Genomic DNA, 141,653 nt, shown 5'->3' with positions numbered 1-141,653 from the left:
CCACTGAGCAGTCAGTTGAAAGTCCCTGAACCGATGATCCTGTGTCTGGAGCCTTCTGGCTCAGGCATTTTACCAAGGGTAGGATCAGTGCCCACCTCTACCACTTACTGCCATGTGCTGCCCTGTCTTGTGCCTCATTTTCTCCATCCGTATATAGTCCTAACCTTCCCCGCACGAGGGTGTTGGGAGGATTAACCTGGTTGTGTGAAGTTATGTGAAGTTCCGCCATTTGCCAAGGAAGGCCTGGACAAGCTGGTATGGAAATAGTAGGGTTGGCAGTCCTGGGAAGGGACCTCCGCTAGTCACATGCCCCTGGATCGGTGGGGAGGGTATAGTGAGCTCTGCCCCAGGGCTTTCTCCAAATGGATTCGTTTCCATCAGCCCATGGGCGCCCCCATGGCCGCCTTCCCATGTGCCCCCAAGAGCCAGCACTGCCCGGGGTGCAGCGGGGGCCTCAGGAGGCAGCAGGATCCCTACCGGTGGGTGTGTAAGCAGAGGCTGGACTACTGCTTGGCTCACCAGGGGGCAAGCTGCTTCGGCTTATTCGAAAAGGGTGGGACAGACATGGGAGCCCAACTGTCTCAAGAATGTCTGCTTCTCTCATTCCAAACCTGGGAGTCTAGAATTCCTTTGGCCAGTTCTCGGCCTCCCCCTCCCTCTCCAGGGCCCCCTCCCCAGGGTCCTGGGGGCCAGAGGTGTTACAGTTGCAGCAGGGGGACCTGGGGCTCGGGGTGGTCCCCTCGGAGGAAACAGAGCTCATTAAATGCCAGAAATTCAGCTCTGGACAAGTCACTGCCTCCGGTGAGCCTCTGTTCCGTCACCAGCATACTGACTGCTCGGGTCTAACTGTGACGCCATGGTGAAAGGCCTGTGACGTCACGCTTGCAGCTGACGCCTCACGGATCACGAGGTGCACGTAGGGCGCGGCGTGCGCATGCGTCTTCTGTTTCTCTTCTCGATTCCAGCCGGTGGGGGCTCAGCTCACTCGGTTCTCCTGCTGCGCGTTCGCGCTGTGCCTAGCTTGAGGCGGAACGGCAAATCCTCTTGCCCACAGCATCGCGGCAGGGAGCACCAGAGGACAGACTTGAACTCAGGACCGTCCGACTCCCAAGCTCCCAACCAGGGCAGCCCTGGTGGACTGAAATGGGCAGAAAGGTCTTTGCAGAGCTCCCGGCTCGCCGCGGGTACCGTACAGTGGCATCTGTTGTCCTGTCGCAGTGACACCTGCTGCAATTCAGAAAGCCTGGGCTCAGCCCCTGAGCTGCCAGTAGAGAGAAGGGTGGGGGCAGGTGTCATTGCTTGCTCTGGACTGGGGCTCGTTGCAGGGGAGCAGAAGCCTGCCTCCCAGTGCCCCCAGCACAGCTCGCACCTGGTGTGGATGACAGCAACACCTGCAGCACAGCCTGAGCACCTCCGGCTGCCTGCCGACCTGTGCTCCGGGCACTTTCTGTCCCCTAACGGGCAGCCAGCCCAAAAGTGGAACCACCCTGCTCTCCATTTAACAGCTGAAGGAACTGGGACCCTGAGAGGTTTAGTAAGCTGTCCAAGGTCACAGAGCAGGGAAAGAGCAGTCAAGGCTTAGGTCCCGACTCCATCCTTGAACATCGGGGCTCTAAGATGTTAAGGTAGACACCTGCTTAAGAGGAAGAGGTCTCTAGATGAAGCACTTAGACTGTCCCCACTCTTCCTGGAATCCAGTCCGGCTCTGCCACTTCCTGCCTGTGTAACTTTGGGCAACTTGTTCAAGCTCACTGCACATTTCAGTTCTCTGTTGAGGACATGGGAGTGAAAACCAAGTACCCTCCTTCTGGGCTCCTTTGGCACCTCGGATGTAAAGTAGCCTGGCTTCGAGTAGGCCCAGGTAAGTCAGCTGTGATCACAGTTATGGTTATTTCACAGTGTAGACAGCGCAGTGGTTACCTCTGGGAGTGTGACGGCGGGAGGCCTTCCACTTTGTTCTCACCACACTTTGGTAGCATTTTGCATTTTTTTCAATGAGCATTTACCTCCATTGTGTTATACATATTTTTTTTAAAATAAAACCCTCTGGCTGAGCTGAGGTGTGAGTAGGCGGCAAGAGGCCTCTTGTGGCTAGTAAACTGCTGTCTTTGGAGAAAAAAAGAGGGACCATTTGATTGTACTTCATATAACCTGAGTCACGGCTTGTGGGTATGTGAAAGGCCAACGCACTTTCATCCAGTTTAACAAGAATCAAGTTTGCCCCCCCGACGCTTGGTTGCAAAGGGAGCACTGGACCCGGAGCCCAGCAGCTTTGGTGCTAGCCTCCCATTTTGCCACCACTTGTCACGAAATCTTTATTTCTTTGCCGGCACTGAGTGTCCATTGTTCACCAGGTCCAGTGTGAGCCCTGGAGCACAAAGCACAGGACAAAGCAGAGGTGGCCCCCATCCTCCTGTGACCCACAGTCCAGCAGGGGAGGCCGCCACTAGCAAGTCATTCACAAAGAAATATTAAATTGCCACCTAATGAGTGCAGGGGGGAGGGGCAGGGTAGAGGTGCTCTGAGAGCCTCTATGAAGGCAGGAAGTGGCCCAGGCCAGGAGCAGATGAAGGATGCAACACAGAGACAGAGGACAGCATGGACAAAGACCAGGTGGTGCCAAGGATCATAGTGGACCTAAGGGAGAGAAAGTGTGCCTGGAATGAAGAGGGCAAAAGAGGTTGGCATGAGACAAAAGAGGGTGGGGTGCAGGGGTGGGTCATACAGAGAGAGTTGAAGTGGGGATTTGGCCTTCATCCCCAAAGCCAGAAGGCCAGAAAGGAAACCAGTGAGATCTTACCTGGTGATAGCCCTCCAAATCCTAAAGACAAGAGATTAGGTAGAGGGTCAGAGTGGACCCCTGCCAATCTCCAGTTCCTTAAACTGCATAGGCCTGTGCACAGAGCAGCATCAGAAATAGCTCTTCCCGTAGCTGCCATCTTGCGTCCCCGCGTGTGTGCACCTCATCTCAGCTGGTCCACCCGAGACCCCCCTGAGCACCAACCCTAGTCCCCCGCGCGGTCCCATTTCCGCTCCAGCAAGATGAAAGAAACTATCATGAACCAGGAGAAACTTGCCAAACTACAAGCACAAGTGCGCATTGGTGGGAAAGGAACTGCTCGCCGAAAGAAGGTGGTTCTTAGAGCTATAGCAGATGATAAAAAAAACTTCAGTTCTTCTTAAAGAAGTTAGGGGTAAACAATATCTCTGGTATTGAAGAAGTGAATATGTTCACAAACCAAGGAACAGTGATCCACTTTAATAACTCCAAAGTTCAGGCATCGCTGGCAGCGAACACTTTCACCATTACAGGCCAGGTTGAGACAAAGCAGCTGACAGAAATGCTACCCAGTATCTTAAACCGACTTGGTGCAGACAGTCTGACTAGTTTAAGAAGACTGGCTGAAGCTCTGCCCAAACAATCTCTAAATGGAAAAGCACCACTTGCTACCGGAGAGGAGGAGGAGGATGAAGTTCCAGATCTTGTGGAGAATTTTGATGAAGCTTCCAAGAATGAAGCAAATGAATTGAGTCAACTTCTGAAGAAGATAGAACTAGAAGAAGTTACTGGGAGCTTCTATTTTATATTATGACTTTTTAAAAATTTTGTTCATGGATCTGATAAAATCTAGATCTCTAATATTTTTAAGCCCAAGCCCCTTGGACACTGCAGCTCTTTTCAGTTTTTGCTTATACACAATTCATTCTTTGAAGCTAATTAAGCTGAAGAAGCCTGGGATTAAAGTTTGAAACAAGATTAGTAAAGATCTTTGCCTAGGGGAAAAAAAAAGAAAAGAAAAGAAATAGCTCTTCCCCATTCACTTACCCATTCTCCATTCACTCACAGACACAACATTTAGATAGCATTCTAAGACTATAGATAGCAATTAACATCTAAAAATAATTTAATTCTTTTAAAAATTTAATTTAATTTAATTTAATAACTTCTTTTTCTGGTTACAAAATATGTACTCTATAGTGAAAAGCCCGTGATGTTGGGATGTAAGCCTGGGAAAGGCTATTGCAGAATGATGGCCAGCCCTGTGGAAGTATTTTCATCTCTCTGTGTCCAGTACTTGTGCTCTGTGGGGTGAGTAGATACCACAGGGATTAGGGATTCAGCTCCCTTCCTGAGGCTGTCCTTCAGTGAAGAACGATAGCTAGAGGATGTAGCCAGAAGGATAAGGAACAACTCCTAAACCTGTTCTAGAAGCTGTCCTAAGACTCTCGAGGTCCTTGAAAGGTAGTGAGTTCCCCATTCCTGGAGGTATGTAACCTATCAAGGTACATACAGATATATATATATATATATATATATATATATATATATATATATGACTCCCATGCAAATACAGATTGAACGAATGTAAAAATTTGTTTAACTCATGAGTAGGAGCAGCAGTAAGATGGCAATGCTCTTTCAAAGGATACTAGGGGAACCATTAAAGAATACTAGAGAAAGAATGTTAGAATAAAATAGCCCGGTTAGATACAAAACTGGTTAATGTCCTAATGGGCCAACAATCCATAACCTTTTGGGGGTTCTCTGTTAGACAGAAATCCGTAAGTTAACATATAATTTTTTTTTAAGATTTTATTTATTCATTTGACAGACAGAGATCACAAGTAGGCAGAGAGGCAGGCAGAGAGAGAGAGAGGAGGAAGTAGGCTCCCCGCTGAGCAGAGAGCCCGATGCGGGGTTCGATCCCAGGACCCTGAGATCATGACCTGAGCCAAAGGCAGAGGCTTTAACCCACTCAGCCACCCAGGCGCCCCAACATATAACTTTTAAAGTCACACCTTCTAACAGCATACACTAAGCCAAAGGTACTGTAAGGTTTTCCGATGAAATAAACACAACACCAGGCGAAGTGGGTGTAAGGCAAGGTTTATTAAAGGTTCTCTCCGGTGAAGTTTCAGGGCCCAGGTGAAGGGGAGCCGAGAAAGTTGCACCGGGAGGAGGTGGGCACCCTCGGGCGAGGTTCCGCAACTCTGGAAAGCAGAGTGGGGGAAGTCGCGCCCAAGGCAGGGAGGAGGGGGCTTTTAAGGGGTCTTTGAGGAAAGCTCAGGGGTCTTTTGGCAAGTTTCCCTTATTTGGATATCCCGCCTGCTCATCGGGATTCCATTGGTCCACAGGAGCCCGGGGTGGGGGTCTCAGATTCCTGCTTGGGCCTTTGTTCTCCTGTCCGAGCTCAGGTCTTGTGCGGGAACTTTCGCCATCTTTAGTAGCCCTTCCTGCCAGCCGAACAGGTACATCCCTCCAGATAATTAAGCACCCAAGGCAGGCCTGTTAAATGGAGTCCTGATGCGACAATGAAGAGACCTGCTGCCTACTCCTTGCCTATTTCCAAGTGTTAGATGATTTTTCTTAACAAAGCGAGGCAAATGGCTGCTGTGAATCAGCAGGGAGCTCTGTCGACAGAGGGCTCGTCTGGTACATTACTTTATGAATCTTGGAACACTGAAAAAATAAAATAAAATCAAAAAACGAGAAAAAAAGACTACTATCCCCGAATTGAATGGCTTAAAACAATAAACACTTATTATGTTGTAATTTCTCTGGGTCAGGACTTGGGGAGCATTTTGGTGCCCCCTTCCAGCCCCCACTTTTCTATGGGGTTGCAGTCAGACACCCTCCCCGGGGCTCAGTCCCATCCATGGAAGCAGCCAGGGCACCACGAAGGTAAAACCAGCTCAAGGAGCTTCCATCAAAATCTGGTCCCTGCCTGGCCAGGCGTGGGGGACAAAGAGACCACCTTCTCCTCCCCTCTTGCCTCCCAGACCAGTCCTCACTGGAAGAGGAGATGAGCAACCAGGAAGGAGAGCAGTGACCTCCGGGTACCCCATGCCCAGAGGATGCCCAGGATCCAATCTGGGAGGGCGACTCCAGGGGGAAACAAGGGGGCAAATCCAGCTGGCAGGGAGTCTGCCAGTTTCGGGGGTAATTATTTTGCAAAGCTTTACAAAGTTTCGGAAAATCTTGTTTCTCCCTCCACTGAAACCATTGTTTTTCAAGGGAAATTGAATTAGAAGTTGGTGGCTGGAGGACCAGAGAGGGAAGAGTAAGCCACATGTTTTTCTAACTAACTGGGTGTCTGTGTTGTGCCAACAAAACCAGGAGCTCTTCACACTCCGTGTTTAGGACCACCAGGGCTGCGGCCAGGGATGAGAGAGAGCCCTTAGCAGCTCTGGGGACAGGGGCAAGATTGGAGGGTGCCCCCTAAATCAGCCCCTTTCATCTGGACTGGAAGGATGGTGGGATTTAGCAGAAAGGTGGAGTCAAGCCCTTGGTGCTGGGATGCAAGCTTTTTGCAGAAAGGCCTCGTTGAACTTCGCCATCTCTCCGCAGCCAGGATTAGTGCCCTGAGTGGTGAGCTGATCAGAAGGCAAGATGAGACAGAAGCTCTTCTGTCTACTGCTGTCTTCACTGCAGTTAGATCACCAACATCACCTTTTTGAGAAATGGCCAGTCAGCACCAGCCTTCCGGCCATCTCCGTGTGGTGGTAGAGACTGGCTGGGGGGCTGTGGAGCTGAGGCTGAGCTCAGTGGGTGAGGGTGCGGGGAGCGACTAGTGATGCCTGTTATCGATGCTGGGCGCCACGTGTGCCGTCTATTTGCTAGCCCTAATCAAGGTCAGACCCCTCTACCCGAGCAGAAGGAAGCTGAGCCCTGAAGAATTAGAGGGGCATTAGACTTGCCAAAGGTGACTCTTCCCACTTCACATGCTTATTGACAGGTCCTCCCTGGAAACCCTTCAAGCCTAAAAAAAAAAGTCCAAAATCTCTCCCCGGTCACTCAAGAACCAGCCTGACCTGGTTCCGAGCACACTTTGCAAACTTCATTTCCCTGCCGAGGACTGTTCCGACTGGGCAGGACTGCTCATACCCCTCCTTCCCCCCTCTCCAGGCCTTTGTCTGTGCTGTGCCTATACCTGGGATGCCTTTCCCTTGCCTCCCTGATCAGCTTCCTCTCCCACCCCTTCTAGCCCAACCCGCACAGCCCGTCCTCTCTGTTTTCCCTCCTGGTCCTGGCCAAACTGTTCACCGTAACAACATTCCCATGGGTTCTCTCCCCTGCTGAACAGGGAGTTCCTGGGACTAACCGAGTCGGCTCTGTTTTCATCCTCTCCCCCTTTCTAGCATCGAGCCAGGCATATGGACCCTCAGCAAATACTCCCTGAGTGGATTACATGAATGTCTGCGCTCGCAGAGAAAGCATTGTCCTCCTCACGTGGGACCGCTGGACTCCTTCTGCAGTGCTCTCCTCGGAGCCCCAGGCGTCCTTCTCAAAGTCTGGCTCTCCCACCTCAGCTCTCTCCTGGCTTTACTATGGCCAGCTAGCCTTCCTTTCCTTCTCCCATCCCCTAAGAGGCATCAGGAGGACCCGATTTAGGGCTGGCCTGATTGGGACCTGGTGGGGCAGCCAAAACCAGAGAAAACCATGTCAAAAACCTATTATCTCCCCAGCCCTTTGGCTCAGGACATTCATCTCTCCACACATCTCTCTCTCCTTCCAGCGGGGTGGAGATGGGGACCTGAGGACACTCTGATGCTCCTTTACCCTGAGGATGAAAGAGTCCAGTGTAGAGGAAAAACCCCTGCACTGGGAGTCTGTCACAGGGTCTGACTGCAAGACCTTGGGTAAGTCTGATACCCTCCCTGAGCCTCTCCTGCACGGGAAAGAAAAGGACCCCTCCGGTTCTAGCAGACGCAGCTCATTCATGCCTCCCAGGAGAGGAGGAGGCCTAGGACTGTGTTCTGGGAGTGGAGAAGGGGCTCCACCCCTCTGTGCCCTGAGAGCCTGGCCTCTTGGCCCCACACTCGAGCCCCCTCCTCTGGGGCCACGTGTCTCGGGCTTCCAGGGAGACTGTTTCTCATAAACCCAACCGTCACAAAGCCTTCCTGGGCCAAAGTGATCTGTGAGCTGGAAACCAGAAGAAGGCTCCATCTTTTCTGTGCATTTGGCAAACTGAAATACCTTTGAGGGGGGCCAGCTTTGATTAAAGACATTTACCTTGTTAAAAATATTTATACGCACACAAATACCCATAGGAGTATTTAGACTCATTACATTGTTTAAAAAAAAAAAAAAAGAAAGTAAAGAAAAATTCCTTGAAGGAAAGAGAAAGAGAGGCAGGGGAAGGGGGGGAAATGGAGAGCGGAGAACTGAGTGCTAGTGATTTGGGCGGGGCCGTAAACAGCACAGCTGCTTGCAGACATCCTGAGTGGGCTTCCAAACCCTCCAGCTCCCACTCTTCTCTGTCTTCCCTAGCTGCAGGAAGCAGATTCCTGCCTCTAAGCCTTTGCTCCTGCACTCTCCCTGCGTGGAGTGCCCTCTCTGTCTGCTCAGTCTTACGGTGCGTTGGGAGACATGACAGATGATGGAGTCGGGCTCTGGGCTCGGAAAGGTGTGGGTTCCAGTCCTTCCTCTGCCTCCTTCCTTCGAGTTAATTCACCTCTCGGAGCGTCAATGCCCTATCTGAAAATAGAGTAGGAATGTCATCCATTGGCTTTAAATAGGTGTAAAAATATTCTAACATGCATAGAAGGGTGTGTGCCTAAGTTTAAATAACGAGAAGGTCCATAAGCGCTCCAGCATGCCTTTGCTGACAACCCAGCCCTCCATGCTCTGCCTCCTTCGTCACTCGTCAAGACTGACCCTCCGTACGATACTGGGAGACAAGTGCCATGGGGGCAAGGGCGGGTCTCCCAGCCACTGGACACACAGTGCCTGGTCAGTGTCTGCAGGTGAATGAATGAATGAATGAATGAGTATGCAGCATGGCCGCTCTGGTGGTTCATTGCAAGAAACATTGACTGAGCATCTACAGTGCTGGGAGCCGGCAGCTTCATTTGTGTCCCCTCCTTCAAATTAGGCTGCCACTTGCCCCCCCCTACTTCCCTGATGCCTCTGGTACACATGCCCACACTGCCCACGAGGCATGGCATGCAGTAGGCACTCGGCAAATGCTTGTCACTGGGGAGGCTGTGACCGGGACCCAGCAGCCGCCCATCAATGTCCAGCCTCTGGGCAGGCCTGCTGATCCCAGACACTCAGACTGTTTGATTTTTGAATCACTTGGATGTTGTCTACTAATTGTCCAGTTGTTCCTACTGCTTAACAAATTACCCTAAAATGCAACAGCTTTAAACAACCATTTGATTTTTGTTGGCAATGTTGTCAGGAATTCAGGAGGGGCTTGGCAGGGTGCTTATTCTTTGGTGCCTTATAGGCAGGTACAGTCACATGCTGGCTGGGGCCGCATTCATCTGAAGGCTTGATGGGGCCAGATGTCCAAGCTGACTCACCCCCCCCGGCCGGCGGCTAGGAGCTCGGTGGGGCTGGCGGTGGAGTATTGACATACGGCTCTCCAGCTTAGTGGCCTCAGGGTAGTCTGAGGTCTCACGTGAAAGCTGGCTTCTCGAGCACAGGTGTCTCAAGAGAACCAAGCAGACGCCCCGTGGCCTTTGATGACCTAACATGAAAGTCACATCCTGTCACTTGCATCTCATTCTAATGTTAGAAGCAGACACACTCCCCCCTCCCCCAGCCCCAGATTCAAGGAGAGGGGTTATAATATACCCCTGGATGGTATGAATGTCAGAGAATTCTAATAATTTTCCCTTTTTAAAGATTTAAAGAAACCTGATTATCTCTGCACTAAATAGAAAACCAGTATCAAGTAACTACGAAAGTCAATGCAAGGAAAGCAAAAATTGTCATGGAACAAATTTATCAGCTTAAATCGACACGGACGTATAATCTCACTGCTCCCATAGGTCAGAAGTCCAGGCATGGGGTCACTGATTCCAGCCTGTTGGAAGAGCCGAAACCTCCCTGGGACTGAGGCTCCTCTCGCAAACTCACTGGTGGTAGCAGAATTCAGCCCATGGTAGCCGTGTGGCAGCATCTTTGTTCTTGCTAGCTGTCAGCCTGGGACCACTCTTACGTCCCAGCACTCCGAGCTGCCCACCACTCCTTCCTATGTGGCTGCCTACAGGCAGTTCACAGGGTGGTTGTTTGGTATTTTCCAGGCTCCCAGGAACGCACCTCTTGACACTTAGCCTTCTTGTAAAGCTTCCTCTGATTCGTCCAGGCCCACCCAGAATAAACACCCCTTGATTAACTAAGTCACATTCACCAGGTTCTGTGCACAGTCAAGAGGACGGGCATGTACAGAGGTTGGGGGCGGAGATCCTGGGGCCATTTTAGAATGCCTCCTACCGCAACAGTTAGAAAGCCCCAGCTAGAGACCCTCCTGCCAAAGCCCCTGGCTCTGAGACTCTATGTCTGGGCGGGATGCCAGCAAGGAAAAGAGGGGTGTGTCAAAAACCCCTTAACCCCTAACTGAGGCTTCTGCCCTGTTGGTAACCAAAGCGTGAGAGAAGAGGAGGCGCGCTCCATTGTTGCTCTGTGAGTCAAGGCCCCTTAAAGGCCCCTCAAACCACCTCACAGACCAGCTTCTGGGAAGCATGAGACCAGACAAGCTGGGCTTTCCAGCTGTCACATTCCGGGACCTTGACCATCTGTCTCAGCTCTATCCTCTCTGCTCATGTGAACTTAGGCTGGTCCCAGTGAGCCTAGGGTTTGGGAATGGGCTCTGCAAACCCTGAAAGGCTGTGCTAATATACTGGGGTCATTATGATGAGGTCTAGACTCCAGAACTCATCTAGCTGTGCCCAGCAGTGGGACAGACAGAGCCCTGCAGCCCTCCTAACATTAGGCAGCTTTCAGGCCTCCTGTAGTTGGACGTGGCTCCCAAGGCACCAGGCTTGTCTTCTCAGGGGTCTGAGAAGCAGTGGGCCCTGGGGTCCTCCCCCAGGAATAACCCCCTTGTTGCCTCCCCACAACTATGTTAGAGATGGTACATGGTCCAGCATTTGCTCATTCCATGGTTATTTCCTCTGCTTTAGGGAGAAAATCTCTAGCGAATCAAATCTGTGGTTCCACAGGTAAGATTTCTAAGGATGAGGCTGAGTTTAGTGAAGTAAAAAGAATTCATACATATAAATTATATATTAAATGAGGAATATTATGTGTGATATGAATTTAGAGTAAGAAAAGTCATGAGGTTGTTACCGGAATGACTGAAATTTGGAAAAAAAAGCATCTTTGGGAGGACAGTTCACCACAGAGTGGCCTGCCGCCCAACTTGGGGTGCGGCTCGGTTTCTTCCTGAGTCATCAGGCCCAAAGTCAAGGAGTTTAAGACGGGTCCCTGCCTCACCCCCCTCCCCACCCACCTCCACCCGCCAAGTTCAGGGTGCTCTTCTTTAACAATGGGCAGAGGCAGAGAGGCAGGAAGCATCTCTTTGTCAATCTGATTGCCTGGCTGGAGTGGGCAGGACAGTGGCCCTGCTGTCCTCTGTGGAGCTGACCAGGGTGTCCTCTGCAGCCATCCCAACCGGGGCCAAAGGGCAACCTGGCCAGAGCTGGTGGGGCCCAACTCCCTGCTTTAAAAGACCTGAGGGGACCTGGAGGCTCCTGGGTCTGACTTCCGGTGGCTGGGGAGGGGACCAGAGGGAAAGCTTGTGGCAAGGGCAAAGGGGGGCCAGGGTGGGGCAGCTGGAAGACATGTCCACCAGGCACCAGGCAGGAAACATGGGCAACCAGCAAGCCTTCACCTCAGGGACAGAAAAACCAGCATCGGCAAAGAGTAAATAAATCCACCCTTCCCGGCCTGCGCCAGCTGGCAATGGGGGAGTGGGGGTGCTGGTGCTCGGGGGAACCAGAGCAGATGGGAGGGGGGTTCTGGGGTGGCCTCTCCAAGAAACCAGAGCATTAACCCACTTACACAGCAGGGAAGCATCCAGGCCCAGCCCAGGTCAAGCTGTCACCTCTGCCCTCAGGGGTGCATTTGTACACCCAGAAAAAGCATCCTTCGTGTGAACGTAATTGACCAAGATGCACTCACAGCCGCGTACCGCGCTGAAACCAGCTCTACACTCCGTGCATTGTGAACCTCATGCCAGCTTCCCGACTTCAATCCTGACATTCAAGGCTGCAAAGGTCGGGGCTGAGCCTCTGCAGGGAGCCCTGACCTGCCACCAGCATGTTAGGGGGAGGGGCTGGCTGGCGTAGAGATCCAGGTCTCTAGGAGCTGAGGACAGCAGCACCTGCCACCTGGTGAGGGCTCAGGGAGTTTAACCAGTTTGCTCTCGGCTCCTCTGTGCCAGGCCCTGGGCTGGGCATCGGGGCACAGACACCTGACACGGCTCCCGTGCTCCGAGAGCTCTCGGTCAAGCTGGGGCATGGGCAGCAGGGAGTCAGATAACTCCAGAACAGTGAGTTCAGCTACCCGGGAAGAAGAAAGACCCTTAACCCTCCTAATACCTGAGAGCTGACAGGAACAGCACATAGGACAGACGGGGTGGCAGGAAGCCCTGGGAGTCAGAGGCCTCCTAAGACGGACCAGTCAAAGACAGCTTCCCAAAGGAGCTCCCTCTGGGAGTCTTGGGAGGAGGGCCAGGCACAAAGGAGGGAACATTCAAAGTGGATACATCAGGAGGGCAGAGTCTGGGAAGCACAGCGCAGTGAGCATGGTACCCATGTGGTTGATGGCGGGCCCAGCCTGACCTGGCACCGTGCAGTACCCCCAACCTGCAGAATCTCACACAAGCTTTACGACATTGCGGTGGGGGCAGCTCACGATGGGCCCATTCTCAGGAAGAGGCTAGCGTGCCCCATCACCCTGGATTCCCAGGACTGTCCCGGTTTTAGCACAGGAAGTCCCATGTCCCAGGAAACCCCTTCAGTCTGGAAAAACTGGGATGGCTGGTCATCATAGAACAGAAGTGCTCAACCTCAGCACTACGGACATTTGGGACCAGCTCATCGTGGTGGTGAGGGGCTGTCCTGCACTCTGTGCCATGTTTAGAAGCATATCTGCCCACGGGGTGCCTGTGGCACCCCTCCTTGTGACAACCAGAAGTGTGTCTAGGTATTTCCAAATGTCCCCTGATGAGCAAATTGTCCAGCCTCAGAACAATCCCCCTAGAGGAAACTGAGGCTGCATGGCCCCATCCAAGTCCGCAGAGATGTAAACAGCAAGCCTAGGGTCATTTGAATCATAAATACACGGACTTTCCACTGAGCCATGTGGCTGCTTCTGGCATGCGCACTGGGACATCGGGACAGAGCTGCGACTCTGCCTCTGATGTGCTGTGTGTCAAAGGCAAGGCACCCCTCCACTCTGGGCCCCCATTTCCTCATCTCTGAAGTGCAGGCTTCAATCTGACAATCTATGAGGCCCCTTGGGTTTAGAGGCTCTGCCTTCCCAGGGACCTGGGAAGAGGCAGCTCGGCTGGCATGGGTGGGAAGGTGGGGGACTGCACAAGATCAGAGACAGGGACGGGGGTGCCTGGGTGAGGGCGGGTGCCAGGCCCTGATGTCTGGGCTGAGCCACTGTGGTACCTCTGGACACGTGGCATAGCATGTCTGGGCCCAGGAGGGCTCTGAGCTGTTTACAGTGGGTTCCTTCAGAAAGAGGAGAGGGGTCTGAGCAGTGGGAGCAAGAAGACAGGGGCTGGCAGGGTTCCCGCAGCTGTCTTCGTAGCCATCATCATCATTCCTTTCTTTGACTCCTACCTGTTAGCTCTTTGCACTTGGTGAGTGCTCAAGAAATCGTGTTTGGAATGAATAATGAATGAATGAACGAATGAACGAATGTCCAGCCCAGCTCTCACCACAGCTGTGCAGAAACCGAAGTCCGTGGGACCGCCCAGCTCTCTCAAGCCTGTTGATTAACCATCACCCCCACTATGTTCCTGCCTCCCCCCTGGTCTCATCCTCCCCACCGTCGGCCCTGGTACATGGGGGCCCCTGCAGAGTTTGCTCCCTTTCATGGGGTCATTCTCTCCTTTTCTGGCAGAGAACACAGGGTGTCTAAGCTGGGGGATGCCTGATGAGGAGGGGCTCAGAACCCCCATGCTCCCCACCTCTCCCGCCCCCCACCTTGTGGTTTGCTTGCAGAGGAAGCAGCAGCTGGGCCCAAACACGAGGCTTAGAGATGTGCTTACTGGGGCCGTGTGGAAAGTTACAGCCACCACCACTGAGGTCTTTGAAGACCAAACTGTTTGTGTTCCCCACAGCTATTTGTGGCCAAGGCGCCCACCACCCCCTACACGCCCTGGCTCAGAGCTGGAGACTGAGCAGAACTCAGAGCGCTGTGGCTATCCCCCAGCCAGCCCTGAACCCAGGCCAGACCCAGCCAGCCCGGAACTCAGCCCACCAAGCCAGCTTATCCTAAGCCAGACAAGCCAACCAACCCAACCTGTCTAAGCGAGCCCAATTTTACAAACCCAAGTGACCCATCCCATCCCACTAGCTCTACCCAACTAAACCTGCCCACGCCAACCCAAACCAATCACCCAACCAACTAACCCAACCCAAGTAATGAGCTCAGCCCATCTAACAAAGCCTAATTCAACCAACTAGACCAACTCAAGAAGCCCTACCCTACCCACCTGATTCAGGCCACTTAGGCAAACTCAACTGATTCATTCCAAGTCATCCAACCCAGCTTGCTATGAACTGAACATTTGCATGCCCTCTGAATTTATATGTTGAAGCCTAAATCATCAGTATGTTGGTATGTGGAGGTGGGGGCTCTGGGACATAATTAGGTCCTAAGGGTGGAACTCTTATGATGGTGTTAGTGCCCTTATAAAGGGATGAAGAGGCGTGCCTAGGTGGCTCAGTCAGTTGAGCATTTGCCTTCGGCTCAGGTCATGATCCCAGGGTCCTGGGATCAAGCCCCGTGTCAGGCTTCCTGATTGGCGGGGAACCCGCTTCTCCCTCTCCCTCTGCCTGTATCTCCCCTGCTTGTGTGCTCACTCTCTTTCTCTCTCTGTCAAATAAATAAATAAAAATCTCTTTTTAAAAATAAATTAAAAAAATAAAGAAGAGAGCAGAACTTTCTCTCTCCACCTTGTGAGGATATAACAAGTGGATGGCCTTCTATAAATGAGGAAGAGGGTCTCCATCAAGAACCTCACTGTGCTGACACCTTGATCTTAGACTTCCAGCCTCCAGCACTGTGAGAAATAAATGTTTGTTTTTTAAGCATCCTGTCTATGGTGTTCTCTTATAGCCTAAGACACAACTCAGAAACCTAACACAACTAACCTAACTGAAGCCAATTAACCAGCCAGATCCATCTAAAGCAGCCCAAACCAACCCAACTCACCCAACCCAGATGAATAAACCCAGCTAGATAAAGCCAGCCCAATATCCTAGCTTAACTATCACAATCCAACTCCCTTTACCCAGCTCCAGCCCATCCAACTCTCCCAATCCAAGGAATCCAACTTGATTCAACTCAACAAATGATTTTCCCTAACTAGTCCAACCCAAGTAATGAGCTCAGCCCATCTAACCAAGCCTAATTCAACCAACCGGACCAACTCAAGAAGCCCTACCCTACCCACCTGATCCAGCCCACTTAGCCAAACTCAACTGACCCATTCCAAGTCATCCAACCCAGCTTGCTATGAACTGAACATTTGCAACTAAGCCAACTCTATGAACTAGCCCAATCCAATTAATTCAGTTTAACTAATCCAACTGAGGCCAGATAACCCAGCTGAACCCAACATGGGTGGCGGGCCCATCTGACTCAAATCCACCTGGTTTAGGATAAAGGCTCTGATCCCAGCTCATTTCCATTTAACCCAACCCCCTTCTAAACATACTGCTCGTGCTCTTGATGGAAGGGCAGACCAGCTCAGGGAAGCAGGTGCTTTCCTTGCCTACTGAGCAAGGCCCTGAGGAGTGTCATGAAGAAGACCTAGGCCCTTCCCTCGGGGAGCACACGATCTCTTGGAGTTTGGGAGGAGTTGGCGGAACCACTACCATGGAAAGATTCCCCCACTGTGGGGGCCTCCTCGAATCTGACCCAGGCTTGCAGCGTGGAGGAGGCTGCAGTCAGGGCTGTGGGAGCTCTGATCAGAAACTATGGCTGACGTGCCCTGGGTGGGGGTCCTGAAGAAGCAGGGTTAGACAGAAGGGAAAAGGAGGGAAGGCATCATGGGTAGATGGAAGGACCAGAGCAAAGGCCAAGAGGTAGGGAAGCCTGGGGCCCTGTTTGAGGAGGGAGAGCAGCCTGCTGTGACTGGGGAGCTCCATGTGGGGAGGGTAGGGATGGGAATGGAAGGGAGGGCTGGGAGCAGAGCACAGAGGGCCTCAAGTGTTGCCTGGAGGATTGGATCTCTATGTCTTGGGCAATAGGGAGCCAGGGAGGCTATTGAGCAGGGTAGGGTATGATCACACAGGTAATCATACCTGTGATTTGGAGGGCTCTTCTCCTCCACCTCCTCCTTCTCCTCCTTCTCCTTCTTTGTCATCTTCTTCTTCTTCTTTGTCTTCTTCTTCTCTTCTTCTTCTTCTTCTTCCTCAATTTTAAGTAGGCTCCAAGTCCATGGGGCTTGAACTCACAACCCCAAGATCAAGAGTCACATGTTCTACTGACTGAACCAGCCAGGTGCCCCTGAAGTTTCTTCTTAAAGAGTAGAGGGGAAGAAGGGAGGGAAGGGCTAGGCTGATTCAGGAGACCTGAAGTTGCTGCAGGTAGAATGGATGAAGGCATCCCAAGAGGGGAACAATAACAGAGAGGAAAGAGGGGGAGAAAGGTGGGGGAGGTAGGTAGGTAAGGAAATGTGGTGAAAACAGAGAGAGAGCATCCATGTGAGGACATCAGCTTGGAAGGCTCTTAAAGCTGTCTCAGCTGAGCACACCCCTTTTGCAGATGGGGACTCTGAAGGCCAGAAACCAGATTGTGTCCAGGGCTTGGGACCCAGCCCACACCATCAGCCCTGTGTTCCCTGCCCAGCAAATACTAGAGCCCAGTTCTAGGGGTGATAGTAAGGACCCTATCTGAAGGCCCAGCTCCTGAGGTCTCTTTTCTGGAAGTCAGCCTTATCCCCATAGAAATAGCTAATGACCCAGGGCCCGTTCCCTGACCCAGTGCAGAGCCTTAGCCTTCTTAGGAGGCCAGGGCAGGCCCCAGGGATGGGGGCTGGGTATCATGAGGCCTTTGGAAGGGGGGTTCCAGGAGGGGGTAGGAATGTGTGGATAGGGGACAGTAACTGACACTCTGGGTGTGAAACAGACCAGTTAGGCCCCCACAAGGGCTATGTCCACTCCATGAGCCCTCCCTTGGGAGTGCAACATGCCCAGATAGGAGGGAATATTGTTACCACCATCACTGAGAGCAAAGCAGACTGCCTTGACTGATCATTGTTCTGACCTCCTCCTTTGACCCCTGGGGAAACTGAGGCCCAGAGAGATACAGAGACTTGCCCAAGGCCATATGGCAGGTCAACGTCAGAGGGGAACTAGAACCAGATTGATGACCCTAGCCCAGAACTGTCAGAGCAGTGTCACCGGGCTACTCACCAGAGGGGAAGAACAATGAGTAGAAGCACAGAGTTGCCAAAGCATGGGGGTTGGACCTGAGCCCAGAAGGTGCCCCTGGCCCCTGGCTCTTCCTCCCCACAGGCCAGGGCTTCCCAGCATGCTCTGCAGTCCTGCCGTACGCCAGCTGATCCTCCCAGCAAAGTGTTTCTGAAACTCTAAGGGAACTATTCTTGGCTCCAAACTCTCCACCCGCACGTATCTGCTAGGCTGAGCCCGACTGATTTCAAATTTGTAGGAAAACAGCTGCTGTTGTGACCCATGCTGACAGCACTAGTCAATAAAAACAGCCCTGCCCCTCACCAGGCCAGACAGGTGTGCGTGGCTCGCGGCAGGGGATCCATACCAAGCCTTTCCATCTCGCCTACCTCAGCCGTCTGCCTCCCTCCCACCGTTAGGGAAGGGAGACCAGGAGATACACAACCTACTGTTTTGAAAAGTGAGTCCCTAGAGGAATGGCCAGGCTTTGGAGGTGAAAGGAATGGACAGCATGGGAAGGGATCACTGTGGAGGTGTGCTGAGAGTCTAACTGTTCCCAGAAGGTGGGAAGAGCACAGAGCATCTTTGAAAACATAGCTCATTGATAGAGGAAAACCGAGTCTCAGAGAGGAGCCAAAGGCCATCGGGCTATCTGCCCATATGCCCAGGGCCACATGTCAGTGAGGTCGGAACTGGGGCTCCCAGATCAGGGACACAGCACATTCTGCCTCCTTAAAATCAGAGCCAACAAGAAAACCGTAAAGACAGCCATGAGCTCCCAGCCTCACTCCATGAGGACAGAGACACTCTACCCTCTGGCTCCATAGAGATGGTAGAGCTAGTAGTCTAAGGGCATGGCCCGCAAATCAGATGCTTGGGTTCAAATCGCAGCTCGACTATGTATCAGCTGTGTGAACTTTGGGGGGCCTCAGTTTTCCTACCTGTAAAATGGGAGTAAGAGTGTTTCTCTCAGATGCAAAGTGTTTAGAGTGGCCCTGGGTGGATAATGAGGACTCGGGAAATGTTAGCGAGTATAACAACTTCTCAACCCTTGACACTTAACGTGACTGTTGAGTGAATAAATCAGACAACCTCCCCAAGCTCACAGAGGGAGTCAGTGGCAGAACCAGGACCAAAAGTCAGGCTTCTTGACTTCTTTTCCTTCTTTTCCTCACGTAAAAGGAGGAGAAATATGCTGAGAAGGGTCAAGGAATTCATGCACAAACTTGTTTGGAATAGCGACAAGCCCCCAACAGACATCAAGGCAGACCGCACGCTTGCTGTGATCCCTCTGCCTGGACTGGGTGCTCTGCCGCCCAGCGTGAGTCATATGCCCACCCCCAATCCAATCAGGGAGATCCTGGGTGGCTAGGTCTGGGTTGGGGGCTGCTGAGGGCATGCCCAGGTCCACCTGAGCCCCAGGAACAGGACCCCCCAGGTCACAATGTGGCACAGAGGCATCATCCTTCTCTCCACAGCATGTGGACTCTGAGTCACCAGGAAGAGAAAGAATAATAACCATTTCCATGGTTTCCAAGTGCTGCTCGAGGGATGCTTACACCCCTCCTATCAGGTGGGGACTGTTAGAACCCCAAGTCTCGGATGAGGATGCCAGCAGAGCATGGGGAGGCTGAGAGCCTCTTAACGATGATGTCTGCGAGGACCCAGTATGGCGACTGTCCCCACCAGGAGCTTCCTTGATTCTAACCAGGAAACGTCACAAATGTTCTCCTGTTTGATGCCCATTCGAGACGTGTAAATTGGTAATGACAGCGGGCGCTGATTTAGCACCTACTATAGACCAGGCATTGTTTTAAGCCTTTTTACATATTAACTCAATGAATTCATGCAATACTCCTACTTACTAGGTCCTACCACAAGCCCCACTTTATGGATTAGGAAACTGAGGCACGAATAGATTAAGTAATGTGCTTAAGACCCCACAGCCAATTATTGGAAGCCAATAATTGGAAGAGAATATCAAGCCCTCACGGTTTTGCCATACAACAGGGGAGATGACGCTCGGTATTTCTATAGAACACCTCCCTCCGCTTCCTCCTGCTGGGACAGAGAGCTGACCGTACCTCCCAATCACCTGCTTGCCAGGGATTCCGCTGGGAGTGTTACTTACATTTACTCTCACTGGACAGACCCCAATGTCAGCCTCCTCATCCCCATTTTACAGACAAAGACACTGAGGCTTGGAGAGGCAGTCTGACTCGTACTGAGTCGCACCCACAGTGGGAAGAGTTGGAGCGGGGCCCGGACTGGTGGGGGACACCCCCCTCGCTCTGTGGTGAGGACCTGGATGAATGGGGCGCAACCGTGGTGTGCAGTGGAATGTTCTGGGCCCATCCCAGCTCTCTCCCAGCACATGTCCAGAAAACCTGTCCCCAGGGAGGGCGGAGGGGTCTGGGCGCCCCATGGGCCGTCCCGTCTGAGGCCTGATTCCAGCTGACCTTGGCATCGGCTCCTCCAGGTCCACAGCCTGACCCTTGTTTTGCTCAGAAACCCCACACATCATTTCACACAGGAAATTCAACCTGGCCTTCTCACGTCCTGTTCTCAAGAAGAGAGGAAAAAAACCTGTAAAGTCAGTCACTGTGTTGTTTTTTAAACAGACTTTGAAATGTTTCCTGAGAGGGAGGGAGAGCTCAAGAAAAGGAGAGATAGAGAAGATAGAAGTGGGAGGGAAACCGTGTCAGAAGGACAAAGAATGAGAGAGAGAGAGAGAGAGAGAGGCAGGATAAGGGGCTTCTGGGAGGGAACCAACGTGGAAAGCTTTGGGAACAGCCCTGGGGAAAACCTGCGGCCAGCGGGGGTCCCCTGGCCTCCAGCTACCCCCCAACCTTGGGCCAGGTCGGGGCAGATAGAGGAGACCTGCTGCCGAGTGGACAGACAGTGGTGGCGGTGGCTGCGTGCTGCTTGTGGGAGGCCACCGTGACGTATCTGGGAATTTCGGGCCGGGTGCTGGCAGCTGGAAACTGGCCTCGGCGGGAATATTGACACCACGGAAACTGGCTGACATGACAAATCAGGACTTCTTTCCTTTTCTTCTCTTTCCTTTCTTTTTTTCTTCCCTTTATCTCTTCTGAAGAGCCCGCTTACCACCAGCACACCACTGCCCAGGGATTCATTCCAGCCCTGTCTCTTAATAGCTGTATGGCCTTGGTCTTGTAGCACTCTGCGGTCCTCAGTTTCCCCACTTGTGCTATCAGAAGGAGAATCCCCATCCAAGAGGGCTGTTGGGGAACCGAGCTCAGAGTCTGCCTGAAGTGCCCACACGTGGACACTATCACATGGCCCCTTCTTCCCTGGGACAGCTCTGAAGCCTGTCCCCTTGGTCCTCTTTACTTCCCCTTGCCAGCTGAGGTTTCCCTGGAAAAGAAAAAGGGATTTAAGCTTCACCCTCCGTTCAGTAGGAAAGCACTGATCCTCCTACCGGGGACACTCCTATGTTTCTAAGGCCCTTGTCTTTTTTTTTTTTTTTTTAAGATTTTATTTATTTATTTGTCACAGAGAGAAATCACAAGTAGGCAGAGAGGCAGGCGATGGGGGGGGGTGGCGGGGAAGCAGGCTCCCTGCTGAGCGGGGCTCCATCCCAGGACCCTGAGATCATGACCTGAGCTGAAGGCAGAGGCTTAACCCACTGAGCCACCCAGGGGCCCCAGGCCCTTGTCATTTTAACTCAGTGTGTAGTTCTTGAGTTCTCTGTGAGCACAGCATGGCAGGGACGGCATGGGAAGGGATGGGGAGGCCAGAGGAAAAGATAGAGATGATTAAGATAGATTTCCTGGAGTCACAGGAATGCAAGATGAGGTGGCATGTCCAGAAATGACTGGCACTAAGAAACAAATGACATGTGGCTTTGAAACATGGAAATCAGGGGAAGCTCCCAGGAAAGGTCACATTTGAACTGGGTGGTCCTTCCTTTCCTCCTTCCCTTCCTTCTTCCCCTCCCTCTCTTCCTTCTTCCGTTCCTTCCCTCCTTCCCTCCCTCCTGCCCCTTCTTCTTTCCCTCCCTCTCTCCTTCCCTTCATTTCTTCCTTCCTTCCTTCCCTACTTACCTTTCCTCCCTCCCTCCCTCCCTCTCCATCCCTCTCTCCCTCCCTCTCTTCTTTTCTCCCTCCATCCTTCACCCTTCCTTTTCATCATTTAATCATAATTTATTCATCCATCATTCACCATTCAGTCCAGACTAGGTGTTGAGGACACAGAGAAATAACATGCGCACCCCCCCGCCCCCCGCCAGCCTCCAGGGGCTCCCAGGCAAGTGGGGAAGACAAACCCACAGGCAGCCTCTTGCCATGTGGTATGGTCCCCTTTACAGGCCGGTGGGATTGCGACCATGGGGATGGTGAGGAGGACAGTCCAGGGAGCAGAGGCCGGGAGGCTGGACTAGTCAGAGTGTGTTCAAAGGTCCTGAGGAGGCTGAGTGGCCACAGGGGCACAGGAGCTGGAAAGGGAAGTCAGGCCCTTGAGCACCTGAGGCAGGACATCTCCTTGTCATCGCGCAGGAGTGGCTCCAGGGACCGGCAGGATAAGGAGAGGAGGTGGGAGGAGGGTCCTGGAGATCAGGCTGCCCCACACCAGATGGCCTTCTCGGCAGCCTCGGAAGCCTCGGCCTTCTCTTCTGCAGAGCTAGGGAGCTGCCTCCCTCGGCAGTGGATGTGTCCGCATCTGTCCTCCTTTCCTCTGGAAACAACATCCGGGCTTTCTTGTGAGGCACGGCCTCTCCTCCATGCTCCCTCTGGATGGTTCTGCCTCACCTCATCACGAGTCAGACCGGGTCACTCCTCTGCTCAAAATCCCCCTCCCTGGCAAGAGAAGGCCAGCTCCCCACAGCAAGCTTCAGGCCCTACAGGATCTGGCCTGGGTTACTCTCCAGCTGCCCCTTTCCCACCCGTGGGCCCCATTCACCAGCTCCAGTCACACTGGTCCTTGCGTGGCTCCTGGATCATGCCAGCCTGCTCCCACCTCAGGGCCTTTGCTCGTGCTGTTCCTCAGCCTGAGAGGCAGTCAGGGCACAGCGCACACACTTGGTTCATTCAGGTCTCTGCTCGATGTCCTCTCATTAGGGAGGGCTTCCTGACCCCTGAGTGATTTTCCATCCACTTATCCTACTTGCTGCTTCCTCTGTAATGCTCTCTGCTATCTGACATGTCCTACCTTCCCTTTCGCTTTGTGGTTTATTATTTCTCCCTGACGCCTCCACTGGAGTGCTGACTGGGGGGTCAGGGCCCTTCTGCTCAGCTGCACCCCCAGCGCCTGGCAGAGTCATCATGCAAGGGCCAGCGGGGAACCCTGGGGGAGGTGGTGAAAGACTCGGCACCCTTCCCACCTTCAGATCCCAGCCTAGCCACTCACTAGTGTGTCACCTTGGACACGTCACTTAACCTCCCTGCACCCCATTTCCCTGACCAGTGAAAAGGAATACAGTTGCCTCCGCCCTGCCGAGTTGCTGAAAAGACAGAATGCAATGAGACCGTACACGTGAAACCCTTGTAGGACACTTGACACGTGACGGTTGCTCGGTCCGGGTTTGCTGCGGTTATTACCAGCAGCTACTTGGAATAAGGCTCCAGCCTTGTCCTCCGGTGTGGGATCCAACAGCTTTGCACATGCTGGATATGTGACATTGGGGAGTGACCCCTCTGAGCCCCCGGGTTCCTCACCTGCCAGAGAAGGAAGCAGCATCTGCCTCATCAGGCTTTTATCAGGATAGAAGGTTAAGAAGCCCATGACCTATGCTCAACACGTGGGAGGTACCCATCGTCAGCTGTGATGTCCGATCCAACAGGGAGTGCCCAAGCTTACAGACACCCGCAGTGGCTCGTTAGGGGCTCGCTATGGGGTCTCAGCTGGCTGGAGCCATGGCCGGTCTTACACGTTCATTCAACAAACGCTCACTGAGTATCTGTATGGGCTGGACACTGTTCTGGGTGCTGGGGATGCAACAAAGAACAAGACAGGCAAAGACCCCAGCCTCTGGAAAGCTTTTGTTTGCATGTAATAAGATGAAGTGTCAGAGGGATACTTGTGCCAGGGCCGGACATGGGTCCAAAGTATTGCAGGAAGAGGCTGGTCTGAGCTGTGGCACACGGGGCAGGGGCCCAGGCCTTGGAGATGCACTGACTGGCTGACTGCTAAAATTGACACTGGGATTCTTAGCTGCATTACTAAAGGTAGCGCACCCAGAAGAAGGAGGTGAGAGTCTCCTTCTCCCCTATAAGGCTCATACACACCCTCCAACCCCCAGCAACAGGGAAGGTCTGGCTCATGAGTGGACCTCTATGTCTGTACCTGCTGCTACCCACTCTTGCATCTTCTGTAAATGCCACCTTTATTCTCTCTCGAGAACTCCCCAACACCCTCTTCCCTAACAAATACACACATACTTTCGGTCCATGTGATCTGGGTGGAAATGACACCATTCCCCAGCTCTGGAGATAAACATGTGGCCAAAGTTTGACCTGTCAGAGCACCGGATCCCACCTCTAGCCATTGGCTTAAGGGAGAGAACATTACCCAGGCCAAGCCAATGAGACTCAATTCTGGGACTTTGCCTAGAATTCTGGGATTGCTAAACTGATAAAATGTAAAACTTTGGTTGCTTAAGGCCTCTAAGGGAAAAGGCCTGCCTGAAAATGAGGCCAAGACAGCCTTATGGAAAGCTGTAGAAGGAGAATAAGAGAGCCTTATCCCTGATAATATTGTTTGAACTTCTGGATCCAGCCATGCCTGAAGCCATAACCCCCTGGAATTTTTCAGTTATATGAGCCCATAATGAAGCTGGTTTGAGAGAGAGTTCCATGATATGGAACTACATGAGTCTTGACAGTTCAGCCCCAGAAAACCCATTTGGAGAACTGTTGGTCTACCAGATCACAAGCAGAAAAAGGCAAAGACAGTGTGTGTGTGTTGTGAGGGGTTGGGTTCTTCTTGAAACCATGTCATTTGAGAAACAGTTGAAGGTACTGTAACCTGGTGGCAAAGTACCTGGGTTTTGGCATCAGTGCAGGTCTTCTGCTCAGCTCATATTCCTTAGGTAACCTTAAGCAAGCCCCTTCACATCTCTAAGGCTCAGGTTCCACCTCTTTAAAATGGGCACAACAACAGTGTCTACATCAAAGAGGCTGACATAAGATAATATGAGAAATGTGCTTGGCTCAGCATCTGGAGAGTAGCTGATAGAAGAGCTGACTTAGAGGCCTGGAGGGGCTCAGAGTGGACGAGGGATTGGCATAATGCTGGACTGGGGCTGGACTGGGGCAGGAAGTTGTGGGGGTGGCTAGAGGGAAGAAGGGGGCTGATGAGTAAAGTATAGAGGCAGACTTCAGTTCAGCATGATGAAGAACTTCCTCCTAGTCAAAGGTAGCTAAAAATGGCATGGACTGCCCTGATAGGTAATGAGCTCCCTGTCACTAGAGGTATTCAACCACTTGGAAATACTATAGCAGGGATTCAAGCATTGGGCAAAGGGTTCCTGAGTTCCATGAGGGGTGAGGAGGAGTCATGAACCAGACTTCAGTTTTTAGCCAGACTGTTTTCCAAAGGAATGTTTAAATTCTGGTTCCAGCTCCAACCCCCTTCAAAGGAATCTCTAGGCTTCATCACGCTACTGTGCTTTTCCTTCAGATCTGCAGTTCCAAATTCAGGCCAATTCAGTCCTTGGATCTGCCTCAAGGCAGGGAGCAAACAAATATGTAGGAACCATTGTCAGGTCGTAGAAAGGAGGGACACCTGGCCTCCTGGCCCAGGCAAACTCAGCATCTGTCTCAGGGATAGTCACCTGAGCCAAGCCAATGAATGTCAATCCCAGAACTTTTGCAGGAATTATTAAAAAGGAAGCCTTCCCTTTCTGTGGTTGGCTAAACTTAACAATGTTAGAACTTCTGGCACCTTTCTTTGCACCTCCTGAGGAGAGCTTGCTCACAAATGAAGCCAACACAGAGGAAGGCAGGATAGAGAGAGTGCATGAGAGATTTTTAAGGAACTGGCTCACTTTATTGTAAAGGCTGGTAAGTCCCAGATCTGCCAGTCTCAGACCAGCAGCCTGAGACCCAGGGATGAGCTGATGTTGCAGCTCCAAGTCCAAAGGCAGACTGCTGGCAGAATTCTCTCTTCCTCAGGGAAGTCAGTCTTTTTTCTCTTAAGGCCTTCAACTGATTAGATGAGGCCCACCACATTATGGAGAGTGACCCACTTTACTCAAAGGCTACTCATTTAGATATTAGTGTCATCTAAAAACTAACTCTCCAGCAACATCTTGACTAGTGTTTGGCCAAATATCTGGGTCCTATGGCCTAGCCAAGTTGACACATAGTATTAACCAACTAGCCAAGTTGGCACATAGTATTAACCATCACTTGAAATGACCAAGCGTCCTGACTGGAGGCACGGGGGACCAGATGACCTTTCTGTGCTTCTCTTTATCTCAGGCACTCCACCTGGAGCAGAGGCAGTGAATGGAATGTCTTGGAAAGAGCACTGGATTAAAGAACCAGACCTGAACACAAATTTCTTCTGTTCTAAGAAAAAAAAAAAATGAAAAAGAAAGAGCAGGTTGAAATCGAAGTCAGTGTGGAAACAGCAAACCACTCATGTCTGCTTCCTCCAACACCCCATTGGGTGTTCTACCTGGAAGCATAAAGCCCAGAGTAGGAACCTCCAGATTCTGACCTTGGGAACCGTCCAGAGTAATCCCAACTCTGACACTTGTTGTCTGTGTGACTACAGATTATTCCTTAGCCTTTCTGAGCCCAGTTTCCTGACATGGAAAGTGAAGATGCCGCATTCTCATGCAACTATTAAAGAGGCAAGGATGTGAAATTTAAGGCCTGTATATAGTGAGTGCTTAATGTATGCAAGCCAAATCTGAGCAAAGTAGAAAAGCCACTCAACGGATTTACTGACCTATGCCACACAGCACTCTGTGCAGGCATTAAGGAGACACCCGGAAATGGAAGCTGACATCTCAGCAATAGAAAGCACAGAAGAGTAGAAGAATGAGACTGGCAGCTGGGGACTTCCTGGAGGAGGAAGCTGAAGCAGGGCCACGAACCACGAGCTTGAGGTTGAAAGACACAGAACCTATTTTGTCCGGGCCAGGACAACATGTGTGATGAGAAACAGCGTGAGAGTTGCCTGGAAGGCCTCCCTCCACCTCCAGGCTGAGGAGTGCAGAGGTGATACTACCAGTCCCAGGGAGCTACGGGAGGCTGTAGACCAGGAGAGGACCAGGCATTTTGCATCCAGTGGGCCAGAGGATGCCACCCCAGCCCTGGTTCCAAAAGTGAGTGGCTTCTGCCCACGCCCTCCCCAGGCTTCCCAGAGGCCCAGCTGAGCAGTGAGAACCACGGAGGGAAGCAGACAGCACGCGGGGCCGTCTGACACCTCGACCACATACAAGACAAGAAGCTTATCTGATGTGCCTTCATGTGCAGCGCTGACAGAGCCGGTGAGGGAAGTGTCTTGATTTCTCTCTTGCTTCTGATGGCTCTGCCTTGGAAATTCTACTCTAGCCTCGTTGGTGGGCAGGGATGGGTATCAGGCTATCATCATTCCCACCAGAGTGGCAGGTCCGGGAAGGACAGGGGGCCGTGTCCACTCACACCATCAGAGTAGCTGGCTCTGAGATGCTGGAAAGATCTTTCTCTCTCCTCTGCACCCCATGGCCCGAAATCCCGCCATCTCAGCTCCCCCACCTTTTGGCCTGTTCTGTCCGCTCACCAGAATGTGGGGTGGAATGCCATGGGTTGGGGTTGGAGGCGTGGGGCTGTGGGGAGGGGGAGGCTGGGAAGATTATTCTGTGGTCCAGGCCTCGAAGGGGTCACTCTTACTACTTATGGGCAATAGATTCTGCTGGGAAGAGGATGAGAAAGCATAGGGATTTGGAAGGATGGGGTCAGGAAGAAGTGGGCAGGGTACGGCGAAGACTGCGGCCCTGGGACTTTTGCAGCCAATCTCTGCCTTCTTTGGCCCAGAGTTCCTCTGCGAGTCATTGAGCTTCCCAAGCTTCCAACCCTCTTCCTACCACTCCAAACTTTGCCACAGAGCTCCTGGGTCTCCCAGGCCATGGTTCACCAGTTCTCTGAAGATTCAAGATCTTCAGGGACTTTCTTTCCCCACCTGCTCTGAATCTGGGTATCCCAAGAAGACACCTCCTCCCTGCAGCCCTCCAGGAGAGCCTGCCCCTCTGTCTACTCCCACTATCAAGACTGCTTCCAGGTGCTGCCCCAGACAGTTCCCCTCTTGTCTCCTGTTGAACTCTCTGCTCCTCTAAGTCATGCTCCTTCTTGTCCCCCCTCCCCAGTGTCCTGGTCACACCTTCCAGCCTTCCAGCCCTTGGATCCCAGAGGGCCCTTTTCCTCTCTGCTCCAAGCCTGAAAGGATGAATGAATCCATGAGGGGATGACTGAATATGTAAATGTGGCTGGCTTCTGGTGGCTTCTGCTGCCTCTCCTGCCTTACCTCAACCCTACACCCCTGAAGTCATAGCTGATGTGACCCAGCATCCCGGCCCCCAAATCCAATGGTCACATCTCAGATTCTCTCCCTACAGCATTTACCAGCATTGATGACACCTTCCTTCCAAACCTCCCCTGGACCCCCTCTGTATTCCCTTTCTTTTCTTTTTTTTTTTTAAAGAATTTATTTATTTGACAGAGAGTGAGAGAAGGAGAGAGAGAGCACAAGTGGGGGGAGCAGCAGAGAGAGAGGAGGAAGCAGGCTCCCTGCTGAACAGGGAGCCCGATGCGGGACTCGATCCCAGGATCCAGAGATCATGACCTGAACCGAAGGCAGAGGCTTAACCCACTGAGCCACCCAGGTGCCCCTGTATTCCCTTTCTGATTCCCAGTCACCTTTCTGATCTCCCCTTCCTCCCTGTCCCTCAGCACCCAGCTTCCTGCCCTCGGTCTAGATCTCTTCACACCTAACATTTCTGTGGCCATGTGCAGGCGGGTGATGACCAAAGTCCTCAGTCTTCTCTTGCTGGCTCCAGAGCTACGCATCTACCTGTCTGCTGGGCCCTTCCAGCAGGAGACGTGCTCAGACGTGGCAGGACCAACCCTGACCCTCACAAGGCTGGACTCCATAGGCTCCGCCTGGTGCCCCTACCATCATTCACCCAGGCTCCCCGCCACAGACTCAGAGGCATTCTCCATTCATTCAACCCAGCTTCCTAAATGCCAATTGACTCCATCTCCCACCCCGCACTCCTGCATAGCCATCATCCTGTTTCTGGACTGGGTGCCCCCTGTTGGACATCCCCCTGCCTCCAGGTGCCCCCTCACCTCTCCCTCTCCCACCCAAACCCCTCCTCCCACCCAAGTAACTCTTCTCGAATGCAAATCAGAGCCTCCCTTCCCTTGCTCAATACCCTTCATGGCTCCCCATTGCTAGCCCAAGGCTAATCGCAAAGCACACCAGCCATGTCTTCAGAATGGACTTTTGCCTGGGCAGTCAGTTAACTGGCTCAGTCAGTTAAGCAGCTGCCTTCGGCTCAGGTCATAATCTTGGGGTCTTTGGATGGAACCCCTCAGCAGGCTCCCTGCTCAGAGGGGTGTCTGCTCCTCCCTCTTCCTCTGCCCCTCCCCACCGCTTGTACTCGCTCTCTCTCAAATAAAATAAAATAAAATAAAATAAAATAAAACATTAAAATATCCCATGCAATATTTTGAACCCTGTATTTTTATTTGCCAGATCTGACAACCACGGGCTCGGAGCCAGCGCAAGCTGTCAACCTCCCCTGCCTACCAATGCCTTGACTGAGGGCTGCCTAGATTGACCCTTGGTGTGCCAGAGCCAGCCTACTACAGGGGGAGGGCAGGGAGACGGGAGCCTTCTAAAGGCACAATCTCATCCTGGCCACTGCCTCAGCCCGGAGCCCATTTCCCTGTGCCCATGTGCCTTTGGCAGCCCCCTCCCCTCCCCACTACCTACCACTCTCCACCCCTGCTTCCACATGTCATCTCCCTGACCGCCTACCTAAACCAGCCCCACACTCACTCTCTGTTCCTTTTCCTGCGCTGGTCTCCCAGAAGTGGGACCCCGCCTGGCCCAGAGCTCACTTACCTTTGCTGCTGTTGACCAATGGGGACCCAGCTCACCGTTCACGGTGAATCTCAGAACTAAGGTTTGTGCCTGGTACATCATAGGTCTATGGGACATGGAAGAAAGCAGGTCATCCTTCCATTTGGCTCACTGCCCCCAGGAGCTACACGGGAGGTGGCAGGACACACTTCCCAGGCTCCCTGAAACAAAGGGCACCTCACGGAGCAGTGACACTTGCCAGACAATTGGAAGCACGGGATGGGCGGGGCCAGAGGGGTCTTTGGAGAGTTGTCACTCAAGGATACGCGGATGCTGGGCTACAAATTTGGGAATCCGTGTTTTCACAAACCCCAGATGCACGTGGGTCACAGACATCTGCCCCCATGTATGATGGAGACGGTTACCGCGGTGGTGTCTACAGCACCTTGAGACCACATTTCTGGGGCGGTCATCCCCCAATTCAGGCCCAAATGGTTCGCTCCTCACAGAATAGCTCCTGTCTGTGAGTGGGGCCATCCTCCCAGGATCCCTCGGGAATTTTATGAGAACTAGAGACCCTTTCCTTGGAAAATTCACATTTTCCATGACTTTGTGGTTTTCAGGACCCCCCCAAAGCTTCTGTACTCAGGGAAAGAATGCCCTTTGTAAGATAGGATCTATCCACGTGGGAGAAAACTGATGAACATTTAGGCAGGGTGATGACATTTGGGGACAGAAAGGAGAGAGGAAAAGACACTGACTCAAGAGAAAGCTGTGCCCCCAAATTCTGACAGTGTTTAATTCTGGGTAATAGGACGAGGGCCATTACACATTATTTTCTTTGGTCTTTCCAACTGCTCGGCGTTGAACTCTGAAGACTTCTGCAGTCAGGGCGGAGAGAGGAGCAGGACTAGGCCTGAGCGGGGAGTCGGCTTCGCTGTGGCCCCGGTCCTTGGGGCCATTGACCTGCCCGATCTGAGCCTCTGTGATTCCACGCATTAAGTGGGGATGGATGGTGACACCTCGGTCAGCAGAGGAGGGTGACAGAGGAGGGAGGATAACACGGGGAAGGTACACATAGAGGGGAGCTCAACACCCCACCAGCCAGCGCTCCCCGCCTGCCCCAGGCTTTGGAAGAGGCAGCTTCAATGGTCTGTGATCTGCTCCCTTGAAAAGGAGAAATCAGGGGTGCCTGGGCGGCTCAGTGGGTTGGACCTCTGCCTTCGGCTCAGGTCATGATCTCAGGGTCCTGGGATCAAGCCCCGCATCAGGCTCTCTGCTCAGTGGGGAGCCTGCTTCCCCCTCTCTCTCTCTGCCTGCCTCTCTGCCTACTTGTGATCTCTCTCTCTCTCTCTCTGTGTCAAATAAATAAATAAAATCTTTAAAAAAAAGAAAAGGAGAAATCAGATGTCTTTGTGTGAGGGGCAGGGGTAGAGTGGGAGCTGGAAGCTGGGAATGGGGGTGGAGGGAACTTCTCTTCAGCCCCCTCAAGAAACCTGGAGGGCACCTTCCACTCCGGGGACAGGACCCTTTGCTGAGGGACTTTGGTGCGGGGACCCTGCAAGGACTCCAAGGGAGCCCCCCTCCCCTGGGGAGGCCTGAGGGGTACCGCTGAGCCTGTGGGCCTGGTCCCTGGGGCAGACGGGACCTGCTGAAACAAACGGTCTGCCAGTTAGCCATCCCAATCTGATCCCCTGATGCCTTCCCAACCCTCAGCAGATAATAAAAGTTCAGAGAGGTGAAGACACTGGCCCAGGAAGCACAGCCAGCCTGCGGCAGAGCTGACAGTTAAATCTGGCACCATCAGCTGCCACAGGGCCTTCTGACCCTGGCAGCATGGGCAGCATTTCCAGGGTCCAGGCTCTTTCCATCCACTGCTTCATCTGAATCCACGCTGCCCTGTGAGGTGGACGCCATCATGCATGTTTTACAGTTGCGGGAGTTGGGCCACACGTGGGAGGGCACACACACACACACACACACACACACAGAGCTTAAGGAGGTGACAGAATGGGGATTGAACCCGGGTGAATAAGGCCATGCCTTTCTACTGGTGAATTCACCTCAGTTCGGCTCAATGAGTCTGTATGGAGCAGCCACGGTGCGGTGAGCCCTGTGCTGGGCCTTCTGGAAGGGAGGTCTCTGCTGTTGGGCCCTGGGCAGAACACTGAGTAGCCCGTTCAGGATTCCAGCCAGCAAGGGGTCTCAGCTACATGTCAGCCTTCTGGGGCCACTGAAACAACCACAAACTGCGGGGCTTAAAACAACTGAAAAGTATTCCTTCATGGTTCTGCAGGCCAGAAGTCCAAGTTGAGTGCTGGCAGGACCATGCATCTCCAGAGGCTCTAGAGAGGCCTTCCGTGCTTTGTCCAAGGCAGCCAACAACGTTCCTTGACTTGGGCCCACATCCCTCCAACCTCTGTTCCTTCTTTTCTGGGTTACCTTCCCTTGCCTCATTCTTCAAAGGACACATACGGCAGCAGTTAGGGCCACCTGGATGATTCCAGAGAATTGCCTGATCTCAAAATCCTTAATTTAAATCCCATCTGTTTCCATATAAAGTAATAATCACCCTTCTGCTCTAGAAGGTTCTGGAGATTAGGATGTGGACATATGTTTTGAGGAGTCACCGACCAACCCACAAGAGCCAGGTTGGCCTGGGTGGGTAGCTGGGAGAGTGCCCGTTTCTCCGAAGTGGCAGGCCCTCCAGGGAAGCCCCCGTGAGTGGTACCAGGGATGGGGACAGATTCAGAGGAGACAGGCTCATCTCTAGGGTGGTTGGGACTGGAACCCCAGGGCTAACCTTAACAGGAAGCCACCCGCAGAGGCTGGTGAAGGGAGTGGAGGTGGGGAATCACCATGCCAGCCTGTCCTCAGCGACAGGGGCTGAAGATCTCATGCATCCCCGACCCGGCCCCCCTCACCCCGCAAGGAACTAGTTCTTTAGAGAAAACTATACAAATGCAACTCTGATCACATCACACCCTCACTCCAAGACTTGTCAACGCTGTCCTCACCTGGGATTGCTTTCAAACCCGCCTCCCACCAAGACAACCTCTGCCTGCCTGCTCAGCCTCTCTTCTCCCAGCCAGCCAGCACCTTCCATCACCTCCTGAACCAAGTCAACCTCTTGCCCTCCTCTGTTCTTGGCCCATGCAGTGCCTCCAGCAGGCCTACCCACCCAGAACTTGCCCCCCGACATGTGGGCCTACCCCCGCAAGAACAGCTGTCACTGACCCCATGAAGCTTTTATAACTAAAATGAAATGATGCTCTGTGAAGTTTCTAGTTGCTCCATCGGACTCTAAGTCCTGTGAGGCGTGATATCAGACCTGTTGTGTTCACTGTTGTATCCCCAGCCCCAAGCTTCCAGTGTAACACACAGTAGGTGCACAAGATGTAGGTATTGAGTAAATGAAATGAATTTTTGGCCCAAATATCCAAGCTCCCTCTTCTTCAGTGTTTCAGCAAAGAGGAGACATTCATTCACTCATGCATTCATTCAACAAACATTGGTGGATGCCCATGCTGGGAGCTGGGGACGCACTTCCTGTCTTCCAAAACTCTCACCGGTGGAGGGGGCTGGACACACAGAACAGACACAGCTAGAAGTATGGATAGGACAAGGAGCCCAGATAAGGAGCAACTTCTCCAAGGACAAGGAGCTGCGGCAGGGAGGAGGCAGGTCTCCCGGGGGAGGTTACGGCAGGGGTGAAGTCACTGAGATGGAAAGCAGCAGGAGCACTAGAAACATCTTTCGAGGTCTGGAAGGCAGGGGTGGGAGGAACACGTGCAGGGAATCCCGGGGCTGCCTGTCCATTGTGGGAAGTCAGTAAAAGCTCAGAGAGGATATGGACAGGTGTCCCACTTATTTGGCTGACAGGTGGAGGGCCCAGAGGTGGTATGAGGATTCTTTCAAGGGTAAAGTCACCAGTAAATGCAGAGTGGAGAGTGAGCGAGGATCCAGGGTGGGGACAGCGTGGATGGCAGTGCCATTCACAGAAGGGGGGATGGCATCTGATGAAGTCACTTTGGGAGCTGTGACGTTTGCATTGTCCGTGGGAACTCTGGGCGGACACTCTGGTAGGTAGGTGGCCACTTCCACAGGTATTGCTTCTACTCCATCCCTCCCTCAGAGCTGCTCTCCACCTCTCTCTACCTCCTCTGCACACCTGGGAACTGACGCCAATGGCCTGCCTCATCTGGGCTCTGTGCCCTCTGGCTTCTGGGTCTGTGCCCTCTGGCTTCCCAGCCCAGGGGTGGGGGTGGGGGCTCAGCCAGTGGGAGTCACCGGCAGGAGGCATTCCTTCGCCCTATATCTGCATTCCTTCCCTGAGTCATCCCCTCTACTAGGGATGTTGAGTTCCTGGTCCCTTTGGGCTGAAATATAGCTTCCCACAGCTGCCGGCATCAAGGGGGGTATCAGCATCCCAGGCCGGCTCCCTTAACCCCACCCACATGTCCCTAAAAAGTTGCTTCGCCGAGGCCACTTGGTTAGACCTTTGAGGGTACCATCCATTTCCTGCAGGATCCTGACCAATGCGCTCTTAGAAGGCATCAGTTTCTGGGTTCTTTATTTTGACTCATTGGCCAGTTGTGCAGCATGTCTCTGACTTCATGACCATGACATCCCAGATCCTGGTGTTTGGCAGAACAACCTTACCCTTCTCGCTTCTCTTTACAGAGTCATTTTGGCTCTTCTTGGCCATTTATTTTTCTACACGAGCTCTAGAAACCATTTTTCAAGTTCTGTAAAAAAATATCTTGTAGGGGTTTGGATTGGGTTTGTTAATATAATTTATAGGTTAATTTGTGGAGTATTTAAAAAGCTTTAAAAAAAATTGAGGCTCCCCAAACACAAACAAGATATTCCAAACAAAATCTTCCCCACAACTTAGAAAACAGAAGGGAGTGGATGAAAAGCATGCATTTGCCTCCACTTCCTATCTATAGAGTGTCGATGTTAGTTGGTTGGTGGTGTGTGTTTTTTGGTTTTGCAGGTTTTTTAGTCCTGAGCCTACAAGGTCAAAGAGAACAGGAAAAAAGAGAACAACAGGGTGTAGGAATCTGGAAATCATTTGAGGAAGAAGTCACTGACTTGGAAGACCCAGGAGACATGAATTCCCCACAGACAGAGCTGTGGGGAAAGCCAGGGAGCTGCTCAGCTTCCTACATGGCAAAACAGCAAAGAACCAGGGACTGGGCACAAAACATGTGTATCTCAGGAATAGTCCTGAGAACAGCAGGACTATTTGAAAATCTGTAGGAAGTAGTTAGACCCTCAGATCCTCTCCCTCACCCCACTGGAATAGTTGAGGCTTATTTTTTGGAGAGAGAAAAAAACAGAGGGTCTCTGGATAGGAGGGGACCGGCCACATAAAAGGCAGAAGCTACCACACCGAAAATGAAGGATCAAGTGAAAATAATATATATGCATTCAAGACCCTTTTGCCCCAGAACACTGGCAGTCACTTCAATATCCTCTAAGAAGAGTCTACTCCAGGGAATCCCAGCAGACTAAGGGGAAGGATCCAAAAATACGAAACAAGGAAATGACTGATCTAGATTCCTTCTATATGAAATCCAGAATCAGGCAGTCCCACACAATTATACAGAGCTTCTTATTAGAGTTCCCCCACTATTAAATAAAGCATACAGAGAAGGATCATCAGCCATATGACGAAAACCTCTACTAGGAAAGACAAGGCAAAATAAAATGAAAAAAAAAAAAAGTAACTTAAAGGAAGCACATCAGGCAGGGAGATCATATCTTTTTTTAAAATTCTATCATTAATACCCTCAGAAAGATAAGAGAATGTACTGCAACTACGCAATAAGAACAAACAGATATGAAATGTGATCATTAGAACCCAAAAAGTACAAATTTAAATTACTCTAACAGAAATGAGAAACTCAATAGAAACACCGAAAGAAAAGATACCTTCCCCCAAAGGACTAAAAAAACACAACACTTAGCAGTAGGAAATAAGAAGGAATAAGAATTTTAAAAGATACAATGTAAGGCAGGAATCTATCAAAATCCTAGAGGATAACATAGGCAGTAACTTCTTTGACATCGGCCACAGCAACTTCTTTCAAGACATGTCTCCAAAGACAAAGGAAACAAAAGCGAAAATGAACTTTTGGGACTTCATCAAGATAAAAATCTTCTGCACAGCAAAGGAAACAGTCAACAAAACAAAGAGGCAAGCCACGGAATGGGAGAAGATATTCACAAATGACACTACGGACAAAGAGCCGATATCCAAGATCTATAAAGAACTCCTCAAACTCAACACCCAAAAACCAGATAATCACATCAAAAAATGGGCAGAAGACATGAACACAAACTTCTCCAAAGAAGACATAAAATTGGCTAACAGACATATGAAAAAATGTTCATCATCATTAGCCATCAGGGAGATTCAAATCAAAACCACACTGGGATACCAGTTAGAATGGCCAAAATTAAAGACAAGAAACAACAAGTGCTGGAGAGGATGTGGAGAAAGGGGAACACTCTTACACTTTTGGTGAGAATGCAATTTGTTGCAGTCACTTTGGGAAACAGTGTGGAGATTCCTTAAGAAATTAAAAATAGAGCTACCCTATGATCCTGCAATTGCACTACTGGGTATTTACCCCAAAGGTACAGATACAGTAAAAAGAAGGGCCATATGTACCCCAATGTTCATAGCAGCAATAGCCATAATTGCCAAACCATGGAAAGAGCCAAGATGCCCTTCAACAGATGAATGGATAGAGGAAATATGGTTCATATATACAATGGATATTATGCCTCCATCAGAAAGGATGAATACCCAACTTCTGTATCAACATCGACAGATCTGGAGGCGATTATGCTGAGTGAAATAAGTCAACCAGAGAAAGTCAATTATCATATGGTTTCACTTCCTTGTGAAGCATAAGGAATAACATGGAGGACCGTAGGAGAAGGAAAGGAAAAGTGAATTGGGGGAAATCAAAGGAGGAGATGAACCATGAAAGACTGTGGACTCTGAGAAACAAACTGAGGGTTTTGGAAGGGAGGGGAGTGGGGGGAGGGGTGAGCCTGGTGGTGGGTATTAAGGAGGGCACGTATTGCATGGAGCACTGGGTGTGGTGCATAAACAATGAATCTTGGAACACTGAAAAAATAAAATTAAATTAAAAAAAGAATTTTAAAAGATATTAGAATCTTAAATAATTTAGAATTTTAGAAAGTTCAACAAAAAGAGAGAACAGTGAAAAAGAAAGAGAGAAAATGATCAAAGAAATAATCCATACAAACTACCTGGAAATGATCACTGTGAATGTTCAGATCACAGGGCTGGTTGAATGTCCACAACAGTGGATGAAAATAGAATCACAGAAAGGCACCTCATTGTAGAATTTTAGAACACCTAGGACAAAGAGAATATCTCCCAAGTTTTCAGAGAGAGAAAAAACAGGCTGTTCTTGGAGATTAGAATGTCATCAGACTTAAGAATGGCAGCACAAAAAGCAAAAATACAATAGAAAAAGATCTCTGAAAAGGAAAAGTTATTTCAAACTAGCCATAAAGTATGATTGAAATGATCATCGATGTAACAAGCTCACAAATAAATGTACCTTTTCTCAGGAAGCTACCAGAAGATGTTCTCCGTCAAAGGGAGTAAACCAAGAAAGAGAAAGAATCCAGGAAAGGAAGACTCCAGTGCAAGAGGGGCAAAGAGAATGAAAGTGAAAGATCAACGGAGAGTGAAAGAAGATCCCAGATTGACAGCTGAGCAACAGGCTAGAGAGCAACCCGTCCAGACTGGAGAAGGTAGGGGGTTCCAGGAAAGAGGACTTCAAAAATTAAAATAAATAAAGTACCTGTTGTTATTGAATTTCCTAGTAGGAAGTTTGGACAACTCATGGAGAGTTTGGGATGAATCAGTGGTAAGTACACAGAAAATTATGCAAATGAAAAGCTAAACAAACTACAACTCCAGGGAAAACAAAAAGCTGTGCAAGCAAGGAAATGTAATCAAAATGTAATCAAAACATACATATGACTCAGCTGTGAAAAAAGCATTTACCCAGTTGTAAAAAGGCAAATAGTAACAATTAACCTAACTAAAATAACTGTCCTGAGAGGATGGAAAGGGCGCATGGTAAAGAGAGGGCCAGACAGATGGGAGCCAAATCCTCTTCCCTGGTGGAAGGTCAACAGGTAATGCCTAGAAATGAAGAATCACAATGAGCTTGGTAAGCATGTTTTTTGGAGAGATAGAGTAAATACTAAAAGGAGCAGTTAAAGGAATTGGAAATGGTTTCTCTAAGGAGTGAAAAGGAAAGTCTTTTAGAAACATTTGACTAGTTAAACTAAGAGCATTTATAACTTTGAAAAAAATAAAAGCTAAAATAAAAAAATAAAAAGACAGACAAAGCAGTCTTCTCTGGTGGAAACGATGGAGAGACCAGACTCCCCCCTCTTCCATTCAGCTTAATCCTTGGTACATCCCTGCTCCGGGCCACCCCAAGGTATTGCCTACCAGGGGTTCCACCAGACACTATTTAAAAACCAAGGGCTAACAGCAGAAGCATGGAAAAGGGAATCTCAAGCCCTGGGACAAGTGGTGGGGGAGTGATCTTGAATCCCACCAACTGTGCCAACACATCAGTTTCCTGATGTCCTGGTAGTTTAGAAGGGTTGAGAGCAGATACAGATGAAGGTACAGCTGTGTGAAACAGTGACTCCTTGCCTACAAGCACCAAGAGATGCCTTAGAAATCATCTATTCAGCCTGAATAGACTGTTCCCCTACAGGACAGGTTGGCCTGAGAGTGCTTTCTGGCCTTGAGTGAACTTTGTCCAGGGGAAAAAGTAAGAACTGTTAGGGAGTCATTATTCATAGAACAACCCTCAACCAAGGAGAGAGAAGACTGGTGGATTCATACCCCGGCTCCCCCTCCCATGCAGAGCAGTTCCTCACAGTACTGCGGCTAAGTCCTCAGGGCATCCCCAAGGGCAGAGCTCCAGGTGCCCAGAATGGCTGCTTATTTCTGGTACCTTCTATGGATGGGCTACCTCTCCTTCCTTGTGTCACCCTCCCCTCCCTCATCCCTGCTTCCCGGGGTCACTCCCCAGATACATTGCTTACACATATTCCTGAGATTTGGGGTCTGTCTATAGGGGAACTGAAACGAGGACAATGATCTCACCCCCTCCCTCCACCGATGAGGAGAAATGACCCAGGGAAGGAAAGGAATTTGTCTGATTTTACACAGCAAGTCCCTTGCGGAGTCTGACATCACAGAAAGAGCATCAGGCGATGAGTCACTGGATATAGATCTTGGCCTTAGCTTCGTGGCCTAGGGCAAGTTCCTGTCCCTCTCTGAGCCTGGTTTCCCTAAGTGTCAGCCTCAGCCTGTAACCTCACTGACTACAGGGGCTTTCTCCTTGCCTCAAAAAGCCCCTCTTCCTGCAATGCTACCTCTTATGTATAGACGCTTAAAGCACCCTAGTTTATTTGTTTTTTTTTTTTTAAGATTTTATTTATTTATTTGACAGACAGAGATTACAAGTAGGCAGAAAGGCAGGCAGAGAGAGGGGGGGAAACAGGCTCCCTCATGAGCAGAGAGCCTGATGCGGGGCTCGATCCCAGGACCCTGAGATCATGACCTGAGCCGAAGGCAGAGGCTTAACCCACTGAGCCACCCAGGTGCCCCTAAAGCACCCTAGTTTAAAGACAAGAAAATGCACACACACAATGACAAGGAAGCCACAGGCCTGGATGGTAGCTAATTCTCTCATTTCCTTGAGGGTTACTGAAATTCCTGGGATGCTGGACCGGTGGCATATGAAATGCCCCACCATTTCCCAACCACATAATGACATCCCTGCCCCCCCCCCGCCTTTTGCCTAGGTCAGCAAATTTGCTGGTCGGCACACCCCTGCAAATGGGGTCATTATGATCGAGAAAAGGAGAGAGGAAGGGAGAAGGATAGAGGGGGGGAATAACTTTAAGACCAGATCAGTTCTTAAACGTTACAACCTGATGTGGCTTCCCCTGGGGCCCAGCCCTTGAGGAATTAGGAGTTGGGGGCTGGGGGTAGGGTGGGAGGTAGGAAGGGGCAGAAAAGTCTTCGGGAATTCCAACTCCACGTCTTCTAACTCCGCAAGCACAAAGGAGTCCCTTCATCTCTGGACCTCAGGGTCCTTCTCAGTACAATGAGAGTACCTCCCCTACCCCCCCCACACCCCACTTGTTGGAGGAGTAACTGATGTCCCGGGTGTCCGGAGGCAGGGGCCCACGGTCAGAGAGCCTGGTCATGAACCCTGACCTTACCATTTCACATCCAGGTTATTCGGAGCAAGTTCATCTGTTTTTCTGAGCCTCTTCTTCTCAGCTGTAAAATGAGACTAACTAAATCATGGTGAAATGGGGCTGTGGGGTTCAAATCCTCATTCCACGCCTCTGAGCCAAACCTAAGCAAGTCAGGGAACCTCTCTGAGTCTCAAGATCCTTATCTGTTAGATGGTCAGATTACCATGAGAATTAAGTGAATTAATTGTCAGAAGCTTCTTGGAAGAATGCCTGGCCCATGGTAAGCCCTAGTTTATGATTATCGTCACGGTTGTTATTATCGGGTTTGTGGGGAGACTGTGCGAGAGGGAACGGGGGAATGGGGTGGGGCACAGGACTGGCTCAGAAAGCTCACTGAATGGGAAGGGAGGAGCCCCGGGCAGGAGTGCCCAACCTGGGGCCCTCCGAGGTCTCCCTCAGCCAGCCCTGCGGGTGGGGGCACCCTTCCTGCCACCCCCCCACCCCACCCGTTGAGGAATGCCCGCCTCCCCCCCCTTTGTGGTCACACAGAGCTGTCCCTCAGCAGGTCTAGGCCCCTGGCAGAGCTCTTTGATGCTAAAAATAGATTTTTCCACCGAAAGACTCAGAGAAAGATGGTTTTATGAGCCAAAAGGGGCTGCAGTTTGGGGTTTTCTTTCTTCCTTTGAGGGGTCCGGGACACCGAGTGGGGACAGCGTCTTATGGGCAAGATTTTCCAGGTCTCGAAGGAACGCGAGAGGCCGCGGGACTGACCAGCGTCTCAGGGAGGATGTGCTGTGGCCGGAGTGACCTCTCCAGCATGCCCTATCCTGCGGCCTGGGACCGAGGCTCAGGCAGCCCTCTGCTGGGGACAGCCCCTAGCTGCCGGGAGAGTCAGGGCCTCTCCCAGTAGGGCCTTGGTGAGACTGGGTGGTAGGAATCTGCTGGGCGCCGCAAGAACCCGGGGAAGGCTGTGAGCCAGTCCCGTGCCCCCTCGGGCCACCAGCTCTGCCCTCCTCCTCCCCCTATCCCACCACCACCCCTGGGGCTGCCCAGGGCTCTCAGACCCGTAGCAGCTTCCCCTGCCAAGTGCCTGGTACGTGCCCTTCCCGGGGGTCCCCCCTCACCTACACACCCCGGGAAAGAGGGGCTTTGGGGTTTCCCCATTTTACAGGTGAGGGTGGAGAGGTGCTTATAGGACCAACGGACATCCCACATGATGACTTAGAAACCCAAAGCCGGGGTCCAAATTGGCTCTTCTGCCTCCAAGTCTCCAGCACATGGACCTCCCCTGAGCAGACTTGAGGGAGAGAAGGGAGTTCAAGGGGTTAAGGGGACATGGCAACAGCACATGTGCCGTTGAGTCCCCTTCTCATCATGTGACTGTGTGAGGCCTTTCCTTCGGGAGCCTCGGTGTCCCCGGCTGTGAAATGGAGAGAACCACCTCTGCGGGATCTGCCTGGTTGGCTTTGTGCGAAGGTGGTAGTGTGATGGGGGTTGGAGGAGCAGCGGAGATCCTTTAGTTGAGGTGGGGGACGCTCTCCCCAGAAAGAGGGGTGATGGCCCCGTCTGGGGTGGAGTTCAGCCCCCATTCTTCTCCCCCAGGTGGCCAACCCCACTGCGGGGCTCCACTGCTCCCATGCCCAATCATGTCTGCCTTTGTAACACAGGACTTAGGACTAACCCGTATCTGGATCCAGAGGGGGCACCCGTGGTGGAATTTCAGGCAGAAGGAAAAGCTTTGAGTAGAGCTGCTGGGTCCTTGGTGAGGCAGATGCTGTGGCCAAGGACAGTCATAATGTCCTCGGTGACACCGAACCTATGTGACCACACAGCTGCCCTGGCGTGGCCCTGAGGGGTCCAGCACGGGGGGGGCCCGGGAGACAGGGGCTAATGCAGAAAGTGGGAGGAGGACGGGGAGGGGTTTGGTGCTGAAGGGGGCACCGTGAGCAGTTTTTTTAAACAAACAACAGGAAAGAGAGAGGCTGAGGGCGGGGAGGGGAGAAGGAGCCCAGAAAGCCAGTGGCGGGCAGGCTGGGGTTGAATCCTGCTTCCTCCGCCTGCAAAGTGGTGACCGTGGCGGGTCTCTTTGCCTCTTTGACGGGTCCCCTGGAAACTGGGCATGGTTGGCTAGTCTGAAAGGCCACCACTGGAGACACTGTGCATAAAGCTCTCGGCGTATGTGCCTCCTAAGTGGTAGGCTCTTAGCTGCAGATCCTTTGACTTTAGCCTGGGTATCCTGGCTCCTGGGTGGGCTGCGTGGCCTGAAGGCCTCACCCTCTACCCTGAACATGGGCCTACACTAGAGCAGGGTGTAGACCTGGCTGGGGTTGGAGGGAATTGGGGAGGGGACCGGGGGAACCTTATCTTGATATCTCCATGCGGGAGCCTGAAGGTGGAAAGCCGTGGGCAGGCTGCAGTCCGTGTCACACTCCGGCACCTTCTCTGAGGCCAGCACTGTGATTTGCCAGTGGAAAGGCAGAATTTGAACTCTAAGACCACTGCCTGCCTCAATTCTGCTGCCCTTTTTCATCCAAGCTGACTCCTAGAGGTTAGAACTTGGGGATTAATCCCTGGAATTAGCCTTTTCCTCATCAGAAAATCGAAGAGAGCCAGCCCTGTCCTGCAGGATATTGGGAAGGCCCCGTGAGCACCAGAGTGTGCCATCTTTCTGAGGTTCCTAGACGAGCCCAGCAGCCAATTCTCATGATTGGTGGCATCTCTCCCCAGTCACTGTAACCCAAGGTTATGGTGAAAGTTTCAGCACTGCACACTGGTTGAGAAAACAGATTTTATCACCATTTATAGTAGGTACTTTCTTAACTAATCTCCATGTAACCAGCTCGTGTGGTTCACTGCTATTACCGGAGTTGTAGACCAATCGCTCCCCTTGGCCAGCAAATCCCTTGCTGGAATCCACACCTTCTGCTCCCACCAACCCGCTGAGCTGGCAACTTTGCAAACATCGGTTGGGTTTGTTCTCAAACCCATTGATGCCAGTTGGGTTTCCATGGTTACAAAACTTCATTGGATATTACGCCAGTGAGGGGCCATTTTGCCCTCAGTTCCATTGTACCCCCTTCCCCCTTAGGCTCTGGAATGCCGGGCTGCAGTTCTATAAAGTCAGCTGGAAGGCACTGGGAGGAGGTTAAAGGACGGGAGGAAGAGAGAGCCCCTTTTTTGTTTGTCTCAGGGCACTGCCATAGCAGCTGAGTCCCCTCTGTGTCTCCAGCAAATGCTACTCTGTTCTACTGCGCTTCTGCTTCCGCAGGTGGGGGAGGGCATGCTGGCGACACCGCCTCTCCCTGTGTCTCTCTCTCTCCAAAGGGTGGCAGTGGCTTCCTGCCGTGGCTGATCTCCGGGATCCTCCACCATCATGGTTTCGCTTCTCAGCTCTTCCATCGCCCGAGCCGCCAATAACCCCCCAATTAACTTTCCTCTGTTTCCAATACTCGAAGCGGCTTCTGTTTTCCTGGTTGGACCCTTACTGATAGCAAGACAATGTTACCAATGATACAATGTAAAACAGGAGTGTCTCTTTCTAGGAAACTAGGTTGAACACCTTGGAAAGACTTGGCCAAGGCAAGGTGCTAAGAACAAATTGAATTTGGTATGGGTGGGACATGGTCAAAGATTGGGGGAAATAGTAAAATCGAGATTCTCCTCGATGCGGGTTGCTTCGTAGGTATCTTTATACTCACATGCCACTTCAAAGAAGCCCATACCGGAAATGGCAGGAGATGCCTTCGGGGCTGGCTTAAGCCAGAAGACCAAGATAAAGACCATTGAATGCATATTTATAAGTTTAAAGTTAAAATAAAAGCTTTATGGCACGTAAATACTATTTTTCATTTAGGCAGAGGGGGAGGGGGAAGCAGGCTCCCCGCTGAGCAGAGAGCCCGATTGGGGGCTCGATCCCAGGATCTTGGGATCATGACCTGAGCATGGTGGAGGCTTTAACCGACTAAGCCACTAAGCCACCCAGGCACCCGTAAATACTATTTTTTAATGATTCCCTTCCTCAACCAAATTTCTAGAATAACCTGATCTGATTTGTTCAGAGGTCACTGTGGTATCAGGCGTTTTTTTTTCCGTGGAGAACAAGAGAAAACCCAGCAGCCCGTTGCATGCTGGGAGAGAGCACAGTCTGAGCTAAAGGAAGGGAATTCCAAGAACTGGGCAACTACTATATGCCAGGTGTGCTCCTAATATTTTCTCACTTAATCCCTTTTTGCAATTTCGAGAAGCAGGTGTTGCCATTGGCCCCATCTTATAGGCAAGGAAGCCGGCTCAGAAAAATAAATCCTCTGGCCCACAATCTCACAGCTTCAGGAGTATTCCAGAGTCAAGCCTCACGAATGTCCTTTCTGCTTCTCCAGCAGCCTCCAGGGATTCATTCAGGTTGACACATGCTTCTGAGGGGGCATATGAGGATCAGAAGCCTCCTGAAGGATGGACCCAACCAGGCATCCGGTCAGCATTCGCTGCCTTGCCCCAGGATCACACTAAGCCACCTGCTGTGTAGATGTGCTCCCAGGCCCAGAACAGTCCCCTGTGCCTCCTCCTGTTCCTGGGCCTGGACTCAGCTTCCCGGGGAAGCTGAGGGGACGTCCCCCAGGCGGACCAAGTTACTGATTATTCTAGGGGGACCCGCTTTGACACATGGAAAAAACAGCAAAGTGTGTTAGGGTGGGCTGTTAGAAACTGGAGGTGGTGTTGGTGGATCGGAAACAGCTCCTGGGCTGGGAAGCAGGGGGCCAGGCTTCCACTGACTCACAGGGTGCCCCTCGGGGGAACCTCAGTTTCCACTTCTGTCAAAGAGGGTCTTTCCTGCCATGTCTGTCTCTGATCTGTTTCACACTGACTCCAAATGGAACCAGGAGGTCAGGGCCCCTCAGCAAGTGCCGTGTGCCACTGACTCAGACAGCCCTGCCCAGGCCGGGCCAGATGGTTGGCTCACAGTGGGGGCCGTCTGTCGTCCTATGTGACCGATGCTTCTTTACCTGTGCCTACTCATAACAGACCCCAAACTGCGTCACGGAGACTCTGGCAAGGAAACATGTCTACGGAGCCATCACCCGGTTGCCTGTCCCTCCGAGAAATGTGTAATCCCCGTTTGACAGGGAAGGAAACTGAGGCCCAGAGAGGGGAAGTGACTTGCCCTAGGCCTTGTAGCTGGGATTCAGCAGAGCTGAGAGTGGAACTCAACTCTGACTCCAGAACCCTGTGGCTTTTACCATAAACCTGCTTCCTCCCCAGACAGATGACAACCCCTCACCACTACCACCGCCCACTCGCCATTGAGGAACAAAAAACTGAGCCTTCACCGGGTTCCCAAGGAGGCACAGGCGGCAAGTTTCCAAGGGTGTACTGCTCCCTGGTGACCAGTGTGGCTGCGGGCAGAAACCGGTCTCTGGGGGCTGTGGACCAGCCCTTCCTCCTTCTGCGTGCCCATCCAACAGGGGCACTCTGTTGGCCTTCAGAGACCTCCACAAGTGCAAGGATGGGTGCTGGGCCCTGGCTTCAAGCTTGGGCACTCTGCGAGAGGCCAGGAGGCAGCCCCTGGGGGCAGAGGGCTTCCCGATGTCTCAGGACTGAGCCCAGAGGGCATGGCAGGGTGCTGTGGTGTTATAGCAGAAGCCAAGCTGGTAAATCAGAGGCCGGTGTTCTAATCCCACTCACAATACTCTGTGGCCTTGCACAAGCTGACTTCAGCATCCTGGGCCTCAGTGTCTGACCTACGAAATGGGCAAGTAGAGCTTACAAGGGAAACCGTGAAAACCACCACCTTGCATGCCGCCCTCCCCCCCCCCCGCCCCGACTCTGGTCCCCACCTGCCCAGGCTTCTGGGGACAGAGTGTAGGATTAAATCATTTCCCATGTCTTTTCTACTTTGGAGTCCCTCTGAGCCTTGAACCTTCCGGGACATGAAGAATTCCAAAAGTGCCCTAATAAAGGGTAATAATGGGGGTGTGTTTGGAGGGGGAGGAGGAGACAGCCATGGAAGCAGGAAAGCCCAAGCACACTCGGCTAAAACGGAGAACCCCGAGGAGATGAAAGTGGGCAACGTGAGCAAAGGGCCTTGAGCGCCAAGCTCAGGGCTTGGAACCCAAGCTCCGCAGTGGGCTCCTTGGCACAGACGGCCCTGCTGCCAGCTTTCACGAGGGAGGCCTCCGCGGGCAGGCCGCACTGGGGTGATGCCACTTCAAGTGTTTCCCTTTGTGTTTAATCCCAGCTGCCGTGAAATCCCCCCGAAGTGCCACACATGTGGACTGTTCCCTGGCAGCAGTGGTGGCGGACCGTGGCCGGGTGTCAGCCGCAGCCCCCGGGCGGAGGGCATGGCGGGGAGCCCTACCACCCGCTGGTGGGTCTGGTGAGGGCCCTAGGGGCTCCCAGCCCGCCCAGGCCAACCCTGGCCTTAATTAAAAATGAGTCTCCTTTACAGGATCCAAACCACCGCCCAGCCACCCCCTCCGCCTGCTTTCAGTTCTGCTCCTGGGCCGTGTGCTGAGGCCACAAATAAAAGCCATCACTTTTTTTTCCCCTTCTCTTTCTCTTTCTTTCTTTCCTTCTCTCTCTCTTTTCTTTTTTTCCAAAAAGAGAGAGAGGCAGCTACAGAATCTTCTAAGAGGCCGTGACATCACAGCCCAGGTGACCCCAGCCCAGCCAATGGGCCAAGGCCGCGAGCTGGCTTCTTGCATCCTGTGAGCTGAGGCTGGGTTGACACTGTGAAGGCCTAGTCCCTCAACCACAGAACCACAGGGCCAGGCCCTCAGCCGCCTTCAGGGCCCTGCGCGGGAGCTGGTTGGCTCCTGGTCCTCCCCACCCCCGGGCCGCCCTCGCACCCACTGGAGCCCGGGCTCTGTCAGGGGCGAGACTCATTCATTCATTCCCCGTGGCGCTGATGCTGGGCCTGGCTCTGCTCTCGCTGCCCAGCGAGCTCCTCCGCCCTGGCTGCCGAAGGCTCCTTCCCGCCATCTAATGATACACTCTGCATACGCTTCTGTTGAAAATTTGTGGCTAGACATTCCTGTGGGACTGGGAATCCAAATTCTTGGGTACAAACAGAAACTTACTTTCCTTGGGGATTTTTTTTTTCTCTCTCTCTCTCGCTCACACACACACTCTCGCGTTCTTTCCTTTTTTCTTTTTCGTAGCAATAGGGGAAAAAAAGAGACAAAACAAAAAAACAAACAAAAAGCGACACCACTACCCCCCCCTTTTATTTTCAAAAAGTAACAAGGAAAAAATAAAACAACAGCCAACCAAGTCAATCCCAAGCCAACCCCCGGAAGGTCTGATTTCTCGCCTTCCTCAGAGAGGGGCATGGCATCGAACAGCATCTTCGATTCCTTCCCGACCTACTCGCCAACCTTCATCCGCGGTGAGTAACGATTGCCCAGGGCCTTGGGCTGATCCTTTTGGGTGGGGAGCTGTGGCCAGGCCTGGGACCGCGTCCCTCCACCGACCACCCAGGCTGCCTTCAAGTGCACGGCCTGCTTACCTATGTCGGCTGACTCCTGAAAGCCTGAGGTGGGAAGAGGGGTTGGTGGCCTCCGTGGTCTCCTGGAGTAGACTTTTGTGGGACTTTTATCCTCAGCTGGTGGGGACAGTAAGTGGTGGGGGAAATGGACGCCGCAAGACCTCAGCGGCCAACCTCGAAGGGTCCTGAGGTGGTGAGGACATGGAAGGTGTTCCCGTGACCTGAGGCTTCCTGCCTCACTGACGGGGCTCCGGGACCCTGCAGGCCCAGCCCGTGGCCCACCCGGGGAGCTCGGACCCTCCACCTGAGCTCAGGCAGACGCAGGCTCCGGGGCACATTCAGGTCTCCTAGAGCCAGTCCAGCTTCTGTCAAGAGCCATGAATCTGGAGATCTTTCTGAGGATCTCTCCCAGGCTTTCCAAGTCATCCTGGGCGGTGGGAAGCAGAGGGAGGAGAAGGAGGCTACAGGCGTTTGTGGAGAACTTGCATAGCTCTGGGATGCAAGAAACTGGCTGAGCGTCGGGGAAGCAGGCCTGGGGAAGGTTTACAGACTCCGCCGCAGGGGGAGAAGAAAGTGTTTCTAGGTGGCTCTTGCCTCTATTCATGGCCTAAAGTGACCCAGAGTTTTGGGCTCTGCCCTTCAAAATGGATAGGGTTCCAGGATCCCCCACTTGGAAGCTCGGATGGAGGCTGGAACTCGAGGGGAGACTTTTCCTGCCTCTGCCTGGCTCTTAGGGCTGATGAGCCCTGACCTCAGACATCCACCGGCTACTGTCCTCCCCATCGCCCCCCAGCAGGAGTCCAGATGAGGGTGTGACACCTGAGACTGGGGGTCCAGAGGCCCTGAGCTTGAGTCCCCAGGTCTTGACTACCTTGCTCAGTGGCCTTAGGCAAGGAAGGTAACCTGCCATGGTCCCAAATGGAGAAGCTCTGGCTGTGGCATTCTGATCGTCTGAAGCTGGGGATGGGCTGGGGATGAGGGTAGTACCTCGGGATTGTACACGGAGACAGGCTCTCCTCTAGAATAGAGGGGCTGAATGTATCTAAAGCTCCAAGGGCTGGGGGTTTGGGGTGGGGGGGGGCGCTGGTGTTGCCTTTCTTCAGCTGAGGTGGTCAGCTGAGATACAGAAGATGGTCTGACTATCTGTCTGCCTTTTTGCCCGTCGGTCTGTCCCGCTGCTGGCTAACAGAGTGACTCAGAGCCAGTCCCTGGGAGGCCAGCTCTGGGCAGGGGCAGAGGCACATTTGGGCTCTTATTGTTTAAAGGTTTCTTCAAGGGCTTATCTGAGGTGGGACCCTTTCCTCCTCTCTGGAGAGAAGCTGAGGCAGGCTGTACGGCTGCAGATGGGGGCTGGGGGTGGGGGGCGAAGTGGGGGGCTGCCGTCCCTGAGGCGGATGCACTCCCGCCAAACCTGGTTGTGGCTGGTGACAAGCAACAGCCTCAGGTCTGGGAGCTGACAGCCGTGGCTCCTTCCTTCAAGCTGCTCCTATTATAACGCTATTCCCTTTGTAGTCCCCAGAGCTAATTAAAGGCAGTCTGTGGCAAGAAAATAAGAGTTTATAAAAACCATTTGCTGGGTCTTTGTAATCTGTGTTTCTCCCTCCATGAGCAAGATGGAGAAATGTAGGGTTTAAAACAAAGGAATCTGGGGAGACTGGACTAAGGGAGCTGCCTCCTAAGATGGGTTCCTAAGGCCGTGGAGAGGGCAGAGAGCAGATCGGAGGGCGAGCGAGAGGAGAGCCGGTAGCTTTGGGCCCCATGTGCGCCCAGAGACAAGAGGCTGCTGGGCACAGCAGGCTGATTCCTGGTGGGCAGGGACATAGATGTGCTCTGTAAGCCGGGGTCCATGTGGACAGTTCCAGGTCTGGGGTCTGAGGCATTGGTCCACACTGGCTGGCCCCGTCTCTCCTGCCCAGCTCCATTCCCCATATCCTGCTTACAGCACGCTTACTTGGGTGATCTGTCCCCCAAGAGTCACAGGGCTGCCGTTGCCGAGTCTGTCCCCAGAGAGAGCTAACCTCTGGGTGGTAAAATTCTGGGCTCCACACTGAGCCACGCTGGGTCGTTAACTCCTTCTGAGCCACAGATTTTTCTGGAGCCTCAGAAAGCCTATAGACGCCTCTCAGAGTCACACTTTTTAAGGGCATGAAACCAAATCCGAAGGACTGTGCAGGGGACCAGATCTGTGGAAATACAGTTATCAAGCTGTAAAAAATGTAAGTGATGAGGCTGTGACCTCATGCCTCTGTTGTGACACACGGAGCGCAGAGAGCTCAGGAGCTCTAGCAACGGCCACCACACGGCGGTGACAAGTGAAAATGGCATTTCCAGATCCTCCGCCGCAGCCCTCACAACAGGGAAGAACATCTGTGATTTCCACTGGGGACAAAATCATTGGGGAAGGAGACACTGCATTTCGTTGGAGGTTCGCGACAGGAAAGCTGTCCCACGTTCCCACCCCAGCGCGCAGACATCCCGAATCCCGAATTCCCTGCGAGCAGGACCTCCAGGCCTAGCCCCTCAGCAGGAGGGTGGCAGGGGGCAGGGGTCATCCTCGGGACCCCAAACTCATGGTCCTAGGGAGAAGAGGACTAGGAAGAGGGCAGAGGCCGTGAAGTAGAGGGTGAGGAGGAAAAGGACAAGACGCAACCCAGGAAGCTGGCGGACTGACAGTAGAGTTCCAGGCACCACAATGGAAGGAGAGAGAGGGCACAGGGACCTCCTGGGGCACCCCTAGGCCCCCAGCAATTCTCCATTCTTCCCCCTCTTTCTCTGCCGGGACTAGCCCCTGGCAAGGGATATTTATTCCTTTTTTTTTTTTTTGAGAAATGGAGACGCTGATGGCTCTGACTCAAACGTACTGCATGATTACGGGCAAGTCCCTTCCTCTCTTTGGGCCTCAGTTTCCCCATCTGATAAACACAGGCAATGGCCCTGGGGATGACCAAGGGCCCACCTGCAGCTCCGTGGAAGGCTGGCACCTTGTCCTAAACTGCCCATGAGGCCCTTCTCTGGGGTGTCCCCCTCACAGCACACCCCTTAACCACACCCATGCAGGCAATAGCTCTCCCCACTGGGGGTACCCTTCTGGAGAGGAAACTGGAGGAAACAAGTCTGAACTATAACATGTAGCATTTAGGAGAACCAGGGGAGGCAAAGGTTTCCACTTATCCAGTAATTACACAAAAACTTCTCAGGGAGTGGAGCAGGGGGATTCGAGTTCCGGCTCCAGAATCTGACTCTGCCCCTTGCTAATTGTGTAGCCTGGGGCAAGTCATTTCACCTCTCTGTACCTGTTTCCCCATAAATGAAATGGGGATGATGATCATACCGAACTCAGGGGGCTCTGGAGAGAATTCAATGAGCAGGGTGCCTGGCCCAGAGGACATCGCAAATAAACACCCTGATTCTTACAATTTCCGTGAGGCTGGCCTTGTGCTGGGATCTCAGATATGAGGGTGACTGGGTCAGGCTCTCTGCCCTTAAAGAGCTCAAAGTCAGGTGTGGAAAGAGATGAGGAAACTAAAAATTGCGCTGGGGTGTGACCGATAGGAAGGAAGAATGGGGGGTCTAGAGGTTCAACGAAGGGGACTAGACTAGCCCACCCGGGGATAGGGAGAACAATTCCCTGGTGAAGTGACATTCGGGCTGGTCTTGGTTGGGTGGAGAAGTGACAGAGGGGGAAAGGAATCCCAGGAGAGAGAACAGCCTGGGGTAAAGGTGTGGAGGCGGGAATGAGATGACTCTGGGAACCCCCAGGGTGGCTGGAGCCCGTGGAAGTGGACGGACAGCCGGTGTGTTGGGCACCCATCCCGCCAAGATCCTCTCAGCAGTGGTTGGGTAGTTGGCTGGCAACTTCTCCTGTTAAGATGCCTGGAAGAGACGGAAAATGGCCTCTCAGGCATGAGGCAGACCTGGGTGGAGGCAGGGGGTGGACAAAATGGCACTGGGCAGCTCTAGACCCCATGGTCTGACTCAGAGGTCACCGGACAGGGAGGAAACTGTCCAGACTAAGGAGGTCAGTCACTATCCTTTGCTAAGCCAACAACAGGGGACTCTCTTGGTTTTTGCCCTGAAAGTCCCAGACCCCAGGCACCGCAGGATAGTGGGTCACCCTGAGTGGTGTGCCTATGGCAGCCTCCCCCGCCCCCGCCAACCCTGGGAGATGAGCGGACTGACCAGACGGACCGCCAGCCACCCCACGCCCACTATGGTGCTTACCTGGCGCCACGTCTGCTGGGCCCCTTTGACGGGGGCTCCCGAGGCCGCCCTGCACACCCCCGTCTCCCCAGACCACCCTGTCTGTCCGAAGTGCCCCCCAGGGAGACATTCCTGGGAGCCCCCCACCGGCCACAGGGTTTGGGCGGACATGAACCAGCCCCACACAGTGGGACTGTGTGTCCAGGCCTTACCCACACCCACGATGGCAGCTGGCGGCCCCCACCCAGCGGCCCCACTGGTCACATAGAGGGCCCATTGACGCCTGGGCCTTGAGGCTTGAGGTGGCCGCATCAAAGCTGAGGCTTACTTGGTTGCCTGAGGGAGTGGGGGAGGTTATGGAGGGGAGGGGAGCTGGGAGAAGGATGCCCCTGAGCAATAGGGCCTGAAAACCTGACCTTCCAGAAGGCTCTGAGAGGCAGAGGGGAGCAGCAGCCTCTGATCCCAGCCTTGCTTCTGAGCCAGTCCAGACTGCTCAGTAGGAGGGGAAACTGAGGCCTGGCCTCAGAGTTTGGCTGGGGGCAGGGGAGGGCCAGGCGGCAGAAACACCAGCCGTTATTCCTGTCTCCTGGAAATGCCTTATCTGCAGGCCCCTCCTCAAATCCGCCACCCAGAGTGTGCCCTCTTGGTAGCTGAGGAGTCTCAACCCATCTTCAAAACTGAGCTCAAACACCCCTTCTGCCAGGAATCTTCCTCAGGACCACCTGCCACCACCAAGAGGTCCTGGCCTCCTCCAAGCTCTCAGTCCCAGGGCCAGCCTTGGTGCCCACCTAATTCCCCGTATCCCGCCTTACTTGGTGGAAGTAAGAGGAGGGAGGAAGGAAGGAAGGAAGAGCTTTAGCCCCCAGTGGAGCCTGGGCCCTCTGTCATTGGCCTTGAAGTAGCCCCTCCCAAAGGCAGCCCCCAACCAGCCCTGTGCAAGGGACGGGCGCCGATGACTCTAGGAACTGTGGGCCTGGGGTAGGAGTGAGACCCGGTCGTACCTTGAGAAGTCACAAGAACCAGAAACAGTGAGCCAATGCAGGATAATATTGGACAGGGCAGACGGAGAGTGCCACCTCCTCGCTAAATAGATGGGGAGACGGAGGTCCGAAGAGGAGTCTGGTCTTGTGTCAGGTTCAATCCAGCGGCAAGAAACCAAGTTTTCTTGTCTACCCAGCAACAACCTTCCACCTGGTCCACAGTGTAGGAGTCAGGCTGACCAGGTCAGAGCTGTTTAGCAGGCAACATGTTAATTCACCTCTCTGAGCTCAGTTTCCTCCTCTGTGGGATAGGGCTGGGAGCACGGACCTCCAAGGGAGCTTTCCCGTAGTGAATGGGGCCTGCCCTGGAGCCCCGTGCGTGGACCGGCAGGCAGCAAGGGCTCACTGTCTTGTCTCTGGCTTGGCTGGGGCCATGCTCTGCATCTGCAGTTTCATCACATGCCATGGCAGATGTTCCCACGTCTGGTTTTCTCAGGGCCAGAGAGGGGTAAGCATGGAGAAGACTGTAGAGAGATTGTGGGGCCCCTTGTCAAGGGCTCTCAGGGAGGGTGGTAGAGAAGAGGGTGTTCTTTGGGGACAAGGCAACAGAAAATGTGGTTACAAGCCCAGGCTGTAGCCGGGCACTGCCACTTCCGTGCTGTGTGGCCTTAGACAAAGCACTTCACCTCTCTGAGCTCAGTTTCCTCATCTTTAAAATGGGGAGAACAAACAGTAGCCAATTCAAAGCTTGTTGGGTGGATTCAAAGAGAATTTATATTATGTGCTTAATGGGGGTCTGGTGCAGAGCCAAGCTGTCCATAAATGCTGGGGACTGTGGCTACTTAATGTCCCCTCCCCTGTATCCTGGGCAGGAGTCTGTCTGACTCTGAGCGGGATAGGGAAAGTGAGACAGCTGCCTGTCTTCTCTCAAGGCCCAGCTTACTGGCCGCCCCCCTGGGGTGCCTCCCTGGGTCCTTCCCCTGTCCCCTCCAGGCCTTGGGAATGCCCTGCCCCACCGTCACTCACCGTCATAGCCCCCCCTTGTGTGTGTCAAGAAGGACCACCCAGGGTTTTTTTTTTTTTTTTTGCTAAATGCGTAGAGGAAAGGGGGGATGAATGGGAAAGGGACTGAATGAACCAGGACTGACCAGCCTGGGAGGTTTCCAGCAGGGCCCCTCACTTCCCCCTTTGCCGGCTGGCTCATTCTTTGAAACGCTTGCTGGTGGGAGCCCGAGTGCTCCCATCCAATCGGCACCACAGGCATGAAGGTTTAGGTTCCTCTTTGGGGTTTTCTTTTGCGTCTGGGAAGTGTTTTTGGCAAAAGGTTCAGACTTACATGTGGGCGGAAAGGGTGGATGCCCATAACTTACGATTTGCAGGGGTGACCAAAATCGCCCCCCCAAGCGTCCTTCACTCTGTGACCTGGTGACCACAATTTCACAGGGAGCACTTGGCTGCTCTAGGGCACCCATCTGGGTCCCTGTAGTCATGATATTTTGGCACCAGTGGGTCTGCTGGTCTGCTTACCTTTTTTTTTTTTCCAAGTTTTTAATTATTTAGATAATCTCTGCACCCAACATGGGGCTCGAACTCATGACCCTGAGATCAAGAGTCTCATGCTCCACGGCCTGAGCCAGCCAGGCGCTCACCTTAGTTGAGATGAGAGAGGCGGTTGGGTGCAGAGCTAGCAGAAGGTATTAAGGGAAGGGGAAACTCGGAGCCCTCAGAAGGAAAACAGGGTGAAATGTAGGGGGGTGGGGAGGAGAGGAAAGATCCATTTTGGTCATGTCGCTGCCTGAAACTTAGTTTGCCTAGGCACCAAAATCCCCACAGTCCCAGAAAGTGCCCCCCATGCTGAGAATTTCCCTGCAGTCCCCCCTCAGTTGACCTGAGCCCTGGTCCCTGCCAATGGAGGAAGGGGGGAGTTGCAAAGCCCCTGCCAGGGTTCTGCACACCCTCCTATTTTAGTTAGATCTATCTGGTCCAGGAAAGTTGGAGTGAGGAGCCCCATGTTAGGAGTGGTAGGGGACCCAGAGGTCCTCTATGGAGCAGCCATTACCTTCCCAAGAGGAGAGGAAGCCAGCTCTGAGTGCAAGGCAGCTTTAGAAGAAAGACTGGAAGGAAGACACTCAAACGTTGTAGTTAATGCTACATGGTACAATCATGGCAGGGAGCTTTTGTCCCTAATTATTTGGCGATTGGTGTTTTCTAAATCTTTAAACACTGAACTGCCAGCCCTGCTGGTTACCCCTCTTCTCTCTTCCTCTTGCCAAATCACCGTGTCTGTCATCTTCCCCCTGGGCCTACCTCTTTAGGATGTAGAGGAAGGGTCTGCCCTGGGCTGGGCAGAACCATGTACACAGCAGGTACTCAGAAATGCGTGCGACTTACATTGTGATCCTAATCTGGAGACAGTATTCTTGGCATGCCCAGGACTTGGGACGTGATAAGGTCCAGTTGGCGCCACTGATCTTCCAATGGATATTTATTGAGCATCAACTGTATGCATGCCACACAATGTTCTGGTAACTGGGGATACAGGAGCAAATGAAAGGCAAAGATCCCTAACCCCAGCCCACCCCACCCCCCACCGCCACCAGAGCCAAAGTTCTAGTGATAGGTGGAAAGAGTTTGCCTCTGGAAAATGCCCCAGGGAGATAGGCCAGCATCCCTCTGGTCTATGCCTTCTCTATCCATGTAAAATCTCAGCCTTCTGAGACTTCCATAAATGCTCCCACGACCTCATGAAATCTTCATCACAGCTATCTCTACCTCTGTTGCAGAAATGAATACATGAACAGACTCAGTGACGGTATGACTGGCCGAAAGTAGTTATTTAGGAGGAGAAAGGCAATGAGGAAGGGATATGGGAGCCGCATTCGCTGATGACCTACTGTATGCCAGGCCCTGTGTGGTCTTTGCATGAGTATCTCATTTCACTTCATCTCTACAGTAATCCATGCACTAGGAGTTATTGTTATTATAGATGGGGAAACTGAGGCTCAGCAAAGGGACGGGACTCCCCCTAGGTCATGCAGCTGGTAGCTGGTGAAGCCCAAATGCATGTGAGAATCTGTCCGTCATCAAAGCCCGCCTAGCAAAACTCTTCCTTCTACCTGGCAGACATCTCTTCTTCCTGAAGGCCTGGGAACTTACCACTTCTTGGAGCCCTGACACCCCGAGGTGCCAAAGTGATTTATAGCCTCCTCTATTCAACCAACACACCTCTAGGCCCTTCTCAAACACTTCCAGAAGGCTTCCCAGGAAGGGTAGAGTCTGAGATGAATAGGTCTGGGAAGGAAGGAACATTGGTGATACAGGCAGAATTAATGGTATGAGTTAAGGGGTGGATCTACACCACATAGAACGGGTTTCTTAGAGATCGGAGAGCTTGTGGGTCTTGTGGGAAAGTTGAGGAGGAAGAGGCTGGAGGAGAGGTGGGCCAGGCCCAGAGGTCAGGCATGGAGTTCAGGGCAGGGAATCCAGGCAGGATCCAAGCTGGGCAGTGATGTAGGACAGAGCATCCCATGATGCACCGGGCTGCCTCTGAAATAGGCCAGCGTAGACGTGCACCTTGAGCATGGGTACGTGTGTGAACAGAGACCACAGGGGCCCTCCCGCGCCCACTTGCAAGCCCTATTTTTGTCACTCTCTAGGCACATGTCTGAGAGACCGAAGCATACTTGTTCTCAGGCACGTAGAGTGAGTGCTCCACGGATGGGCACGTCTGTGGTCTGAGGAGGACAAAGGCAATGATTCCGAGTCAAAATGCGACCCATCCTGGAGAGAATCCCAGCACTGGTGCTGGCGACACACTTTGCAAGGCATAGCGCAAAAGGAAAATGCAGGGCCCCCTGTACAAAAATCATTAGGAATTTCAGGATGGCAAGCCCAGAGCATTAAACTAAGCATGGGGTTTTTCTAAGCAGGACATTGTGAACTACTGCATGGCTTGGGTGCCCAGGAAGCCAGCCCTACCTAGAACAGTCCTAGGCTGGAGGGCCCTGGGCCTGAGGAAAAAACACTGTGTGCCTTTCCCAATTTGGTGTTTTACTCCAAGGAATAAAATTAGTGCAGGCTCCCACTCTTCACGAGTCGACAATCTAAGAAACACTACTACTACTAAGTTAAGCCTCAGGTAAGATCATAACTTGAAGCTTTTAGAAGCAGTGAGAACTAATTAGGGAAAAAAAAAAATCCATCAACATCCCCACCCCACCTGCATTTTACGTTGTAGATCTCCTGAAGGATCTAGGAAATTTGAAAATAAGCTGTAATCGCAACACCCAGAGAAAACTGCTATCATTCGGTCTATTTCCTTTGAGACTGTTTTTCCCTGCATCTGGTGTTCGTCTCTGGAGCACCTTTTCCCTCCGTGGAGGCCAGGCAGAGACATACAACATATCCAGGAAACTCATCAGGAATGTTAATAATCACGATGCATGTACATCGGGCTACGTCTAGGAAGAGACTAAAGCAGCTCTGTCCAACCGAACTTTCTGGGATGATGGAAATGTCCCAGGTCTGTGCTGCTCGACACTGTAGCTCCTTGCCACGTGTCCCTAAAAATGTGCCCGCCCAGTCCACAACTCACAAAACTGAGGGACCAAATTTTTAATCTTATTTCGTTTTCATTATTTTAATTTTAATAGTCTCCTGGACATGACAGCTACCTTGTTGGGCCATGCAGATCAAGGAGAGTGTCAGCCCGAATGCTCACCCAGCTTTATCTCTTGGATGAGGTTATGGCCTTTTTCTGTTTCCAACTCAAAAGGTTTGAAAAATCTTATACACAGCAAGCATGGATTGCCTTTGTCATCAGGTGAAAAGTTACTAAAGATTTTAAGTTTCTAATACATTCAGTGTATAGTTGGTGGGGGGAACACTTTAGATTTTTAAAAAGCAAATCACTGGGGAAGATTGATCCTGGCAGAATGAAATCTATTTGTGCTTTTCCTATCAATGTTCAGAAAAAGAATGTGGGGTTCAGAATCAGAAGCTGTGGGTTTGTCTCCCAGATCAGCCAGTAGGCTGTGTGGTCACTTAACCTCCCTGAGCCTCAACTTCCTCATCTGTGAGATGGGGATAGCGACACTACTGACCTCCCCAGGCTGCTGTGGGGACTGAACCAGACAGCAAAGGGGAGGGCACAGGGGACCTGAGCAGAGCAGTGAGGGAAGAGCTTTAGTGCAGATGATTTCTGCAGGGGTGGAACCGAGCCTCTCTGTGAGGGGCATTACTCAGAGTTCTCGCTCGCTCGGCTCTGCCATTTCCTAGAAACCAGGAAATGAGGGGGGCATCTCCCACCGTGTGTTCGGCAGATGGTATCAGGTGCTGAGCAGAAATAAAGGGGCTCTGTGACCAAACAAGATTGGGGAAGAGTGTATCTAACCATGTTCGACAGAGTATTTTGCTGAAGGATTTTCAGAAGCTTTAAAATGCTGAGGAGCATGGGCTCCTCCTCAGGCTAGTGTGCCAAGAAACCCTCTTTGGGAAAAGTTGCTCCAGGGAGCCATGTTCAGTCCACCCAGGCTACAGGCCTCGTGGGGGCAGGGAGTTATTTTTTTCAAGGACAGAGGAAATTGTTCAAGACTTGAAAGAGAAATTAGCTGGATGCTCAGTGCAAAAGGGAAAAGCACAAAATTGGAATTCCTAAATGCATTATTGTCTAGGAAACAGAATTATAACAGCTCAGCTCTGCAATGGTTAGGATATTAGCAGCAAACACGGACATACAGCTCTTACTAGTGCCAGGTGCGATGCGCTTTCCACACCTCTGCTCCCTGAATCCTCACGACCCTATGAGACAAATGCTAGTATTAAGTCAGTTTTATAGATGAAAAAACTGAAGGCCAGAGCAGTTAACCTGCCCAAGGTCCCCCAGCTGGGGTTCTACCCCATGCAGCCCGCATCTGGAGCCTGTGTGCCTCACCACAGCACCATGGCAAGGAGCTCATTGAGGTCTCCCTGGAGAAGCATTCCTTTGCTTCCACTGGTCCCCTTCCCAGGAAGAGCCAGTAGCACTTCCGCTAGCCTGGCCGATCAGAACCCCTTTCTTGCTGGGTGAGTCAACACTGGGCTTCAAGTTTTCTCATCTGAGAAATGGACCGGTTGTCATTTCAGGACCGAAGAAGGGAGATGTGTAGAGCACAGCGTACGGTCCATTCAGAAGACACGTGATGTACAGTAGCTCTTCTTCACCAGGGCATAGATGGGAAACTGAAGCCTAGAGAGGGCATGGAACAACATGGCCAGAACTGAGCTCAGAAAGTGCTCCGAGAAAGCCAGGCCAAAATCCCTTGGCTAGACCAGGTCCATACATGGCCCAGGCAAAGGGCTTCTTTCTCATAACACAGCCGGGGCCTGTGTTATCCTTCTCATAATGGCACTGTGAGCACTTCGGCGGGGGCCTCTCCCTCTGGGTTCCTCTCCCCGACCCTCTAGCTCTCCTAGGGGTCCCTCCCACCGAGTGCACCAGCATCCTGCCCCAGTCTACTGGCCTGGAGATGTCCCCTGGAATTCCCCTATCAGGTGCCCCATGCGGGGTAAGGGGCACACACCCATACGTGCCTCTGCCCCTGTTTTAGGACCCACCACCCTTGCCTGGTGCTCATTCCTCTGCCCTGACTCACCTCTGAAATTTACCCTGCCAGTACTGGGCTCGACTCTTTATACACATCACCGCTAAGATTCACAACCCTACAGGGTCAATATTTTCGTCCGCACTTGGCAGAGGAGGAACGTGAGAAATGAAGGCCCTTGTCTAAGATCACGTCATTTAGAAGCAGTATAGTGGGGGTTCAAGGCCAGGCTCTGCCCACGCCTTCCACAGGCACAGCCCAGTGCATGAAAGACAGTTCCCGAATGCATGTGGTCTGCTCCACACTGCCTACCCCCGCACCCCTGCATGTCAGGGGCTGTGATGGGAGTTGGGTGGGGTGACACCCATATCTGAGCTGGGACTCTCCCTCAGGCCGGGGCGGCTTCTCTGGCTGCAACCCCAGGGGCGACCCCAGGGCTCTGGGCTCAAAAGGGTCCCCTATGCTTGGGTTAATGCTCCGCAGCTGCCATCTTGAAATTCTTAATAATTTCGTCTTTGGATTTGTGCTTTCTAAGTGAAGCCGGATGAGACAGAGGAGAATGTGGGGACTTGGGGCCTGGGCTCAGTCCTGCCCACACAGGCAGGGCCGGACGTGAGTGTGGGCATGGGAAAGACAGGGGCACATGACCCATATGCCAAGGTTTGGCCAGGGGGGAATGTCTTTGAGGGTCTGCACTCACCGCACACTGTCTCCATGTCCAAGGGAATGTAACATTAAATAGCGAATACAGACATCACGACAAGTCAAGAGATACTATGGAGGAAAGCTAGGAGTTTTTTTTCTTGCCTTTTCAACAGGGAACCTATATTTTCATTTTATACTGAATGCCACAGATTGGGTAGTTGGTCCTGTCTGAGGAGAGGGGGAACATGGGCGGACCTCAAAAATATAGCACAGGTGGCAAGGGAGCCCAGACCCGTGTTGCTTTTTTCCCACGTGAGAAGAGAGACAACCCCTCGGGTGGTCTGCTGGGCATCCTGGGCTTTGTCAGGAAGAGAAGACCTAGTTCAAGGATCTGGGGACATACAAGCCCTTGCGGTGGCTGACCTAACTGGGCAGGGCTGCCTGGGGCTGCTCAGTGGTACACACAAGCTCAGACTCCCAGCGCGGCCCCATACTTGAGCAAAGACTCACCTCCCAGCCAAGCGCAAGAGGGGATCTGGACTTCTCTGCCCTCCCCGGCTGGGCCAGGGTCCAAGCCAACGCTCCGGCCCCTGCCCCAGGGAGGCTTGGCCCAAAAGAGTGGGCCGGAGGTGGCAGGTAGGCTCTTGATGGCTTTCCTCCCCACACGGACAGTGGGCCTGTCAGGCCTCCGACCTGGGCTTTAAGATACATCACGGCTGAAGAAAAGCTCACAGTGGCCCCTACTGACTGGGGGAGACAGGACTATGGCTCAGTCGGTGACAACCTGAACTTGCGATCAAGCTTTTGCTCAAGTTTGGGGCTCAGCCTGTGCCCATTCAGAGGGCTCAAATGAGGGCCTTGGCTGTCTTGTTCACAACCGAGCCCCCTGTGCTGAGTTAGATCTAAGTCAGAGGAGGGGCTCAGGAAATACAGGGGGAGGAATGAACGAGTAAACACAGTCAGCTCAGGGAGCCCAGCTCTGGACCTGGAGAGCATCTGCACTTTCCAGTTAGCCAGACCTGGCATCTTTGCTCTGCTACTCCCTCCCCTATGGCTAGTTGCCCTCTCTTTTGCTCAGTTTCTTCATCCGCACAATGGGGAGAATGACAGTACAGAGAACTTACTGAGACAGTATTACAAGTGCTCAGCTCCGCCCTAGAGCCCATGTGAAATGCTCAGCGTGTGAGAATGGATACGATTCTATTAAGGCTCAGAGTTTTCACTCTGGCTCTCAGATTTCAGGCTTCAGCATTTTTGGAGTGTTTTTCTATAGTTTCCCATTTTTTCCAGCATGCTCATATTAGAGCTGACCCATAACACGGCTTTGACCTTCAAGGATCCACTTATAGGTGGATTATTTTTCGCCATAAATACAGCACAGTACTGTTAAAGTATTTTCTCTTCCTTCTGATGTTCTTGGTAACGTTTCCTTTTCTCCAGCTTACTTTATGGTTCTGAATGCATGTGACATACAAGTTAATTGACAGTTTATGCTATCCTAAGGTTTCCAGTGAAAAGTAACTAAGTTTTGGGGAGAGCCGAAATTTACAGGCAGATTTTTATATGCTGCACTGGAGTCAGCACCCCACCCTCACATTGTTCCAGGGTCAAATCCAGCTGTATCGCAGGGGTCGGGGTGTGCTGTGTGAGAGACCCAGTGATGTTGTGTATTAACAGCATTGTTTTAAACACACAATAAATAAAAGGAGGCAAGTCAGAGTCAGCTTCTGCTATGGATCCCCTGGGTCCCAGCCTTCTGAGGCCCAGACAGCATTTGGGGGACCCCTACCCTCCTGGACATGCACCCCACCGCACCCCCCAACTCCCCCCCCCACGCATTTAGCACAGGGGTCAGACCAGCACCAGTGAGGGCTTCTGGGTAGGACCTGTGGGTGTGGTGGGGCGGGGCCTCAGTTGTAGCTCAGGGGCCTCTGTCCCCCCTCAGCAAAGCCCCGCCTCCACCTTAGGCCCCGCCCTCTCCCTACCCTCTCCACGCGCCTAGGAGCACGCGCATGCTCTCACAGGCAAACACGCATGAGCGGCCACACCCACTACAACAGACACCCGGACTTTTCAGGAACCCCTGCCCGTGGGGACCAAAGGACACCTGGTGATGTGGTCTGAGGGAGGCCGCAAGGGGAAGCTGCTTTACCCCTACCCAGGCTGGTCCTGCTTCTCTGGCCAGGAAGTCCCTCCTCTTCCTGGGAGTCCCCAGACACCTGCCAGTGGCCCTTGTCCACTGGGCTGGAGCTTGAGGGACAAGGCTTCACGGGAATCCCGGACTGATGGCACAGAGTACAGGCCTCAACCAAGAACTACGTTTCCCGGCTAGGAGAGGCCTCAGAGATGCCTCCAGGGGACCCATCATCTGATAGGTGGGGAAACTGAGGCTGAGACAGGGAGGGGCTGCCCAGGGTCCCCAGGAACGTGGCAGGGGAGGAGGTGGCCTAGCCCGGTGGCAGGAAGGCAGGCAGGCTCTGGGTGTTTCAGATTCCCCACACATCTCTCTGGGGCCATATGGGGGCTTTCTAGCTCCAGTGGTCTGACCTGGGAGCTCTGGAAGGCTTCAGGGAGCTCCAGATGAAGTCCACCCAGCTCCCTGGGTAGTGGAGGAAGAGGATGCAAATAGGAAGGGGCCCTGGGGACCTGGGTTAACCCCCTGAACTCATTTCTGGCCTCTTCTTCCTGTGGGGTCAGTTAAAAAATAGCCTCCCATCTGCTAGGGCTGGGGGGGGGGTGGGGGTCGGGCTCCATCTGGGGCTGTCAGGTTCCCCGTGCCCAGCCTAGTACTCAGACCTCCTCACTCCAGTATCGCCCCCTGCCCCTGGGACCAGGCTTGGCAAGGCGGCGCATCTGACCAGTTCTTTCTCCCTTTGACTCAGCACTGAGTATTGCCACCACTCTGCTGAAGCAGCCGCAAGCCCAGTGGGCTGTCCTCTGAGTATCTGCCCGCCCATTTTACAGATGGAGAGGGTGAGGTGAGGCACGGTGTCATCAGGACATAGGTCAGGATCTGGCCACCAGCTTTTAGATCAAAGCCCTGTCCTTGCTTCCCAGGGATGCTGGACTGTGACCCCTCGGGGAGCAGCCAGCAGGAATAGTGGGGCAGGGTCTTTGCTGCCCCAGATTAGAAAGCCCAGAGTTCCGTGGAGCAGAATCAGTGGTCTACCGGTGTGGCCCCAGGAGGGTGGGGCAGTCATCCTCCCCTGGAGTCAGGCTGACCTGAGGCGGATCCCCGGTGCCCTGTGTCTCCGCTCTGAGACCTCAGCCAGGCCACTTAGTTCTCAGACCCTCAGGATCCTCATCTGTAAGATGGGAGACAGCTATGCAGGCCCCTGGAGAATGCTTGTGAGGACACATGGAGATGCACAGGGCCTGGGACGTGGGGAGCTCAGGTAGAGAATTATTAACAAGTATGAGGTCTACACATGCCTGAGGTCACAAGCACCCTCAGATTGCAGTCATCTGTGAGGCTCTTCTGGTTGGATCTAAGTATCTGGGATGGAAACCATAAGCCTTAGACCATAATGTGGACAAATGGCTGAATAAATGGGTATTTTCAGCCCAGTGGAACTGGCTGGCGCAGAGCTGGTCCTAAGGGAGGAATCTGGAATGGGGCTAAGACGTGTATACCAGGGTGTTCCCGGCAGTGCCTTCATAACAAACACAAACACCCGAAAGGGACAGCCACAAGGGAACACTACGGTGGTCCAGCAGGGGAAGCAGGGTGTCTTCACACATCCCCCCCCCACCCCCGCCGCCCCTCCGCCCCACCCCCATGCCCTACAGCACAGACGCTTGCCCTTCCAAGGGGGAGAGGATTTGATGAGCAGGGCAGGAAACATACACAATATGTTGGTGCGTTTCAAAAGCAGGTTGAAAACAGTATGTAATATATGTTCCCAGTGTTAGAAAAGAAAAGAAGGAGGTCGGGGGAGGAGAGAAGAAATTAAATCTATACGTACAGTAGGAGCACCAGAGGGCTAAAAACCAAAATGTTAACAATTGTTCTGGGTGGCAGGATTATGGGTGGTTTTAATTTTCTTCTTCGTAATTTTATTATTTTCCAATTTTTCTTTAATGAATGTGTATTATTCTTATAATCAAAAAAAAATGTGTTTTGAGAGATGGGGTGGGAGGATGAGAGACTCTTCTTGTCCTTTAATAGACTCTAAAACTAAAGCCCGGTGTGAAATAGATGAATGTTCATTCATTCCCTCTTCCATCCATTCATTCCCTCATTCAGTCATTCAGTCATTCACTCATCCATCCATCCATCCATCCATCCATTTTCAAATGTTTCTAGACACCTCCCTGGAGCCAGGCTCTAAGCTTCATAGCCAAAGAGCTGAAAGTGACCCCTCTCTGATCTCAGGGAGGTCAGTGTCAGGGGCAGGGGCCAAAAGAGTAGCGAAGAGAGGGGCCAAGGCATCCTGGGAGCACGGTCTCCCAATGAAGGGAAGTTAGGATGGGACTTTGGTGCACACACAGGAGTTCTGGAGTCTCAGAATGGGGGAGGGTAGCGCTTGCAAAGGCATCATGGGCTGTTAGAGAGGATCTACTGTGTGGGGGAAAGTGTGTCAGGACACGAACCTAGAACGTTCTCCGGGCCAGGATCTTCAAAGGCTTTGAGTCGCTTGGCTGAGCTACTCAATGGTTGCTAGAATCTGAGCAAGCTGGGAAACGTCCTGGGCCTCAGCATCCTCTCTTGGAAAATGAGCTAATAACCTCATCGGGTTACTGTAAGAATCAAACAAGGCAACAACTGTAACACACTCAGAACAGCACCAGGTGTGGAGCCAGGGCCTGAACACGGTTTGCCTCGATTATTTGCTATTAAATACACTTTATCCAGAAGGCACTCTAAAAACGAAACAGATTCCTAAACTAGAAATTAACATTTATTCATTAATTTATGTACTTCATTCATTGGACAGACGTTTACTGAGACCCTTGTAGGTACCCAAGCATGCTTTTAGGCACTGGGGATAAGAGTTGCCAGACCAAATAGAGGACACCCAGATTATCTGAGCTTCAGACGTATAAAGAATTGCAAAATTTGTGATAACTTTATACAAGAAAAGTGCCTGTCGTTGGTCCAAAATCCAACTTAATTGGATTCTCTGTATTTTATTTGCTCAATCTGGCAACTCTAACTGGGAAGACAACACCAGGTGAAAAGACAAAACTCTTCCCGCCTGGAGTTGACATTCTACAGGGGAGAAGAGATAGTTCATGAGTAGAGACATAATCTCTCAGGCAAGGATAAAGGGGCTGAAGAAGTATAAATCAAGGAACAGGGCTGTATTGATTTCCTTAGGGCTGTTATAACAAATTACCACAAATTTTCATGGCTTCAAACAACATGCATGTACCATCTTACAGTTCGGGGGGGGGGGTCAAAAGCCCTATGTGAGTCTTATTGGGCTAAGATCAAGGTATAAGCAAGGCTGTGTTTCTTTCTGGAGGCTCTGGGAGAATCCATTTCCTCCCCTTGTTGGGCTTTTAAAGGCGACCCACTTCCCTTCCATGGTGACCCTTTCAGTTTTCCATGTCATATCACCCACTGACTGTCCTCTCCTGCCTTCCTCTTCCACTTCTACAAGGACCCTTGTGAAAAATTAGAGCCACCTAGATAGTCCAGAATAAGCTCCCCATCTTGAAGTCCTTAACCTTCATCACACCTGCAAACTCCCTTTCGCTGTGTAAGGCCACATGTTATTGGTTAGAGGGCCTTGGAGGTGGACACCTTTGGGCTCCATTATTCTGCCATTATTGAAGCACAGGGCCTCAGAGAAGGTCTTTTACAGAGGGTGACAAGGATCTGATTGAGGTGGTGAGTGGAGCCATGCAGACAGAATGTGAGGGGCTCTCCAGGGAAAGGGAACCCTATAGCAAATGGCCGGCAGTAGGGGGAGATTGGTATTTAAGGACCAGCAAGGAAAGCTAGTGTGGCTGCATACAGGGAGGGGGCAGGTAGAAGGAGATGAGGACAGAGACGGGGGTGCTGGCTGTGCAGAATCCCAAAGAGCTAATCCCTCCCCTGTTCCAGGCCCTCAGTTCTCCAAACCCTGTCCCTAACCCCATCCTGCTCTGCTAAACTGACAGTCGCTCCAAGAGGACTTGCATCAATGACCAAACTCCTCCCACAAGGATTGCAAGATTAGAAGGAAAGGTTCCCTGCAACAGGAGGTATTCAATTAAATGTTTCAAAGAACTCCCTGTGGGCTAGCAGCAAACGGTCAGTTACCTACCAGAAAGTTCAGTAACATGCGAGAGACTAGGTCTTAACTAAGGGTCAAAGGGGCCCAGTGCCCCCCACCCCGGACCCCACATTCAGGGCCCAGCCAAGCTCCCAAGGTGAGTGGTGAGTCCTGACCTTGGCCACTAGCCATGCTATGACCTCAGGAAACCATGTCCCCTTCTCCGACCTGTTTCTCTGGCATAAGGGACTTGGACTTAAGGATCTTCAAGGTCCTCCCAGTGTTGACCAGCTGTGATTCCCACCCCCTAAGACTCTCTGATCCTAGGGATCGTATATTCTACAACAAAAGCCTTTTAACTGTGTGACCGCAGGCAGGTTCCTCTACCCTGCTGAGCCTCTGTCTGCGTACCATGTGGGGGTGACACCAGAGCCCACCTCCTCGGGTGCGGTGATGGCGACAGTGCCGAGCACACGGGGAGCACTCAGTTAATGTGAGTTCCAGGGACGAGGGTTCTAACGTTGTCAGTCTCAGCGCCTCAAGTCTGTGACCCTGTCTCCAGAGCCTGACATTTGCTGGCTGTGGGATTTTAAGTCTCCAGGATGCCCCCCCCCGCCCAACTGCCAGCGTGCCCCCAACGCCCTGGCTTCCCCCACGTGCTGGGTGGCATGCCTACCCCATGACCACATGAAAAGCCATTCCCCCAGGGTGTCCCCACACCTGGGAAAGCCGGCAGCCTGCCCGGCGCTGGCCCCGCCTGGTGGCTAGAACACCGGGCAAGATCAATGACGCCAAGCTGAGTTCCCAGTGCAGCCACCTTGTTCCAATCAGGGCTGGGCGCCTTCCGCTCTGGACCCCCCTCCCAGCCCCGAGCTGCTGTCCCTCCCGGGCCCTGCCCAGCAGCCCACGTTTCCAGCCCCGTGACCCCAGAGAAACGATGCCCACTGCCTGACTCCCCTCTGGCTGCAGCCTGCCCAGACCTGGGCACTGAAGAACCAGCTGGTGGATGAGGTGGCTGGAGGAGCCCCAGACCCCAGGGAGGGGGCGGGATCTGGTCCTGGCATTCAGGCATCAAACTTTACAAGCCCCTCTCACCTCCAGCCTCGGTTTCCTCAGCTGCACCTTGGGTACTTCAAGTCTCCCCATCTGGTTTTCAGGGCCATTGTGAGAAAAGCAGAAGAGATAGAAGGCAGAAAATGTTTTAGGAAATGGGGACATGCCCAGTCCAAAGGGGGGTGGGAGAAAGCAGGTGGGAGAAGGCAGTTCTTCCTTCTTCCATTTGGGTCCTTCCCAGCCTCCAGGTCTCGGCTCGGATATCATCTCCTCCGGGAGACCCTCACTGAGCACCTGCTCTAAAGTAAGGGAGACCACCTCCTTGCCCAGAGCCCCCACCCAGTCATCTTCCGTCCCTTGGCCTTCATCATTTTCTCCAGCATCCCAAGAAGCTATCAGATACTGGTGCATTTGTCTGTTTACCTCCTGGTCTATCCTCTGCCTTCCCCATCGAATCAAAGCTGCGTGGGGCAACTGCCTGTCTTGTCCACAGCAGTACCCCCGGCACCTAAGACAGCCCCCTGCTCGTGGGCTGAAGGTGCTCAATGAGTGCTGACCGAGCGGATCTAGAACTTCCGCCGCATCTGCTTCCCATTTCTCCTCTTCCTGTCCATCCTAGCTCCCTGCATCGGGTGCAGGGCTCCCCGAGGACAGGCCTGGAAACATTTCCACTTGCACCCCTAGGGATGGGGCCAGGCTCCTGGGAGCTGAAGGAATGTCACATCATCAGGGCCAGCCCTGATTTAAGTGAGCCTCAAAGATGGGGCAGTAAGAAGGCCCAGCCCCCACCCTAGGTCTGAGCACCTTCTAGGAACCCCTTCCAGAAGCCCCTCAGGTACAGTCAGAGACACACAGGTGCTAAACATCACATCCTTGCCAGTGACAAATGCAGGCCAACAGGCAGTGACAAAGAGTGCCCTGTGTCTGAGCCTATGGCCTAGACATGCCAGGCAGGGATTAATGGGCCTGCTGAGGTCTCTATTCGGCTCTGCCCACATCCTGAGCACCTCCCCAAGAGCCATGGGCCTGGTAGGCAAGGAGGGGTAGGTAGGCTGGCATCACTCCAGGAGCAGATCTCCCTTGCTGGACACCCCTCCATCCCAGCCACCCAGCCCTGCTGGCCTTTGGTCTCTCGGGGTCCCCTGTGGACCCTGGGCCACTGCTCTGTCTTCCATGGTGTCTGCGCTCCCCATGCGGCCAGGCCAGGCAGCTCAGGCTGCCAGGCTGCCAAGTTCAGCTCTCACGTTTACCTGTGGGGTGAACTGGAGCAAGTTACAAGCTTCCTGGCCCCGGTTTTTCTAGTGTTATCATGGGGATGTTGACAGGGGGCTCAACCAATAAGGTGGCCATGAGAATTAAGCGAAATAATACCTGTAAAGTGTAGATAGCATTCGTTATTGTAACTGAGGGGCCCGGGCCATGGGATGAAGCTCCTGGGGTGAGCAAAGCACAATTTCAGCATCAATAGAGCTTGGTTCAAACCCTAGCTCTGCTCCTTCCTGGCTGGGTCCAGCAGGCTTCCTCAGTGACATTTAGTTCCTCGCCCATAGAGGAAGCCCAATGACACGGATCTGGAGGACAACTGGTAAGATTTAAGGAGCTCAGTAGGGAGCATGCTCAGTGGGGGCTGAGCACCCAGAAATGCCCCTTAAGGGGGTGTTGCCATGAGGAGGATGGCTTCAGAGGCCACTGGATCATTCGGCTGAGGTTGAGCTGGTAGACAGGATAATCTGGTTGAAACAGTGATCTGGTCGAGAACAAACACTCCCCAGTTTTGACACACAATGGGCAGTTTTGCAACTGTATAAAAATGTAAGCATTTTTGTCCATTTCTTTAGAGCTTTGGGTCAGGGGTATGTCTTTTTCTATTTTCCTTCCTTTGCCTTTCTTTCTAAATATTTTGTTGTAAGATATAGTAACAGAAGAGTATATAAAACAGAAATATGTTTAAAGCATAAAAATAAAACAGACACATCAGAATAAATAAAAAAACAGAAGCCACTTAGCTGTGGCTTACAGACCTGGACCCTTACAGCGCCTGACAGGCTGAGGTGGACTGGGGAGCAGGAGGGGGGGGGACAAGACCAAGGCTGGGCCTTCCAAAGTCTTGTACAGCGGAGAGCTGGGCCAGCACACAGGGACCTCAGAGTCAAGTCCAGCAGCCAGTGAGCCTCCTACGTGACCCTGAGCATGCCTCTGACCTCTCCTGGACCTCAGTAGCCCCAGAACTGTCCTGGATTAACATGGAATTCTAGAACATTGAAGATGGACAGTCCTCCTGAGGATCAGTGTGGCCCAATGCATTTAGCTCCCTGATGAGTTGTCTGATGCCCAGAGAGGGAAGGGACTTGTCCAGGGTCACCCACCAAGAAATAAGGGGATGGCTCTCCTGGAGCCAGCAGCCAGGTCCATGAGCCTTGGGCCTAGCCTATGCTGTAGTTCATGACCATCTTTAGGACCCCTTCATCCACAGTTTTCTAGGATTCACTGAGGACTGGGACTGCTTTAAGTTGATCAAGACACAGGGTGCAACTGCTTCTCCAACCAGGGAGGGTGGCAGAGGGAAACCAGGGCATGAAAGAGTGCAGAAAGCCAGAGAGAAGAACTTCTAGGTGTTTAGAACCCAGCACTGGTGAGGGGTGGGAGACGTCAGGACTCCTGCTACATCCCAGTCAGACAGTGACCCACACAGAGAGCTAGCACATTTAGGAGCAGAACAAACAACTCTAAAACCGGGACACCCCCCCCCACCCCAGCCATCTGGATGCAGGCTCCCATCCCTACCATGCAGCCTCGTACTGAATGCTCCACTAGCCACTGGACATGCCCCTGAGCAACCTCACCTCTTTGGCCTCTGTTATCCCTTCTGTTATTTGGAAAAAAAAAAAAAAAAGAGCTTGACCCTGCCCATCGCTGCCCCCACGGAGCATGGTGAAGATGAAATATTGCAGCATGTGGAGTGGTTAAGACACTTGCTTTGGAGGGAGAGGGACCCCACTCCACATCCAGCTTCTCTGCCACGTGGAAGCCTCTCAGAGCCTCAGCTGCCCCATCAGAACAAGCCATACAACTGTTCTGAAGTTCGTCTCAGATGATGTCGGCAAAGTAGGTGCTCAAAAGAACATGACTCCCCAGGCCTGGGGAGATGTCGCTGTCAGCTGACGGGGTGACTTGTGGGCCAGGACGGCTTATCTAATCTAGGGATGCTCGGCGGCAGAATGAAAACACTGACCCTTGGTTCAAAGAGTCTGAAGGATTTCGAGGCAGTGACGGCAGAGCAGGGGAGCGGGCACGGGACCCTCTGCAAGTAGGATGCTGTGTCACTGCTGGACTCACTGGCCCGGGGGGCCAGCCCAGCCAGCGAGGCATGGAGGGCATCTGAAGGCCAGCTCAGGTGCAGGGGCAGAGGCCCTTCCACCATGGCTCCCACCGCCCCTCCCCGGGGCTGTTGCTGGGCTCTCGACCGCCGGGCCCTGCCACTCTCGGTGGCCTCGGGAAGCAGCATAAGAGACCGACTGTTCTCCACCTCGTTATGCCCCGTTTTTATCTCATGCCATGCATACAGCACATAGTTGATTTCTTTCCGCAAAGGGCTGCGCTTTTTTTCTTTTCCAAGGGCGACGCTGGAAAGCCATGTGGCTTTTATTGCTGGCAGGAATGTCTGAGGCGTTCCTTCACCACCACATGAAATGGAGCCGTAATCTTCATCTGCGTAAGGCCAAAGCCCCCGGTCTCCTCAGAGCCATCAGCCTCTGAGATTAATTAAGGCTTCACAAGGACTGACAGTCATTAGGACCTTTTTGGGGGGGAGGTGGAAAATCCCTAATGGGACTGGCTGGGCTGGGGAGCCACTGGGTGGGCGGTGGGGTAAGGAGGGCCTGCCACAGAGAGAAAGGCATCCTGGACCAGGGTCCCCAGGAGCGGGCAGGAGGGACTTCCAGACTCTGCCCCTGGCCTAGGCGGTGACTTTGAAGGAGACCCTTTCCCTCCCCGGCCCTCAGTTCTTCCGCTTGACAAATGGGAGATTTGGGATATGGTATCTCAGAGCCCATTATAAAATTCTGAATCCTGCCCACAATTCTCATGCCAGGATTCTAATTCTCTTCCATGACTAGAACTTCAAGCATCTGATTCTGGTCCATGAGAACAGACCGTGGGGCCAGGCTGCCTGGTTGTAATCCTGGCTCCACAGCTGCCCAGCTGTGTGCCCGTGGGCAAGTTTACATCTTCACCTATAGGATTTTGGTGGGGGGGATGCTGGACCTCTCCAATAAGGGTCCTGTGAGGTACAAATGAGCACAGAGTGTGGGATTAGGCCCAGCATGCCGGAAGCTTAACTGTTGTCAGTAACGATGAATAGAGCTCAAGATTCTAATCCCATGGTTCCAATTCAGTTCCAAACGTTGGTTTCTGACTGGCAGCTATTCTTACCATCTGATTAAGGCTTGGAGATGTTTTGAACCTGAAAATCCTCCTGTCTTTCCCCCACAATAGGAAGTGCGAGAAGTACCAGCCACTCAGAGGAGCTCTTTCCCTCCCTGCCAGAGCTAAAGCCCCTTCCTGGGCCTGAAAAAATCTGCCCTTTCCAGAACCCTCCTGGGCTCCGAGCTACCCAGGGCCCTCTCACCAGCCTCTGTCCCTCCCTCCCAACGAAGAATCCTCAGATTTGATGACTCTGGCAGCAGAGCGCTCTGTAACCCTGCCCCCCATTGACGTAGAGAGAGAGGCTAAGGTACTCTGACCAGCCAGCAGAGCAGAGACAGAGTCTGGATCAAGGAATCCTGTTGAAATAAAGGCCCTCCAGTTCTGAGGCCCACAGTGGGGAAGCTCTTCACTCTCTGAGCCTCAATTTCTCCATCTGTAAAATGGAGAGAATTAAATATCCTACAGAAGCCCCGAGAGCGTTAGCAATAAATGAAATAAAAGTCCCAGCGTACGACAGGACTCCAACTAATTAGGGCAATTATTAGTCATAGACCAAAGGGCTCTACCGGAATTATTTCCCTGTTTTATAAATGATGAAAGGGAGGAACAGGGAGGACAGATGGACAACCAGAGTCCACTTCCTTGGCTACTATGGGGCCTGCCTCCTCTCCCCTGGCTAGGCCCACGCTGAGACCACCTCTCTCCATTCTTTCCTCCTGTCTAATTCCCCAAGCTGAGTGCCCTCTCAGGAGGCTCTCCATGGGAGTTGGGGTAGAGGTCAGGGCTGCACAAAACAGGGATCCAGTGCCACCTGAGGAGGTGGGAGGTGGGGAAAGGGGTCCCATGGACTTGGCCCCAAAGTCACAGTAAAACCTACCTGGAGGTCCACAGGAAGCCAGCTGGGTGCTTTTAGGGACCATGGAAGCTCACTCTCACCGTTCTGATAGGGATGCTGAGGACCTGAGGGAGGCACACAGACTCTGACATCTCCCCAGAGCAATGGGTGCTCAAGGTCCCATCTGGCTGTGAGGCACCAGGTACCATCAGGTGGGTCCTGGCCCAGCCCACCAGCGGGCTGAGGCAGAGTGGGTAGAGGCTGTGGGTGGCTGTCAGCCCACCCCGCTTTTGGTTGCACCATGTAGTCCCCTGGTCTTGCGAGAGCTTAGTCCCTTAGAGCTCCCTTAGAGCTCTTCCTTAGCGAAACAGGTCAAGCCTTTCCCACTTTCTTGGCCTCACTGTGCCCATCTGTATACTGGGGACCACAGCCGAGTCTACCTCCTCACAGGCAGGTTCTGAGGCCGGAGGTGAGCATGAGGCAGGTAAGCCTCAGCAGATGACCCATGCAGCCCCTTTCTGCTTCCCAACCTGGGCTGGAAGGGTCTGCTAATTTCCACACTGATGGCTATTTCACTGTGTCTATTGCGCACCCCCTCCCTCCACCTGGCTCCACCACCATCGTAATCGCGAACGTTTATTAAGCACTTTCAATATCTAGACATCAGTTCTCCCCAATATTCTGTTCAACCAGTGCAGGGGTGCACAATCGGGTGGTGCCTCTGATCCCCAAATTTTGCATCAGATCAGCCTTTTAACCCCACTCTGGTTCTCCCGAACCCAGAAAATATTGAGCGACATTTCTTTTTGTTTCAATGGGCACAAGGCCTACCCCACACAATTGCCAGGTGAAATGAAAGCGTGTACTAAAGCCAGAACACAGGTCCTGGGCACCGGAACACTTCAGCAGTCCTCGCTGTAGCTGTTCTTCCCCTTTCCCCCCGCCAGGGGACGGAGGCTGGGGGAGGTGCGGAAGTGCCACAGGCAGTTAGTGGCAGAGCCAGTAGCTGTGTCCTTAACCACAGGGCTCTCTCCAGCTCCCCCTCCCTCCCTTCACAGTCTGGTCCTTTCCCCCCCAAAAAAAGAAAGAAAAGAAAGAAAGAAGGAAAGAAAGAAAGAAAAGAAAAGAAAAAGAAATAAAAGAGCCACCCTGTAATTTGAGAGGCACACTTGTCCTTCTGCACATTCAGGAGCCTTCCAGAGAGGCTGCCCCAAGGAATTCTCTGGGATAAGGGCCCCCAACCCTGCCAGCAACAACCCCTTGACCATATTAATGTTGTTCTTCATGACCTTTTTTCTCACTAATTTGTGTGCGTGCGTGTGTGTGTGTGTGTGTGTGTGTGATAATACGTATGTATAAACTTACATACTTGAAATCGGGATACAAGCAAGTCTAGGTTTGACTAGCAGTATTTTCTTTCCCATGGAACGATTGATGGCACTAGATGTGGGGAAACACAATGTTCCTGCCCTCCTGGAGGGAGTCTTTAATCCTCTGAATTGTGAAACAGAGCCATCAGAACCACCTCCATTCACGGAAGGGGAAACTGAGGCTCCACGGAGGGACAGAAACGTCCCACCTTAAGTTCTAGGCCACTGGGCACAGGAGGGCTTCACCAGACCGAGGGTGTGGAGGCCAGACTGGAAGAAATCATTAACTTCTATAAGACAGTCCTCTGCTAGTAACTTGGGATAGAGGGAACACGAACCTCCCTGGGGATGGAGTGGTGGCCAACAGTATCAGCTGAGGCCCAGTTACTAGTCAAGAGAGTATATGCCTGTAGGGGGATAGGAGGTGGTGGTCAGTGGGTTTCCAGGGTGAGGGTCTAAGAGCCTAGGGGAAAGAAGTTGAGTCTTCTTAAGATCCAGGCTCAGGCAGCCCCGAGATGGTAGCTGGAAAACCCTCCTGCAAGCCGGCTCTGCCTAGAGGCAGGTCACAGACAGTCCTGACCTCTCCCAGGCAGCCCCTAGGCGAACCAAGGTGGGGCAGGATAACCATGGACTAGGCTCCAAGTCCTGGCAAGCTTTGAAGCTGAGACTTGGATATTTCACAGATGGCAAGTATGAGGCCCACAAAGAGGACGAGACTTGCCAAGGGCCCCCAATGAGGGGTCTCCAGGCCTTATTTTTCCAGTGTGACAGAAGCGATAGCTCGCATGGATGGAGCACCCCCTATATGCCAGGGGTTGCTAAGCACCTTACACACATTTCTGTGAGGAGGCCACAATCCTTAGCCCCACTTTACGAATGAAATCAACAAGAGCCAGAGAGGTTTCAAGCAACGTCCCCTAGCTCACGGTAGGTGGTGGAAAAAGGAAAACAGGCAGTGGAACTGCATATCCCAGGCTCCTTCCACAACCAGGGAACTTCCTAGAAGGTTTTCCATGTCACCTATGTCCTGTGTCTGGCACACTTGGGGGATCCCACCCCATCCCAGGCACCAGACTCTTGACGAATCAGACCTGACCTTGTAAACTCTCTGGTCTATGGGGAGACATATGCAAGCACCCTGCTACCACCAATGCTTTTAGAGTGCACCCCTAGGGGTCACAGGCAGCCAGAGGAGGGCGCCCTGACGCAGGGTCGTTTTGATGCCATGATCTCACTCTCAGGGGCAAAGGATGCTGGTAGGAGGAGTGGCTCCCAGGTCCTGAGAGCTGTGGGCCCCAGTTTGGGTCCTTGCTTACCCAACTCTGCGTCAAGGTACAGCCAGACCTCCTGGCTTCCTCATGCTGCTGTGGACAATGTGAGCTGCTCTTAGCTGGGAGCCATTCCAGAGAAAGTGGGAGATTGGTGCACCAGTCCACCAGAAGAGGGAAAGGACATGTCTAGCCATAGAAAACGGGAAGGAAGAGGGTATCCACGTGTCCCACGTAAGGGAGTGGGAGCTGTCCAACTGCCTCTCGAAATGGTAAAAAGAAAAACAGAAAGAGAGGTGGCCCTAGGTCTGTTGGTCAGGGATGGGGAGGCTGTAAGTTAGCCACTGGTAGAAATTGGGAATGGGCTGGCCTGTTCTTCTGTGTGTCCTCCTCCGGCCCCTCAGGACGAGGAAGGAGAGGACTGTGCATTTCTGGCAGGGAGAACGCTCTGTGGGTCCAGTGCCACAGGGACCGTGGGGTGCCAGAGAAGCATCCGTGTCCATCAGAGCAAGTAGGGCAGCCTTTGGTCTGACACAAAGCCATAGGTTTATTCTGGCCGCGTAGATGGTGAGGAATTGTCCAGAACGTCTGCCCAGAAAGCGCAGTTCCTAGGAGGCGGCCCGTTGTGCCTGGACACGCGACCGAAACTGGCACATATCTGTGGGCTGGGCCTGGCCGGGCAACTCCGCTGCGGGCAGAGTGCAGGCGCCAACTAGCGGTGGCTCCTGAAACTGCTCCCCGCCCGGAGGGCCCGGGCGACCGCAGGCTGGAGCCCCAAGCGTCCCCGGGTTCCCGCGCCCACACGCCCACACGCAGTGAGTACCCTCCGGAGGGCTGGAGCCACGCCGGATCCTGTGCCAGGTGCCGAGACCCACAGGAACCGCATTTTCAGGATGTCCGTTTGTGAACCCACCGTAGGATGAGGGAGAAATCAGGCGGAGGGGCAAGTAAGGGCACGGGTGCAAACCGAAACCACTAGACGAATCGAATTTACAAACCTCTGATACAGCGGGTCCTGGCCCTACAGCCGCTCCAGGGCCACACGGGTCGCGCCCCCCCCCACACCCCGGCCCTGGGCCGTACCTGGCCACAACTTGGTGGGCCTTTTGGCGGGAAGCTCCCTGAGGTCCGACGCGCCAACGCCCCGGTACCTCGTTTTTTTCTGGTTCCGCCGCTACTGCCTCCCGGTTTGGGAGAGTGCAAGGGCCGTGGCCCCGACGATCTGCAACTCCGAGATGCAGGCTCTCTAAATAGATCCCGTAGGGTCCTTCGCTGTCCCCGCCTTAGAAATGGCCCGAGGGGCTGACGTGAGGCGACGACAGGGTCAGGGACCAGCTCTCCAGGTGGTCGAGGTTGTGCCGGAGCCTCTCCTCCCTGAAGCGCGCGCGGGTCTTGAATTCGTTCCGCAACGACGAAATGGCGCGCACTGGGCCGGGGTCAGATCCCGGCCGCGATCTGGCGGCCACTTTCGGATTCTATCCTTCTTCGCTTCCGAGGCTTGGAATTTGTTGCACTGCACCTGTCAAGCGCCGAGAACAACGAATACTCAGCCCAGTCTCCAGACGGCCGAGACTCGGTACGCCTTCGTCGGTTCCCTACACTCGAGGGAGCACCTCTGGGGCGTTAATCCAGAATGAATGGGGGCTTGATCTTTGCAGTTCTCCTCCCCGCTGCAGCTTGTCCTTAGGCCCGCTCGTTTGGCCTACGAGGCGGGAGAGGCCAGGGTTGCCTGCCGTGAGGCCCCGGGAGTCGATGGGCCGCGGGGGCGGGAGGGAGAGAGGTCTGCGTCCCTGTGGCGCGGCCGTAGCACACCGCCGGGTAAGACGGAGGCGCAGGCCCTCGGGGGGCCGGTGCGCATCCACGCCGAGGAAGAATTGCCTCCTCTGGAAGCCGGGGCCCTTGGCTTGGCAGCCATCCCCTCGTTCTCCGCACGCTTGTCTTCCTGCCGTGGACTCGCGTCCTCTTGCGCGATGCGAGACCGTGGCTATATGCGCGGGGCAAAAATCAGGGGGGAACACTCGCGTTTTCCAGGCTCCATCGTGTTTTTCAAAGAATTACGGGCCGCCACAACGAAGGACGACGAAGCGAGGCCTGCGCGGTCCCGAAAGTTGCTTTGGGGGATCGGAGAGGAACGGGGTTTGTCACCGCCAAGCCAGATTCCAGACCCCCCCCCCCCGCCGCCCCGGACACCCGTCTGTCCCTGGTCGGCAACCGGGCCATCGAGGCCGGGCCCAAAGCCGCGCTGCGCTGGGAGCTGCAGAGGCAGCTGGTGGTCGTGGAATCTCGTGTGTGGTGGAAGCCCTTGGGCCGGAATAATTTGCGGGACTGCGGGGGACGCCGGGCGCGGGGTGAAAAACCTCTTGGGGTCGGCTCCCCGCTCGATGTCACCGGCCTTGGAGCCCCCACGTCCCGCAGCAGAGAGTACAGGCATCAGAGGCCGAAAGCAGCCGGAGCGGGGAAGGCCCAGCTACCGGCAGCGGGGAAAGGGCGCGAGAAGGGAAGCTGCGGCCCCCGAATTAGGGAGCCGCCGCCCAAGAGGCAGCCGCCCAGGAGCCCTCTGGAGGGCCCGGGCGTTTTAACCAAATTTTTAGCATTGACCCCGGGGCCCCCGAACTTTCGAGGAGCTCTGGGCTAACGCGCCGGGCCCCCAGACCCGGGCGTCCTCCCCGGGGCGGGGCCTTCCGCCCCTCCCCGTTGGGCGGCCTTCGGCGGTCCCCGTTCCTCCCCCACGAGCGCGGCCGAGGTGCCGGCGATGGGGCTCCGATTGGCTGCGCGACGCGTCGCTCGGGCCGGCCCCGCCCCCGCGGGCCCCCGGTTACTAACCCCGCGCGGGCCGGCCCGGCGCCGCCACTCGATTCTCGAGGATTTGTTCTGGGCTGCGGCCGCGCAGTCGGTGGGGCGGCCGCAAGAGCGGGCTGCGGGGGCGGGAGGCGGCGGCGGCGGCGGCACAGCCCGCGCGGGCCCCGCGGCGGCCGAGCCAGACGTCCCGCAGCTAGGGGCGGCCGCAAGCCGGGCCGCGAGGCCAGGATGCGGGACTAGCGGGCAGGGCTGCGCGCGGCCGTCGGGGCTGCGAGGCCTCTCGCTGCGGGCGGGCCCCCGGCGGGGCGTCCCCGGGCGCCGCCCCCTGCGCCCTGAGGCCGCGGCCCGGCTGCTTCTGCTTTCCCGCTTCTCGCGGCAGCGGCGGCCGAGGAGGCGCCCGCGCCGGCCGCCCCCGGGGGAGCCGCGCCGCCGCCGCCCGCCCGGCGCCCTGACGGCCGCTGTTATGCGTATTCCTGTAGACCCGAGCACCAGCCGCCGCTTCACACCTCCCTCCACGGCCTTCCCCTGCGGCGGCGGCGGCGGCGGCGGCGGCAGCGGCGGCGGCAAGATGGGCGAGAACAGCGGCGCGCTGAGCGCGCAGGCGGCCGTGGGGCCGGGCGGGCGCGCCCGGCCGGAGGTGCGCTCGATGGTGGACGTGCTGGCGGACCACGCGGGCGAGCTCGTGCGCACCGACAGCCCCAACTTCCTCTGCTCCGTGCTGCCCTCGCACTGGCGCTGCAACAAGACGCTGCCCGTCGCGTTCAAGGTGAGTGCGGGACCCGGGGCGGGGGGACGCCGGCCCTGGCGATCCGGGCGTCTCAGCGGCAGGACCCACGGGCCCCGGGGCCCCGGCCGGGGAAGGCAGGGGAACGTGCCTGCTGCCTCGCCGCGAGAACCCAGCGGCCGTGCCCAGAGCGCTTTTGGTCTCCCTGCGCGCTCCGCCAGGGGACTTCGGCGTTCCCCCTCAGATGCACCCAGCATGGATGGCTTTTCGGGGCGGCGGGCGGGGGTTGTCCCCTCCACCTTCGGGGAGCCCGGCTGAAAGACGCTGATGAGGAAACGGGCGGATGGGGCTTCGCTCCTCCCCAGTCGGGATCCCTCCGACACAGCCTTGCGGGCAAAGGGGAAGAAGAGCCCCGGGACCAGGGCGAGGCCCCGGAGGTGGGGTGCGGAGGGTGGATAGGGCCTAACCTCCCCTGCCAGCACCCCTCCTCCTGCACCGCTTCAGAAACACTTCCTGCTCACACCCTCCATCTCTGGCTTCCGAAATTTTACACCGGGCGACTCTAGGGCTGAGAAGGGGGACACCGAACCCTAAACGTTTGCGGCAGGAATCCCGAACGCCCGGGCAGAAATGGGGGGGCGCTCCCACCCCTGGCACCCCCCCAGTCATTCAGAGGATCTTTTTCTCTTTGCTAGGGAGTAGGCGACTGTTTCATTTTCATTTTTTTAAGGGGGCAGCGAGATGAAACGAAAACGCCTTGGTTTTCCCCTAAACCTCTCACAGCTGCCGTGAGAAAGGGCAGGGCAGGAAGGGCCAGCGGCTGGGGGTGGCGGGTGCCCGAGGTGGCTGGAAACAGCGGCTCCTGGCAGCTGAGGCCGTCCTTGCTCCCATTAAGACGACTCCAAATTGGGGAAAAAAAAAAAAAAAAGGATGAGTGGCTCTTGGAGGTCTCCCGGGTGACATCTTAAAATGCCAGTGGGGAAACTCTCCCGGGGAGGAGGGGGAGGGGGAGGCCCGTGTGACTTTAATCCTCAGATCGGAGGTTTTACTGTCACTTGGAGCTTAAAAGGAATCTTTGAAATTAAAAGAAGACAGGATGTTGACAGGAAATCTGGCCTTTTTAATCAGACCCCAAACATTTTCTCCTTGAAATTTTTACCATCTGGATCCCTAGTCCCTGCACACGGTGGCCACGTTTAAATGGCTGTGACTACATTTGCAGCGTGATTCCTTTTCAAAAGGCATCTGCCTCTGCCCGCTGCTTGGGGTGAGGGGTGGGGGAGATCATATTAGGGGGGCATCTCCTCCCCCACCATGCAGTTCCCAGCAGGTGCGTTCTCCTATTGAAAGCCCCTCTTTCACTTTAAAGGGGTTTTCTGTACAACCCCTCTCAAAACACCGGTTTGTTTTATATTTTGCATTTTCCCTGCATAACGAATTCAGTCTCTGCAGAGGCCGGCAGACTGGGCCGGGGCCACATTTCAGGGCCGAATTTTATACCCCAAATGGCTCTAGTTTTAATTCAGCATGGGAAGCCCGTCCTGTTATTATTGCTGTTGATATTATTTTTACTTAGGGACGTGGTTGCTAGGAGCACGTTGATTCCTCTTTTGCTCAGGCCCAAGGAAAGAGGGGAACTGCACCCCACGCCACAGTGATCAAGCTCATTCACAGCTCTCACGCAGATTTCATTGCAAGGATAATTTCTTAGGACATGACTTAACCAGTTGAGCTAGAATTTGGGTGTGAAAGGTGGAGATTTCGGCTTCTTGTCTTTGTTTTTTTGGGGGGGAAGGTGTCCGTTGGGGTTTAGCCTTTTCTCCGCTCTGCTTTTGAGAAATCCTGCAGTGCGCCTGGGACCTAGGGGAGCTGCCTGGCCCCTCCCCGCCTCTCCCTGGCCTCCCCTACCCTTCTAAGCTGTCCCCCTACCCCTGTGCCTTCAGGTAGTGGCGCTGGGGGACGTGCCCGATGGAACAGTGGTGACCGTGATGGCTGGCAATGATGAGAATTACTCTGCGGAGTTGCGTAATGCCTCGGCGGTCATGAAGAACCAGGTGGCCAGGTTCAACGACCTTCGCTTCGTGGGCCGCAGTGGGCGAGGTGAGCTGCAGGGAGTCTGCGCACCCTGACACCAGCAATGGCAGAGGTCTAGGAAGGAAGCTGAGAGCAAGCCCTTGGGGTCCCAAATGAGAGCCCCAAAAACAAGTGCCCAGGCCCGGCTTGGTCTCAGACAGCGGTTTGGAGCCCCATGGGAGTGTCACAAAACCCTTTGAGGATGCGGGTCCTTGGCCAGAAAAAGTCACAATTGGCTTCCAGCTTCTGGGGTTTACTAACTCTTGTAGCTGTCTGCGTCACCCCTCTTTCCCGATGGTTGAATGTTCTGGCCTCATAAAGACACTAGGAAGAGATCACGGATTAAGGAGGACCTCGTAGGTCTGTGGCAAGTGGGCTTAGCAGCAGGCTTAGACGTATGGCTGATCTGCGGGGGCCCAAGCACCCTAGCCACTCTCCCCACGGGGCTGGGATCTCCCCAAGCTTCAAGTTTTGAGCCAGACCCAGCTGTGGTCTCCCCAAGTCACAGTTTCCCCAGCCCTGTGAGCCTTAAGGTGGTTGAGGAGAGACACAAATGCAATGTGGGGAAAGCAAAGCAGGAAAGCCTGCAGGCTGCCACCCACCCCCCCACCCCGCCCAGAATCGTAGCCCAAGCCCTGAGTGCCCCCCTGCCTGTGTGATTGGCCTCTGGCAATAGGAAGGAAGGCAGGACCAGTCCGCCTGCTGTGGCTCCTGCCCCAGGGCTCTCCGGTGGGAGGCTGCTAGGACCCGAAACCCATCATCACTTCTGGGTGGAGAAGCCCTAGAAACCCTGCCCCAGCGAAATGGAGGCTCAAGGACTCGCTGGCCCTTTAAGACCAGCCTGCTGAAAAGCCAGGAGTGCCCAGTCGCAAGACCCAGCCTGCCCCTCCAGTTGGGTTAAGAAAGTACGCTAGGCTCCCTCTGCCCCCAGCCTCCACAGAGGCTGAGGCAGAATTGTACTTTTCATCACCAATAAACAAGACCTTCTCGAGGTTTTCGTTTGCTCCCAGCCGACAGCTCTGCTCAGCAGTGGGCATCTGGGCACCATTTTTTCCTCTCCAGCCGTTCAATGTATACATACAAATGTCAAACATATTTTGACTTTTCAGCATTAATTAAAACCAGGGCATTATTTGCATGTAATAACTGTTTACTTGTTACTTTTTATGAAACTGAAATAGTTTACATTCTTTCAAACATTTCCTGTTCCTGTTGGCTCTCTTCCCCATGCACAGATTTCTTTCAAACGTTGCCCTTAACTGGTTGCAGGTTGATGGATGGAAAATGTTTGCTTTTATGAATTAAGCTTTCATTGCTGCTCCTAATTAGTCTCCAAGCCCCTTTTGTCATCCCCGATCTCTCCAGCCTTTTGCAACTTAATCCCAGCTGCAACCCTGAGTGGAGAGTCACTGGCCACCGGTTGGTGGCTGGCAGGGATGCAGCTTGAATTTGGGGCGGTGACCAGGTGTGCAGGCCAGGTGGCATGAGGATATGGATGGGGGGTGGGGAGTAGGGAGGCCCGCCCCCCTAGCTGCAGCCCCTGAAGGAACAGGCAGAAGGGGAGGTCCGTCCCGGGAGCCCAGAGAAGCATCAGGAACATGGAACCTTACTCCCTGTCCTGGGAGGTGAGATTGAGAAAGAGAAGACACGGTGATCCCAAGTGACCAAGGGCACGGCTGGCTGGCTGGCTGGACTTTTTGCAGCGTAAAGTGATTTCTTTGTGGCATTTATGCTCACGGACCTGCACTCACCCTGCAGGACTTTGGGGGAGAGAAGTGGGTTTGCAAATCATCCTTTAGCTGGTGCGCTTAAAGCAGGCAAGGCTGAGGCTGGGGTTATGGCTCTGGAGGACGCAGGAGGCCATTTATAAATCATTCTCACAGCCTTCTCCCATCAGTCTCCCTGGTCCCGGGCGGGGGCAGGAAGGGGCCTGAGCCGGAGTTCCAGTACCTGGGGACTTGAGCAGACTCTCAGACCTCAGAGTCTGACAGTATTGAACAACGTGGACTCGACAACCAGCACAGCTGGATTCAGTCCTAACTCCGCCGGTGACTTGCTGGATGACATGGGGCAAATGGTTAAACCTGTCTGTGCCTTAGTTTCCCCAGCTGTATAAGGGGGCAATAAGGACCCCTCTCTCCCGAGGTTTTATAAGGATTAAGGAAATTGGCCCCGGTGTATCACTTGGCACGTATTGAGAGGTGGACACGGGTTACAGATTTTGTTACATCGAACGCCTATGACTGGAGATCTTTGAAGTTCCTTTGAGTGGTATAGTCACTGATTCTGTGATTATGGTGCGGTTTGGGCGGGGGTGGGGGAAACCCAGAAGGTGTGAATTGTGGAGTGGGAGAAGTGGAGGCGGCTGGCAGTGAGAAGGAGGGCACAGGGGTCCTGTGGCCCTCAGCAGCCCGTCCGCTGTGCCCCTGCTGCCCACTGGGAAATTCCCACCAAGAGGACAAATCAGTGATTGACCCGGACAGTGGGGCGCTTCGAGAGTTGAGACAGGTTGGAGTTTGGGACCCGGAGCCATTCCCTGGCCCTCGGACTTCTGCCAAGATCGAGAAGCCAGACGGAAACTTCTGTTTGTTTCCTTGTTTCTTATTCCTTGATGCTGTCTTAATTCCAGGAAGATAGGTTTCCATGGAGGACATAGACACCACCACCACAGAGCCCTCATGATAAGCCTGAAGATGGGAAAGAAACAAGGGAGGGAAAGAAACCAAGTCACTGGTGTGTCCTGCTGTGATTAGGGCCGAGATTCCCACCCTTCTTACAACAAATACTATATAACGCACTTTTCATTGTCCTACAATGATATGTGTAACTAATGGAACCTACCTACTTATGTGCAGTTTCAAAATCCATAGAAGTCCATAGCTTTCATGGAGAAAAAAAAAAAAAAGAAAGTGATTTATGATAAAATATTCATCTGAATATATAAATGTGGGCTGAGACCGCCCTGTGGTGAGTGGGAGGTTGGCCAGCCAGCAGAAGCCCCGGGAGCGCCGCAGCAGACCACCAGCCCGGGCGTGCGGGACTCAAGAGTCCACTGCCTTCGACGACATGGTTTTCTGAAGGGGCGAACAGTGCTTGGCAAAGTTCTGAACAAAATTTCGGGGGGGGGGGGAACTGTCTTCCATCCTGGAAAATTCAACAGATACTAAAAGTTTGCAAAAAAACTTGGTTTTATGTTATGTAAAACTGAGTTAGGCTCATGGCTCGGAGAATCTTTGTAACAGGTGTTTCACACACAGGAGGAATGATTGCCTGGGTGCCCTGTACCCAGCTGGACTGATGCCTCCTCCGCTCCTCTCCACCCCCCTCCACACCCCCTACACCCCTCTGGAGGACCACATGCCACAAATTCCCAAAATGTCCTCTAGGAGGCAGCCTAGGTGAACATGAAAACAGCGGGAGCTCCTGAACAGTCATTAGCTATTTGAAAAGAAATCCTAGTAGGTAGAGGGAGATTTGAGGAGAGATGTGTGGGTGTGGCTTATAGATTTCTTGACCAATGTCCAGAATACCCAGAGGTCCCCTGAGATGTGTTCCTCCTATCCATGAGGCCCCCATGATGGGGTTTTATGACATGAGAACCCGGGCTGAGGGGAACAGGGACTGGCCCAGAGCCACACTGCCAGACCCGGTTGTACGTGCTGATTGGTCTAGGGGCCCACGAGATTGTCTGGAGTCACCCAGGTCCCCGAGGGGTAGCTGTTTCCAGACTGGGACTTCTCCCCTCTGGCCGGGGCCAGTCCCCGGAGTGCCTTGGTTAGCAGTTCCTGGACTTCTGGCTGATGGCAGGTCTGCCTGAGGTTCCTGCACGAAGTCCTCTACCTTCTCCATCATCACCGCTTCCTGCCCTGAGACGGGGTGAGGTGGGAGGAGGCGTTCACCAGCAGGCAAAGAGAGAGAGCTGAGGGGCTCTCAGGGAGACAGCTTCCCCCCAACTCGTTCTGGGGACCCCTGCTTCCCATGGTACCTGATACACACCCCTCCCTTCCACTCTTGTTCCCAGGTCCCAGCCCCTGCCTTTTGTCCTCCCTCCCTCCCTTTGGGCACCAGGGAGGGGTGGTGCCAGGCCTGGAAAGCAGGAGGAAGCTGTGGAGGAGGGCTGATGACCTCAGGGGTAGTTTGTGGTTTGCTGCCTGGTGAGAGTGGAGGCCTCTCACTGCCCAGGAGCAGGTCCTTAGTATGGGGCTGAGGCGGGGGGAGGGGTGCTGGGGGGGAGGCGGTGGACTCCAGCACATTCTAACCTTTCTGGCCCTGCCTAGATACTGTTGACCTGGATGACTCATTGCCCCTCTGTGAGTCTCAGTGTTCTCATCTGTAAAATGGACATGGTTGTCTCTCCCTTAATGATTTTAACAAACATTTCTTGAGCACCTACTATGTGCCAGATGCTGTCTTAGGGGTTAGGACACAGCAGTGAACAAGACAGAAGTTCTGGTGCCCAGGGAGTTTACCATCTAGTAGAGGGAGACAGAAAATAAGTAGAGGAATTGCCAAAAATAATTAGCATGATGGGGGAAGTTGGAGCAAGTAGGGAGGGAGCAGGAGGGTCCCTGATGTTTCACACTGAGTTTCTTAACCTTTTTTTTTTACCCCATGGGTCAACTTGACAGTTTCAGAATAATGTGTTTTAAAGAATAAAATGAAATACAAAGGATTACAATGGAAACCAATTATAATAAAACACAGTTAGCAAAATGTCTAAAAAAATTGGGATAAATGTGCTCTTTTATTAGTGTATTAAATAATAAGATGTGGCAATGGGTCTGATGACGACCGTGATTTTGAAGTTGTGACGAGCATAAAAGATATTTAGAGAAATTTGCAATGTCTGTAATGTGATATGTAAATATCTGTGACGTCTATTGGTGACAAGGTCACAGGGACTTCTGTAATACCTCTGTGGTTTTTTGCCCATGGCCATACTTGAAGGAGATACTAAATTGCAGCCAGAGGTTAGAGACAATATAGCCGTCTTTTTTTTTTTTTTTTTCCTGTCCCTGTTCACAGGGCCCACATAATCCTAAGAAGAAGCCCCAGATGCCAAGTTTAAAATGCCTGTTTTAGATAAAGTGGCCAGGGAGGGCTTCACCGGGGAGGTGACTTTTCAGTAGAGACCCAAGGGAAATGAGGGAGACACAGGAGCACTTAAGTAATTGGGGCCCATTTGACTTGGCACCCTGTAGTGTCTACACAGTGATAGGGAGACTGGCAGGGGAGGAAAAAGTCCAGGAGAAAAATGACCAGAGAGTGGGGAAGGCAGATCCCAGGAAGGGGAGGTGGGCCCTGCCTAGCATTTCCCTAGACCTTATATACTTTGGTTTCCAGAAACCATGGGAAGTGCCCCCTGTAGTCTGCGAGTGAGGGGTTCGATCTCCTCTGATCCAGGACTCCAGGGGCAGGGGCTGTACATTTCCATCCCTGCCTTCAGTGGGCTGGCTCAGGAAGATTCTTCCAGAAGGGCCCCACTTTGGCCCAGTTTGAGTCACGCCTCAATTTAAACCACCCCATTTATACACCAGTTCTTCGGTGTCTCAGAAGAACCCCTGGGGTTCCGTGGTACGGTCCTGGAAGCCTGGCTGGTTTACTTTCGTTCTGGATTTTCCTGTTTCTGGGGCTCGAGTTTTCACATGATCACCGGATCCAGCCTGGCAAGGAGAACCACAAGCTATCCTTCCCTGCCCTGAGTTTTCATCTCCCGCTGGTGAAAGGGGGGTAGCAAGACTGCCTGCCCACCTTGGAGAGTTGCCAGAGTGCAGGGACTGGACTCCTGTGCTGTCCCTTTGCGGGTAGCCTCCCTCAGCTGCCCGCCCTGGGCCAGCCCTGGTGGACACAGGTGCACTGGGCCACAGGCCCCTGCCCTTAGGGAGTCCCTGATTGATAACTGACGTCCAGAGATAGGGATGCTCGGAGGCGGAGAAGGAGGAGGCCAAGCTTAGAGGAGATGGGCGAAGCCCTCACCCCAGCCTCCCCAATCTCATACAGTGTGGGGGACTTGATGCTGATAGAGAAGAGGGCCGGAGAGAGGGACGACTCCTCCTTCAGTGAAGCTGATGGGAGAATTGGGTTGCCCATATCTTTACCTTCTACCAAACCCACCAGTTAAACTCCCAGAAGAATCAAGGAATTAAAGGTGGAAGGTAGCGAGAACGCTGTTTATCGAAGGTAAACCTTTATCGGCTTGTTACAGTTCAGGTGGGGAGCGCTGCCCAAACATGAAACACTAGGAGAAATCACCAACAGGGGCAAGAGCTGGAAATGCCATACAGCTCGGTGTCAGAAGGCAGCATGTGAAGGCCACTGAGCTGAGAAGCTGGTTGCTAACCGGTTAACACAGGCTGATTTCTAAACGGAACTAAAACGCGAATGAGGAAAAAAATAAATAAAACGCGATTGAGGAAAGCATGAAGGAACCTGAAGTGATCATTTGTGTTGGGTTTGGGACAGACCATAAGCAGGTAAAAAGTTTCAATCTCCCTAGGCACGGCAGAGAGGCAGACTGAAGTCAGGAGTGTGATGGGCTGCTGGGATGGGCTGGGCTGGGCCAGGGGGGGGTGGAGGGGGTGACTCTCTTTGGGGCTCTGTCCACTCACTGGAACGATCAATGCCCCTGAATGCATCCCAGCCCTCTGATGCAACGAAATCACTCACCACTTCTTGGAATCTATTCTGAGGAAATAAGCAGAGATGGAGGCAAAGATTTTTGTAAACAAAAGGTCATTTTCGTTTTATTTTAAATGGTAAAAAAAAAAAAAAAGAAAATTATTATTTTAAAAGTTTTTCCTCTCAGGAATTTTGAATGGAGACTTTGGAGCCAAATGTCTATCTAAAAATAGAACAGAGCTCTGGAAATAACAGTTGCGTCTACAAATGAAATGCCGGCCGCTCCCCAGTCAGCGCTCTCCCAGCCCCCAACCCCCCAACCAGGAGTCAGCCAGGAGGAGGCTGCAGGGCCCGTGCACCAGGGAGGAAGGAGGCAGATAAAGAAAAGACGAGGCTTCTGTGGGTTGAAGTATTTTGCAGCATTAAAATGAAGTTTATGAAGGGTTTTTAATGACACCAGAAAGTGCTTACGATGTGAGGTTAAATGAAGAAAAACACAACCAGGGTATAAATATACGTATTTTGGAATCCTTGCCACTCTGTAAACATACATACCCACCCAAAAGGGACTAGAGCCAAAAACACCCAAATGTTAACAGTGTTTATCTCTGGGTTAGTGGAACTGTAGGTGATTTTTCTGTGCTTCCCTCCAGTTTTTTATAAAGTCATAATTACTTTCAGGAAAAGAAAATAGTATTTTTTTAAAAGATTTTATTTATTTGTTGGAAAGCAAGAAAGCATGAGCAGGAGTTGGGGGACAGACGGAGGGAGAGGGAGAAGCAGACTCCCCGCTGAGCAGGGAGCCTAACCCAGGACCCCAGGATCATAATCTGAGCCAAAGGCAAATTTTTAACAGACTGAGCCACCCGGGTGCCCCCCAAATCTGTATTTTTATGCATATTTTTATAAATATACTTCAACGCTCCCCACTCCAAAATCATGAAGGTCTCTGGGTAGAAGGAATGGTACAAAGGCAGGGAAGCAGGGAGGAAATGGCAGAGTACCCAGAGCATGGGGTGGGGGAGGATGATGCCAGACCTCTAAGGCCTTGAATGCCAAGGCCAACAGCTAGCCTTCACCTAGAGCCCCATCTGCTGCCAGGTTCAAAGGAGAGAGATCTGCCCCTTCTGGAAGGGAGAACAGAGTATTGTTAATCGCTCCAGGGGCCAACCTTCTGCCTTTATTCTCCACTCCCCCAGGGAAGAGTTTCACACTGACCATCACCGTGTTCACCAACCCCACCCAAGTGGCCACCTACCACCGAGCCATCAAGGTGACCGTGGATGGACCCCGAGAACCCAGACGTAAGTGCCAAAGTCACTGAGCCCCCTGGGTGGGGGAGAAGAGCCCAGTGTGGGTGGGAGTGGGGGGGGCAGGGATAGCAGCAGCCAAGGTCAGATAGATGGCACTGGATGCCTGGAGAATTCTTGCGTGGGATTGCAGTCCTGGGCTCCACATCCCAAAACACACCAGCAACACCTGACCCTCTGTGCTTAGCTCTGGACTCCTGGAGGCCAGCAAGGGTGCTGGGAGGGCAAAGGGCAGAATTAGCCTGACGCCCTTCCCTGAGGAACGCCTGCTCGTGGAAGGGTGGGCAGATGGACAGTTAGAGGGGTATGGACTTGCAGTTTGCGTCTGTTGAGGAAAGGGTTCAGGGAAGGAACAGGCTTCAGATAGGGTATTTGTGAGGGGAGGGGGGCCAGGCCAGGTTTGCGCTGCTCCACTCCAGCTTCCTCTGCCAGCGGCTGAGGGAGGAGCCATCAAAAACAGGAGCTGGTCTGGCTGCGGGGCCGGATCCCCTCCTTGGAAACTTTCTCTGGATCTGTTACGTGACTTAAGTCACACAGAGCCCAGGCACTCTGACCCCAAAACCCATACTCAGGAATGCAAATTGATTCTGCAAATATTTATTGAACACCTACTATGTGCAGGGAGTCCTGATGTGTGTGTTTTAGCATCAGAGTTGTGTTTCATTGCTTCTGCCTGCTGAAGGACCTGGAGTTTGCAGATTTACATCAGAGAAATAGGAGAGTGGGGCGGTTGCCGCAGAGTGGGCCAGAGGCTTGCGTTCCATGAATGAATGAATGAAACTGGCCCTCTCTGGACTGGCTGCTTTCCGACCAGCGTCCTGACCAGCGTGTTTGCCTGGACCGCCCCCGGATTTGCAGCATGCTCAGTGTGGGGTATGGAAAGTGGCCCTGACTTTCTCTCTGTGATAGTGGCCCTTTGCAGTTCAGAAAAGCCTCTCGCATTCATTATCTCGTGGGATCCTTGTGAGAGCAGAGCCAAATGGTCACCCTAGTTCCAGTGAGGAGAGATTCTAGGCCAGGGGATGTTGAGAACCTGCCAGGGCCTCCCATGGTCTGCTGAGAGGTGCCCTGTCTTCCTAGATACAGTCTTGGATTTCCATTCTAAGCTGGGTGGACTTGGGGCAGGAAGACAGAATGGGGACCTGAGCCCAGGAAGCTCTGAACAGGGGTGTGGCTATGCCAGGGTGTCATCAGTGAGGGCCACCCAGGCCTGCCCTGTGGGCTGGCCCCTTCCTTCTTGGGAATCGGGCTGGCTTGGCTCCCCATCTGTCCAATTCCTGGTCCCACTCCAGGGACTGGCCACCTAGGAAGGGCATAATGCTCGGCCTAGTGGCCCGGGATGACTCGCTGTAGGCTCTCAGGGCGCACCCTCCATCCTCCTGAGCTCCTGCATCTGGCCGTGAGGCTCGCAGGCTGACATCTGCTCCAGCCGTATTCCTATTGGGATTGGCCTTGGGTGGACCCATGCCTCTGGCCTTGGGCTCCGTAGCCTTGGACAGCCCATGAGTTCTTTTTGGCCTCAGTTTTGTTATCTGTGAACTGGGTCAGTGATCCCAAGAGTCTCAGGTGGTGATGGTTGGGAAGCCCTTGTGAGCTACAGGCCTCCATGGCACAGAGAACAAGTTCTGAGTCAGCCGGCCTGGCTGAAGGACCCCAGGCAAGTTACTGGCATCTCTGGGCCTCCACCCCTCCTCCCAGAAGTGGGGTGATACCCCCCACGCTGCGGGCCTAGAGATCAGTGACAGCATGTGGCTAGCATCTGGCTGTGGTAGAGGGAGGATCCGGGTGAGTCACTGGATCTACGGTGTCCTGTTATCCCCTGTACCTGACCGCTGCCATGCGTTCCCACCACCACCACCACCATTCGGGGACGGTGACCCTCTCTGGGTCAGCAGCAGCGTGGCTGCTGAGAAACCTAAGCCGTGGCCTTAGAGGGGTAATGGAGGTGACATGCCAGTCTGTCTCCAGGGGCAGAATCGGGGCAGATGGGAGCCACGGTTGGGCTCCGTGTGTTGATGCCGCCTTAGCAGCCACTCACAAAGCAGCCGGTCCATGGAGGCCTGCGAGCTGGGGCTCCTGGAGCTTGCTAGGAACGTTCCCTTGGGGCCCAGCAATGCCTGGAACCCCTCAGGGCCTCCACGTCCAGCCCTGCTCGGCCCAGAGCTGCCCACCCTCCCCCTGGAGGCCCCTGGATGAGGAGAGAGACTCAGCTCTGCCTTTGAGAGCCCCTAGTTCGAATCCTCTGCCTGCTCTTCTCTCCCCGGGTCCCCCAGACCTGAGACAGCCCTTCTGGGCAGTGAGCTGAGGAAGGAAGGGGTGACACAAGACAAAGCAGAAGAGGCCAGAGGGAGATGAGGCAGCAAGAGGAAGGAAAGGAAGCTGGGCCAGGAGATAGCCTGGAGTCGGAGGCTAGGCTGGCTCTGTGTGCTGAGGTGGTTGGCGCCCCTCTCGGCCTGGGCTTGGGTCAGACCCGTGGGTTTAAAGAGACTTGTTCAAACAAAATCTTAGCAGAAGCTGATTTCTAGAAAAGAGCCGCCATCGGGTGGGGTGGTGGGGAGCAGTTCTCCAGGCCGCCCGTCCCAAGGCCCTGCGTTTCTCCCGCCCCTCGCTGCCCACCCAGGCCCGCAGGTCAGGTCTCACCAGCACCCTGGCTTCTAACCCTGACCTGGACTTTAGTGTGTGACCTTGGACAAATCCTCTTCCTTTCTGGGCCTCTCTTTCCCCACCTACACGAGGTAAGAGACCAGCTCAACACTGCTGGTTGCTAGACGTTCCCCATGCATCAGGCCTGGTGCAAAGTCCCTGCTAACAGGTCCTCAGTCACCCCAGGAGGGGATAGGGCAGGATACAGAGCCCCTTGCTCAAGGGTGAGCTTCAGTGCCCCTCCCCAGGGGCTCCAGTCTAGGACTCAGGGAAGTGAGGGCCCCTTGGAAGGGCCTTCCCACCTCCCTGTGCTCATCTGTGAAATGGGGATGATAGTAGCTATTAATGTCTGTCCTGGGGAGGTGTCCTGGGCGTGAAAGGAGCTTGCAGCTGCCCAGCCGCGCAGGAAGTACCCAAACCCTCATGGATGATCACAGGATTTCCTTTCTGGGCTTTTCTCCCGCTTGGTGACTCCCAGCCCCATGTGAGGGCTGAGCCTTCTGTGCGGTGGGGTGGGGTGGGAGTAGGGCCTGGTCCTGGGAGCCAAGGAGTGGGAGTCTACCTATCCCTGAGGCCCAGCTGTGGGTTCTGTGGCTGGGTCGTTCCCCTCTGGTGCCCTGCAGAGCATGCCCGATCTGCAGCCAGGTGGCTGGCTGGGTTTGAAGGCTGGCTTGGTGGCTTCCTGCCTGTGTGGCCTTGGTTTCTGAGGTTCTCAGTGCTGGTGTCCCTCACAGTCACCAGGGGCTGGTTAAAAAAGCAGGTGGCTGAGCAGGATCCAGGATTCAGACAGGAGGCAGCTCAGGGCCTGGCACTTCTGGCAAGGACCGTGGTTTAAGAACCGTTCCCCCCATCTTCCAGGCTTAGCAGGTGCTGGTACCCAAAGGGTAGGACCCAAGTTCTTAATCCTGCCTGAGGCAGAGGGGGGTGGTTCAGGCACCCTGCCTGTGGGCCCTTTCTTCCCAAAAATGTAAATGGAATGATTTCAACAAATATTTTCCTGGGCACCTTTCATGTGTCTGGCACTGTTCTAGAAGCTGGGGATGCCACAGTGAATCCAGTAGACAGGCTCCGTCCCTCTTGGGTCTTAGACACTGGAGGTAGGGAAAGATGGTGAACAGTACTCTAGTCACCGTGGCCCACAGGGCCCCACCTGTTCTGTGTCCATTACCCCCTTCCTTCCTCCCTGCCATCCTCCTCCTTGCTTACCCCACTCTGGCCACCCCAGCCTCCTGGCTGGTCTTCCAACTGGGCAGCCACATCCCTGCCTCAGGGTCTTTGCACTGCTCTTCTTTCTCCCTGGAGCACTCCTCCCCAGACGCCCCTGGACGCATGGCTTGCTCTTTCCCACCCTGAATGAAGGTTTTACTCTAACTCCTCAGTGAGCCCTCTCCTGACATGTCGTTTCAAATCATACACACCCCTGCCCATACTTACCAGCCTCGATTTAACTTAGAGCCCCGATTACCTTCCAAGATGCTATAGAGTTCATTCATTCTTTTTCTTTCTGATCTCCCCTGACCAGTGTATATGCTCCACGGTCAGAGTTTCTTTCCTCTGCTTTGCCAGGTACTGACCTAGACCCCAAAATACAGACGTGAGCACTTAGGAGGTACTCGGTAACTCTTTGTTGAATAAATGAAAGAAATAAATGATTAACTGACTTAATTTCAGGTAGTGAGAGATCTTAGGAAGAAAAACAGAGCTGGGGGGAGTGGTGGAGAGGGCAGGGATGGGACGTGGGCAGGGAGCGGAGGTGACATTGGACCAGAGAGGTCTGAAGGAAGCAAGCCCAGAGCCAGTGGTTGCTGGGGGCCCCAGACAGCATGGGCAGGGGAAGTGATCCTAACTAAGCCTGTCTCTGGGCCTTTGAGGGTCCTAAAGTTGCCACAGTTTTGTTCTCAGCTCCAGGTGTGGGGAGGCAGAGGGACACCCAAGTCGTGGAGAGGCAACAGTTTCTGGCCCCGGCTCCCAGGATCCCCTAGATCCCCAGGGGAGTGCACCCAGCAGGAGGGAAGGGGTTAACCTCAGACCTCCCGGCTTCCCCTAATCAACCCCAGGCCTGCTGGAAGCCCCAGTTGCAGCCCTGGGAGGGAGCCGCTTGCCGCCCTGCCCGCTGGCCCCCCGCCAGCCCATTTCCCTGCCCAGCCACCGACCAGCTTTCATCTGCTCACAGGGGGCCGATTCAAGGCAGACCACCCGGGGCCCAGCACCCGCCCGCGATTCCGCGCGCGGTTGTTAAGAGTCGGGTGTAAATCTCCTGACAGGCCACAGAGCGGGCCTTGGGCCCGGGTGCCCCACCCCGCGGCTGAGCGGACAGTGGCTGCTGTGTCTGGGCTGTGACCGCACCAGAGCTGGGCCAGGCAGCCGAGGAGGCAGCCGAGTGTCTTCAGATGGGTGAAGGCCCCGTCACTGGGGCCCACATTGTTCCCGGCAGCCCATCCTGTTCCTGAGCCCTGCCCAACTCTGCTTCTCCCTGTTGCCTGCCCCCTTTGCCTCCTGTTCCTTTCCCACCCAGTGGAGGCAGAATGCTGAGCTGGCCTCCTGCCAGTGGAGCCTCACCGCCCGCCAACATAGCACTCCTCTCCTGGAGTTCTTGGGAAGCCAAGCTTCATGCAACATGCTGACAGTTACAGGTGTGACCTTGACCTCGTGTCTCCACTTTCCATCCTTAAAATGGGGCAACGGTCGCAGCCTCTCAGAGGGTTGTGACACTTGTAGAAGACAGGCACGGCCCACCTAGCACAGCGGTCCATGGTAGATGGTAGATGCCTGTGCAAGTGCTTGCCTCTCTCATCGCAGGGGCCGGCGGTAGGCCAGCATGAAGGCAGGGCCATGGCCCCGATGGTTCCCCCAGAAGCACCCAGTTCCTGGGAGGTGCGGGGACCCCATGTTGGCCCAGCTGGTGGTGATGAAGGATGTCCCGGAACTGGTGGTTAGGGATCCCCCAACCCAGAACCCAGCCCTTGTCATCTGCCTCCAATGCTGCGTGACCCTGGGTGAATCACCCAGTCTAGCTGGGCCCCAGTGTCAGCTCCCCTCTTTCTGACCCTCCTCATACATGTGTGAGGCTGGGCACCCCAGGAGGGGTGTGGAAGAACTGTGGAGCCCAGAATGCCTTCCTCCAGGGCCAAGGCCAGACTGCCTGTTTAATTCCTGCAGCACGTCCACACCCTGGGGAGTTAGAATGAGATCTCCCATTTTACAGAGGAGACTGCTGAAGCTCCAAGGGGGAAGTGATCTCCCCCCCCGATCACCAGTGGGTGAGAGCTGACTCGTACAGGCCTGGGCCACTGGGACCCACCCTTTTACAAATGGGGGTCACAGGTCTAAGGGAGGCCTTGTTGTAGGGGCTGTAGTGCTTTGAGCCCAGCGGGAGGCCGGCAGTAGGCTTGGTGTGGTGGGCCACGGTGGGGTCTTACTTAGGTGGTCCCCCATCCTCCCTGCAAAGTGCTTTACTTTTAAACCCTGGGGGTCTGTCCTGCAGCTCACCCACACATTGGGGGCTGGACGGTATGAAACCACAGTACAGGTGTGGCAGCTGCGGCCCAGAGGAGATCAGTCAGAGCAAAGTGTGGTTAGAGAGCAGGACTCGGCCCTGAGTCTCAGAGTAGGACGGGGCTTCTGCTGGAGTCCACTGAGACCCTCTCCTCTTCTCCTCAGACCCACCCTGCAGAGAGCCAGGCTGGTCCCTGGGCCAGGCTAGGCCTTAGAACCCATTGTCTGATGGGCCCCTGATGATCAGAACCGAGGCCCCTTTCTAGCAGGATGCCCTCCAGGAAGAAGAGATGGTCTCAAGCCATCTGCGTGACCTCAGCACGTCCCTGACCCTCAGCCAGCCTCCGTTTCCTCACCTTCAGGACAGGGACAGCAGGGACCATGCAAGGTGGAACCAGGCAGGGCCGTCGGTGACTTAGATGCTGGAGCGGAGGAAGCATTCTGCGAGCTCTGGCTGCTGCTTTAATTTCCGGTCATGCTAGCTGCTGCTCAGAGCCTGCAGAGGTGCTGCAAGGGCTCGGGGCAGGGGCAGGGGGTCTGCCTGCAGGGGATGGGCTCTCGGGGTGAGCCCGGAAGGGCAGGGAAGCGGTCCAGCAGGGGCTGCGCCAGGCTCTGACGTGTGAGAGGCAGGAGACGCTTAAGAAGTGCCAGGCATGGCAGCCCAAGAGGAGGGTGGAAAGAAGGCTGAGCCTTCTTCCCTCCTGGAGGCCCTTGCAGAGCTGGTGGCTGAGCTTCGTAATCTCCAGCCAGAGACTTGCAAAGCTGGAGGGGCCTCCGTGAGCCAGCTGTGCGGGGGGAAACTGAGGCATGGCATGACAGGGCTGGGCCCCAGGTGACTGAGGGAGCGAGGCCAGAGCTCCCCCCCCCAGCTCCCGCGGTGGGCGGCCAAATCAAAGAGGTCTGTTCTGTAGGGCCATCTTCCCTCGGGCACGGGAAGTTCCGCTCTGCTCCAAATGTGGCGGCGGGACCCCGTGGCTCCGAGACTCTCCGGCGCCCTGGCCACGTGGAGCCATGTCAGCTCCCCGCCGCCCCTCCCTGCCAGTGGCCGCAGAGTTCCACGGCGGGGCGGCGAGGGAGCGAGTCCCAGCGTCCTGTGAGGATGGCCCCGCTCCAGGAAGCGTGTCCTTGGCGAAGGCTCCGGCCAGACGACCTGATTTCTGTCCCAGACCAACCGCTTCGCCTAGGTCACATCCGGAGGCCTCCGCAGCCCCCCCGGACAGTGGGAGCTAAGAGGAGACCGTCAGGAGAAAGAACACTCCCCGGACTCAGCCTCGGGGGCCCGCGCGTCGGGGTTGGCTCTGCCGGCCTGGCTGTGTGTCCCCAACTCCCCGTCGCTGATGTGGCCCTGCCTCCTGTGGCATGTGCTGGGGTAGAAGTGACCCGCATGGAGGGAGCGCGCGCATAGACCTTGTTCGGCCGTAGAGGGGACACTACAGCTTCGGGTTGCAGGGGGAGGGAGTGGGACTCGAGTGAGGCCATCAGGCCGCATAGGCGGCAGGCCTGTCCTCGAACCTGCGTGGGCCATGAGCCTTGCCCTCCCTCCTCCGGCCGCAGGAGTAACTGTAAACACTTGGTACACAGTGTGACTCAGAGACACGACTTTGTCCCACAGTGACGATAATGACAAGGCCTGAGGTTTTGCACCAGTTTTCGTGGAGCCCCATTGGCTCACGGCAAGGTTGTGGTTGACTGAGACACCCAGAATCTTTGCACCCGAGCTGCACTCAGGTCAGTCTGCAGTCCCCACGTCTATCCGGCCGACTTCCTGCCTGTTGAGATTGTCCCGAATTCATTTGTCTTCTAGCTTGTCCACATGGCCCTGCCATTTTTGGTGGCCAGCACAGCCGTGTCGACAACACATCTTCCCAGGCCCCGTGACACTCCCCTAGTGACCACCCCCTGAGGGGTATCCGTTAAGCAGTCCTCAGTGGCTAAGCTTACCCAACCCACCAGAAAATGAAATCTCGAACTTTGAGGTTGCAAACTGGCAGCCCGTGAGCAGGACACATCCTCCAAGTTGGTTTGGGGGTTTGGTTTTGTTTTTTTTTTTTTTTCTCAGTATTAGAATTAATTGCCAGCATATAAACATTTCACATCAAAGCAGGTTTCTTCTGGTAAACTGGAAGTTCTGGCCACACTGGCCCCACCCCCATCAGGGCACCAGCCAACTGGACCGGGTGGCACTTGGCCCTTCCACAAGGCACACCCTCTCCAGTCCACCCCAACTCCCCACCCGTCCCATGTGCCTCACTTATGTGACTTGCTGGGTCCCCACAAGCATCAGAGCCTACAGCCCCAGCTCCAGCTAAAGTCACCCCCAGCCTCCATTTGGCCCCTTTGCAATGGTCCTGGGAGCAGCCCAGGGGGCCTGGCTAGAAGCCGAGCTGTCTCATCCCAGTTGACAGTGTCCCTTGGGCTCCAGGTCTGGGGCATCCTCCAAGGAGAAAGTGGGTTCCCTGCTTCCTGATGACTTGCTGAGCCCTCCCAGGACTACGTGCTCGTCTCTGAGAGCCCTCGGATGCCTGTTTGAGGCAGGGATGGGCAGGGAGCATGGGCGTCTCTGGTGCCAGAATCCATCACATCTCCATTTTGAAAATCAGGAATCAAACCCATTCTGAGGCCTTCAGCTCGGTTTCCTCGTTTCCAAGGGCGGTCACTAGTCATTTCATGCTTTTCCAGGCCCCCAGCATGTTTCCAGGCCTCAGGACGGGACAGTGAGGGCTTCTGTTTTCCTTCCCATCAACTTCTCTCCTCTTCCCTCCTTGTTAGTCTAGAAAACTTGGCATGTCACCGCAGACGCGAGGACTCAGGCAAGCCTTCCCTCTCCCCTAGCCCCTCCCCATGTTTCTTCTCCGAGGGACCCCAGATACAGGACACCCTTCTCCCTTCCTCGCTGTGTGACTGAGGGCAAGCCTCTTCACCTCTCTGAGCTGCAGTTATCTTTGTGAAAGGAGAACCTGGCCTCCCTGCCTGCCTGGCTCCTGCCTCAGGGTCAGGGTTGGGATCCTGGTCTGGGGCAGGTGGAGAGGAGGCTAACGGCTGTTGTTTGGATGATCAGCCCATTCTAGTGTCTGCACTGGAGACACAAAGAGGTGTGAAAACGGCCCATACACGTACAGTTCCTGGGAGGGTCGCAGGTGAATAACGGAGGAAATGGGAAAACCGCATAATCACCCATCCTAGGGCATGACGGGCTGAGCGAGCTGCAGCCTCCAGGGCCAGGACCGGCTGGACAAGGGACATCTGCTGGCGAGTGTTGAGTGTTCAGTCCTCCTCCTCGCTGAGCCCTCCCTCTGCGCCGGGGAGGGGAGCGCTTCCGAGGTAGAGCAGGAGATCTGTTGTTTTCATGGGGCTGGGTTACTCCCCCCATTTCACAGATCGGGAAGCTGAGGTGGGGCTCTGCTACTGGAAAAGCGAGCTGGAGAATGACAAACCAGGCTGAGACTGTTCAAGAGGGTCTATGAGAAACTTGCTCTGTGCATGGAAAACACATCTTTCCAAGGCTAGAAAGAAAGACCACCAAACCGATCATGTGGGGGCCTCCCCAGAAGTTAGGGGGTGTCAGAGGAGCCATTAGCCTGACCTGTAATTCTGTAATGCTTTCATTTTTGTAGAAGTTCGTGTGTCACTTTTGAAATGTAAAATGAATAATTGAAAAAGTGCGCGGGGGGGGGGAGTATCCCCACAAGCTTGACGTCATTCAGGAAGCCGTGAGAAGAGCCTCAGCTAGCTGTACAGAGGCAGGGGCATGAGCACCCGACCTGGCCTACACCCCCGGGGCCTGGGAGATGAAGCTGGACCCCTTCCTGAGTGGGCCCTGGGAGGGAAGTCCTGGGAAATGCTCACAGTTTCTTCAGGTGTGATGCCCCCAGCCAGGGGCACTGGTCCCCTGCCCACAGCTTCCAGTCAGAGGCGGGAGCTCAGCCTTGCCCAGAAGTGCCCCATGTCTCTTCTCATCCCCCTGGATTTTTCCCTTCTGTCTGAGGCAGGGACAAGAGAGGCGCGCCCTGGGGGTCCCAGGGTGGCTCAGGGCTGGTGCACCTGGTGGTCCCACTGCAGGGCCACGTCCCGTTATTCTTCTAGATATGGGCAGTGGTGGGGTGGGGGGTGGGTCTGGGACACTGGGAGGCAGAGGGTGACAGCCCAAGTCCCACAGGAGCCCCCTTGAGCTACTTACACAGGCCTGCTGCCTCGGTTTCCCCTTCTGCACAGTGGGTTCTAGAGGTTCAGATAGAAGAACATGTACTCCTATTCAGGCAGGGAGGGGTGAGACAGACCATCACGGCAGCCCCAAGGCAGCGTGTCATGGCCATTCTCCATCCAGAAAGCCCGTGGGGAACCTCAGCAGAGGGGTTGATAGTCACCTGAGGATTGTCCTACAGATGTCTCAGGTTGGACCTCGGGGAGAACCTCCCAGCAGAGTGAGGCAGTGGTGTCCCCCTGAGACTCTCGGGAACTAGCACTGATGGGCTCCCCATGCTCTGCAGGGCACCGGCAGAAGCTGGAGGACCAGACCAAGCCATTCCCTGACCGCTTCGGGGACCTGGAACGGCTGCGCATGCGAGTGACGCCGAGCACGCCCAGTCCCCGTGGCTCGATCAGCACCACCAGCCACTATAGCAGCCAGGCCCAGACCCCCATCCAAGGTACGGCACAGGGGGAGCCAGGGGGCGGGGGGACGGTGGAGGGGGCCCTGGGCATGGCCCTGCTTCCCCAGAACAAAGGCTCCTTTGGAGGTCATTCACTGCACTGCCTTGTTTTATGAAGGAGGACAGTCCTGCTCATGGCATCCTCCAGATGACTTCCAGGGATACTCTGCCCAGACCTGGGATAGGCCCTTCATTCAGTCACTCAGCAACCACATATGGACACCCTCTACATGCGACGCGCAGTGCCAGTCCCCAGGGACCCGCACGGATAGACACAGACCCTGCCTCGGGGAGCTCACCGTCTCCTGAGTGACATGGGCATTAATCCCCCAGTGTACCCATTAAAATGGGGGCATGACTTGTCTAAGGAGCCTGTGACAGACCTGTCCCTGCTGAAGAGCCCACGTGTCTCCCGTCTGGTGGGTGCCTCTGCCTGGGGCTGGGGCGACATTCCGGTGCCATGACGGCACTCAGGTAAACTTTGTAAATGGCAAAGTGATATCGCAGTGCTGGGGACACCCAGCATTGCCTAGGAAAAGTCCCCCCTTGGCCCAGAGACTGCTTCCAAACAGGAAAGATGAGGGAGGCTTCTCAGCTGGAGCCCCAGACAGCGTCTGTGTCTCCATTGCCCGGACGGATGTGGCAGGCACACTGAGGCCTTGCAGAGTAGACGGGTGCCTGGCACGGGGCAGGTCCATACACGGCCGGGTGAGGAGGATTGACTGTTCTCTGGGCCCTTGGATTGGGTGGGGGCAGAGAGCCCTGGTCCTCGGTGCCGGACAGAGCCACATCCCGTGAGTGGCCATTCTTCCCGGTCGTGTGGGGCCTGCTTACGACCCATCTGACAGATGAGTGAACTGAGGCCTAAGAGATGAAGAGCCACTTGTGGGGCCCAGAGCCCATCGATGACCATGTCCAATGTCCCCATAGCACCTCCTCCCAGGAACTTCCTGCACTGCTGAGGGTGCAGACGAGGGAGCCCCTGTAGGAAGAGCCCGAGGTAGGGGTGTGAGCTGACTCCAGGCCAAGCTTGGGGCTTAACTGGGGCTCTCCACTAAGGGAGGCCTTGCCCCTGGCCCTTGTGTGCCAGGCATGATACAGTGGCCGGGCCTTGGTACAGCCCCTTCTTTTCTGGGACAGGAAACTTCTATTCTTGGTCCTGCTGAGCCCCTCAGGTGAGGAGAGACCCATGGGCTAGTGAGTTTGAGACAGTTAGGGGTTCTAGAGCCCGATGAGTGGGGCTTGCCGCATGGGGGTCTGACCTCAAGAGACCGGGAGAGGTAATCTCCTCTCCAGGTTCCTGCCCACCCCCTGCCCGAAAGCCATCCTTGCTTCCATGTCCCGTAGGCCAGCTCTTGTCAAGGTACAGTAGCCTAATACTCCAGGCCTTTCCCTGCCACGTGCAGAGCTGGGACCCAGTGCGTATCGGAGCCCAGCCAGGGAGCCCCAGAATCTAGAAGGTGAGGATGAACAGTGGCTTCCTGGGAAGCAGCTCCCATGGAAGGAAAACATACCTCTCCCTGGCCACAGTTGCATGGACATGGCTTTGAAATTGGTGCCTACAAGAGTCTGAGGCAAGCCTCCCAACCGCCTGTCCAGAAGGGCCAGGCCAGAACCCCTGCCCCTACCTGGGGCTGTGGGGAGAGGAGGCTGAGCCTGTATGGGGCGTGGCTGAGCCAGTCCTTCCCCTTCCGTGGCATCCTGTGGCCCCTCCCTACACCCACCCACCCACCCACACACACACACACACACACATACCCACGGCAGCCTGTGTGGCCCTCTGCCCCAGCCAGCTCTCCCCCACCCCGGGCCTGTTCTCTCTGGAGTGAACTTGCCATCAGGTAGACCTGATGTCTGTGTCAGGCACCGGCTGTGATCTCAGGCAGGTAACCTCACCTCACTGAACCTCAGTGTTCCCATCTGTAATGTGGGGAGACGAGGGGTATTGGCAGGGCTGGGTTTGGGGCCCCCTCATTGGTGTTGCCCCTGTGGTGGAATGAGCCCCCGCCCTCAGACTCTATCCTGGGGATCCCCCTCCGGCACCCCACCGTCACTTGTCTCAACGCCCCATAATAGCTTTGACCCCCTGGCTTTGGTCACTAGTAAGCAGTGCTGAGGCCCCGAGCCCTCCAGACGCCAGCCCCCAGCCCCCTCAGCTGTGGCTGCCCACGGTAGGGGCTTCTCATGGCTCAAAGGCCTCATTCAGCCACCATGCAGCAGCTGGGGCAATTTGGAGAAGAAAATAAACATTTCCTTCCAGTGTTGGGACTGGCTGCTCCTCAGCCGACCAGCTCGGGTTTCCCGGGGCTACTGGGCTGGGGGAATGGGGGCCGCACCCACAGGGGTGCTGAGGGCAGATACTCCCCCCTCCCCACCCCGGCTTGGCAGCAAGGCAGGAGAGGACATTGGCAGTCTGGGTGAGCCCAGCTCAGAGCCCACAGCCCATGGGAACTCCAGGGGCCACACACACCAGCCCGGGTCCACCTTGCACAACCCTGAGCTTCCTGAGCCCTGTGTTTCCTGGGCTGCAGGCCTACTGCTGCGTTCTGGGGTCCCTGCTTGGGTTTCCTTTGTTTGGAGAATGGCGCTCCTGAGGCGTGGGCGGCACTCACTTCCTGGGTTCTGAGTGGGCGTATCAGCCTCGTGCTTGGCTCTGCTCGGGGAGCCTGCCCCTGTCCCCAAGGCCTTCTGCTCTGTCATACTGAGATGACAGTGGGGAGTTAAGCACCTCTCTGATCTCTTGCACTCCACGGACTGGCCAGGGGCCCTGTTACAGAGAATATTAGATGTTCCAGAAGGCCCCACTCATCTGGCCCCTTGACCCTAAATCCACCCACCGGTAGCCTGGGAGCATTGCTCTGTTCTGATTCATGGTCGGGACCAGACCCAGAGCCTACTGCTAAGGCAACACCCCCAGTGGAGTCAGGAAGAGCCCAAAGCCCTGAGAAGTTACAGGTGTCACCTGAGGCCCCACAGCACCTTGGGCAGAGCTGGGGGAACTAGAGGCCTGAGGGTCCCTGCAGCTCACCGCCCCCAGCCAAGCCATGGTCAGAGGTGGGAGCCGCCCATGTGACAGGGACAGTCTCCCTCTGTGTCCTGCTCGGTGGGGGCAGCACGAGGGATGGGGACCAGACGAACTTGCCCTTAGGACCTCTGCTGGGGGTTCTTCCACCTCTCTGCTGCTGCCCAGAGTTACCCCTCGGCCAGGCCACAAGGCAGGAGGGTCAGGGACGCGTCCTCACAGGGCCCTGCATGGGGCAGTTCTCCTGGGTGCCTGGAGCAAGAGGTGTCCCAGCCAGTGCACAGGGCAACCTCAGTGGCCTCTGTTGTGTGCGGGTCTAAGCACTTTCTATGTAGTAGTGACTCGCTTCATCCCTAGCACCGTCACTGCCTGTTTTTTTCATGTGGGAAGACTGAGGCACAGAGCAGCTAAGTGACTTGCCCAGTAAGTATCAGACCCAAGACAAGTGCTGGGCTGGGCTGCCTCAGAGACGGGACAGCTACCTATCAGGCACATGTCAGGGCTCAGAACAGGAGCCCTAGGATTTTGTGCCAGGTCCGGTGTGCCGTGTAACCCTGAGGCAAGTGCCTCACCCTCTCTGGGCCTGAGTTTTCCTGCCGAAGGGGTTAGACTCAATCCTAAAGCCCCTTTGAATGCTGAGGTTTGGTTTGGCGGGGGGGGGGGGGTCTGCAACTGCAAGAGTAGGGGGCAGAGGCAGAGAGACCCTTGTCTGGGAGTCCAGAGAAGAGCCATACCTGCAGACATAGGGCAGGACTGGGACTGAACACTGGGTCCCTCCGTGTGATGGCAGGCTCCAGGCCACCAGGCCCCTCTGGCTGCCATCTCACTCTGTTGCTGAGGCAAGCGAAGGAGGCATCTCTTCTCTGTCGGGCCACCAGTCAGCCCCAGTCTACAGGACAGCCCTCGAGGCCCAGGCCCGGGGCGAGGCTCAGGCCCCGGGGTGAGGGAAGCTGCCTGAGCCCTGCCTGGGCAGGGGAGGTGCGTGCACCAGCAGCAGGGAGCGGAAAGCAGAGGCCCCACGATGAGCTCCATTCCTTCCTGGGCATCATTAGGAAAAACCATTCCTGGGCCTCAGTTGCCTTATCTGTAAAAGCAAGCTGTGGCTCCCAAGCTCAGAGCACCATTGGAGACTGTCTTCATACCCGCGGTCTTACCAGCTATTAACGGGGAGGGAGGAAGGCAGAAGCGGCTCTTCACACCCCCAGGGGCCCGGGGGGTGGGGGGGCTCACCTTCATGCTCTAGAATGCCTCTGAGCTGCTGGGCTGTAAAGAGGACTCCACGAGGAGAAAGAAAATTCCTCCCCCTTCTCCATCTGTCCGGGGAGGTCCCCATGGCCACTTACAGCCCAGGCAGCCGCTCCCACCTGCCTCCCAGGTGGGGCCGGATTCCGAGTCAGGCAGGCTCCAGCGCACCAGCAGCCCAGTGCGGGAAGAGCTGAGGCAAATCTAGAAGCAGGGAGTCCCGCAAATGGCCTGTGAAACAGAGCCCCGAGATCAGTCTTTTTTTCCCCCACTTAAGATTTCCTTATTTATGTGACAGAGAGAAAGATCACATGTGCTCAGCGCAGAGGGGCAGCGGGAGGGTCTGAAGCAGATTCCCCCCTGAACTCGGAGCCCCGCGCAGGGCTCAATCTCACAGCCCTGAGATCACAACCTGCACCGAAACGGAGTCAGGCACCCCACCAGCAGGACCGCCCAGGCGCCCCTCCGCGGGTCGTTTCGTCAAGAGGCCCTCCTGGGGTGCTGCCAGGCCATGACGGACTGTCCCCCTTGCTGTCCCCCAGGCACCTCGGACTTGAACCCGTTCTCCGACCCCCGCCAGTTTGACCGCTCCTTCCCAGCGTTGCAGACGTTCACGGAGAGCCGTTTCCCCGACCCCAGGATGCATTACCCCGGGGCCATGCCGGCCGCCTTCCCCTACAGCGCCACGCCGTCGGGCAGCCTCAGCGTGGCCAGCATGCCCACCACCGGCCGCTTCCACCACACCTACCTCCCGCCGCCCTACCCGGGGGCCCCGCAGAACCAGAGCGGGCCTTTCCAGGCCAACCCGTCCCCCTACCACCTGTACTACGGCGCGTCCTCCGGCTCCTACCAGTTCTCCATGGTGGCCGGCAGCAGCAGCAGCGGGGGCGAGCGCTCCCCGACCCGCATGCTGGCCTCCTGCACCAGCAGCGCCTCTGTCGCCGCGGGCAACCTCATGAACCCCAGCCTGGGCGGCCAGAGCGACAGCGTGGAGGCGGACGGCAGCCACAGCAACTCCCCTACCGCCCTGAGCACGCCGGGCCGCATGGACGAGGCCGTGTGGCGGCCCTACTGACCCCCCCGGGGTCCAAGCAGATGGCTCCCGGCGGAGGCAGGGATCCCACGAAACTTCCGGACAAGTGGCTGGCCCGGCTCCGAAGCTCCAGGCAGGAGTGGGACTTATCGCTCCAGGCCAGTCATGGGCGCAGCGGCCACAAGGCCTGGGGCCTAGAGCTGGTGGGCGGCTCTGAGAGCATCCAGTCCAGCCACGTCATTGTACAGATAGGTAGGGACCTCCCTCAGGACGCTGCCCCTAGCCCAGACCCTCCTCATCTCATCCCACATTCCTGTGGGAAGCTTATCCTCCTGCCGCGCCCCCAGAATGACCTGGCTCTCCCCAGCCATGCCCGGTGCTATCACAGGGCCCAGGGCCCCTGGGGCAGAGACCATCTCTGTTCCAGAGAGAGGTGGCTTTTGCCCACACGGCTTGGCCTCTGACCCACGGGGCCCTGGAAAGACCTCCCCACCCGCTCCCCTTCCTCAGAGACCCTGTACCCGTGGGCCCAGCCCTTCCTTAGCATTTATGCAAATTGAATCAGAACTGGAAGGTCTCTCCACCCCTGAAAGGGTTTTCCTTCATTGTATAGATGGGGGCAGGGTCCATCCAAGGGCCCCTGGAAGTCACTGGCAGAGATGGGATGAGAATACCCTCAAGCCAGTCTCCCCACCCCGCCGCCCTCGCTCCCTACCCATGGCCCCGAGACCTACCCCTGCCAGCTCTGCTTCCCTAGAGTTCCTAACAGCCGAAAGCTCCCATCCTGTCTCAGCTATCTGCGGGTCCCAGGCCCCACAGGAGACTAGCCAATGGCAGCAGGTCCCTAAAACCAGGAAAAACACCTGCAGACAGGTCCTCCGTGCACTTTACCAGCCCAAGGCGTTTGCCCTCTGTTCTCTTGGTGGAGGGCCAAAGATCCCCCCCTACCCTTGCCCCCAGGCTGGTCTCAGAATTGCCATTTGTGGAAAGAGCACGGGGCTCAGAGAGGTCCTGACAGCAGAAGGCATTGGTGAGAGGTCACAGGGTCAGTTTCAGCTTCCCTGTCCCACCTTGGTCCAGCCAAGCTGTGCACACTCCCCAACCCCAGCCTTGTGGGCCGGCCCGGTCAGATCTTCTAGCCTCTAACAGCATTCCATCTTGAACCGGTCTGGGCTCCAAAAGCAGGCTTGGACAGAAACCAGTTTTTAAAGCTGATTTTAGAATAAGAAACATCAAATATTTTCAAACCCACGGACTCTTAGAGGTAAAGCCCTGCAGTAGCGAACAGCATCCTCTCTGCCTTCTGGGAGTGGCATTGTCAGGCCCTCCGGCATCCCACCAACTCCCACCCAAGGGCCCATGTTGGTGGGGACCCAAGGGAACCCCAGGTGACACTAGAACTCACATCTGCGGCTCTCAGATACCCACCCAAGAGGAAGTAGAGAGGTGGGGTGCCGGGGTGGCTGCAGAAGGGCCGGCCAGCACCTCAGCTCGGCACAGCCCCTGGCCTCAGGGAGGAAAGTGTTGCCCCTTTAGTTTGCAGACAGGAAAGCAGGACTTGCCCGGGGCTTCAGGCTACACAGATACTCGAGTCTGAGTTTAGTTCAAAAAAGGCACAAGTGGAAAAGGACAAGAAAACCTGTCAGGGCTAGACAGCATGTAACGTGTGGTTTTCAGTCATTGTTTCAGCCACATCCTCTGTGGATATGACAACCTTCCCTCCTCCATCGTCGTCTCTGTGAGAGCTCTCTGCCAGCCACGCCACACACACCCCCGCCCCCAACCTGAAACAGAGGGCAGGTGATGTGCCCGGCTATGCACTCTGGAGAGTTAGGAAGTCCTTCTGGTGATCTTACACCCAGCCCGCTGCAGTTTCTCTGGGCCTGTCCTCACTGGAAAAAAAACAGTCTCCATCTCAAGATAGCTGCTGGGGTGTCCTGCTGACTCCCCACACGCAGGGGGGGGTCCCCACCCCTTCTCAGGAAGCAGCTGCAAATCCATTGCCCTGGTCCCCTCCCCCCCCCCCCCCGCACGCCTCTTCTCCTCGGTTGCAGACTGGCCCCAGGCCTGCGTAGGAGGCACCCTGGGGTTCCCAGTGCCCAGCACTTTGTAGCCCCACTCCGGATTACTAGCCCTTCCTGAGAGCCAAGCCCTGGTAGGGGCAGAGACAGGAAATAAATGGATCCCTCCTCCCACATGCCCGCGCCCCCTCCCACAACTAAAAGTGATGACAGCCATGCCGAGTCTGGTTTTAAGGCCCATAGTGGGTGCAGACAGCTCCGGCTGCTAGAAATGGGTCCTTATTTACAAGGCTGCTTTAAAGTTGTCCTAGGCGAACACACTGATTTAGAAAGCACAAGGAAATGGAGAAGTTTTGATAACCATATTACTGTAAGCGTGGTGGTGGCGGGTACAGACCCTTGGTGACATACTGTCATGTTGAGGTGTTAACACCTGCCACATGCACATCTTCGGTAAAACCGTCCCAGAGCTAGGAAGGGGGTGGGGGGAGGGTGGAACCTGCTTTGCACTATAATTTGCTTAATGTGTTTGTTTTCGATGCACAACTTGCTGTATGGTACACTGTTCATTCTCTGTCTATTTAACTGTAAAATGGAATTTTGACTGATTTGTTACAATAATATAACTCTGAGATGTGTTGAAGGATCCCAATGCCAGACTTTAGAGCTGTGGGGGGGGGCGGGGGGAAGGGCAGGGAGACCTCCCACTGTGGCCAAGGACGAACAGGGCAGCATCTGGGGACAGGAATCGGACTAAACCCACTGCTTAGGAGACCTCCAGCACCCTGGCCTCCCTGCATCCAGCTTCATCAGTAATGCCCACGGAGACCGCTCTGGGCAAGCAAGGCCCCCTCCTGGTGTGGCCGAAACCCAGGAGGAACGTCAAACAGGTCTTCAGGGTGCCACTGCCTCTCGCAAGTGGCCCGTGACTATTCATAAGTAGACCGGAGGAGCAGTGTACCCCATGTTTTTCCCCCAGCTCGGAGGGAGGCAGGGGCAGAGGCGGGTGGAGGGAGTGCAGCCTCGGGGGCCCCCTCTGGGGCCTGTGTTCACTGGAACAGGGACAGTTTAACAGCGGTCTGAACTACAAAGCAGGCAGCTCTGTCAACTCCCCCAGTTTGCAGATGAGACAGTTAAGGTGCAAAGAGGGGGGTGTCACCTGGCTTCACATCTCCCAAGTTGTTTGTGGTTGGCGGCAGGCACTGTGTGTGTGACTGCATGGGGACCTGCCTTGGTCCCTGACACCAAAGAGGCCTGCCCCTGCCCCCATCGTACCTGTCCAGGTGGGACCCGACAAGGGGAGTTTTCATAAGAACAAACCTTATTCTCTTGGACCGCAGGTGTCCAAGAAGTGGACAATAGTGTTGAGAATACTTCAACACTAATCCCAAGACTTTGCCCCTTTCCGTTAGGTTGGTCTTCCTGACCAAACCTAACAGGAAGTTTCCATTTCTTCTGCCTAAAACCTTGATCCAGGCCCCTGCCCCCAAGGCACCCCTTGGGCCCCAGGGACGGCAGGTTGCCTCTCAACAAGCCCCCAGCCACAGCTGCAGAATTTTTCTGCGAGGGCTCTCCGGGAGGTGTCTGCCAGGGATGAGCACAGCTGGTCCCGAACAGGCCAACACTCTGCCTCCATGAGTGCGTTGAGCTGGGGCCATTTTGTAGGCAATCTTGGACATTAGGAGGGGACCACAGTTCAAGCCCACCCCCCTCCACCACACTTTGGTGCCACAGCTGATCGTGGCTTCTAGAGCCCCTGACTCAAAGCTCCATCGCCTTCCCCAAGCAGGTACAGACCAGCACGCCCAGCGCTTCCAAGGGGAAAACTGAGGCAGGAAGAAGTCCTGGGACTTTCATTTGGGTGGGGGGTAGGGAGGCGGGGGTTGCGGTCCATGAGCTTGAGGGCTGTGGGGGCAGCGCTGCAGTAACCACAGTGGCCTGCAGGTGGCAGCAGACAGGGACCCTGCGGGGGTCCCTCAGGGCGGTTGTTGCAGGGACTTCCTAATCTTGGGAGGTTCGTCCTCAGAAGGGCCTGGAAATGTCTTGGTTGGAAGAATTGGCTTTCCCCGCTTCACCTGTGCAGCAGTGGGTGGTCCCTGGCCCTGTCTGAGCTTCCTTTTCTATTCAAATAGTACCTGAGCATACACTGCCAAGCCCCAGTAGGTGTGTGGAATCACCTACTGTGATGGCTAAAGGCTCGGTGTACACAGCTTGAAGGAGAGGTTGACGGCCCTAGTTCAGCAAGCCCGGAGTCCTGGAGCCCTGGCCAGTTGCCCTCATGTCCCTAGAGCCACCATCAGGAGCTCAGGACAGGAAGCAGCCGTTCAGGATGAGGAGGTCATTTTGTCCCAGGGTCTGGGAGCCCCTTGGCCTCCAGCAACTCCAGGAGTTGCTCTGAGCTGAGGAGTGTCTACAGTGTCACCAAACCCCACGCCTGCCCCACAGCCTCCGTGCTGGCCTGGCCACAGGCTGAGCGTGGCAGTGCAGGCTTTTGGACTCCCAGGGGTGGCCTCCTGGACACGGGGCTGTGCTTGGCACCCCCTGAGAAGGGATGTGGGCCCCAAACAGAGGACTGCCCACCCCTCCCCTCCCACCCCAGCCGGACTACAAATGCAGGGCTTCGGGCCATGGGGATGGCTCTGGCTTCTATTTTGAGAGGGACATCCTGGAGGGGGTTTTATGGCTCGAGATAGTGACACATGCCCGAGGGGGAAATTGTGAGGGTCTTAGAAGACTCCTGGGGGGTCAGCAGGGGGGTATCCTGGGGAGGGTCATGGCTGGACACAGACCCCATAAACAGAGGCACCCAGGTCTCCCCCCTCCCCCCAGCACAGCCCAGGGGACAGCTCTCAGCCACACCAGACACCCGCTTGGCCACGTGAGCAGGGAATGGCACCTCAGCAGGTCGGTTCATTTTGGGGTCGTAAATGAAATGAGCTGTCAAACAAATGGGAGTGGGGGCAGCCAGAGTGAAAGAATGAACTGTTCCTTGCGGAAACCCGGAGTGCTCCCATTCCTCCCCCATGAGGGCCAGGGAGTTAGAAGGGGGAGGGGCGCACCCCCCCAACATCCGCACCCACACCTGTGTGGTCCAGCAGCTAGAGAAGCCTGGGGGGCCGGATTCCAGGCTTCCTATTTTTAGTTTTGCAGCTAAACTCGTGCTGTTTTATATATTTATATTCACCCGCAGAGAAAGCCTGCCCTGAGGCTGGACCGGGAGGAAGGCTTCAGGGGAAGGGGAGTGAAGCGGCCCCAGAGCCAGTTTTCTGGAGCCTCCCTTCCTTTGTGCCCACACGGGCTGCTGGAAACAGTTGTGGCCTCGCTGGCGTCCTAATGGATGGCAGCTGTCTGGGCCGCATCACGCCACTCTGCTCTTTTGGCCTAATGTCTGCAAGGCCTTGGCCAGGCTTGTTCACTCTTTTGCAAAACAGAGCCCCAAGCCCCACCATACCACCAGCTGCCACACGGCAAGAAGAAAAGGCAAATATGTCACAGCCATGCTCTTGAGGAGCACATAGGGCTGACAGGAGAACAGGTGTGCTAGCCCATGGAATATGTGAGTGGATGAGACAAGATGGAAAGATCAGGAAGTTCATCCAGCAGAGATGGGGCAGCTGGGCCTTCTAAGCAGAGGGCACCGCCTGCACACAGGCCCGAAGGACAGGAGCATGGCGGTGGGAAAGGTGGAGTAACAGCGACAGGATGGGGAGACAGGTGGGCCCGGGTCCCAGGGGCCTGAGGCCAATTGGAGGGGATTTGGTTATACAGGGACTGGGGAGCCAATCTGAGCTGTGGGGCACATGCAGATAGGTGTGTTTTGGAGGGGATAGCACTGTGGTGGCGTGGAATGTGGGCTGAATGCAGGTGAAGAGACCTGTTCACAGGCTACTGCAATAGTCCAGGCAAAGGAGGGCAAAGCCTGTGCAAAATGGCGGGAGGAGGAGTAAAGCGTTCGGAAGGCACTTTCAGCACTAAAGTCACAGGAAGGACCCCATGCCCCAAACCTCAGCTCTGTCTTTCTGGGTTTCTCAGGGTTTGTAGCAGCCGATGGAGCCACCGGAGACAAGGTTGCAATAATAGTTTGCAATAAGAGTTTTAGTTATTACCAGCTGTGCAAAAACAGCCCTGACCTCTCCCTGACCTCCCACTCCACAGGTTGTCCTGTCTCCTGACAGCCCCCTGACCACGACACTCAAGACCACAGGCAGCCTCTCAGACTAAAGCTTTCAGGTTCAGAGGCTCCTCCAGCCATCCTACTCTCCCCAGGGCCTGAACATGTAATAGTTATAAGACCCTGAGTTTGAGATTCCCAAGTTCTCTGTATTACAAATTGTAAAATCACATTTAAAATTACACTAAATAATGGGGTGCCTGGGTAGCTCAGTCGGTTAAGCATCTGACTCTTTGTTTCGGGTCAGGTCATGGTCTCAGGGTCCTGAGATCAAGCCCTGTGTCAGCCTCTGTGCTAGGTGTGGAACCTGCTTCAGAGTCTCTCTCGAAAAAAATAAAAATAAAATTTTTTAAAAATCACACTAAACAATACATAGTCATGGGAGAAGAAGGAGATAATACAGATTACCAAAAAGAACACAAGAAAAATTTACCACAATCCCGCCCCTTCAAAGATAATCATTGTTAATATTTTCAGTGTTTTTTTCCCCCATCTAGAACTCTCTTTTCTCTAAATATGTAAACACTTTTCTAGGAATAAAAATTTTTTAGCCTTATATACATTGTATAAGAGTATATCAAATAATGTATTTTAAAGATAGAAACAAAAGTAATCTAGAATGAAATCACCGGAAGGATGGGGTTGTAGCTTTTTTCTATATTCTTCATTTTTTGGTGTTTTCCAAAGTTCTCCAAAATGAGCACATTTGTCAGTGAGATCACATACTAAACTTCTAGACCTTGATAAATATCCAAGCAGAGGAGTTCAAGATCAGATTTGGACCAATGCTTTTGACAATAGCTGAGGCATCACCACTTCCAGGAAGCCTTCTTTGATAACTCCATGCTTTCTCTGGGCATTTATCTTTGAAATAAGAACAACCACAGCAATAACTGATACTGCCTGGCAAGCACTGTTGTCAATATTTTGTCATTTTTAACTGAGCTCCTTGAGGTTTATGCTATCACTGCCCCCATTTTACAGATGAGGAAACTAAGGACCAAGAACAAAATTCCCTCCCAATCCTAGTGAGGGCGGAGCAATACTTGAAAAGTCTGTTTGCTTCCCATCAGCTGAAGGTATTAGGGACTCAAAAGTAAGAACTGACTTCAGGGAAAAGGCACTATTTCCTGCACATATGAGTTCGTGCCCCAGGGCTCATACTTGCATAAAGACTGATCATTAAAATGGAAAAGGAAAAAAGAAAAAGAAGTCAAAAGGAAAAAAGTCAAAAAAGGAAAAAGAAATCGCTTTGTAATTTTTTATCTTTTGTTTTAAAAACCAGGAGCAGATGGGACACCTGGGTGGCTCGGTTAAGCATCTGCCTCTGGCTCAGGTCATGAACCCTTGCTCCTGGGATAGAGTCCCACATCGGGCTTCTTGCTCAGTAAGGAGTCTGCTTCTCCCTCTCCCTCTGCTGCTCCCCCTGCTTGTGCTCTCTCTCTCTCAAAGAAATCTTAAAAAAATAAAACAAAAAGCAGAAGCAGAAAGGATGCAAGGCTTCATGGCCCTTTTTCACTGCTTCTGAGAGGGATGTGTCTGCCTTTCTGGGTCGTGATTCTCAGAGTCACGAAGCAGGAAATCAAAAGACGGAAATCCGTGTCTCAGTACCCTCTGGTGACCCCCCAGGCCCTCCTTCCCCATTTGAGAGGACGCCCCATGAACGAGGTTTCCTTGGAGGTGAGCCGCGGGGCCCCCTCCCCCCAGATCTGCACACAGGGGGCCCTATCTGCCAAGGTGGCGGTCTCACCCGGCCTCACACAAGTTCTATTTCTTTTTCCATGAAAACAACTCAGTCCTAAATCACCAATGCCTGAAATTAGAAAAATACGAGGCCCATATTATCATAAAACGATTTTAACACGGTGGGGCCCTCCTGGTGGCAGGAGGGGTAGCGGAGAGCTCCATGGCGACCCCTTCCAGTCACAGCCCCTGGAAATGCTCAGAGGGACGCGAAATTTGGTTTTCATTAGCAGCGAATGTGAGGAGTTCTGTCGCTCTGAATGGACCTTTGATTCTGGCTGGCGGTGGAATCTTTCCAGGGCCCAGTGAGTTTTGTTTTGTTTTGTGTTTTTTTCACAGAAAATGGGCCAGGCCCTCCTCGCTTATATCTCCCTGGACTACGCGGGGATTGGGCAACACCCCAACCTCTTGACTTCTAAAGTCAACACCTGGGGCCGGCAAGAGAGGCACCGAGACCATTCGGCTTTATTGACTCTGAGGTTTTATTAAAAATGTTATGTTTCCTTGAGGTCTGCGCCAGACCCAACAAGAAGACCAGCCAGTGAGGGGCTGGCCGGGGCCAAGGGGATTTTCAGCACCTGAAAGACAGCCTACCTTGACCTGATTTCTCCCGCCCCAGTGACCCCCAGAAAGGGTCTTCGATTTAGAATCTCCACAGGATGCCTGGGTGGTTCAGTGGGTTAAGCCTCTGCCTTTGGCTCAGGGCATGATCTCAGGGTCCTGGAATCGAGCCCCGCATCGGGCTCTCCACTCAGCGGAGAGCCTGCTTTCCCCTCTGTCTCTGTCTGCCTCTCTGCCTACTTGTGATCTCTTTCTCTGTCAAATAAATAAATAAAATCTTTTTTTTAAAAATTAAAAAAAAAAAAGAATCTCCACAGAAAACCTGAATTCTTCCCTTCTGTCCACTTCAAGTAAAAGAACATGGCCTGCTCTTTTATTCATTCGGTGGGTGCTGGTTCAGCACCCCTGGGACCGTTGGGTGCCTGCGAGGCAGCTACGAAGGCTCCTAGTCCCAGCCCCACACAGCAGCGGCCCTCAGTAGAGAGGAAGGCCATAGTCGAACCTGTCACCTGATCTCAGATAGTAATAAGGGCTGTAAGACATAAACTAGGAGAGGGAACTGGAGGAAGGCTGGAGCTCGGGACCTGCCCATCTCAGCTGCCAGGCCTGCTGTGGTCTCTCCAGTGGGCAGACCCACACAGTGGCTGGAATCGGGTATGCAGCTACTGATTTAGTCAGGACTTTCTTCGTGACGCCTGGCAACAGCGAGGAGCCAAAGCCGTTGACCCTTCTAAGGCAGGGGCCGCAGTACACCTTCCTGGCTCCGCCCCGTTCCCCATCAGATCATGGCCAGGGGACTGTCTTAGCTCAGGTTTCTGGAGGCAGATCCGGAGGGAGGGCTCTGTGGGCCATGGGCTTTCAGGAGTGGAATGAGGGCAGGGGCACAGAGCAAGGGGAGAGAGCTACTCAGCGAGGTCTTTGGGCTGGAGACGGGCCTCACTCTGGTCTCCCAGGGGCCTCTGAAGCATGAACTGCCCATTGAGGCGCCCCTCCCCCACCAAGAGCCCAACTTTTGGACTCACTCCAGGGTCGGACAGCCAGACTGTGGCTTGCCAATCCCCAGGAAAGATCCCTACTGTTGGGCAGAGAGCAGGTCTCCAGAGAAAGGAGCAGATGTGCGCTGTTAGCAGCCAGCACTCACACAATGTCTCCATGATGGACGTGGGTGATTCCTGTGGAATGCCAAGATGAGCGAGGACATGGTCATGGAAGCTTCTAGAAAGTTACCCACATGCCCTTCATGGGCCAGAGCCCGCTTCCCCTGCTGCTGTAACTCTAGGGAGCAGAGAATGGCAAACCCATGTGTGTCAGCCCCATGAAGACTCAGGGGTCCATCATGTTGATGAAGCTATCGAGAGCCAAGGGGCTGAAGCTGAGCTGTCACCTCTGAGACAAACGCATATTGTTGTACCTTTCACCTTCTACCATGCAGTAGGCCAAAAAAAGGCCCCCCAAAAGATTTGTCCATGTTCAGTCCCTGAAACCTGTAGATAGTATCTTATTTGGAAAAATGGGTCTTCACTTTAAGGATCTCAAGATGAGGATATCATCTTGGGTTACCTGAGCAGGTCCTAAATCCAATGCCAGATGTCCATGTAAGAGATACACAGAGAAGAGGAGGAAGCAATGTGACCACAGAAGCAGAGATTGGAGTAACGAAGCCCATAATGTCTGGAGGCACCAGGGGCTAGAGAAGGCAGAGAACGGATTCTCCCCAGGAGCCTTCAGAGGAAACACAGCCCTGCTGACATTTTGATTTCAGGCTTCTGACCTCTAGAATGTGGAGGAATCCATTGTTTAAAGGCACTGACTGTCTCCATCCTCTTTGAGTTTGGAAGCAGCATATGCCACACTTGGGAATACTACTCTGCCCTATTTACTAGGTGATTAGAATACTAGTGGTTTTTTTTTAAGATTTTATTTATTTATTTGACAGAGAGAGATCACAAGTAGGCAGAGAGGCAGGCAGAGAAAGAGGACGAAGCAGGGTCCCTGCCGAGCAGAGAGCCCGATGCGGGGCTCGATTCCTCGACCCCGGGATCATGACCAGAGCCAAAGGCAGAGGCTTTAACCCACTGAGCCACCCAGGTGCCCCACTAGTGGGTGTTTTTAATTGTGTTAAAATACACAACTTACCATCTTAATCACTTTAAGTCTACAGTAGCCATCCTAAGTGGCATTGAACAGATTCACACTGTCATGTGACCATCGCAATCATTCACCTCCAGAACTCTACACCTTGTCCAAATGAAACTCTAACCCCATTAAACAACAACCACCCAACTCCTGGCGGTCAACTTTCTCCGTGATCTTGACTATTCTCAGTGCCTCATTTAAGTGGACTCATACGGTGCATGTGCTTTTGTGACTGGCTGGTTTCACTTAGCATAATGTCCTTAAGATTCATCCACAGTGTAGCATATGACACGATCTCCTTCTTCTTTAAGGGCAGATATTATTCTACTGTACAGATGCACTACATCTGGCTCATTCATTTATCCTTCGGTGGACACTTGGGTTGCCTCCATGCTCTAGGTATTGTAATGCTTCTATGAACACAAGTGTACAAATATCTCTTCAAACCCTGTGTTTCATCCTCGAGGGTACATACCCAGAGGTGAAATGGATGGATTATACGGTGGTCCTACTTTTAATGTTCGAGGAACACCATATTCTTTTCCACAGCGGCTGCCCCATTTCACATCCCCACCAACAGTGCACAAGGCTTCCAAGTTCTCCATATCCTCACTGTCCTTTGTTAGAGAAAGTGATCAGCTTTGAGACAAGAGAGAGACAACTCTGCCAAGGTGCTACGATGCCTTGCTCTTCAAGCCACACAGTCGAGAAAATTCCACAGAGCAAGAGAAGAAAATTGGGCAGAGTCATTGGCGAACCCGGTAGAAGTGTGCTAGTGCGGACCCCTAGGGTTGTCAGCAGCAGAAAACAATCCTCCTTTTGAAAAACAGTGTTTGACCTGCTACTGGGTCCTAAGAAAGACTGAGCACTTGGGACATGAAGCAAGTCTATTACCTGAGCTTCCAGTGTGGAGCTAGGGATGATCACATCCACAGGACATAATAGAAGGAGGGCATAGCAGCAACCCCGTGTAGAATAGAAATGGTATACTGCTTGGACTCGGGACTGGACAGATCCAGAGGAACCAAGCAGGTGAAGAGGTGTGTTGGACCCTCCCTCCCCATGTCACCTGCTTCTGTCATCCCTTTCTCTCTCCCTAGCCATACACCTATGACCTCATGGTCACAGTTCCCTACAGTCAACTGACAGAGAAGCAAATGACAGGTTTGGTTCATGGGCCAGCCCACAGGACTATGAGCGAGACATCTGGTCACCCCCATCGTATGGAGGAAGAAGTGCTTCTGTCGGCACTAACTCCCACGCTCAGGTCCAGGCTGTTAGAAGAAGAACCACACAGGAGGCTCTCAGAAACAGAGTGTCAGCTGCAGCCTTTTCCCAGTTATGCCCTTGGCATTGCCTGGTGTCCCAGATGGCATTGTCTCCCCTCCAAAATTCATGTCCTTCCTGGAACCTCAAAATGTGATCCTATCTGGAAATGGGATCGCTACAGATGTAATTAAGATTAAGTCATACGGGAGTCAGGCGAGCTTTTAATCCAACGGTGTCCTTATATGAGGAAAAGACACAGAGACAGACTGGACTGACGTTCTACAAGACAAGGGACACCCAAGATCCCCAGCTGCCACCAGAAGCCAAGAGAAAGGCTTGGAAGAGACTTTCCCTCAGAGTCTCAGAAGGAACCAACTCAGAGGACACTTCAGTCTTGGACTTCCAGTCTTCGGTCTGTGAAAGAATACATTTCTGGTATTTTATGTCACTCAGTGTCAGGCACTTTTCTATGATAGTCCTAGGAAATGAATACATCTAGGCTGTGTGGGTGGTGAGAAGATGGGCAGCACATGGAGTCTTTAAAAAAAAAAAAAAAGAATCGAATATAGGTGTTCAAACAAGTACTTGGATGCAAATATTCCAAGTAGCACACTTCGCAACAGCCACAAGGTGGAAACAACCCAAGCCCGTCAATGGTGGAATGGGTAAACCAAATGTGGTCTGTCCATACAGCGGGAAATTACCCAGCCACAAAAAGGGATGGAGGACCGATACGCCACCACATGGATAAACCTTGCAAATGAAAGGCTCAGTGAAACAAAAGATCACAAATGATATGATTTCGTTTATATGAAATGTCCAGAATAGGCAAATCCATAGAGATGGAGAGGAGAGGAGAGGTTGCCAGAGGCTGGCGGCGGGGGAGGGAGGGGCAGGGGGAGATGAGCAGTGACTGACAAAAGGTACGTTCCTTTGGGGGCAATGAACTTATCCTGGAGTGAGTGATAATGGTCGCATAACCTCATGACTATACTAAAAACCACTGAATGGTACACTTTATAAAAGGGTTAATTGTACGGTGTAGGAATGACACCTTTTTTAAACACAATAGTCTTCCCATCTGGACACGCTGGGGACCAACGTGCATGACTGAGACTTTTCTCTTTATGATAACAGTACCTACCTCCCAGGATGGGTGGGCAGACTCCTGAGCTCATGCCGTGATTTGCAAATGTTAGCTTTCAGCAGAACCTTCTGGTGAACTTGTCAAAAGACAAACTGCTGGCCACATCCCCAGGGTCTCAGATCCAGCAGGAGCCCAAGGATTTGCATTTCTGGCAAGTTCCTGGGGGATGCTGACACTGCTGGTCTATGGACCACAGTCTGAGAAGTGAATGGATTCATGCCAAGGGCTCTGTGTCTGGCCCCAGAGCAAAAACCCAAATGGCACGTGAGTCCTGACGTCTCCAAGAGGTTCACATGAGTCATGTTCTCAACTCCCCAGAGCTCCCTCGAAGCCATTTCGCATGGGCAAAATCTCAGGTGCTCCTGGGGATTGGACCCAGAAGAGGCTTTCTCAGAGGCAGCAAGACAGGCAGGCTTCAGAGGGAAGTGTTTCCATCCCTGCTCTGCCGTCTGCTCATTGATCCAGATATATCCTGGGCCCTTGCCCCCGGTCAAGGGCCTGCTGGGCTCTTGTGGGATCACAAGGGTGATTAAAAGCTAGTCTCAGAAGGTCACGGCCAGGTGGAGAAGACGACACTGACCCTGAAACAGTCATCGCAGGGGTGTGTCCGAGGTGCAGCCCAGTAAGGGATACTTGGAACAATCCCCAGAGACCTCCAGGAGCAGGCTGGTGGCAAAGCCGAGATTTTCCGCAGGGTTCTGGTGCTCTTTCCAACTCGGGGCCAGAGGCGGTAACAGCCGGCTGACCCCAGAGAAGCTGGCGGACCCTGCTCATCCAGGGGCGGCTGCCCCATGAGATCGCTGGCCATGAGGGAACCCAGGCACAGCTATTATGGCCTCAATCTCCAAGACGAGCTGCTTCTTAAAGGCAACTGGAAAGGAAGACATTAAAAAGGGTAATAGGGCAATGTATTTCAGCGGTTCTAAGAGGCTCCATTTTTCACATTTTAATATCTCTGAAAACTGGGGTGTGTCTTACCATAGCTGTTGGACAGGGGCCCTCTGGATGGAGTTCTTAAGTCAGGCATCTCTCTAGTGTGGGTTTCTGTGGCTTGGAAAAAAAAAATCCTGGAGACAATACAGGAGTGTTTTTTGCCTCTAGGAGCCAGAAGGCTGTGGGTACAGGGCAGGGAAGGTGGGCAAGCAGACGTGTTTTGCAGCATTCTTCCTGTGGGAGTCAAAAGTGGGGTGAACCGCCCAATGTAGCCCCAGCGGAGGGCCCAGAGCCCGTGGCCATCCGTCCACCTATGGATTCTTGGAAGAAATGCTGCTTCCGAATGGATAGCTTGCGGCAAAGGGGATTGGGAGAGCCCAAAGTTAGCCTTCTAGGGGTGCTGGAAATCTCTCTCTTCTAAACCCAGTGGTAGCTCAGTACTGTGCTGGTAAACTGGACCCCGAGAGGGGAGAAAAGCCCGGAATTGTAGCATTTGCCAGTTTCCATGGAGTAAATACTCCCACGATGGCTGATTTTGGACAATAAATAGTTTAAAAGCTGGTTTGCAAAATTCCTATGTATTTAACAATCAGCTCACCACTGATCACAGATGTATATCACATGGATGAAAACTCATCAGCCGTACTTATGACTTGTGCATTCTATTACACGTAAGCTTTTGCTGAACAAAATGCGTTTAAAAACATAAAGAGAGAGAGAGAGATCACCAACACTTGCTGACACAGAGGACCATATTGTTTGAAAATGCACAGGTGGGGATGCCTGGGTGGCTCAGTCGGCTAAGCATCTGCCTTCAGCTCAGGTCATGATCCCAGGGTCCAGGGATCGAGTCCCGAGTCGGGCTCCCTGCTCAACGGGGAGTCTGCCTCTCCCTCTCCCTGCCACTCCCTCTCCCTGCCGCTCCCCCTGCTTGTCCGTGCTCTCTCCCTTTCAAATAAATAAACAATCTTGTTTTGTTAAATCACAGGATAGGACACCTGGGTGGCTCAGTTGGTTAAGCAGCTGCCCTCGGCTCAGGTCATGATGCCAGGGTGCTGGGATCGAGTCCCGCATCAGGCTCCTTGCTTTTCTCTCTGCCTCTGCCTGCCTCTCTGCCTACTTGTGCTCTCTCTCTCTGATAAGTAAATAAAATCTTAAAAAAATAAGTAAACATAAAAATTTAAAAAGCACAGGCATTGGTCGCTCTGACTCAGAATGTGATGTTTATCTTCATGTAAATTTCATATCATTTCATTTTCATATAAATGTTCCCTTATGTGTGTACAAGACTGCTATCTGTATGTTATGCACCTAAGTCTGAAGGAGCTTTTGGATTAAGTGTGAAATTTAAAAATTCTAAGTGATAAGAAAGTATGGTCTTAGCTTCATTGACAACATTTTTATTTCCTATGGCATATAAAATAATGGTGTGTCTATATGTAGTGATGTCATAGATTTTTTGAGATGGAGTAATGCATTTGTGCTCAGTTTTACAGCTGCTCTCAAGAGGTGGCTAGAAGGGTCTGGATTTGCTGCTGTGTGACCTTGGGCAAGTGAGTTACCCTCTCTGAGCTTCAAGTTCCCTACTTCTAGAATAGGAATAAGAATGTTACCTGCCTCCCACATCGAGGTGCCTCAGGGACACAGACCAAGGGCTCAGCCAAGGACTGTAAACTGTCCCTGCTATCATTACATAGCATAGACTCCTGGAACCCTTAGCTGTCAAATAAGCCCCGTCCTAGGTTTGCTGGGAAGATCCACCGAGCTAACACGTTTAACCAGGCTCTGCAAACCAGAACGTGCTGTGCTCACAAAAAGGACTGTTAAGAACAGTCTAAAGATTGTGAACCATGGACATGGGAAACACACCAGGGCCACGAAACCAGGACGGGTCACATCACCCAAGGAAAAGAGCCAAAAAGGGAACCGCAAAAACAGCGCCTCAAGGCTCAAACCCCACTTCCACACATGGAAACATCTGTCAATCTGTGGTTAGAGCCGCCGTCCCAGCCTGGCTGCTTGGTCATCTCAGAATGGAGAAGTGGCCATGGGAACGGCATCCTCGTCTGTAAGGGGCTGACGTAGAGGCTGGGACAAAAGGTGGGGGCCGAGGCACAAGAAGCTGAACCGAAAGTGTCCCAGTGAGGCCGTTGCACCCTCTGCCCAGCTGTGCTGTGACAAGACCACGTGGTCCACGGTTAAGGGACGTGGAGTTCCCAGTCAGAAGCTGGGTTCAAATCCCAACTCTGTGAAGATCCTCCTGCGGAAAACCGGGGATTAATCATAGCTACTTTCAGGGTCATTGAGAGGATTAAGTTAGATCACGTATGCAAAGCCCCGCTAGGCTAGGCATCCTGGAGGCGTCTTTGCAACATGGTGCTGCCCAAGGCCATCAAACTCTGTGTCCCTGGTGAGTCAGGGGGGCCGAGCATGGAAGTCCTCTTTTACTGTGACGCGATTAGTGCTGAACAGAGAATGAAGGATGAGGTGCTCTAGAAAGTCACAGGGTGTGCCCAAAGATTCCCGGAAGAGCTCAAACTCATCAGATGGGTAAATTAGCCAAGCAGTGGAGGGTGGGAGGGCATTCCTGGCAGACATGAGAGTGTGGGCAAAGCCTGGAGGCTTGAGGCAGCCAACTGTCCTACTATACAAAGGGGCTGACGCTCTGAAGACAGATCCCTTGGTTTAGGTGGGGAGACGCAGGGAAATTTCTCCCTTATTCTGAGCCAACATTCATACTCAGCTGGCAATGAAATGGGCTGTGGCTGCTCCCTCCAGAGTAAGAGAGTGAGCTCCCCAACACCTGAAGCATTCAAGGACAAGTCATCACCGGGCCAGTCCCAGTTCTCTCGCCTCAAACACCTTCCTTCCTGTATTGCAGGGTGGCGAGGTCTGTGGGCTGCGTGTCCCAGACTCCCTTGCCAGCGGGTCTCCAGCTGGGTTCTGGCCAGGCAAGGCACAGTCTGGGGAGACAGGAGAAGGGGATAAGGAGAGAGAAGCTGGAATCTTTCTCCCCAAATGAGATCGCCAGCAGCAACTGCATCTCCGCCGGGGTTTCTGGGTTTGGCTGACCCTACCACCTGTCCAGCTCCCTCCATCCCCAGGGCAGTGACCGGTTTCCCACATCAGCTAATCTCTGGGCTGACTCGTTATCCCCTCTTCGGCTCTCAGCTCTCCCATGACCTGTGTAACTAACTCCCTATATTAAGTCTCTGTCTGAAATACCTAGAGTGTTTCTGTTTCTTGTTGGGCCCTAAAGGACAGAAGCCCTCCTGCGGTCACGTGACCGCAAGTCATAGCGGGGAGGCTGATCCGGAAGGAGACTCTCACCCAGCCATCCACGGCCCCCTCTCATTCCACTGCCACTTCTGTCTGATGGGGCCACAGGCAGGCCAGCCCTATGCAGACAGGTCCTGGAACAGAAACCAAACCCCAGCCCCAACTCCAACCACCGGAAAAGTCCAAGAGCCCTTCCACGGTTACCCAGAGTGGAGAGAGTCAGCTCTAGATCACAGGGAAGAATTGCACAGAGCGCTGGAGAAGGGCCCTCTCGCTCCAGTTTTAAAGACTGGGTCCTGCTTGCAAGGCAGGCAAGGCCTCCAGTAGCCCTGGGCCAGCATCCCCATTTGAGGATGACAAAATGGGCCCAGGGAGGGAAAGTGAATTTTTAAAATTCCCAGCAGGGGAGCAGCAGAGCTGGGGCTGCGAACCAGGTGTCTGGGCTCCTAGCCCGGGGCTCTTTCCCTGCCACTGTGTTATCCTCTCCCAGCCGCCTCTTGGAAACAGGGGCCCTCGACGTCACTGCCGAGACTGTGTGGCCCCTTGATCTCAACTGGGTGTTGCTGTGGTCCAGCAGCCCCTTTTGGGATGTTTCCTACAGGGGCCCAAGGGCATCTGGGCCGTGGGATGCCTGTAGCCTTGTCTGAGAGTGAAAAGCTAAGAGTGACCTAAGTGTCATCAGCTAGAGGTGGGTCACAAGCATGGCCTTGTGTCCCTGGGCAGCCACGAGACCGCACGCGGAATGACCTCCGCCCGTGGCATTTCCGCATCAGAGCCCACGATCGGGTGTGCGTAGAGAACTCAGAGCCGGGGTCAGTGCTGGGGTAAGAGGAGGTTCTGCACTGGGAATAATGTGCTTTTCACTTTAAACCCTTCGTGCTGCTTGTGGGCCGGCCACCGGCACACCGTTGTTCTAAGAATAGTTAATAAAATTGTCTTTAGTTTGTCACTTAAAACATAAGAAAAAAATGGGTTTGGGCTTGATGTGCCAAGTGGAAACAGGGCCCAGTCAATGAGCTATCACTGTGTGTAGTGTGCCCTTTGGGAGGAAAAAAAAATTACTTACAATTGGGGGATGGGGAATATGCCCGGAAGGGGCCACACCAAACTGTCAACATACCTTAAGATTTGGGGAGGGGGGAGGGCAGAAAACGATACTGCTTTTTACTTTATAGACTTCCGAATTGTTTCACTTTTTTTTTTCCAATGAACTTGTTTTATTTTGTAATTAAAAGAAAAGAGGAAAAAAAATCACATTTTCGGTTACAAATGCCTACGGTTGGCTGAGGTCACCTGTGATCTTCCCGGCACGTGGCAGGCTCAGCCTGACCCTCCTCTACCTTAGAGGGAGGAAGGGAGGTCGGACTAGGAGCCCTACCTTTACGTTGCAGAAAGCTGGGCCTTTTAGGACACCCAAAGAAAGATAAGAATGAAGGGGGGGGCGCGTCATCAGTTAAGTCCACCCCACAAAAGGAAGCTGCGAGGGCCCTTGTGTCTTATCTGCTTTCTGCACCCAGAGTCTGTGTTCAGGCCTGCAGGGTGGAAGGTCAAATAAGAAGGTTGGAGGTGGGAGACAAGAAGACTGGGGGGCTGGAGCATCCTGAGGGATGGCTAGAGAGACGAGAGAAGACCCAGGTGCTTGCAACTTGGTAGTGGATTAGATGTGCCATGTGCTCTCCATGCGGTCCCAAGAGAAAGGACTGGACCCCATGGGAGGGGACCCCCAGTGCATGAACTGGCCGTTGAGAAAGAACAACAAAGCTGGAGGCACCGCGTGCCCTGATTTCAAAGCCATCATCATCAAAACAGTGTGTGATTAGTATAAAAACAGATCAATGGAACACAATGGGGAACCCAGGAAAAAACCCACACATATATATATGGTCGATAGATCTATGACAAAGCGGCCAAGTACACACACTGGGGCAAGGGCGGCTCTTCAACCAGTGGTGCTGCAGGGAAACTAGAGAGCCGCCCACGAGAGAATCAAACCGGACCCCTCTCTTATACCTGTCACAAAAATGAACTCAAGTGGATGAAAGACTTGAATGTGAGACCTGAAACTATAAAACTCTTAGAAAAAAACATAGATGGAAGCTTCTTAACTTTGGCCTTGGTAATAATATTTTGGACTTGACACCATAATAACAACAACAAAAAAACAAAATCAAAAATAAAACAAGGGAACACATCATACTAAAAAGCTTCCGTAGAGCATAAGAAACCACCAACAAAATAAAAAGACAACCTACTGAGTAGAAGAAAATATTTGCAAAACATATATCTGATAAGAGGTTAATATCCAGATCGCAGAAAGAACTCATAAAACTCCATAGCAAACAAACAAACAAACAAACAATCCAATTTTTAAAAGTAGGCAGAGGAACTGAATAGGTATTTTCCCAAAGAAGCTATCCAGATGGCCAGTAGGCTCCTGAAAATACGCTCAAGGTCCCTCATTGTCAGGGACATGCAAAATCAAGACCGCAATGAGATATGGCTTTACACCTGTCAGAATGGTCATTATCAAAAAGACAGGAAATAACAAGTGTGGGGGAGGATGTGGAGAAAAGGGAACTTTCGTGCATTGTTGGTGGGAATGTAAATTGGTGCAGTTACCGTGGAAAACAGTATGGAGGTTCCTCAAAAAATTAAAAATACAACCACCGCATGATCCAGTAATTCCACTTCTGGGTATTTGTCTGAAGAAAATGAAAACGCTAGTTTAAAAAGACATCTGCACTCCGTGTCCATTGCAGCACGATTTACAATAGCCAAGATATGGGAAACAAGCCAAGTGTCCATCCATGGGCGAAGGGCTAAAGAAAATGTGGTCTCTAAATACAAGGGAATATTATTCAGCCACAGCAAAGAGGGAAATCTTGCCATTTGCAACAACATGCATGGACCTTGAGGGCATTAGTTTAAGTGAAATAAATGAGACAGAAAAAGACAAACACCGTATGATCTCTCTTATATACGGAATCTAGAAAAAAAAAACCCAAACCAAAGCCAACCGAACCCATACCTACAGAGAACAGATTTGCAGTGCCAGAGGTGGGGGGTGGGAGTGGGGGAAATGGGTAAAGGGAGTCAAAAGGGACAAACTTCCGGTTATAAAATAACCAAGTCATGGGGATGTAATGTACGTTATGGCAACTATCGTTAATAATACTGCATATTTGCATATTAGTATTGCATAGTATTGCATATTGCATAATTAGTATTGCATATTTGAAAGTTGCCAAGAGACTAGATCTTGGAAGTTCTCATGACGAGAAAAACATGGTGGCCCTGTGTGGTGACAGCTGCTCACGAGACTTACTGAGGTGATCGTCGGCAATCTACACAAAGATCGAATCATTACATTGTAGACCTGAAACTAACATAATGTGGTATGCTGATTAAAATTTTAAGAAGTTAAAAAAGAAAAAAAAAGGAAGAGCTGCCAGTAGACCAACCCGAGATGGAAAGAACTGCCTTGAGAGTGAGCGTCCTGTCATTGGAGGGGATCAAGCAGAGGCTGGGCTCTGGCCAGCGGGACACCGTAGAGGTGATTCAAATGCAGATGGACAGGTGGATTCTCTGACGTCCAGAGTCCCTTCCACCCTGAGAGTCGATCCTGGGACAGGAGGACCCAGCAGAGAGGCTGCCCTGTTCACTGAGTTCTCACTATGGGCCCAGCGCGGTGTGAAGGATCCTTCAAACTCTAGAGCCTCAAGCCTCGCAGCAAGGCCGAGAGTGGGGCGCCCCTGCTCCCCTGTTCTACAGATGAGGAACGAGCTCAGGGGACCAGGTCCCTCAGTGTCACCCCCATCACCCTCCTAAGCTGCAGGTGCCCAAATCAGCAAGGCCTGCCTCTCACTCGTCTCCCCTTCCCCGAGAAGACACTTCGCCAGTCTGTCTGGTTTTCTTTGTCCTCATAAAATACATAGTCTTAAATCAGCACACATGCATTTTCATATTCTTACTTTAAATTAGAAAAAAAAATGAAGCCCTCCAAAAGGTGACAAGAAAAGCACAATAAACTCCCATGTCCCTTTCACCAATTATTAACATTTTGCTGCATGTGCTCTCTCCGTGTATCTACTACACTTCATTTTGGGGGCCCATATGCACACATTAGGACCCTTCAGCCCAGATGTCCTGGGTGCCTCCAGAGAACAAGGACAGCACCTGCAAGGCTGGTTCCAGCCCTCCGGGCAAGACCCAGACCCCTGTCGGGGAAAGGCATCCGGTCTGTGAATGAATGCGTACACCCCAAACTGAGCATCCCTACTGTAGTTACGTAACCCAGGACAGTGATCGCATTCAGGAAAGTTCCCAGGCACAAATCTGTTCCCTGACATTACAGTCCACATTCCTTCCACCAACTGTCCCAACACTGTCCTATGCTGTCATTTTTCCATGTGCATGTTTCCAATACTTGGGTTCTTTTCCCCATTCCCACTTCTTCCACTTGGCCCAGGACGTGAGATCCCTGCGTGTCCCTGCGGCACACGGCTGCCTTGCCTCCAGCTGTGGCATGCCCTCCCTGCTTCCCCCAACCCCGTCCCCCAGCAAGGGACCCCTGACACAGACAAGGCTGTGCTGGATGTCATCCTACCCTCCCCTAGACCAGCGCTGCTCAGACTTTGCTCCCAAATGACCTGTGGCTCTTTTTTTTTTTTTTTAAGATTTATTTATTTGACAGAGCAAGAGAGATCACAAGTAGGCAGAGAGGCAGGCAGAGGGGGAGGGAAAAGCAGACTCCCTGCTGAGCAGAGACACCAATTCAGGGCTTGATTCCAGGACCCTGAGATCATGACCTGAGCCAAAGGCAGAATCTTAACCCACTGAGCCACCCAGGCGCCCGACCTGTGGCTCTAGTGAGAGGCCAGAGTCTGGTTCGGTAGGACGGCAGTGGGGCCTGGAGATCGGCATTTTGGACCCACTCCCAGGAAAGACTGACGTTGCTAGTTCCCTCTTGGAGCCGTGAAGACCCTGTGCTTGCTTTTGCCGGGGACGGGAGGTTGGGGTTGGACCAGGAGCCCGATGGCCGTGTCTTGGAGCTCGAGGACTTCATTGTCACAGAGGAAGGCCACTCAGAGCTCTGCAACAGATACCCCTTGTCTGGGCCCCGACAGAGGTCCAAGCTCTGCTGCCTCCCTCATCCCTCCCCCCAGACTCCCCACCCCCCACCGCCGACACTGTGACCAAGGAGGTTAACTGAAGCTGCAGTTTCCAGGGGCCAGCACTGAGTCTCTCTGTCCCCGAGCCGCGCTAGCACCTGCAAGGCTGGTTCTAGCCCTCCGGGCGAGACCCAGACCCCTGTCGGGGAAAGGCATCCGGTCTGTGAATGAAGGCGTACACCCCGAACTGAGCATCCCTACTGTAGTCACAGACCTTGTCCAGCCCCCCTGCCTCTAGCTCGCCTCTGCTTCACAGCCACGGAAACAGAGGCACAGAGAGGTGGTGCCGTTTGCCAATGCTGCACAGCCAGAAAGGACTCGCCCCAGCTTGGAATCACAAGGACAAAGCCAACGACTGGGGGAGCTTAAAATTAAAAACACCTTCAGTCAGACCAATTGCAGTGGGGAGAAAATGACATTTCTAGAAGGACGCATCTTGCTAAGGCTCATGATCTGTGAATGGGCACTGGACCTTTGGGGGTTTTTTGAGGATGCAGGATTTCTGGGTTGACCAGGCCAACCCCTGCCTGTGGGGTGGTGGTGAGGCAGCCTCGAGAGCCATTCTGGAAATGTGTTCCTGAGCCTCTGTGGGTCCAGCTCCAGGCCCCTGCCTGGGATGTCCATGCCCTCCCCAGTGCCCTCTCCCCACCCCTGGCACCCGTGGACCTCAGGGCCCCTCTTGCCCCCTTGCTGGTTCCTGCCCATTAACCCTTCCCCTTCATCTTCCCGTCAGGCCAGAGCCATGAGGGGCTCAGGCAGATGCCTCATCCGGCCCTGAGCGGGGACTTTGCACGCAGGCAGCACCCAACAGACTCTTGGCCAGGGTGGGGACTGAGAGTCACACCAGCAGCCTTGGAAAAGCCACCTGCCATCTTCCCTCTGGCCCAGCCTCCTGCTCCGCTCTGGCCTCTCTGCCGAGACCCGCTCTTCCCTTCCTTGGCGCTGTCCATCTATTTCTGACGTGTGTCCCAAAGAGCCCCAGCAACTGACCTCTCACGTCCCTGTCTCTCTCCAGATGTCACCTCCGCAGAAAGGCCTTCCTGGGCCCAGCCACACCGGAGTCCCACAGCCTGCCCTCACCACTGCCCTCCAAACTGTCTCACTGGCTTCCTGGCTGACTGTCCCACTCCGGCCCCTGGAAAGTCACCTCCAGGGACAAGATCCTTGTCTGTCATGCTCACTTGTCTTCCCTCAAGCCCTGGAGAGGGGCCTAGCAGGAAGCAGGTGCATTACAGATGCTCATTTCTAGAACGAGTAAGTAGCACTTTACAGCTTACCTGCTGTATTCGTGTCCACCACATGCTCACGCCATACAAGCCTCAAAGGCAGGTAGTTTCTCGCCCCTTTCAAAGATGAACAAACTGAGGCCCCGAGAGGTAAAGGGACTTGCCTGAGGTCTCTTACCCAGGAAGTGGCACAGCTAGAACACAAACCCAGGTCTTTCTGACGCCAAACATCTTATTCTCGTGAACACATTCTTCGGGCTTTTTCTCCCCTTGTACGAGGACGGCGCTCTGGATCCCCGCCCTGCTGTGCCAGCCGCTCGGGGGCTGCTGTGACCAATGTCCATTTAGGGACCAATAAGTCCACACCAGGGCCCACCATCTGTGTGGGAGCTGGGCCACTCGCCTCTCAGGCTTCAGCTTCCTCATCTGTAAAATGGGCATCTTTATAGCCCTCACAGTCTGCTACAGAGTTCAAACCATGGAGACTATTATTAATGTTATTTTATTTGTGTATATATGTTTTCAGTACACAAATAGACTCCCACTACATTTCTGTTACAAAAATAATAACAATAATAATAATAAAACACTGCAAATAAAGGGACAAACTAATGCTCCAAAAGGTAAAGACACCTGCCCGAGGTCACGTGGGAGGAAGGAGTGGGACCACATCCCAAATCAGCATCTTCCACTACCAAGATGGCTGAACCCGTGTCTTCTGGGATCCTCGGCCCACGTGGGGACAGACCGCCCAGCACAGCTTCCTTCTTTTCGTTCATTCATTCACTCCTTCATTCAACCTTTGGGACGGGCAGCCCTCCTGTTGTGGTATAGACATTCCAGCAGCAGCCTGACATTCTAGAAAGGGGGCACAAGAAACGGACAGCTGTTCCCGGACGCTGCCAATCCCACGGGTCCTGCAGGGAAACAGATTCAGACGAGAAGAGAGGGAGAGCGTCGATTTCGCCTGCTTATAGTCTTAGAGGCAAACACACATTTCTGCCGTTACTATAGAGAAAAAACCCACAGCCAGAGCAAGTCCACGTCAGGCAGAGGGGAGGCAGGGTAAAGCCCCATGAGAAACCAAGGGGCGTGGCAAGGCCCACCGGAGTGGGTGCCCCAGCACTGGGATTGGGAAAGGGTCAAACGGGGGAAGTGTGGAGCTGTCAGCAGCGCTGAAGCCCCATTAAAAAAAGTCCCCGGACCCGGAGGTCATTTCCTCCTGTACAGCAGATGCATTATTTTTTATAACTGGCCAAACACAGGAGAAACGCAGGTTGGGTAGCCAAGGGGCCAATGGGGCGGGGGGGAGAAAACAAGGTGAAGTGGAGTTTTACGAGAGGCACTAAGTCCCCTCCCACGAGGAATCACACAGGCCTCTAACGAGGACGACTCCGGAAAGCCTAGGGGACTGAGTCAGGGGAGACGCAGGCGATCGGAGAAGGTTGAGTACGAATGCATGTGCTAGTGTGTGTGAGTGTGCGCACACACACGCACACGCACACACCTACGTACACACGCACACACAGAGAAAGTGAGCCATGCTGGGAAAAAAGGCATCAGAGGAACAAAGCAAACCCTGCAAGGTAGAATTCTGGAACCATCCCCGAAGAGTCCTTTCCCGCAGAACCTTCCGTGGTCTGGGACCGTGGACAATGAGGGAGAGACTGCCACTGTTGCAGGGGCCACCCAGAGTCATGGTCACCTGCAGGGAGCCCCGGGCTCACTTCCTGTCCCCCACAGTCCCCTCCTTGGGCCTGGGAGCTGTGTCTGGCATAGTCTCTCTCTCACACACACACAAACCATGCACACTCACACTCATTTACACACGCACGGCTTTAATTTCTTTTCCTTTGGGTGGGTGGAGGGAGCTTCGAAAGGTCCTCCATGTTCGCCAAAACGGTGGGTGCCCCGCCCCCTAGGCTGCGGTAAGAGATCGTTTTTCCCCACACGTGGAGTTGTGGGAAAGCCCAGTGACGCTTATAGGTACTTAGCACTGTGCCCGGTACAGTCCCAGTAAATGGGAGGCGTTATTTTTCTTTTTCGTTTGGGAGGGAGGGGCACAGGGAGAGAAAGAATCTTAAGCAGGCTCCACGGCCAGCATGGACCCCAGTTCGGGGCTTGATCTTAGGACCCTGAGATCGTGACCTGAGCCAAAACCAAGAGTCAGACGTTCAACCAGTTGAGCCACCCAAGCTCCCCGGCATTATTTTTCTTTTTATCATTGGCAGTGACTTTGGGAGGGCCTGTGCGAAGGAGATGGGAAGGGAAAAAAGGAATGAGGAAGCCAGGGCAGGAGTGGTCAGGGAGCAGCCGAGGATAAGCGTCTGCTAGGGGTTAGGCCTCGTGCAACCATATGGGAGCCAGGGTTACCATGGGCCACCCAGAGTGGCAGTCAGGAAGGGAGACTGGAGGTGCATGACAGCAAGGACAACGGGGACAGCACGTCCACTGCTGAGCACTCTGGGGAGGGGGCAATGTGGGTTCTGTCACCAGAAGGACGGAAGGAAGATGGCCTGGGGAGATGCCTGGTGTCCACTCAGTTGTTCTTTGCCTTGAACTGTGTGACACTGGACTCACCACCGGCCACTCCAAGCCTCAGTTTCCTCTCTGGGTGACTGGGGGCCCCATCTCCACACAGATCTCTGGCTCAGGCTGACACAATCCAGCAGCGCTCCCTCCACCCAACGCCGCCCCCTCCTCACCTCTGAGCCTCCATAGCTGGGGGCCACAGCCAAGAATTTTTGCAAAGTGCCTCACCCTTCAAACAAACAAACCAGAAGGAGGCACAGCCTAAGTGTCTTTTTGGTCCGCTGCCTGATTTCCTTGAAGCCCTGCCTGATTTCTTTCAGGCCTGGCTGTAGAAAACATGAACTTACCTAACAACTGAGAAACAGCCCTGAGCTCTGATGTAGCTGCAGCGAGACATTTGTCCTGGGCAAAGGTGCCCCTGCCCTTCTGAGCGTCCACCCATCCAAACTGCAGAGGATCTAAGTGAGTTCGTCAGAGTTGACAGTGGGTTCTGCCAGAAGGGAGTGCTAGTCTGAGCCCGCAGAACGTGGGCCAGCATCTGGGCAGGGGGGGCCGTAATTGCTCATTGTCTGAGGGACAGGGATGGCCTTGGGGTGGGGGGTGGCCTCAGAAGCTGCTCCCAGACCACACTCCCCTACTTCTTTCCGGGACATGAGCCAGAGGCTTCAGGATCCCCTGACTCGGCTGTCGACCCCTGTAGCCCCTCCAGGCCCAAGCCGATGGTCACAGTCAGGATAGGGGGAGCCCAGGGCGAGTCTGGCTCCCCCGCCCATCCTGGGCCACTCAGCTGGCAGGGTGACCAGGATGACTGGGTGCCCACGTGGGCCACACCCAACCACACCTCCTTCCTGCCAGCCATCTCTGCGTCTGATGCTGCAGGGACAAGGAGTGACAAGACTGGGCCCTTTGTTGCCTGAGTCACAAGTTCCTGATGCCTTCCTGACCCCCCTCCCTTTAGCCTTCAGGTGACTCGACTTCTGTCTTAGGGACTTGGGGTGCGAAGCAGCCCCCAGTAGTGACGTGGCTGGATTTGGAGGTGCTCTTTGCCCAGTGGTTCTCAAGGGGGCGGGACGGGGGCACATCGGGTATACCTCTAGGGGAGGTGGAGGGACCGACTGCTCAGCTCCATCCTCAGACCTCCTACACGGAATCCCCAAAACACTGGCATACCCTGAGTTAGGCTCCCGGGCCCCTGACAATTACAATGGGGAACACAGTTCTTCAGGCTTAATCCCAAGAGCCAGAAGACGCAGGATGGAGCCCTGAGTCAGCCCGTTATGAGGTGTGCAAACTTGAGCACGTAGCTGGACCTCTCTGAGGCTGTCTTTTCATCCCTAAAGTGAGGGTAATACTGGCACCTCCTCCACAGGGGGCATGAAGAAAATACAAGAGCCCTCCAAACAACCCTCAGCGCTGGGCTCGGCACAGAGTGAACACTCAGTAAACACCAGCTGTTATTGCTGTTGCCTTGGGGCAGAGAGCCCGCTGTTAACCACCACCCAGGCCACCACCCTGCCTTCTCTCAGGCCACAGTCTCCCTCTGCCCTGCCTCGCTAGCCAAATTATATCCCTCCCAGTCAGGACTGCCACAGGCGGTTGCACAGCTCGTACACTGCACAAAGTGCTGTGGCTGGAATTGGGGCTCAAGTCCCAGCTGACTCCACCACTCGGCCAGGTGCACTGGCATGTGAGCAGTGCCCAGAAGAGACACATTTTCTAATCTGTCCCAAGGGGCCACACAGGCAGCAGCAGGTGACTGTGGATCCCTGGCTGAGCTTGCCCCAGCCTCACCCACTCCCAGGACCTGGATCAATGACTGCCAAGGTCAGCCACTCCATCCGCAGCTCAGCCCCTCAGAGAAGGTGGTGGCCAATGGAAGGCTCCCCATCCTTCTATAATGAGAAAATGCCTGTCTACAGCACCCAGCCCCCTAGCCCTGTGCCTCCACAGTCCACGCAGGCTGCAGAAACTGCAGCGTCTCTGCCTAACAGGCCCCAGCAGGAAAACAACAGTGATCCACTGGTTTATAAAACTGTATCTATATACTTGGCAGACAACTTGGGGAATCAGAAAAAATCAGTTTATTATTAGATGAGATTAGAACATGATAGTTAATTTTCTTAGGCATCGAATTGTGTAGGAGAATGTCCAGATTCTTAGGAGATGAGGACTGGATTATTTAGGGATGATGCGTCATGATGTTTAAAACTTCCTCTGAAGAGTTTCAGAGAAATTATATAGATACAGATGTACATATGGATATAGAGAAATAGATGTGGGGAAGAAATTCACATAAGCAAACCAATATGCCAAGTGTCAACAGCTATTATATCCAGGGAGTAGGTATGGAGATATATGTTGGGCTATTCTTTTTTTTTAAGATTTTATTTATTTATTTATCTGAGAAAGAGAGAGAACACACACAAACAGGGGGAGGAAGAGAGGGAGAGGGAATCCCAAGCGCACTCTGAAATGAATGCAGAGCCCGACACGGGGCTCGATCCCACACCCCTAAGATCATGACCTGAGCCGAAGCCAGGAGTCGGGTGCTCAGCCAACTGAGCCACCCAGGGGCCCTTGTTGGACTATTTTTGTACATTTGAAAGTTTTCATAATAAAAATCATGCAATATTTTTATTTCACACATAATTTTTGTAAAGGAAAGGGTGAGAAATCTCCCAGGGTCAGAGTTCTCTCTGTCTTCCCCCCCAGCATGCACTATGGTCTTCCTTTCCGAGAGAGACCCTCCTGGGCAGACCCCTGCCTGCTTTGGACATATGGAGAGTGTCCTCCCAGGACGACGCCTTAGAGCCACTCAGAACCCAGGGCCCCGAAAGGCAGAACATCACTGCCTCTGACTCGGTCCTCCCAGAGGAGCGTAGATGCACAGCTTGGTCCCCTGAGTGCCCTCGCCCTTGGGATCCTCCTTTTAGAGTAAGGTCTTCCTTCCTGCATTTTGTATAGCCGAAGAAACTGGAAATCACATGATTGTCCATGAGTAGAGAGGATTCGAGGCCTGAACTGAACAGCTACGTTCGGACATGACGGTAGGTCTGTGACATTCCAAGTGAGAAAGCAAGTTTCAGAGAAACCTGAAGAATTTGTTGTTTTTAAAAAGAAAACACTAGGAGGGACGCCTGGGTGGCTTCCTTGGTTGAGCCACTGCCTTCGGCTCGGGTCATGATCCCAGGGTCCTGGGGTAGAGAGTCCCACATCGGGCTCCTTGCTCAGTAGGGAGCCAGCTTCTCTCTCTGCCACTGCCCGTCACTCTGTCTGCTTGTGTGTGCCCTCTCTCTCCCTGATAAATAAATAAATAAATAAATAAAGTCTTAAAACAAAACACTAGGTACATATGATCATTGTGTGTGCCTAGAGAAAGATCTGGAAGGTGGCCCACTGAACTGTTCACAGTGGTTACTTTAGGAGAGTGAGAGTAGGTGGAGGAAGAGAAACTTTCACTCTCGCTTCAAACACATCTGCCTTTTTGGAATCTGTTCACAATTCTCAAGCACACCCCCCAGAGCCCTCACTGCATGTCGGCAGCACAGCGACGCCCTCTCTCACGCAGCTCCCACTATGTGTCAAACGCTGTTCTAAGGACCTCATGCCTACTAACGCATTTAATCCACACGTTTTTCCCATCATCTTTCCCCATTTAGAGAGGACAGAGGCACAGAGCTGTTACGTAACTTCCCTGAGGTCACACAGCCTGTACGCGGCGGAGCTGGGATTTGAACCTGAGCAGTCTCTCTCCAGCAGCAATGCCACAGGCTGTTGCTATCCCCTCGGAGGCCTCTTCCGGCACCGTCTCTAACTCTCACAAAGCTCCCAGAGGGCTTCTGTGCCCGACTCAAGGTCTCTAAGAGCCACTGAAGAGGCCGACCTGAGTTGGTCCAGGTACTAACACAATGGTGGCTGGTAGAAGGTTCGTCCTCCTCTTTTCTAAGAGGGAGGCAGTGAGGGCACCAGAGAAATAAAGAAGGTGGACTCAGGGTAAGGCCCTGCAAACTCCAAAGCCCTTTCTCCTTCCCATGCACCTCTGGTGCCACACAATACTAGTCCTTGAAAATCAAGGCCCTTCTTTCTGCTTCTTCAGCAGATGAGGGAACTGAGGCCCAGAGACAGGGAGAGCCCCACGTCTGGACGGGTTTGGCCGGGGCCTTTCAGGCCAAGGGAGGAAAATAAAGCCCCGTCCCATTGTCCAGGCCTTCCCCATCTTGCTTTCCATGGGTGGTGAGGACCGAGCCTCGAGTCCCAAGGGCCTCCCGCCGGCTGCCAACCCCTCGCAGGTGGGACCCCGTGGCTCCCATGCAACACCCCATCCTCAGCGTCACTGGGGCCTAGACAGAGATGCCACACTGTCCCAGAGCCACACCTTAGAATTCTGAGAATAAGAAGTGGCCCAACACCCCGGAGGAGACACACCCAGATGTTCACGGGGGCAGATCTGGGGCGTGAAACTGCGGGTAATGTTTATTTCCTTCTTTGTACTTTCCCACACTTTCCAAAATTTTATTTGGTGAACATGCATCACTATTATAATTAGGCAAAGAATACCGGACTTTTTTTTTTTTTTTTCCTCCAGGAGAAACCAAGGACATATCACAGGACACCTTTCAGCCAGTGAGTGTAAACCGTGTGACACTTGCTAACCTAAGAAGAGGACATGAGAGAGGGAGAGAGCCAGGGAGCCAACATCTGTTGGGTGCCTACTACGTGAGGTGCTGGGAATGCTACGTCCGTGATCTCTCATCTTCACAACCAGCTTGGGCGTTTGGTGTTATGACTCTTGTTTTCCAGGGGGATATACTGAGGCACAAAAAGCAACTGCTCTTCCCACCTCACTATGCTGCCTTTCCTTGAGGTCGTCTTTTGACTTGGGAATTCCATTCCCAAGGATGTATTTCTAAGAACTACATCAGTGGAATTCGAAAGCTGTAGGCATAAAGAGGTGTGTGTCAGCAAACTACAACAGCAAATCCTGTACGTTCCAACAAGGTGACAGAAGACGCTATATAAAGGGACCTTCGGCCATGGGGAAATAGTTTCTCCATACATGGTAGCCAACCCACACAAAGGCCCTGCCTCCTTCTAGTCACAGGCGTATGGGGCCCCGCCTCACGCTGAGTATGGCTGCCTTGGTGGTCAGTGGGCTACAGGGGAGCGACCTCAAGGAGAGGCCATGAAAGATGTTGCAACTTTCACCTCAGTCTCTTGAACTCTCCTTCAGGGGTAAGCTGGTGGCCACCATGTCATGAAGAAACACAAGCCACTTGACGGAGGGGCCCGGGTGGAGAGGCGCTGAGGCCTCCCGCCAACAGCCACACAAGTGTGCCATCTTGGGAACAGAGACCCCGGAGCCCCCTTTCAAGCCCAATTGAGCTGCTCCCCAAATTCTTTTTTTTTTTTAATTTATTTATTTGACACAGAGAGAGGTCACAAGTAGACAGAGAGGCAGTCAGAGAGAGGAGGGAAGCAGGCTCCCTGCTGAGCAGAGAGCCCGATGCGCTCATGACCTGAGCTGAAGGCAGAGGCTTTAACCCGCTGAGCCACCCAGGTGCCCCTGCTCCCCAAAGTCTTAACCTACAGAAATGATGAGAAAGTAAGCATTGTGGCTGGGTGTCTGTGAAGTTGGAGAGATCCTGGCCAGACCAAGGACATGGGTTCTTGTGGTCTTCTCGACCCTTGACCTTTCCCTAAAGCTCCTCCATGAAATTCTTTGATCATTTAAAAAATAAATAAATAAAATAAGTGAATAAATGTCATTTTTTAAAAATTTTAATTTAAATTTTTAAATATTTTGTTTATGTATTTGACAGAGAGAGATCACAAGTAGGCAGGCAGAGGCAGGCAGAGAGGGGGGAAGCAGGCTCCCTTCTGAGCAGGGAGCCCTAGGCGGGGCTCCATCCCAAGACCCTGAGATCATGACCTGAGGCAACGGCAGAGGCTTAACCCATTGAGCCACCCAGGTGCCCTGAATAAATGTCATTTTAAGTCACTAGGTTTGGGGGTAACTTGTTCCACGGCAGTGGATGAACGATGTCCCCCATGCAACAGAATGCCATGTGGCAACGAATGTGAAGAGGCATCTGCTCCGCATGACGTATGACAACATGCGTGAATTTCCCAGTGTTGAGCAAAAGAGGCCAGATAGCAGATGCTATTCTTTGTGATTTTATGGATACAGAGATCAAAAACTCTCAAAATTGGGGCACCTGGCTGGCTCAGCCAGTGGAGCTGGAATGATCGTGGGGTTGTGAGTTCGAGCCCCATGTCTGGTGTAGAGCTAACTTAAATAAATAAATACAAATCAATCAATCATTATAAAAAAACACTCAAAATTAATCTATGCTATCATAGTAGTGTTTCCCTTTGAGGGGGGCTAATGAGGGGGGCCAGTCAGGAGGGGGTCCCCCAGGTGCTGATATGGGCCTTCTTCTCCATCTGGGGGCTGTTTAGTTCAGATCATGGGTGTGTTTAGTGTGCAAAATTCCATCAAGCTGTGCATTTGTTAAGAGTCCATATAAACACCCTATTTCAACGTGAGGTGTTTTAAAATGACCATTTTATGTGCACTGCAGAAAATCTAGACCCCTGTGACCAGACTCTGGTCGGTGAGCTGGGAGATCCTGCCCAGGGATCTCTGTCCTACAGCACACACACGCACAGGAAGGCAGGATGGAAACAACTGGAAATGTCTGTGTTGGGGGGAAGGGACTCCAGGCCCTCCTTACATCTTTAAGGATTTCATTTGCCATCTTTACATCTATAAGGATGTCCTTTAAGAATGTATTATACTGGGGGCGCCTGGGTGGCTCAGTGGGTTAAAGCCTCTGCCTTTGGCTCAGGTCATGATCTCAGGGTCCTGGGATCGAGCCCCACATCGAGCTCTCTGCTTGGCAGGGAGACGTCTCCCCTCCCCCCCCCGCCCTCCCCCTGCTTCTCTGCCTACTTGTGTCAAGTAAATAAAATCTTAAAAAAAAAAAAAAAGAATGTATTAAACTTTTCATCCTTTCATTCTTTTCAAAGGAATGAACTAAAGGGCCAAGAGGTAAAATACATTTCTGCAGGGGGTCTAACCAGAAACTACAGTGTAGTCCTCTAAGCAGTGAGCTTTCTTATTCACCCCAAATCTGGCCACCCAGAAGAACTCCTTCCCAGAGATTTTACAAATTGCTCAAGTGTGGTTTCTCTGGCAGGATTGGTTATTGCAACTATTGTTTACATTAAAGGTAGAAAAGTGAAGGCCTGTTCCCAAGGTTCACAGAACAGCAGGACAGGGGAGGGAGAGAAAAGGTGTCGCAACATCATGGGCTAACAGAGCAGGAAGTATCACTTTGCTATGAAGTAAGAGGGAAATCTGCGGCCCTGGGAGATTCTTGCCAAGGCTGATAGTAAAAGAGTCAGATCAGAAATATCACCCTCCAATCCCAAAATGGCTACAGACAAAAAAGAAAGAGGAGAGAGTTCTCCAGTTTCTCTGAGCTATGTACTTTGCGCTCCCCATAGAGTTTTCCAGAACAGGTTTCATATTGGTCACAGTAGACCTCAGATACTCTGATGTTCAGCTACTGTCTTGAAGACACAGAACCTGTTCGCGCAGCCCCTCCCCTATGTCTTCGCCCAGCTCGGAAACCCTCAGTGGCTTCCCTGTTTGGAACCCTACCGCACAGCTTTAAAAAGGTTCCCTGATCTGGCCCCAATCTACAAATCCAATCCCAGCACCCAGAGTTGCCTCGTCTCTGGCCTCCAGGTCAAGGCCCCATTTGTATCCCTCACCTGGGAGCTCCCTTCCCCAACTGCCCTGTACTCGGGCAAGGGCTTTCTAAACTTCAAAGCTGTGGAAGAAACCACAAAGGAAATGTTTGACAGATCTGTGCTACAAAAAGCAAAAAATTCCGGTGTGATTAAAAAATACAAGCAAAATTAAAAGACAAACAACTGGAAGGAATGTTTGCAGCAAATACTACAGACAGATGGTTAGAACCCTTAATTTATGAAGAACCCACAAAAATCAATTAAAAAAAAACACAAAGATGCTCATGGATAAAAAAGCAAAGGACATAATAAAAAACAAATATAAGAGGCCAGTTAATACGTGGAGGGGGAAAAAGGGATGCTCGATCTGTCCAAAGGCCCAAGAAATGCGAATAGAAGATTTGAAGTAAGATGTCATGAAGTGAGCCTAGACACTGCTCCCTGCTAGCTGAAGAACAGAGAGATGGCATTTACCCCGGGGCTGGGGGGAGCAGGGGAAGGGTGTAAACCAGTGTGATATTTCTGGCAAGCCACTTAGTGTCGTTTATCAAAAGCCTGAAAAATGTTCCTACTCTCTGTCTACATAATTTTTTAAGCCACTTACTTAGCAACTTTCCAGCAAATAACCTGGTGATACGCGTCCCTCTTAAGAGGTTCATACGTCTGGTTCACATTTCTGATTATTTTCTCAGAAACATGGAAGTTGAATGATGGTCAAAGATGCACGCACAGAGATACCCATTGCGATGTAAGGGTGTGATAACAGAAAGCTGGAAACAACCTAAACACCCCTCCGTCAGCTGGGGAATCAGTGAGTCAATTATGATGAATCCATGGAACGGAAAAATGTTAGGCAAATAGCCTTATAATAATCGAGAGTTCCAGAGGATGCGGGCAATGCTTATGATAGAATAGGTTCGTAATGGAAAGTAAGCTGTAAATCTTAAAGAAAAAAAAAATCCTAGCCAACAGGTGGGAAAACACACAATGAATGGGTGTCTCTGGTGGTGAATTTGGGGGAAATTTGTGTATGTGCTTCTTTACTTTTTTCTGTACTTTCCAAAATTTCTACAATGGGCAGAATTAATTTCATAATCATTTAAAGGGTTAAAAACCTTTTAAGAAATTATTCTCCTTGATACACTGTTGAGTTTCCTAGTGAAAAAGCAATTTTCCCATTCCAAGTGGAGGGAAGGTAGGCGCTATAAATACACACGAGGGAAGGAAAGTCAACGGCCATTTTAAGTCTCTTGTGAATCGTTTCTCACCTTCTGCTTTTATTGCCTGGTTATTTGTGTTTATGTCTTTACTCCCTTGTGATCCTGGAATCTCCTGGAAGGCAGAAATCACGTGTCTCCATTTATTTGTGATCAGCTGGGCCCTTGTGCCCAGGAGGCTCTTATAGTGTTATTTTTTTAATGAATAGAGCATCTGATATAGTTACCTGTGTTTTAACAGGAGATAAGGATTATTTGTTAAACCCATTCCTTATGAAGTCAGGGGACTCCCTGAGAGTCAAGTAGAGGAGATCAAGATGTGGTTTCAGGGGGCCACTCTGCCCCTACCTGGTGGCCATCCCATTGTCTAGCTGCCCTAGGGGTCCCCATACTGCAATTAATTAACTAAGGGGCCGTGGGCAAGTCACTCATCCTTAGTTCCTTCCTGGATGAGTCAAGGGTGCTGGTGTATTCCCAGCTTGCTGTCACCATGAGTTCTGAAAAGCATCTGATAATGAAAGTTGGCTCAGAATATCAAGTTAGAAGGTATCTTTAGAATGTTCCAGAATTTTTCTTAAAAAAAAAAAAAAAGGCTCTCTTGGTAATCAAACCAATACTATGCGATTGAGTTGGGCTTCACTTCATGTACATTTTTGTCTTTAGGTCCAGTTTTTAAAAAAAAATAATTAAAATAGGCGACCTTAAGATTCTGCTAAGGACCGTAGGATTCTTGGAGCATGTGTAGAAACAAAGAACGATCCCTCTGCAGTAAACTATTCAGGAGAACGACAGGACACGGTTGACATGAACAGGGTTTCAGGGAAGGAAGGGGAGGGAGGGATAACCCCGGCTTTTCTTCTCCCGCCCCTCCCTGGATGGGGAAACTTCCCCACCTCCGCGGGGCGATTTTGCTGGCTTACAGTGACCTCTGCAGACAGCGGGGAGTTGCGCATCCAGCTCTGAACCAGGGAGGTGGGGAGGCCCCTGACGCTCTCCCTGGGCTCCCGCAGTCGCCTTTCAGCAGGCAGGACCCCTCCTCCAAAGCGCTCGGTGCGCTCAGCACTTCGTGTTGGATCGGCCCAGCAATGCTTGCGGGGCGCCCACCTGACTGAGCCCGGGAGCTGGAGCTGGGCGGGGTACAGTCCTGCGCCTCCCGGAATGGCCCACCTAGAAAAGTCGACTTGGGGACCTCCGAACGGTTCCACCGCTGGGCCCAGAAATCGGCCTTGCTGAGTCCCCACTTGAGCCCCTCCCAACTCAAAGGAGGTGACAGCATTCAACCGAGCGCCCTAGTTAATTCCGGAGCCAGTGGGACCTCTGTCACCTTCCTGGGCACGTGGCCTTGGGCAAAGTATTGAAACTTTCTGCGCTTAAACGTACTTACCTTAAAAAAAGGGGGGGGGGCTAATAATCATCCCCACCTCAATAGATTGTTGACCAGATAAAAGACCTGAAACATTTTATTTACATAGAAATCAAGATATTTAATATGTTCATATGTACGTTATGTATAAGCTTCACACCGTAACGGACGCGCGGTGTTTACTGAAAATCATTTACTCTTCCCTGGCTGCGGAAGTCAGAGGAAGAAGGATCACTTCCAAAAATCGAGGTACGCCCGTTCTCATTGTGCACAAACCAGAATGCGGAATGCGTCGCCGGCGGTCGTCCCCCCAAGGACTGCCCCCACCCCGTCCCGTCCCGCCCCGCGGGGGTCCCCTAGCCCGATGCCACTCGGCCGCGCGGCCGGGCCTGGAACGGTGGCCGCGCGGACCCCTCCTCCGGGGAGCCTGCCCCGCGCCGCCGCCCTGCGCCCGCGGCCGCGTCGTCCCCCGCGGGGCTCGGGGAGCCGGGTCCCAGCGCCGGGGATGCCCGGCGGCCGCGTCGCTCGCCCTCCCTGCCGCCCCAGGAGCTCCCACCCGCGGCCGTCCCCTCGAGGGCGCGCGGAGGGGCCGGGCTGTGCGGGGAGCCGAAGCCCGCGGGCCTCCTGGCCTCCCAGCAGCGGGTCCCCCTCCCCCGCGCGGAGGTGCGGGGTTGGGGGGAGCGGCCGTTCGGCACCGGAAGGAGGGGAGGAGGCCGGAGGTGCCTTCGCAGCGAGCGGCAGCCCTGACAGATCTGATA

General features: G+C 53.5%; 1 protein-coding gene and 1 pseudogene across 2 annotated transcripts; both read left to right on the top strand.

Annotated features, from left to right (window-relative positions):
- Nucleotides 1–3,042: 3,042 nt before the first annotated feature.
- Nucleotides 3,043–3,593, top strand: LOC122899088 (annotated as a pseudogene).
- Nucleotides 3,594–46,971: 43,378 nt separating this feature from the next.
- Nucleotides 46,972–106,391, top strand: RUNX3 (RUNX family transcription factor 3). Of its 2 annotated transcripts, XM_044237461.1 has the most exons (6): nucleotides 46,972–47,101; nucleotides 78,039–78,325; nucleotides 80,227–80,383; nucleotides 88,174–88,278; nucleotides 98,910–99,068; nucleotides 103,878–106,391. In XM_044237461.1, the coding sequence occupies exons 1-6, from the start codon at nucleotides 47,044–47,046 to the stop codon at nucleotides 104,408–104,410; spliced, it is 1,299 nt and encodes a 432-aa protein (XP_044093396.1). In that variant the 5' UTR covers nucleotides 46,972–47,043; the 3' UTR covers nucleotides 104,411–106,391. The 2 variants fall into 2 exon arrangements, with proteins under 2 accessions (XP_044093396.1, XP_044093397.1); XM_044237462.1 differs by lacking the exon at nucleotides 46,972–47,101 and having other exon boundaries at nucleotides 78,023–78,325.
- Nucleotides 106,392–141,653: the final 35,262 nt, after the last annotated feature.

Source organism: Neovison vison, chromosome 2 (genome assembly GCF_020171115.1).
Source record: "Neovison vison isolate M4711 chromosome 2, ASM_NN_V1, whole genome shotgun sequence".
NCBI classification, from domain to species: Eukaryota; Metazoa; Chordata; class Mammalia; order Carnivora; family Mustelidae; genus Neogale; species Neogale vison.
The sequence above is the reverse complement of the archived record's forward strand: the minus strand, read 5'-3'. Positions and strand labels throughout refer to the sequence as shown.

Coding starts and splice junctions, on each gene's coding strand:
- RUNX3 (XM_044237461.1), top strand. CDS start 47,044: ATGGCATCGAACAGCATCTTCGATTCCTTCCCGACCTACTCGCCAACC. Junction 78,326..80,226: donor CGCTGCCCGTCGCGTTCAAG/GTGAGTGCGGGA, acceptor CTGTGCCTTCAG/GTAGTGGCGCTGGGGGACGT. Junction 88,279..98,909: donor TGGACCCCGAGAACCCAGAC/GTAAGTGCCAAA, acceptor CATGCTCTGCAG/GGCACCGGCAGAAGCTGGAG.